This window comes from Lytechinus pictus, chromosome 18 (assembly GCF_037042905.1).
Source record: "Lytechinus pictus isolate F3 Inbred chromosome 18, Lp3.0, whole genome shotgun sequence".
Taxonomy (NCBI): domain Eukaryota; kingdom Metazoa; phylum Echinodermata; class Echinoidea; order Temnopleuroida; family Toxopneustidae; genus Lytechinus; species Lytechinus pictus.
In genome coordinates, this window is record NC_087262.1 from 5,424,543 (window position 1) to 5,568,721 (window position 144,179).

General features: G+C 36.6%; 4 protein-coding genes across 4 annotated transcripts; 3 read left to right on the forward strand and 1 right to left on the reverse strand.

Annotated features, from left to right (window-relative positions):
- The first annotated feature begins 23,204 nt into the window (after window positions 1–23,204).
- On the forward strand, window positions 23,205–54,250 carry LOC129282276 (cGMP-dependent protein kinase 1-like). The gene is made up of 15 exons (XM_054918204.2): window positions 23,205–23,314; window positions 30,611–30,716; window positions 32,499–32,562; window positions 33,343–33,420; window positions 34,047–34,138; window positions 36,216–36,290; window positions 39,928–39,999; window positions 42,951–43,038; window positions 43,905–44,041; window positions 44,569–44,658; window positions 46,921–47,062; window positions 47,600–47,763; window positions 48,676–48,861; window positions 50,388–50,454; window positions 51,472–54,250. The coding sequence occupies exons 1-15, from the start codon at window positions 23,245–23,247 to the stop codon at window positions 51,568–51,570; spliced, it is 1,530 nt and encodes a 509-aa protein (XP_054774179.2). The 5' UTR covers window positions 23,205–23,244; the 3' UTR covers window positions 51,571–54,250.
- A 5,632-nt stretch (window positions 54,251–59,882) lies between these two features.
- On the reverse strand, window positions 59,883–74,525 carry LOC135157561 (uncharacterized). The gene is made up of 5 exons (XM_064113583.1): window positions 74,246–74,525; window positions 71,582–71,752; window positions 65,062–65,157; window positions 64,222–64,389; window positions 59,883–61,818 (listed from the first exon to the last, which is right to left on the reverse strand). Exons 1-5 carry the CDS (start codon window positions 74,307–74,309, stop codon window positions 61,505–61,507), a joined length of 813 nt encoding a protein of 270 aa, XP_063969653.1. The 5' UTR covers window positions 74,310–74,525; the 3' UTR covers window positions 59,883–61,504.
- A 35,044-nt stretch (window positions 74,526–109,569) lies between these two features.
- Window positions 109,570–116,447, forward strand: LOC135157519 (uncharacterized). The gene is made up of 3 exons (XM_064113379.1): window positions 109,570–110,179; window positions 113,358–114,188; window positions 115,115–116,447. The coding sequence occupies exons 2-3, from the start codon at window positions 113,363–113,365 to the stop codon at window positions 115,399–115,401; spliced, it is 1,113 nt and encodes a 370-aa protein (XP_063969449.1). The 5' UTR covers window positions 109,570–110,179; window positions 113,358–113,362; the 3' UTR covers window positions 115,402–116,447.
- Window positions 116,448–119,280: 2,833 nt separating this feature from the next.
- LOC129272758 (uncharacterized) lies at window positions 119,281–121,765 on the forward strand. The gene is made up of 2 exons (XM_064113380.1): window positions 119,281–119,543; window positions 120,297–121,765. Exons 1-2 carry the CDS (start codon window positions 119,355–119,357, stop codon window positions 121,065–121,067), a joined length of 960 nt encoding a protein of 319 aa, XP_063969450.1. The 5' UTR covers window positions 119,281–119,354; the 3' UTR covers window positions 121,068–121,765.
- Window positions 121,766–144,179: the final 22,414 nt, after the last annotated feature.

Sequence of the window (144,179 nt, forward strand, 5' to 3'; positions counted from 1 at the left end):
CTCTCCTCCCCCCCCCCCTCTCTCTCTCTCCATTTATGTCATTTTCACCACGTAACTCTTCCCCTTGCGCTCATCGACCCATCACATTTCCATCCGTTTAATCTTTAAACTTCAAACCTAGTATGATATTGGAAATCCATAATTTCACTTTTTTTCTCTTTCTCTCTCTCTTTTCCATCAAATGTCACATTTTCCTCAATTTGTATCTTAAGTGTTCTTAATGTCGCATTAATTCACGTCGGTTTCATTGAAGCGACTATTTTGACCGGACACGTTTCAATCCAGACTCGTATCTGAAATTTCACCAGTGACTTGTGGTCGTCTATTATGAGGCCCTATTAATCTTGGTAATATAATAATACAATAACAAGCATGAGTAACACTTTTTAAAGAAAGAGATTACCAAGGCATCTAGCAGTGCCAAGCAATTCTTTCATTCAAAATTTCTGAGATACTATACTCTTAGACATTGTATACATAAATGAATTTATTATTGACGGAATGTAATATATAAATGCTAAGAATATCGTAGATAATAGAATTAGCCATCTATATCATTGATAAAATAAATCCTTAATCGAATTTCGGATGTGTCCTAAATGAAGTCTTGTGAGATTAATTTCGAATCCAAACGAACGTGTGTTAGTGCAAACGTCGCATTCAATAGAAGTAAAGTCCCCTTTCTCTTGTATCTCTTTCTGTTCTTCCAGTGCACGAGAATGTATCAAATCGGCAATATTAGACAACGATTTCATGAAGAACCTGGAATCATCCCAAATTCAGGAGATCGTCGACTGCATGTACCCTGTGGAGTACAGCAAAAGCAGCTGCATTATCAAAGAGGGAGATGTAGGCTCGTTAGTGTACGTTATGGAAGGTAAGAAAAACCGACACAGAAATTAGTGCATGGGACTGTACTTCAGGTGATGTCGTGCATGGGGGCGTCGTGATCTAGTGGTTATGGCTCTCTTCTTTCAATCTGAGGGACGTGGGTTCGATTCCCAGTCATGGAATGTTTTTCTTCAGCAAAAAATTTACCCAAATGTGCTGCACTCAACCCAGGTAGGAAGAAATTCCTTTAATGCTTCATCTGGCAACACAGCTAAAGCCGGGGTAATAATAGCAGCACTTTGTGTCCTCGGGCAAAAAGCGCTTTATAAATCCAGCTATTTTTTTATTATTATCATTATTATCATGATTATTATTATTACATTGGCGTGATAACACCTTTATTACACTTATTACACTTAGGCAAATTAGAACAATTTTAGGAAGATTATTTTGTATAAAAGTGTAAAATAGAAATAATGGTTATCACGGAAATGAAACAAGAATGGAACCCAAAGTTAATATGTGTAAAGTCATGTGACCTTAAGTTAATCCTACAATGAAATGATGTTAGATTTTTAGTAAGTACTCTTACGGAAACATTTTTAAGTATTCAGAAAAACAGACATTCAAATCGATCTCAGAGCATGTCGAGCTTCTATGTGTTTTTTGCTCATACATCTTATTACAACTTTTCTGCGATGCTTTTGTGAGTCATTGCAGGTGATGTTGGAAGTGAATAATTTTGTGCGTTTTATCCCTCTTTGCTCTGTGTCTTGTTCAGTGACTAATCCAGGCAGTGACCAGGGTTTGGATGTGAACAGTTTCAAAAAAAGACAATAGAAAAGCGAAAAGAAATAGGGATTCCTCCCCTTCTGAGTGGAGTTACGACTTTTTTTGGAGGGGGGGGGGTTGTCACAAATTGTCCTTGAGGAAAGTCGAAAATTGTGGTGAATTGCATTTGGTCTTTATCCTCTTTGGGAGACTTTCGGAAAATTTCTTAAAAGTGGGCCCCTTTCGCCCATCCCTCCCCTTACTGGTACACCCCAACAAAAAGTGGTTTTGAATAAAAAGAGAAAAATCCAACAAGCACAACACTAAAAATTTCATCAAAATCGGATGTAAAATAAGAAAGTTATGACATTTTTAAGTTTCGCTTAATTTCACAAAATAGTTATATTCACATCCTGGTCGGTATGCAAATGAGGGAACTGATGGCATCACTCACTCACTATTTCTTTTGTATTTTATTATATGAAATATGAATTATTCTTATTTTCTCCTCATTGTCCTGTGAAACAAAGTTTTATTTCGCCCTGATCATGTGCAATTACCATTGTTTAACATTTTATGTTTCAGTCAAGTTGGTCTTTATTGTCAAATCTGCAAAAATTGAACAATTGTATAAACAATAAAAAACAAAAGAAATAGTGAGTGAGGGACATCATCGATTCTCTCATTTGCATTTGACTAAATTGTGCATATAAATATTTTGTGAAAAATAGGCGAAACTTTAAAATGTCATAACTTTCTTATTTTACATCCGATTTTGATGAAATTTTCAGCATTTTGCTTGTCTCATTTTTCTCTATTGATTCAAATCAACATTTTTCTGAGGTGGACTTGACCTTTAATATGTCACTGTTTTCACTGTTTCTATGGATCTCTCTCTCTCTCTCCTTTTCTCTCATTTTCTCCGTATAAAAACGAGTCAATCACATACCAACAACAAAATCACGATGTATATTATATTACCCGTGTTCGTAATCGTGCGTGTACATTTTCAAGCCTCGAATATATTGCTCAATTCTTGATCGGTCGCTGTTTTAACTGTTTTTATGGATCTCTCTCTCTCATTTTATGTGTATCAAAATGTGTCAATCCCATATCAACAATAAAATCAGGATGTATTCGTAATCGTGCGTGTGTATACACATCCTCAAGCCTCGAATTTATTTTTTGTCAGATCTGGGGCACAGCTCTTGTTTTTTTAGATCACTGAACAACGTCATCATAAAAATCACCAAAAACAAGTATTTATGACAGCCGATGTCACAAGGAATCTAACTCGCTAATGCCTCAGTAAAAGAGTTGTAAACTTCATTTCCCTGTGGGGGTAGAGAATATCGTATTTTTTTTTCTCTTTTTTTCGTGTCTTGATGATTTTAGTTTCCTTCATCTATAGGGGTGTGGTTGCTCCTTTTCAATCTTTATTGCGTACATCACCTTTCACATGATAGATATTAACGTTATTTTTTTTTTGCAAAAGGCTTAAGAATAAAAAGAAATCTTTGCGTTTCTTGATTTCAATAATTGTTATTTCAAACTCTTTCTATTTTTCAGTTCAATGAAAATGTTATGGTTTCATTTAAATAGAACTTTCATTGCAACCTCCTGGCAAATTACATTTTTTACATCTATTACAAATATTTAATTACAATATTTAACCAAAAGTTTTAAATATAACGTGTTAATCATGAATTCAAATAATAAGAATGTATGTGTACGAATTGAAACGTTGATGTTCAATATTTTATAATATTGAAACAAATTCGATCCCCACCCCTCCTCCGCTATATATAGTAGGCGTGTTGTCTCAATATTATTACTTATAACGGATAAAGTGAACATACACTCTTAAAAACGTTGGGCAACATACGGTCCACACAACAATTGGTTAAAACTTTATCAAATTCTGAGTAGCTTTAAACCAATAATGTGTGCTTTTGGTGAAAACTACACAGTATTGGTTGAAAACTACCCAGAGTTGGATAATGTTTTAACCAATTGTTGTGTGGACCGTATGTTGCCCAACGTTTTTAAGAGTGTAATATTCTGGATAGCGCATTGCACTCGGTGAAAAGTATTCTCATCCACTCAAAATAACGTTTCATTTACATAAATGAACAGTCCGCTATAATGTGGGGTTTCCATGGATACTTAAGTGTACAATTATCTGACGTCACTAATCCCACCTATCTTCTGTGTTTATCTTCTTTATGAATGTTTGATTTATATTTGTCCAACAAATTTCAAAATGGGATTTACTCTGAACAAGGAATTAACTTCATGACGTTCAATGCGATCCGGCGTTGTATTTGAACTTGAAGAGCAAACTTATTAACCCGCAACTTTAGCCACTTTCACCACAAGTGTCAACTTACCGCTAATTCCATATTAAATCTGAAATAAATGAAAAGTGATGGTTGCGCGATATGTACATGGTCCCTTGGTAGTTCAATATTTGGGTCCAATAGCGTGCGTTCTATCCTATTTTCTCAGGATTGTCATAACCAATATAGGCCTACCTCTAATTTATAATAACTATAACATGATCTCGGGTAGGTTTAGAGCCTGTTGCGCAGAAAGTTACAATCAAACTCAACTCCGAATATCAAACTTAACATGATTTTCACACTCTAAAAAAAAGTTTACCCGATATTGGGTAAAATGTGAACATGCATGTTGATTGGGTAAAAAGAAACCAATTATTTTGTAAATTTTACGCAATGTTGCGTTGAAATCTACCCTTACAACATGTGTTTATCCCAATATGGGGTATAAAAAAATCCCAGCCAATATGCATGTTCCCTTTCTACCCAATATTTGGGTAAAATTTTACTCAGTGTTTTTAGAGTGCAACCAGTCAGAAGCGCGCAGAGACTTGCGTTTGATTTTGTTGGAGTTGCGTTTAAACGCAATTCTTCCTGTAAACGGCCCCTAATCACATTTTGAGCAAGTGTATCATTTTTAATAAAACCCAACCATTATGGTGACTCGGTGGTAGAGCGCCCGCCTCACGAACTGGAGGTCATGAATTCGATCCCCGGCCAAGTCATATACCAGAGACTTGGTAAAAATGGGACTTTCTGCCTTCTTGCTATATAGGCGCCCAGCATTTAGAATGGAAAAGGGTATAATAATAACGTGTTATGTTATGCAGGACCCCCTGGTAAATCAGTTGTCTAAAGTGGCTATCCTGGGTTCATAAAAAGTTATTATTATTATTATTATTATTATAAGTAGTAGTAGTAGTATTATCATTATTATTATTATCATCATCATCATTATTATCAAGTAAAAGAGCTCTGAACAAGCGCGGCTGAATATATCCATATAAAAGCTGCGCTATACAAATTAATGTTTATTATTATTATTATTATTATCTATTTTCCCCAGAATGTTAAAATTTATGTAAAAATGTAGTCTTTTGAATAATGATAATATTTCGACCCTCACTCTTTGGGAATTTACTTACTCTCCCTTTATTTTCAACTTTTTATCACCCTTCTTTTCATATCATTCTAAATATAGACGCGAATATATTGGATAGCCGTACATTATTGCACCAGTTGATTCGTACCATTGACTGTATATTCACCGATCTCAATATGTACTCACCGAGGCAACGAGCTTTTATCAATGTCAGTTTAATAACTTTTGACCATCTTGCTATGATTGATTTTTCAATCTGAATTATCTTCAGAATGGAGAGGTACTCCCGCTACGCATACATTCGTAATTCCGAAGCTTCAGTATTCCGAAGGTTCGGATATTCCGAAGGTTCGTAATTCCGAAGATTCGTTAGTCCGAAAACAAAGTGAGGTTCGTAATTCCGAAGGTTCGTTAATCCGAAAACGAAATGAGGTTCGTAATTCCGAAGGTTCGTTAGTCCGAAAACGAAATGATTAACAAACCTGATTTCGTTTTCGGACTAACGAACCTTCGGAACAACGAACCTTATTTCGTTTTCGGATTAATGAACCTTCGGAACAACAAACCTTATTTCGTTTTCGGATTATCGAACCTTCGGAACATCGAACCTTATTTCGTTTTCGGATTATCGAACCTTCGGAATAACGAAACTACGGAATAACGCCACAAATGTTCGGATTAACGAACCCTTTTATGTTTTCGGATTAACCAACATCGAGGTTTAGGCAATTTACGTGTTTCGGAATTACGAACCTTCGGAATAAAGAACCTTCGGAATTACGAAGTGTAACCCTCCCGCTATATTTATAGCCCATCAAGGGTCTTTGTCATCATGCCACTATGCTGTGGGAAATTTGCTCCTCAAAGAGACTGTCACATCGGCTAAAATAAAGATAAAATACAGTAGTTGCAGCAAACAACTATTTCATGAGAAAGTCTTTTAAATCAAGGTTAATTGTCAATATATTAGCATACATCTAGATGCAGTATATCAATGTAACCTTATATTTGTATTATCATGAAATCTTAGCTCAAAATTCTGATGATCACTAACACAGAAGAGCATATGTGGGATAGTTTATTAATATTGCTTCGAAAAATACCCGACATTTGATGAAATTCCGTGCTTATTTTGCTCATTTCTCAGCAATTACGCATTTTCTTTCAGAGCTATTAGGCACATATTTTTTTTTATTTATACATACAAATACTTTGGTGGTAATTTCATTGGATCCTATTCGAACTCATTTTTGTCTCGCCCACCAGAGGTGCAGGCGAGACTTAGGGATCCAAATGTCGTCCGTCCGTCCGTCACAAACCTTATGACACATAACTCCACAACCGTAAGTCGCTTTTTAACCAAACTTGGATGGTAGTTGGACTTGGGGGACGTGCATGTAATGCTGCAGTCGGAGGTCACATGGTAAGGTCAAAGGTCATTTTCAGGTCAGCGTTAAAGTTTACATGCAAGACTCTCTTATGACACCTAACTCTGCAACTGTAAGTCACTTTTCAACAAAACTTGGATGGTAGGTGGACTTGGGGGACCTGCATGTTAGGCTGCAGTCGGAGGTCACATGGTAAGGTCAAAGGTCATTTTCAGGTCAACGTTTAAGTTTACATGCAAGACTCTCGTATGACACCTATCTCCGCAACCGTAAGTCACTTTTCAACCAAACTTGGATGGTAGATGTACTTAGGCGACCTGCATGTTATGCTGCAGTCGGAGGTCACATGTAAGGTCTAAATGTCATTTCCAGGTCAACATTAAAGTTTACGTGCAAGGCTCTTATGACAAGTGTTATTCCATCCCAGTCATTTCACAATGAAGTTTCGATACAATTCTGTTGCGTGCCCTCGCAAATCACGATATTTCTGGTTATTTTCATAAGTGGGCGAGACACAAAATCGCCTTTGCCTTGTGAGATAATTACCACAACACAAAAAGATTCACCCCAAATATTTACCTGCTTCACGGTTGTATAGCAGGTAAATTGTGTTTGTTTCGTTAATTTTCGCCTAAAATGCAGAGATGCGTGGTCGTCGGGCGAGCGTTACCCGTAATAATTGCATGCGTGGGGGCATCGTGTTCTAGTGGTCACGACTCCCGTCTTTCAATCAGAGGGACGTGGGTTCGAATCCCAGCCATGGCGTGCTTTCCTTCAGCAAGAAATTTATCCACACTGTGCTGCACACGACCCAGGTGACGAGAATGGGTACCCGGCAGGATTTATTCCTTGAATGCTTTGGCGCCCATACGACGGCTCAGCTACAGCCGGGATAATAATACGATACCAAGTATCAAGCGGAGTAGAATGCAAGCAATATTAGTATGGATGAGCATTTGCTTTTGAAAGTTCTGGCCTTTGTATTCCGTTGAAGTAGTATTTACCCCCCCCCCTCCCACACACACATACACCTTCGAACCGCTTCCTGTATTTCATATTTTAGACCTATATAAACGTATTTTTTATATACATGTACCAGGGATATGCCTGCATGTACTGAGTTTGTTAGGATTCACTTGTCCAATCCCAGTCTGCTCTTCTCGTGATTAATTTACTCCCCTCTACATGTATAAAGACACATATTACAAATTTAATCAAATGAGACTTCCGTACGCCTTCAGTTCCTAATCCTACTCATAAATCACTTCCCACTCTCAAGATACAAAACTTTAAACCGTAAACCAAAATATCATTGTCATCGAAACATACGCATACATTAAGGAGACAAACAACTTTTTTCTCTCTCCATAACGAATTACGTTTCGGAGCCTTTGGAGGTAAATTATTCATTCTAAACAGGAAACCAAGAGGGACTAGCATTGCTTTAAATAGCTCATGTGGCTTACATTGTACATGTACTATACTCAATAAAAGGATTATAATAGATTTCTAAGGGGTACTAACCTGAAACTAACAATGGCTGCATTTATGTTTTCATCAGAAAAACGTCTTCATGACTCAAAATGAAAAATCACGGGATTAAAACATATACAATGTCTTTCGAGAGAGGCTTAAATCTCCTCAGTTTAAATCTTTTGGGGGGAACGAAGTTCTTTTAATTTTGTGTAGGTGGAAAAATTAGACGAAGCAATTTCGATTAAGGTGATCAGAACAACCATCCAGTTGTAACAAGAAATTAGGTTTTTTTCGTTGCTGCAACGTTAAAACTGCATGTCGAATTTGCGACTTGACTTGATTTGGAATCTTTCAACGTATTTAAGTTGTTAGAATTGTAAGTTTTTTTCCGCAAATCATTTTGGAAGCTCTATTGATATTGCAGTCTAATATAAGATGTAGTTTGAATTATGGGCATTTTAGAAAAAAATACATTATAAGTAAAAAGTGGGTATTGTAATATTATATATTTATGAATATCTATGTATTGTTCCGGAATGAATTAAGGCTTATGGATGTAGGAAATTACAAAAGATGTTCTGAAATTCACTCCCTCTGTTCCCTCCTACCAGACTTATTTCCACGATATTTATATCTTTACGTATGGTAATCTCGAGTTTGATGATTAAAAAATCAATTATTTATTTATTCATGTATTTATTTATTTTGTTTTATAATAATACAACATTTACACGTATACTTTCTCAATCTTCAAAATCACTGGGAGACAATTCCCAAAGAAAACCAAAAAGGGACGTATTCCGCCCCCCCCCCCCCCGCCATCCCGTGCTTACGCTGCCACTGATCTGCCACTACCACTGATCTGATCACTGATCGTATAGGTCTATAATTTATAATCATATTTTAGTAATCAAGGATGATAGATCTGATCGGTAGATTTCATTCAACGAAAATTATTATGTGGGTGTTTATTGATCTTTAACATTTTTTCTTTTCAAAAGATTGAAAGCTCGTCTGGAATCATATTAAATAAGCCAGCTTCTGCTTTCCTTACATGATTTCATTAAGGATTTGTTTTTCAAAGTACTCAAGATCCCTTGAAGTTCAATTGAAAATGCTAGGTATTTCAATTTGCTGGTATTCATTAATGAAGATGACTGTCTTCCCGATTTTTTTTTCTGTTATATTAATCTGCGTGAACTTTATTATGAATGCCATGTGCATTATGTACTCATGTTACGGCACATGATTGATTTACAGAGAAATATTATGTGAATGGCATCCTACCACGACGCTTGCTTTCACCATTAATTTGATGTATAAATTATACTGGTTTGACTGGAGCCCTTTCCGACAGATCTTGTTGAAAACAAACATGCCTGTTAAAGGTCAAGTCCACCCCAGAAAAATGTTGATTTTAATCAATAGCGAAAAATCAAACAAGCATAACGCTGAAAACTTCATCAAAATCAAATGTAAAATAAGAAAGTTACGACAATTTCATCGACTCGCTCATTTGCATGTCAATGAGTTGTGCGTATAACTGTTTTGTGAAAAATAAGTTTTGCTTATTTTTCATAAAACAGTTATATGCACAACTCATTGACATGCAAATGAGCGAGTCGATGATGTCCGTCACTCACTAATTCTTTTTTTTGTATTGTTTGAATTATATAATATTTCAATTTTTACAGATTTGACAATAAGGACCAACTTGAATGAACCATAAAACGTTAAAACAATGGTAGTACCACACGATCAGGAAGGAATAAAACTTTGTTTCACAGGACAACTGGGAGAAAATTGGAAAATTTCATATTTCATATAATAAAATACAAAAGAAATAGTGAGTGTGTGATGTGATCAGTCTCTTCATTTGCATACCAACCAGGATGTGACTATAAATGTTTTATGAAATCAAGCGAAACTTAAAAATCTCATAACTTTCTTATTTTACAACCGATTTTGATGACATCTTGAGTGTTATGCTTGTTGGATTTTTCTCTTTTTTATTCTAGTCAACTTTTTGTTGAGGTAGACTTGTCCTTTAAAAGCTACCGAAACTTTCATTATTTCGATCGGTTCTGGACCGGTTTCATACAGACTACATTTATTTTTGCAGTGCAGTATAGTAAAATTTTATGAAATAACGCCCGTGGTTAATATAGAATTTACACTCTGAACGGAAACATAGAATTTCTGTGTGAGTCTATAGAAAAAGGCCATCGATTATAGACATAAGTTTGATTCTTGAGCATTTCTGGTGAGTGTATTCTATTGAGAATTTAATCAATAGGATTTTACGGCCAAATGAAGGTAAATGAGTCGCGACACAGTGGAATGATCCGAGTGTTTGTAAAAAAGCGATATAAATGCCTTATAACCCCATATCGAAAAACATGGACCCTAAAGCTGGATGAATAGGGGCAAAGGGGCATGTTCCTACCCACTAGCGTACCTACGGGGGGCAGAGGGGGCAGACTGCCCCCCCCCCCCCCTGACGAGTCACAACCCATGCAAGGGACATACCCCTTCTTTTTTTTTGTTGCTTGTCAAATTCTTTTCTGGTACGAAATCCTTTATTTGTGGTTGAATACCTTTTTTTTTTTGCTTGTCAATTTTTTTTGGCGGACGAATTTGCCCCCCCTGTGGAAAATCCTAGGTACGCCACTGTTCCTACCCACTGTTTTCCCAAATGTATATACATTTGCGAACCTGTGACGAGAAGTGCCACTTGTTGTTCCCCTACACTCTAAAAAATATGGGGTAAAAGTGCTCCATGAGGGTAATTATGTGTCCAACCAACATTGGGCATTTCTTTGGGGGCATTTTTATATATCCAGTGTGATGAAAATTTTGCCCATTCTAAAGTAATTGCTGCTTATTTTTAACCGTACTGGACAATATGCTTCCCGCATCGGGTAAATTACTGCCCCAAATTGCTTGGACACATAATTACCTTCGTGCTGGTTAAAAATTTACAAATTATTTTTTACAGTGTAGCATGGGAAATGACAGTGGAATTACATTCCTATTTGAAGTAAGTGATGTATTATATATTTATTCATTTATTCATTCATCCATTCACTTATTATTTCTATATTTATTTGTTCTTTATTAATTATTTCTTTCTTCTTTATTTTCATTTATTTATATATTTATTTATTTATTCATTTATCTATTAATTTATTCATTCATTTATTTATTCGCTCTTTCATTTGGTTTTCAGAAAAGTCCTCCAAACATAATCAAATGTCTATATCCCTATTAGCATTGTGAAGTCATGACTCTGCCCCTATTGTGTCCACATCTCTTTTTGATAGTTGCTACGAACGACCTCACGCCCATCATGCTCACGTGATCGTATACGTCACATGACCGTTACCTCGAACCAGGAAACATATTTTGGGATAAAAAAAACAGCATTGCATCCATTCCTGAAATTCCTCAGAAATGTGATTTTAGAAAATATTCCGGGGGCAACTTCGTATATTTGCCGACAAAACTTTAGGAGAGTGTTTATTCCACACTGCATCATTTGACAATCCAAGAGGAATATGGATTGATCGGCTTTAGAAGGCGAAAGAACATTGCAGTTTACAGATGAATGCCAGATGTGGCACAAATATAAAAATGGGCCCGAACAAAATGCAATAAAATTACCAGCTAAGTCTTTGCCTGTATGAAATAGTGGAATTTGATGTAAATGATTTGTATGTTGAAGATTTATCAATAAAAACATAAATTAAAAAAAATGAAAAAAAATGTGCCAATACGATTTAGGGAGAAAATGTGTAATTACTGAGAAATGACCATGGCATTCCAACCAATGGCGTATTGAGCCAAAAAATTTGAGGGGGCCAGCAGATAAGGCGTATAGGGCAAAATTTATAAAAAGTTGCGAGCAAACAAAGCGAGATAATTTTTTTTCTTCAAATTCTAAAAATTCGATTTTGTGATAGATTTGTTTCATAATATTCAGAAAATAATATCATATTTTACCCTTATCTCTTTCTTTTTCTTTCTTCTCTGTGCTTTTCGGTTATAATATGGTGAGGTTTTTGTTTATTTCGATGTATGGATTGTTGAGCTTTCGAGTGCTGTCAACCAAAAATCTAAATTCTCTGCGTTTAAGTTGGCATCCCTGACGTTAATTTCTGATTTAGTTTAGAGCTTTTATTCATATTAAGGGTGTATTTTTGTTCTTCTTCCTTCTAAATGAATGTTTACTTATTTTATTGTCACGGCGCCGTACTAAATATTTCCACCGTGTATCTAGTACAAATTTTAACAAACATTAAAATTGATTGCTTACAAATTGCGGTCTTTTATTAAGCCTTCCATCAGTCATGTATCATTTTCAGCATCTTTCGAATTTTCTGGCTCTGCCTTGTCTGCGGGAATCTATAGCATCGGATCAAAATGTATATTCTGAGAGAATTCGATAACTTTAAGTGCGTTGGGGAAGGACTATATAACTTGGTTTAAAAAAATTGAAAGATTTGAAGAAAAAAATGAGCTCACACGAGATTTAGAGGGAGACACGGAGTCTGAAGGATTATATTCATCATATATATTTCTTTCAGCCGGGTTTATATCTATATACCGTCATTAATATTCAACAGATAATCTTAGCATAATGATTGGGAAAAGTATACAGAGACGAAATGCTATCGTAAAAGGTAAATCGGTGACTAAGATTAATAGGTAAATCGCAAATAGATTTGTAGAGGCGTCTCTTGGCTCCTTATAATGCATTATCCGTACCACTTTAAAAGAAAAGGGTGCCACGAGCGGATTTTTATGAAAATATTGAAATATTTTATTTTCATTTCTTCTTGTTAGTGATCCTATCCGCATGTTACTTTCAAGGCTTGTTGCCAGTGTATTTTTATGGGGTAGCCGACCTACTGGAAATTTATTTTGTATCTCAGTCGAATTAAAAAAAAGAAAAACTTTTCTCTTCTATCGTTCTTCCTTCTTCATTTTCTTCCATTTGTCACCTCGTCCCCCTCGTTTACTCGGAATTGAAAAAAAAATTGTACACTGCAAAAACTCCGGTGTTGATTTAACACCAGCCCGGAATCTATATCTGTCCACACCAGAGAAGTATTGAAATAACACCAGTTTTGAATCAAACCGATGCTGTTTTAATACTAATTGGTGTTGTATAAAGTTTTTTTCTATAAACAAATATATGGTGTTAGACCAAAACCAAACTGGTGTTGTTTAACACTTCTCTGGTGTGGACAGATATAGATTCCGGGCTGGTGTTAAATCAACACCGGACTTTTTGCAGTGTATGGGGCAGTTGCCTTCTGGGAGGCTCGCCTTCCTTAGCACCGCCCCTGTTACTATCCTGCCAAGCTGAGCTGGATTTCGAAGCCAATCCGTCTAAAATCGGGTGCTTTGATATTGGATATCTTCCGCAAAATGATGTCTTCCGAAGTAGTCCCGGGGAAGTGTTTCATGGTGGAAACACTCGGTGATCTTTCACTGACTGATTTATGCTCTGAGCCAATCAGATGCAAGGATTTCAGTAGCTTATAACATGAAATGCTCCCCAGGGAAATACCATCCTCACACATCCCATAGCTATTACGAACCAATAGAAAAAGCAAGGGTTACGCTGTACAGTCATACCAAGGAAACCGACTCCAAACCGACCAATGATATCCCATTCGAAGTAACACAATATCTTTGATCGTTCTGGGGCCCATTTCATAAAGAGTTGCTATCATAGCAACTCTGGTAGAATAGCAGCTTTTGCTTGCTATGCTAGCAACTTTGCATTTCATAAAAGCACATTCGCTGGAAAGTCAGCTTGACTTTCCAGCTATTTATTTGAATAGTCATGTACGAGGCTGATTAGGGGGAAATCCCCTTTCTCTCCAGTTTTTTGTTCTCAATGCAAGTCATAAGTTTAGGTAGAAAGCACTGGCGGATCCAGGGGGGGGGGGCACAGCCCGCCCGTGCCCCCCCCCCCCCACCTTTGAGAAGCAAAATTAGAAGAAAAAAATTGAAAGAATATTATTATTTTCTTTTTTGCTTATTATTTTTTTCGGGAGCGAAATTATTATTTAGCAGCTGCAAACAGGGTCTGCAGCATAAGACTAGCAGTTGAAGCAGAGTGAGGCTCTATGGCGATAGTTTGCAATTCTAGAAGAGAGTAAGAACAAAATATCAATTTGTCACAGGATGGCATAGCATTGTTTCTCCATTGTGTAAGTTTTCAGAGAATTAATTTAATTTAGCCCTATGCCAGGGAAAAAAATATTTAAAAAAGGGGGAAAATTTATTATTATTGCCGGTCGAAATTTCACCTTCAACAAAGTTTCTACCGTACAATTTTCATCCCAGTCCCACACTTGACTATTTGTGTCGGTAATGCAAGGTTGTATCAACAACAAGGCAGGCGCAGGCCACTGCTGGTGCAGTGCTATTAAAAATCACCCTGAAGCAAGTAAATTTGTAGGCTCTAATTATGCATGAAACATCGAAAATGACCTTAAAAGATTATTTTTGTTCATAATGGAAATATTTATTAAGTTATCGGTTTCAACGGCGAATAACCATTCAGTACCGTAAACTAAACGGATTCCACAATGCCATGGCCACGACTTTTTTTTTGTTGAGAAAGTCAGAAACAGAAAAAAAAATTGTATCATTTTTTTATTGCCTAGGACTTTTTGAATTTAGGCTTTAAATTAAACACTTCCACATAATAGATCTACCTTCCTCTATTTTTTTCCTACAAGAAAAAAAAATCCTCTCAATTTTTTTTTAATTTTTTAAAGTCTGTCTATAACTTCCCTTTTTTTTTCCTTGGCCTGCCCTGTGATAAACTGAAAAATTGTTGTTTCGTAAGAATTTTTTAACATTTTTTTTTTTGGTAGGTAGGACAAAAAAAAGAAACTGCATTTCTACTAGAAAGCGTTCCCTTCGTTATTCCAATGGTTCGCATATTCCGAAGGTTCATTATTCCGAAGGTTCGTAATTCCGAAAGTTCGTAAGTCCGAAAACGAAATAAGGTTCGTTATTCCGAAGGTTCGTTAGTCCGAAAACAAAGTGAGGTTTGTAATTCCGAAGGTTTGTTAATCCGAAAACAAAATGAGGTTCGTGATTCCGAAAACATAATGATTAACAAACCTTATTTCGTTTTCAGACTAACGAACCATTATAACATCGAACCTTATTTCGTTTTCAGATTATCGAACCTTCGGAATAACGCCACAAATGTTCGGATTAACGAACCCTTCTACGTTTTCGGATTGACGAACATCGAGGTATAGGCAATTTACGTGTTTCGGAATTACGAACCTTCGAAATACAGAACCTTCGGAATTACGAAGTGTAACCATTATCACAGACATTGCTCTAAATATCCGTTCTCTTGTAAGAGCCCTTCGGGCATGCCTGAGCACAACGTACGCCATTCTTAACAATGAAAAACCCTTTACAGTGTCAACTTGACGCTCCCCTATGACCAGCGTCAAATATCTAACCCTATTTGACGCTCCAGTAACAATACTTGACGCTCCAGTAAAAGTTGACGCTCCTAATGGAGCGTCAACTTTTTATGAAATGCCCTGCAGCGTCAAATATTAAATTTGACGCTGCAAGTGAAAATTTGACGCTGTTTTGGGACTTGACGCTGACGCTGTACCTTTATGAAATGGGCCCCTGGAGTCGATTCCTGTGGTGCGACTGTTGCATGCTACGGGTCCAAAGTGATTTGCCGTATATTTTAACGGATAGCCGCGGTTGATACGCTGGCAATATACATCCAGATGCAGGACTGGGTCCCGTCTTACAAAGGTATACGATGGATCCCATCAATCTCAACTCTATGGAAATCCATCAATATCATAATTTTCCTTCAGGAAATTAGCACAATGTCCTTTAGTAAACAATGAGTAGCGTACTGAATTGACAAAAAAGACTGAATGTATGAATATACATCATAATAATCTATAAAAAAAATCGGAACAAACATATACATGTTACATGTTGGCGTTGCTGCCTGGCTTTCCATAGTTGCGATTGATCGGATCAATCGCAGCTCTTTGTAAGACGGGGGACCTGGTGTCCCGAAGGAGTCTTCATAAGGAGGTGGGAAACCCCTTCATTATGGGCTGACCTTTAGTGGCAGATAAGTTTTCACTTTTCTTCCCTTTTTCTCTGATCAGTGATAGACCGTGCAGCTATCAGCACTAATCGCATTCTGATTGGGTTCTGATAACATATAAATTGACGTTATGCCTCGGGGAGAAGGCTCTCTGCGCCCCGCCAAAGGAATTACCATTCTCCATTTGCATGATATTCTTTTGGGTGTGAACTTTCCGGATAACATAGTTTTCTTCTTGGTTTCCTATAATTCTTTGCCTATATCATTCAGAGGTTACGCATTGGCATATGAGAGCACCGGTGTTAGACACCAGGAAGTAGTAACATCGATGTTGTGTATATATAGAGGAGATACGCTTGTTAGGTAAATAAAAGTATTGGTTCACTGTATATGGGATAAAGCCCGATGTTAGGTGAACACCAGCTTGTGCAGATTTGGGATAACACCTGTGTAAAATGAACACAAAATATGGTTTAACCACCGATGATAAGTAACATTATGACAATGGTATGTAAACGTCAGAGTGGGTGAAAACTGCTTTTAGTTGAATACCAGGAGAAGTAAAACGTAACACCATTATGACAATGGTATGTAAACACCAGAGTGGGTGCACACTGCTTTTAGTTGAATATCAGGAGAAGTAAAACGTTACTTGTAACGTTACAGAAGTGATTGATTTTTTTTAAACGACAGCAGTTCGTTTCTTGTTTCTTTGCTCTATTGTCCTTTCTTCCTTTCGTCATTTATCCAATTATATTATACCTTTCCTCTTTTGTCAATCCTAATCTCTTAAGGTTCTTTTCAGCTTGAATAATTATGATATCCGTAGAAAAGCGACATAATTTAGCAAATCAAAAGAAATGAACATTGAAAACTAATATTGAACGATCCTTCCACACGTCAAGCATAATGATACAAATCCAACCGTGTTTGTTATCACATCAACATTATGACATACACATCCTTTATCGTCAAATGTTTATCTATTCAGATTTTTTTCTTCTTATTTCTCTCTGTCTTTACAAACACTTCATTCCACTTTCTCCTTTGTTTACCCTCTTCAGATTCTTTCATCTTTCTCTCTCATCATCATTTTGTGTTTTACTTTCATAAACATTCCCCGCTTTTTCCTCACCGTTTCTTTTGTTTCCCCATCGTTTTCCTCGTCATTTTTCTCTTTTTATTAAGTTTACCAAGATACGCTCGTCGGGTAAATATCTCACTGTTTATTCCCGCGTTATTGATTTGCCGTGCTTCGGGTGAGAAAGGTGTTCGGATGGTGTTTGCATAGATCTTGTGATTGCCCAGGGTATACCGACGTGTATCCGTTCGAAACCGAGTTGGTGTAGGCATGGACGGGTCCGGTGTGGTGGTGCTATGGAGGGGGGGGGGGGGCAGGCGCGACCCCCTTTTGGATGTTTTGCTAGTTGGTTGAAACGGAAGGAAAGGGGTGTTGAGAAGAGATGGGAGAATGGAGATAGAAGGAGAAAGTGGAAGGAGTGGAAGAAGAAGTAGAAGAACAACAGCAACAACTAGAACGAGAAGAACAAGAATATGAAGGCGCGGAAGAAGTAGGAGAAAAGGTACAAAAAGAGGAAGTAGAAGAAGATTTGGAGAAGGAGAAAAATGTTGAAGTAGAAGAAGTTAAGGAAGAAGAAAACAATGAAGAAGAAAGGATAAGAAACTAAAGAAAGAAAGAGGAGAGAAAGTAAGAAAAGGGGAATATGAAATTTAAAGAAAAACAAAGGATGAAGAGTGGGAGGGGGGAAGATGGTGAAGGAAAGAACGATAGATAGTGAAAGACATGCACAGTCAATCATGAAACTAAAGAACGCTCACGGGTGTATCCTTATTTGATACAATTTACCACTTATCAAGAAACAACCCCTTCCCCTCTCCCCCTTCCCTACAATATAGTCCATAATTCAGTTAAGACTGGATTTTTCTTTTTACTACATTTTATATCACTTCGACCTTTAACAAAGTGGCATTGACTAAACAGTAATTTCACACTTACATTATTATGCTTACAGTCAGATATATTGGTTGGTATTAAAAACTCGATTTAACAGATTCAATAAAAAATGGTAAAAAAAATCAATTCAATGTTTTGATTCAAAAGAATAATACATAGAGTAGTAGGATAAAAATGTCAGTGTTTACATAAACTAATCAATGCTTTTAGCTTTTATCTATACGCGGAACGGAAGTTCTGGTTGTGAGCAATATTCGATCCATTTCACGTTTAAGGGCATTGGATGTCATTCCACTTCTGTCCAGAGAAGGGAGGCCGGACTGTGGTACGCCATAATGGAGTATTTAATCGTTTATTGATGATAATAATAATAATAATACCTGGATTTATAAAGCGCTTTTTGCCTGAGGACACAAAGCGCTGCTATTATTACCCCGGCTTTAGCTCGAGCTACCATCACCGGCGCTCAGTGCATGCAAGGAATTACTCCTGCCGGGTACCCATTCACCTCACCTGGGTCGAGTGCAGCACAGTGTGGATACATTTCTTGCTGAAGGAAAACACGCCATGGCTGGGATTCGAACCCGCCACCCTCTGTTTCAAAGGCGAGAGTCAGAACCACTAGACCACGACGCACCCACATGATGATTACATCATTTATAGAATACATCGGCTAATTTATAAAAAAAAAACATTGGGACATTGTTTCGAGATGAGTTAACTGGTTTACAAAGGATTGTATGATAAGTTTACAGTAAATAATAATGTGGCAGAAAAAAAGCTGCTGAAAACTGCTTATCTAATAAAAGAGAGCCAATGCAGTAAATTCGAGAGTCAAACGGGGCCTAAGCTTTCGATCCTAGCAGAATCTTCGTCGGAGGCAAAATGACAAACATATTAAGCGGAACAAACATAATATAGACCATAGACATGCAACGGCAACACTATAGAAACAAGGAGACAAAAAGGACATTAGAGAGTTGTGATGACCAATCAGGCTAGAGAAGGGGATGAAAGCAAAGGAGTAGGCAGACACAAACATAAGGGAAGTAAGTGTAAGTAAGGCCAGTAAAAGACCTTAATAATAATGTCAAAGCATGTGGACAAACATTAATTTTGATTCCCATTTGGCACTCCATATTCGAAAGTCTTGCGTAACCTTATGAAACACCTACTGTTACGAGTGTCACGCACGACGTACGAATGACTGCAATATCGGGATTGAAATCAATTGTGTATTAATTTTCATCATATTAGCTGATGTTTAATAATGTCTATAGCCATCCAATCAAGTTAATGATTATAATAGTTTGGCACAATTGTTTTTATAGGGGGGGGGGTTAGAACGTTTAAACATTTCCACTTTTTTGCACATTTTTACACTCCAAATGCTCGTCAAGTTTTTCAAAAATTTACGAACAGTTCTATGAATACGACCATGGTAGCCCTGTTCAACCCATTCAACACAAGTACACTGTACATCATTATAGTGACTTACTATCTAACGTAGATCGCTGTCGGGGGGACTTTTGTATTTCATGAAAATAAGCCACATGAGAATCTCAAAATAGGATCGTCATTAAAGAAATGAGTCATAGAACATCATAGTAAGAGGTATAATCACCCCGCCCTGCCACCCCCTTCCCTTGCCCATAGCTCCGCGCATGCCCAGTATATATATTCACTTTGACGCCAAGAACGTCTTCTGATGACCGTTATAATAAGAATATAATAATTAGTATAAATTCATTAAAGCAACCCTTCGTGCTCAGTGCGCTTGTCACGGAATAACCCTCTTATTTGACCTTGGCAGCGAAGAAAATTTCCTCCATTTACTCTCGGCATCTGAACTAACAACCAAATGACAAGACTAATATTGGTCCGAAAATAAAATTGAACTATTTTTGCCCACTCGTATATTGTTTGAGTTTATCATTCATATACTTTTTCCCCATTGGTTTAGTTCTTGGTACTTCAGATGTGATATTTGAAGAGTGCTTATTGTGAGAAGTACAACACGAAGCAGTAAAAACGCTGAATTTATTTTACCCTACTTTGCGTGGGAGCCATTTTGGTCTCATCTCATATCTGCTCAGATTCAATCATTTTCTTGTTCAACTTTTGGTACAAATAATGAGGATAGAATCGAAATTCATTTTCATTTTAAAAGAGGAAGTGACGTGGCCGAGTGGTCTAAGGCGCCTGGCTATACATGAAAAGTTTGGGGTTCGATCCCGGTCGCGGTACTTATGCCCGTGAGCAAGGCGTTTAGTCTACAATGCTCTTTTATCCTGCATCCAAATAAATGGAAATGCTATACGCATTATTGATAACTAGGTATGCACTTGTTCAAACAAAAAATTGCCATAATATTGTTTACTGTGGGAGAAACGAAGTTGATATTTCATTATTTAACCATTGTTAAGTGTGACATCGTTTAAACGTGAAAGCTCACTGATATGCCCAGTTTCCTAGCCATATATTATTCGATGTAACCCTAAGGCAGTGCAAATTCTAGGATAATTATTCAATCCATCAGCTGGTTTAAAGATGGGTTTCTAAATATTCATGACTTTTTGTGCAAACTTATTCAACATGTAAAGTTTTTTCATCATCATCAAAAAATTTAATCTTAACAATATAGGCCTGCCGTTTAATACTAAACCCAGTGATGTTGCAGTTTGCTGTAATTCCAATTTGTTCTGCAAAGTTGTACACCCGACATCGCCATGAAAAGGGAATACCGCGTCATTTCGGTCGCCGAGTCCTGAACGAGGATTTGTAGAGCATATTAAGGGCTTTTAGGAGCAGTGAACGTGAACGACGTAGCAGTCCTCTGATCGTTCGAGTCAAAGTCGTCGTCTGCCCTCGTTCACTACAGATGCGAATACTTTAGATTTCACTCGACTTGTACGTGTACGTACGTCTACTTGAAACAGCGCGATAACCAGCGGGTCATGACACGCTGCCCGACCCGGAAGGTCTGGCGCACCATCGCCCGGCGACCCGGTCGGGTGATGCGAAGGTGCAACTTGTGCACATGTGCCCTTTCACTTGCTTTGATTCCTTTTTACGCGAGTTGGGATATATATCGATGTATATTTTTGAGATCGGAAAGCAATTTCAAATATGATAAACATAATGCATCGTACAACTTACATTAATTTTGTGAAAAGTCACTGAAAACTGTCTTTTAAAAGGGAAAGGTTGATCTTCATGCTGGGCTTGAACGGTTAAAATGACGTCACTCACGTGCACGTCGTCTATGATTTAGGAGAACCGCAAAATGGATGTGGCGAGGTTCTCGATTTTGATAGTGGACGTGTGTGAGGACGTGAGGCATATGGCAGGCCCAAAAATGACGTCATTTCGTACCAGTTCACTATGTGGACGTACATTTCTAAAAGTGCTCAATGACTCTAATCACCGTCGCTTTATCGCCTTCGCGGCTCCCCGCCAAAGTGCAATGTGGTGGGTTGTCCGTCAGTCCGCGATCATTTCCTTTATCCCATTTGTCCAGATTTAGAATGACCTGTTTATATAAATCCATAGAGCATCTTAGTCTAAACCCAAGATCTAAGCAAATAATCATTAGTCCTATTTGAGCTAATCGCATCCCATTACATCCTCAAAAGTCGACGGTTTGGTCTGTGACGTCATTATTTGTCATGGATTTTGTGTCGGAGATTACCAGGGAATATTCCCTCTCTGGTGGTTCAGTTTTGATTTCTCTGTTCGGTTTCTTTAAACATGGTTTCGTTGATCGGGCCTGTTCAATTTAACTATAAGATGTAGTTAATTAAATGATATATTATATCATTGAATTAACTACATCTTTTAGAAAATTTTGAGCGCTCTGACTGAGAATGTGGTTTTCTTTGCGCCCCCTTCCAGTTGGCCTAGGAGGGGCCCAATTCAGAAGATCCCAAGTATTAAATGGTATTTGACACGAAGCTAACATTAATCACTATGTTTCAATGAATAAAACCCATGTGAGCATCAGAATATATCTCTTTAACTTACAGTTACACTGATGATTTTTTCTGGGTTTTTTTTACGAAGTAAGAATGCCCTTCTGTAAAATTGTACTTGATTTGTATTACTTTATATTACTTTGTATTATGTTTTGAATGGAAATGAAATAAAAGAATTGAATTGAATTGAATGATACTGATTCAAGGCCGACCAAAGCCTTAACGTTATTTCCAATAAAAAAATCACCGGTCGGTTTGGAGTCGGTTTCGTTGGTGTGACATGGGCATAACGTCATATTGCTTTTTTTATACGAGAGTGTGTGGTCTGAAATTTGAATACTTTGTGAAGGCAGTACTTTAGATAAGTGATGTTTCTATGTTTAGACAAGGGTAAGGCAGTGGAATGACAGATTTATCAAGCATCATTGGCATCATAATCAGCACAATATTGAGTTACGCCATGATAAACTGAAGGTGACAGACGATGATTGATGTTAAACAGAGATGACACGTAATAACACCAGAGAGGCTGGCTGGTTCATAAACTTTCTGTTCGGCGCGCTGCGATTGGCTTGCCAACGACGGGCGTGTATATGGAACGCCAAATGTTATGCCTAAAATATTTGACGTTTTAACAAATTTTGACTGTATTAATAATATTCTTGACTAAGTTATGCTTAAGTTTCGACTTGACCTTTGTAAATATAAACGGGCAAATTGCCGCCTTTTTTCCTTTTAGGTAATGAGTATGATCAGTGTTCAGTCGTTAAGATTTGGAGTCAACATTTTAGATTGAGGGTTTAGGCCCTATAGGCACGTCTAGGAAATAAAAAGAATTCCACCATTTCAGATTCAATTTCAGCTCCATGAAAGTAGGGAAACAGTTTCCATAAGACTTTTTAACAACGATTTTGCATCAATGTAATTCTTGATTTGAATTTTTAGTTGAGTTCGTCTTGTTGAAGAAATCTTGTCAGATAATTTTATTCAAGGAATCTTTTACTTAAAGACTTAAAGTATGATGCAGAATGTTAATCCAAACAAATTCAGTGCCACATTATGTTGTTTCATATTGTTTCTATAACGATTTTGTTTCTTTGTTTCTTCTTCTTACTCCACCCTCTTTCTTTCTCTCTCTTTCTCCCCCACCCTCTTTCTCTCTCCCTCTCACTCACTCCCCTCTTTCTTTCTTTCTTTTTCTCTTTCTCTTTTACAGATGGCAAGGTGGAAGTTACGAAAGAAGGAAAATTCCTCACCACCATGGGCCCGGGAAAGGTGTTTGGAGAACTGGCTATTCTTTACAACTGTACCAGGACAGCTACCGTCAAAGGTGTGTATATACATGTATTTTTTTAGTAGGATGATACTGGTAGCACGCCCCCCCCCCCCCCATCATCCTGCTCTCCCATCATCCCATTCTCCATCCTGCACCCTTATTTGTAGATGACCGCCTCATGCCTCTAAGTGCAAAAGAGCTAATCTGGTCCCATATCATACTCTTCTTCGAGTGAGACGAACCACGGACGAACTCGCTCATTTTCGAGTGAGATTTGCATCTTTCTCGAGTGGATTTTACCTTTTTTTGGAGTGAAAGTATCTAAAAAGATTTACAGTTCACTCCAAAAGGAGCTATAATTAACTCTATCAGGAAGTTCAGTTCACTCCAAAGGGATTGGTCCCTACTATGACTCTGAGAGGAGTGTGATGGAACTAGATTAGCTCCTTTGAGATATGGAGATCGTAGGTTCGATCCCAAGCCATTGCCAAGCAAAACCATTTGTAATTTTAAGAATGGAACATTTTGCTTTCTAACATAACACGACATTTGCTCAGACGACCAATGCACCTCCGCTAATTTCTCTGAAGAAATTGGATGAGGGTTAGAGTTGTGATAGGGTTTGAATTCCTGGGCCATGTCTTAAGGGGCTTTCACAATTGCTCTTGCGATCGTTTGCGATCATTTTTTCACAATATATGTTGCACACGATCGCAACGGTTGTAAGCAGTCGCACCACCAATTGTGAAAGGGGCTTTACAAAGAGTTGCGATTGATCCGATTAACCATGCACAACTATATGGACGACCAGCATCGTCAACATCTAAAATGCATATATGTTGTTCACTATATACTTTCGAGATATGGTGTATATATATTCATACATTCATCGTTCTCTTGAAGATTCAGTGTGATTCTCTTTGTTTACTAAGGAGATCGTGCCACTTCCCTTTAGAAAAAATACGGTATGGATGGATTTCCATACAGTTGAGAACTTGAGATTGATTTGGTCAATCGTAGCTCTTTGTAAGACGGGGCCCAGAACCATGTGAGGATTAGAAATAAGGTACTGAATTTTCTACAAGCTCTGCTTCTTTTTCAGTGTCTCATTTCTCATGTTTCCTACATAATGTGAAATTAAGCTATTAATTCTGTATTTTAGAGAGAGTTCAAGAAATATAACAACAAAAAATATATTCATGGCTGTTTTAACCAAGAACTAAAGTGATTATGAATAAAAGCTTAACAATTGATGAAAAAGATATTGATTTTGTACTGTATGTAAGATTTATTGCCAATTTGCTTCAAGTTTTATGTACTGGTTTTGTTTTATCGTTATATTGTAATTTTCAACTGTTCATTTGACACATGAGATATAAAAACGCTTTAACTGAACTGAAAGGTTAAGATAAGGTTTGCAAGGTTATGTTCGCCTTGATGTGTGCATTTCCAGTAGGAGCGATTGCAGTAGGAGCCAAATTTTCCATAGAACTATAGCAAGACGCGTACACTGCTAGAATTAAGAAGGAAACTTGTAAATGTCTTATTCAAGATTGCTGGTAGAACGGTAATAACCTATCAATTTCAACCTCAGTAAATAGTTATTTAAATTGATATTTCCTTGTTTGTCTCGAATTTTTGTTCTCGATTCTGTTTTGTCAACTTCATTTATCACAAATTAGTTATTATCCCCAATCTCATGAAAGATCACCAAGACAAAATTCAGTTGTAATTAAAAATAATTCACATTTATTTATTCATTTTATTTATTCAGTTTTATTGAAAATCAGGATAGTCCTTTCAGAGCCCAAAGACCTGCTTTACAAAAAAGCCCTGTAGGCATAGAAAGATTTACAAAATAAATGAAATACAATTAATATAAAGTAAAATAGAGTACACAATCAAAATTACATGACATATCATTCATGTGCGGTTACTTTTATATATAAGCTCCGCTGAGATATGCTATGGTTTAAATCCCTGCTTTGCCCTCGAACAAAAAAGGAGGTATTATTTCATAAATACAATGATAAAGAAAATGTTACTCTTGCCTGCTGTTGAAATTCAATCGCGCGGTGTATTGGCTGCAGATTTCCCCGCTACTCTCCCAGCTTCACCCCTAATACCCAGTTCCCACTGCCACGATTGAAACCGTGGTCTTAATCGTGGAGTTATCGTAATGATCGTATCAGATCGTATCGGATCGTATCAGATCATTCGAGGCAATCTTATTGATCATAGAAAAGTTTTGAATGTCTGAAATTGTGTTTTATTGTAACACTTAAGAAAAAACAAATTGTATAGTGTTAAATCTATGAGTTGTCAAGGTATTTATTAATTTGTGAAGAGATGAGACTTCTATTTGTATATGTATTTATTTTGTATATGAATTGAAGTTGTTGTCAAATAAAAACTACTTAATACAACAAAAAAAGAATGGTTAAAAAATTCGCGATCGATTACGAAAGGCCGATCGTTGCGTTTGTAACAGGTGAAGACGAGGTGCCGTGGCCGAGTGGGTTAAGCAAAAACACCCGACTATATATACACCACGAAAGTCCGGGGTTCGATTCCCAGCACGACCCTTGACCAATGCTCTTTTATCTTGCATCAAATTAATGAAAATGCGTTATACATTATTGATACCAACGTGCGCACGTGTTTAAAAAAAAAGATCGCGCAAAAGTGGGAACGAGGTATAAGTCTGATAGCCCCAAAACAAATTTGACACATTTTCGAGGGTTTTCCCGAACGATCTTATGTTACCATCGCGTTGCCTGTAGCTGCTAGCCACAGTTCGGTCTTCTTAAACTTCCATTGATCTTTTCCTCTGTTTTTCATTATTTCTACAAGATGAAATCAAAGTGTAGAGAGAAAGAGACAGGCCATGCAAATATCGAATTAGAACGCCGAGCCTCGGGGTGCGTTTTCACGGGTCAACATAAACAGAAATTCCTCTTCAAATTTCCTACATTGATTTTAAAAGTTCACGCCTGAATTAGTGTTGCAATATTTTGTTTCACAACTGATGTCATTTATCAAACATGAGCCCAGTTTTAGTATAAAATTGACGTTCATATTTACGTCTTGACAGAGGTGAAATGGGTCAGATGTGTTCATGGCGTATTGGGCAAAATTTCTATTTAAAAGGGGTCGTGGGAGAGCGAGGCAAGTGAGCACAAATTCTGACCTTATCCAAAATAATGAACACATAATTTTATGACAGATTTTGAAATAATAATCCGTAAATGTGTTCATAGTGTAACCTTTTCCTTTCCCAGTTTTCTTTATTTTACTTTTTTGTTGCCTTGGTCGTGTAACTTGTTTATATATATATACAAATATATATATTTGTTTGATATTGAACACAAATTTTCCTGATATTTACATTGCATAATGATCTCATTCCTTCCGATTGTCAAATGTTAGTTGCCTCATAATGTATTTTGTAAATATGGATTCTCATTTGATCTTTTAAAAGACGTTATAGGGGCAGTTGAAATTATGTTTAATTAAGATTGTGTCAGAAGTGGAATACTAGGACCTAAACTGAAACTTTTTGAATTTCTCATAAATAAAAAAATAATAATTTGACGGAAAAAAGTTCTAAAAACTTTTATGGGGAAATCATACAATTTATTTCGGCTAATGTATCGGTGGCGCCATGGACCTGGTGGCGCCAAGTACCACCTTTAAAATGAAAAGCTGATCAGGTTTTATGGGAAGATTCTTAGGTCAGAAATGAACAATATTTATACATTGTCAAGATCAAGATATTGTTGATGACAAGTATTCACCAGGTGGTATCTGATATCATCAGAGGCGTATGTAAGAATGACCGTGTGTGAGTTTAACTAAATGGCGCCTTTGTGCAAAACTGCAAAACTTTACGTTGTGATAATATTGCTAAATAATTGTTGTAAATAGCTGTTTTTCGGCTCCCGGGTCTCCCCTTTCTCTCGCTTTCTTTTTTTCTTTCTTTCTTTCTACCCACCCCCTCTCCCCTCCCCCCTCTAGCTTTTCATTTCGATGCATGGTTCTCTGACTTCTCTCTCCGTTTTACTTTTCTCCCTCTCTTCTCGCCCCCTTTCCCTTTCTCATTTATGTCTTTTCTCTTCATTTTGTCTCTCACGTATTCAAGCTCTTCCACCGCCTCTCCCCTTCGTTCTCCCTCTTCCTTATGACCCTATCTCCTTCAAGCTCTCCAATTCTTCTTCTCTCCACCACTCTGTCTCCGTGCATAAACTAATGTTCATGTTGATGTTTTAATCCATGCTGTTTTAAATCATGTTGGGTATTAAACGATTTATCTGGAGGCGAGATGAACCGGGTGACACGCGGGAAACTCAATATGTGCATTTGATGCGACTCAAGTGTTCAGGAATGGCAAGGGAGTTCATTTGGCATATCTCCTGGGATGTGCCCCTCCTAATAAAAGGGGGTAACAACGGGCCACCAGCCTGGTATCTATGTCGGTCCACACCAGAGAAGCGTTGAAACAACACTAGTTAAGAATCAAAACGATATTGGTTCAACACTAATTGTGTTGCTTAAATGCCAAATTGGCGTTAGCCTAACGTCAAAGCGGTGTTGTTTCAACACCTCTCTGGTGTGGACCGATATACATACCAGGCTGGTGTTAAATACACCGGCATTTTTGCAGTGAAGTTATTACAAATCATGAATAAAAGAAAGAGAAGTCATAATACACCAATACTTATTTGATTATTTTAGAAATCTTTTGAGGAGATTCGCCCTTGCATTTCATACGTCACCCTGTCCCACGTACGCTCCCTATTATGTATGAATCTTTCTACCATGGCGTAAATAACATGTTGACCCCCCCCCCCACACACACACACCCAATCTTTCCTACGCAATCACGTAAACGCATACATGCGCATAATCTTATTACACATAAAAAATATGTGAAGATATCTCCTCATAAAGTCGTAAATCTTTGTGCCCCTATATAGGAAATGGGTAACGTCTTTACCCCCATGATCTGCTCCGACTTTACCTCCGAAGATGTGTCACTTAAAACCCTAGTAATAGGGGGGGGGGTCCGTTTTCGGTAACACGACATTTTCTCTGGCGATAATTGATATGGGTTTAATTTGTCCAAGATACAGGGTTAGGGTTTTGTGTCAGGGTTAGGTTTAGGATATGGTATAATGTTAAATCATGCCAGGTTGAAGTTGGTCATTCCGTTTGTGTGTGGAATTTATCGCGGAGCAAAATGTCGCCGGAGCAAATGTCATGGAACCCTCGCTTTCATCCTGCCGCTCCTGCTCCCATAACATCACACAACCTGTCCCCTACCAAGAAAGGGGTCACTCCGGGGGACAAAATAGGGCGTATTGGGTACATTTTCTCGAAAGTTGCAAGCGAGCAAGCAAAAATAACGACTGTTTTGAGATGAAAATATAAGTCTATAATGGATTTTAACTTAACATCTAAAACAATTATACATGTAATGTATATCATGCATTATGTCCTCCCTTTTACTTTCCTTTCTTTCATTCTTTTTATTTTTCTTCCTTTTCCTTGGTCATGAAAATTGGTCACGGACATCTTTATACGCCGGTGCTCAATGGGGGGGGGGGGCTTTTTCACCCCTCCCCCTCCTATTAACAATAACTCCGCCATCTCAGACTATAGGTTCATGCGTTGGCATCTGGAGTTGAATGAACCGTTTTGAATTTCAAATTTCTCGCAGCGGGCCCACCATGCATGCAGAAAATCAAAATAATAATTCGTTTGGCCATCGGATATGCTTGACAAATTTCCAACTCTTGAATTAAAGATTGTCGTGAAACAAATGTCATGGGTTGGTGTGAAATGACTTGAATAACGAGATAAGCTCAGACTCCAAGCTTTCAGCGACTCTATACTGTTCTGTAAATCATCGATCAGGAATGTACAGGAGGGTTGAAAACATTTAGAATTGCTTTCCTTTTGCAGAAAGTGATTTTTACAATGAATTCCACAATATGACATTTTTTTTAATACAATTTCACTTCCTGTAAACCTTAAGCCCCCATCACACTTATTCGGAATTAGCAGGAATCAAGCAGAAGCTGGAACGAAAACAATATTATTTTAAAAATCTAGAAATTTTTGGGAGGAACTTATTTAAACACCAAACTGGAGTTGAAATTCAGTAAATTGACCAGGTGAATCATCATACACTAGTCAAAATGAACCGCAATGGAGTCAGATTTATAATTCGTGCTACATTCTTGGACATTCTGAGTGCATTCGAAATATTTTTTGTAATTTCTTTTGGCCGTCCCGAAGGTTTTGATCACGTTCAAAACATTCGAGGGGTACTTTCGAACGGTGTTCGAAGTAGATTTAAATGACCAACTGGTGGTCGAACAATATAGTCCTTTCATTCCGACCAATTCTGCTTGATTCAGAATAAGTGTGATGGGGGCTACGAGGCAGTGATGATAATGCGATAGTGAATTAATATTTTCTTCACACCTACCATAACCATGGGAGATATTAAGTTGAGGGCAGTCCTCTTTGTGTCCTTTTGGTGTTGGTGTTATTTTGGTGTTTGTGTTGGGCCGAGTTTCAAATCTTCACAGCACCAAGTTCAAAACGAAGCTGATCCTGGCTCAAATTCTGCTAGGTGCTGATCTATCAATGATTTATGATTCGGATCATATTTTGAAAACTCACATTAGGTATTGGTGCTAGAGATTTAGAATGCAGTGTGAATTTCGCTTCCAAAACCAACAATAGCACTGACACTGAATTTGAATCACTCGATGGTGAAAATGTTGCTGCTTATGTAACCATTAATCACAACCAAACATTGAGAATCTTCTGCACAAGTGAAATAGGTTTCTTTATCAAATTAATTGCAATCCTACATCGTTTTAGTAATAACAATGATGATGATAATAACACAGTTCTTGTATATAGCGCATATCACATTATGTCATAACGTCCCTACGCGCTTCCAAAGGAGTTGGATATATTTTATATTATACAGCTGTGCAGTTTGGTCTCCGTACAAAAATGTGATAATGCGTCCCATTTTCTTCTTCGTCCAAACCGAAAAAAAAATTTGCTTGGCTGGAATTTTTTTGAAAACTTTGTGTGCATGCTATGCGTGGCTTACTCTAATCATCTTCATACACTGGAGGATATACCCCCCCCCCCCCGCCCCTTTGGAAAATCCTGAATCCGCCCCTGTCTTCACATTAGTGAAAAGTTACTGAGGGGGAATCCCTTATAATTTAATATGCGTGCTGCAGGAGTCGGTATTGGCAAGGATTTTAAGATTGAAACCATTCCGTTGATGTTAAAATGTTTCCTATGTTGTCTAATTCCTAGCTGTAACCAACACAAAGCTATGGGCTATAGATAGACCGTGCTTCCAGGCCATCATGATGAAGACGAGTTTAGTTAGACAAGCAGACTACGTCGAGTTGATACGAAGGTGGGGATAGTAGTTATAATCATGACGATGATGATGATGATGATGATAATGAGGAGGAGGAGGAGGATATTTATGATAATGATGAGGGGGATGATGGTAGTTGTGGTGGTGATGATGATGTTGTTGATGATGATGATGATGATAATGATGATGATGATTGTGGTGGTGATGATGATGGTGATGATGACGATGAAGGTGGTGGTGGTGATGATGGTGAGGGTGGTGGTGGTGGTGATGATGATGATGATGAGGAGGAGGAGGATATTTATGATACTGATGAGGATGATGATGGTAGTTGTGGTGTTGGTGATGATGAAAATGATGATGATGATGATGGTGGTGGTGATGATGATGATGATGATGATGATGATGGTGATGATGATGATGATGATGATGATGATGATGATGATGAAGATAATGAAGATGATGAAGATGATGATGAGGAGGAGGATATTTATGATACTGATGAGGAGGATGATGGTAGTTGTGGTGTTGGTGATGATGATGGTGGTGATGATGATGATGATGATGATGATGATGATGATGATGATGGTGGTGGTGATGATGAGGAAGAGGAGGAGGATATTTATGATAATGATGAGGGGGATGATGGTAGTTGTGGTGGTGATGATGATGTTGTTGATGATGATGATAATGATGATGATGATTGTGGTGGTGATGATGATGGTGATGATGACGATGAAGGTGGTGGTGGTGATGATGGTGAGGGTGGTGGTGGTGGTGATGATGATGATGATGAGGAGGAGGAGGATATTTATGATACTGATGAGGATGATGATGGTAGTTGTGGTGTTGGTGATGATGAAAATGATGATGATGATGATGGTGGTGGTGATGATGATGATGATGATGATGATGATGATGATGGTGATGATGATGATGATGATGATGATGATGATGATGATGAAGATAATGAAGATGATGAAGATGATGATGAGGAGGAGGATATTTATGATACTGATGAGGAGGATGATGGTAGTTGTGGTGTTGGTGATGATGATGGTGGTGGTGATGATGATGATGATGATGATGATGATGATAATGATGGTTATGATGATTGTGATTGTGATAGTGATGGTGGTGGTGGTGTTGGTGGTGGTGATATGATGATGATGAGGAGGAGGAGGATGATGACGATGATGATGATGATGGTTGGTGGTGGTGGTGATGATGATGACGATGATGGTAGTGGTGGTGTTGATGGTGAGGGTAGTGATGATGATGATGATGATGATGATGATGACGACAATGATGATAATGATGGTTATGATGATTATGATGGTGGTGGTGGTGTTGGTGGTGGTGATGATGATGATGACGATGAGGAGGAGGATGATGATGACAATGATAGTGAAGGTGGTGCTGCTGATGATGATGATGATATGGAGGAGGAAGATGTGATAATAATGATGATATTGAGGAGGATAATGATGCTAAGGATGATGATGATGATAATGATGATGATGATGATTATTATTATTATGTGGTGAAACTGATGCTGCTGACGGCAGTGCTGCTGGGGCTCATTGTCATGTTGGTGATTAAATATGCAATAAAATGATAAAAATGATGAAATTGATGTTGATGATGACTTCAAATAAGAGGATAATAACGAGATTGGAGATTATAATAATGATTGCATTGATTGTGGTCTAGCTGATTAAGTATAGTTATATCATCATACTTTCAGAATTCCGGGTGGTATGTGTATTCTTTTCTTTCATTTATGCAAACAGATATATATTTTCCTTTTTTTTTTAGGGTACCAACCTTCCACCTTCTACCTGATGAAACGCTCAACAAAATAGTAGATGTTGTAGATGAGGTAAGAAATCGGTTCATACAAAATTCTTTCAAACATGTCAAGGAAAGGAATAATTAGGAAACGATCGGATATGAAGAAATAATTAATCTGAATCTATTCTCTGAAAAGTTGATTAATTTTGTTTTATATTATGTTTTTCAAAGTTTGTCACCATTTGCTTAACAAATGTAATCCATATACATTTTTCTTCCCTTTTAATCGTGGATTTGTTGATTTCTTTGAATACATTTTCATGACTGTTAGTCATATATCTGTAAATTTTAGAATACATTTTACTTTTCACTTAATCATAAGTAGAGGGGTTTTTAATCAATATTTTAACAAATGGCATCTTGTAGTGAGCTTGTAATAGAAACATTTCTCCTATCTTGTGAGAGAAAAATAAGTGAGCAGCAAACATATTCCCTCGGATAGGACGTCAAATGAAGGCCCCGTGTAGAGGAGAGTCACCACCTTTGCACGTTAAGAACACACTGCACTAGTCGTGTAAGAGTAGGGGGAAACCCCGGTGTAGTGGTCCACCTGCACTCCCCCAATCAGTTATATCGAAAGGAGAGACCTGCGGGTCATAGTGATTCAGTTCGCTTTTCGCCTCCCAGGCACAGGTGACGCCAAACAAATAATAGATAAATAAATAAACATGGGTAAAAACACTTACATTTAAATTTTGCATATCTTGTATAGGAAAAATGTACAGCAAGTGTATTCACGTGAAAGTTCATTTTCTTTTGTATTCTCCACATTTTCCTTCTGTCTATCTGTTCATTTTGTTCTCCACAGACTTACTTTGATGAAGGTGATTACATCGTTAGGCAAGGTGCAACAGGGGATACTATGTACATCATCAGTAAAGGAAAGGTAAATAGTATTATTCTTAAAATAAGACAATTCGTGGAGCATTGTGGCCCAGTGGATTAGTCTCCAGACTTTTAAACAGAGGGTCGTGGGTTCAAATCCCAGCCATGGCGTAGTTTCCTTCAGTAAGAAATTTATCCACATTGTGCTGCACTCAACCCAGGTGAGGTGAATGGGTACCTGGCAGGAATTTATTCCTTGAAATGCCGAGCGCGTAAAAGCTGCTTGAACTACAGCCGGTGTAATAATATCAAAGTCCTTTGGAAGTGCATAGATACGTTATTCATAATGTGATATGCGCTATAAAAGAACTGTCTATTATTATTATTATTTGTTTTACGTTTCAGAGATCTCATGATAATGAAAATAAAACCTCAATCCAATTCAATTTCACATGTTCCTTGAAATAACGAAGAAAATTTTCACAATAAAAATGGATACAATTATTGATTTTTATTACCTGCGATTTGACTTAATCCTCATGAAATGCTTGTGTCTAACCTCGTTTAGCATGTTTTTATCTTGTTAACTCCAAATTGCCAGATATCATTATTATTTTACATTGATAAGAAATGATTGTGTATCAGTGAGATTTGGTCATTTCGCTTTTCTTGCTTTGCATTTGTCAGTGTCAAGTTATGCAGAAGACAATGTCTGGTCAAATTAAGAACACGAAGCTGCTAGAAAAGGGGGACTTCTTCGGGCAGTCAGCATTAGAAGGGTAAGTATGGACACATTATAGCATGGTATATATGAATGGTGCATCTGGCAAACTTTCTGTCACAAGTACAAGAGAGAGAGAGAGGGGGTGGGGAGAGAGACAAAAAGACACTACTATTTTTGGAGAATTTTCGTTTTTTAAAATATGACAAATAATGTAAGAGAAAAATGGTCATCAATTTTTGTCTCACCTGCATAGCAGAGTGAGACTATAGGCGCCGCTTTTCCGACGGCGGCGGCGGCGGCGACGGCGACGGCGACGGCGGCGTCAACACCAAATCTTAACCTGAGGTTAAGTTTTTGAAATGACAGCATAACTTAGAAAGTATATGGACCTACTTCATGAAACTTGGCCATAAGGTTAATCAAGTATTACTGAACATCCTGCCTGAGTTTCATGTCACATGACCAAGGTCAAAGGTCATTTAGGGTCAATGAACTTAGACCATGTTGGGGGAATCAACATCAAAATCTTAACCTAAGGTTAAGTTTTTGAAATGTCATCATAACTTAGAAAATATATGGACCTAGTTCATGAAACTTATACATAAGGTTAATCAAGTATCACTGAACATCCTGCATGAGTTTCACATCACATGACCAAGGTCAAAGGTCATTTAGGGTCAATGAACTTTGGCCGAATTGGGGGTATCTGTTGAATTACCATCATAACTTTGAAAGTTTATGGATCTGATTCATGAAACTTGGACATAATAGTAATCAAGTATTACTGAACATCCTGTGCAAGTTTCAGGTCACATGATCAAGGTCAAAGGTCATTTAGGGTCAATGAACTTTGGCCGAAGTGGGGTATTTGTTGAATTACAGCCATAAATTTGAAAGTGTGTTGGTCTAGTTCATAAAACTTGGACATAATAGTAATCAAGTATCACTGAACATCCTGTGCGAGTTTCAGGTCACATGATCAAGGTCAAAGGTCATGTAAGGTCAAAGAACTTTGGCCACGTTGGGGGTATTTGTTGAATTGCCATCATATCTCTATAAGTGTATTGGTCTAGTTCATAAAACGTGGAAATAAGAGTAACCAAGTATCACTGAACATCTTGTACGAGTTATAGTAGTTTTCAAAATCAGCACTGCTGCTATATTGAATCGCATGATGCAGGTGAGACGGCCAGAGGCATTCCACTTGTTTTATTGTGAGGGCACTCCCCCCCCCCTTGATAGAAGTGAAATAGAAGGACAAAGAGAGGAGGTAGAGAAGGAGAATGGAGTGGGAGGGAGAGGAGGAGGAGGAATATAACAAAGAAGAAGAAGAAGGAGAAGAAGGAGGAGGAAGAAGAAGAGGAGGAAGAATAGGAAGAGAAGAAAGGAGAAGAACAAGAGGAAGAGGTAGAGGAAGAAGAAGAGGAAGAAGAAGAAGAAGAGGAATAACAAGAGGAAGAGGTAGAGGAAGAAGAAGAAGGCGGAAGAGAAGAAGAAGAAGAAACAGTAGGAGGAGGAATAGAACAAAAAGGAGAAGAGGAGGAAGAAGAAGAAAGTAAAAGAAACAAGTATTAGAAATAGATTTACACATAATGTGTGTATACTTTTAATCACATTTTTACTACTAAATTCAACACAATTCTTTATAGTTATTTTTCATGGTTATAAACATGTATTACATTTCTTGGTCATGATGTCAATTTTCTTAATGATAATATTGCACCAAGCCTCTGCGTCTGATAACATTCATAAATGAATTTCCAATCTTGTTCATTATTGATTTTTCAGTCCTAAACTTGTTACCTTCTTATATGAAAAAAAAACAACCTCGACCTCTAATTGCAATTAAAATTAATTTTGTGCACTCGGAAATGAGTTTTCAATCTAGCTCATTAATGGTTGTTCAGTCTTAAATTGATTAACCTTCTTATATAAAAAAAAATCAACCTATTTGCATTGCAATTAAAATTAATTTTGTGCAAATTTGCTCATTAACATGTGAGCTGAAAGGAGGGGGTATTTATAAATGTATTTTATCCATGTAGCACTGACATACACTTTAACTTATACTTTGTTTTACACCTCTGTTCACCTTAAGTTTTTACTATGTTTTTTCTTGTTGTTTTTTATAGTGATGAAATTATCAGAGAAGCAACAGTAATAGCAGCAGACTCCACTGGTGTCGTTTGCCTTGCATTAGACAGGGAGTAAGTATATAGTATAGGCCTACTGAATTTCATTCTTTTTTTTAATTTCATTTTAAGAGGAACAAATTAACAATGATCAATACAGCGCAATAACAACAATCAAATCATTATGCAAAATACTATAACAAAAGAGTAAAAATGCACACAGTACAAAAGAAAACATCAAATAGACTGCATTGTAACCACTGGCGGATCCAGGAGGCACAGCCAGCCCGTTGCCCCCCCCCCCCCTTTGAAAGTGAAGACCTTTTTTTTTTCTTGCTTGTCAAATTTTGTTAGGAAGAAATATCATTATCATTAATTAACTTTTTTTTTTTTGCTTGTCAAATTTTCCTCAGAAAATGTGCCCCCCTTTGGAAAATCCTGGATCTGCCCCTAATTTTAACTATTATTGTTACCAACACAAAAATCTTCCAAACATGCTTACATACACTCACTTTGCACCCCCCTCCCCTCACATCGACACCTTTCCTTTCCTCGTGCATGGTCCTTACAGATATCACTTATTCTTTTTGAAACAGAGAAGACACGAATGAAAATATGTAAAAATACATTGTAAGGACCGTGCATTTCTTTCCCTCCTCAGCCCCCCCCCTTCCACTCTACACCTGCACTCGTATACATTAAGATGGTATTGTTAACCCACTGCCTATTAGAACCGGGCAATTCCTGTACAAAGCCTATGGGAAATAAAGAAATCAGTCGTCAACGGGTTAAATATAATTTGTTATTGTTTTCCGGGGTTGCCACAAAGTCAAGCTTAACTTATAGTGGCAACCCCTGCAACCTTTTTAAATCTCTATATTATGGAAAATACAAACTTGTTCATATTTAACAAAAATCATAATGCCTGCGGATTACCAAGCGATATCAAAGTTATTGCAGTAGCGTAATGAGCCAAAAATGTTTACGGGCCCAGACATGGGTCAAAATTACTATAAGGCTGTGAGCAAGTGAAGGGATTCAGCAAAAATTGTCACTTTTTTAGTACAATAATCTTATTTTGTGAAAAATGTTTATACAACATGCAGAACATGATATCATATTTCACCCCTTTTCCTTAATTTCTCTTTTTTCTTTTCTCTTTCTTTTCTTTGTTGTGATTATTGTTTTTTTGGGGGGGTGAGGAAGGGGGTTTATATTTACAAAATATTCTATCAATCTATAATAGTGCACATAATATTTCTGTAATTAAATCAGGGATTGAATTAAAAAGGCAGCAAATTAATAAGAACGAATCTAAGCAATGAAATAAATGAAGGAACGAAACGCAGAAATAAGTACGCTTTCCTTAAAAATTGGAAATTCTACATCCGTCATCTTTAAACAATGCAATTAAAATATTGAGAATCCATATCCAAGTCAATCATGAACTCATGCGTAATTTTGCTCCTTAAGCGAAGGACTCTACGCTGATATTGAAATATTTCTGGATTATCAAATTCTAAGTCCCGAATTCCCGCCTATCGTTTTTTAATTTGGTCTCCAAATCTATTCGTTTTATCTGCAATTTCATATTCAAGTTTCCTTTACAAATTAATTAAAAACCTTGTTGAAGACTGAAACCCTTCTTTCAGGCCAGCTCAGCACCATAATTTTACTCCAAATCCTTATCATCAAAGACGGAATTAAGTGGTACAAGTACCGTTCTCGATTTATATGCAGGCTTGTTGATTGAATAATAAAAGTTTATGATGATGATTTTTACGAGACGATAGTGCCTATACAATGCAGTATCACTTACAAAGTGAAGGTAGTTATAGTATGTTGCAAATGATTTACAAGTAAAACAGGATCATGATTTTGCTATCTACTGGTAATAGGGTCCCTTTACTCATTGATTAGGTGTTCAGGGAGTCAGCAGCGTTATGAAAGACGTGCCTGATTGCTGATTGCTTCAGTGTAGCGGCAGAACAGAGTTTATCATAATTATCATTACAAGCATTCTTTCTAGCACTTGTCTATTACCTTGGCCTGGTACATGGGTAATAGATTTGTTATATTTACTGATTGGTGTATAGGGATACAATTGAAAAATATAAAAAGACACACATATAGTTGTGTATAGTCACAGGATGCGATCATTGCTTTCTTTATGAATTTACATGGAAACAAAATCCCCTCATCATTTTTTTAAACGAGATGAAAAGGTCATTATTTTATTAATCATGCTCCTGGGGGGCCGTTTCATGAAAGTTGTCAGCACTGACAAGTTGTATTTCTTCGACAACTACCATAGTAACAGTCAGAGGCCAGTGCCTCTCAGCCAATCAAAACCAAGGATTTCACTAAAATTGTCAGCACTGACAATTTAGTCAGCGCTGACAACTTTCATGAACACCCCCCACCAGGTTGTTTAGTTTGTCTGACATAAATCACCCAGTCATCTTTACACTGGTGTAAATCCTTGCATCACACTTATTGTTCAGGGGGGGTGATCCATCCCCCCCCCCCCCCCCCACTTGAATAGCATGACGTCACGGATTTGCACCCTTGCATTTTTAGTCACCATTTTGAGCTTCTCATTCATTGTGTAGTGTTACGCTATTTTTCTTATAAAGATGAAAAGCTTTCATGCTATCGTATCTTTATAAAAGAAGGACATGTTGAAGAGAAATATTTCCAAAAGTGCAGATTTTAGGAACACACTATGTTTTTTTAACCAACCCCCCAAAAATTAATTGAAATATATGAACTGGCCAACTGTTTAAAAAATCCGAATTAATTTTGCAATTTTGTTTTAAACAAGTTGGTAGGTTCATATGTGTATCAACACGTAGGCTGGTTAAATAATTTATGAGAGTGTTCATTTTTATACACATGTATTTTATTGTTCATAATATTCACGAAAATCGTCTTCTTTCATCTCTCATGCATTCCATAGATGAGTATCTGTATACACACGTCTCATTCTAAGCATTTATTTTGCACTGTGTGCATCCGACCACAGTATGCCTCTTTAAAAAGCCCTTGACCTGATTCCTCAAAATATTTTCCACACGTTCGATGAATCGTGAAGAGCAAACGCCCCGAATCCCTGAATAGAATTGTCCTTACCGGAAACGGCCCCAGAAATCAAGTTCTGTCAGTGTTCTATATTTGTGATCTAGGTCTATATAAATCTGATTGTGGATATTATGATCATCCGATTCACTTGAGATATGCTTTTTGGTAATATATTTTCTCCTGTGTTTCTTATCCGCAAGAGAAATAATTGTATACTTCCATAGTTTGTAATTGACTTTTTCTTTGCAATGATTCTGATATTTTTTTCACAGTGCTGGTTTCTTCCAAGCCAGGAGCTCGATCAAGTCACATAAAGACACAATGTTTATTTCCAACGGTGTATTACAGTGTTGAATAGTTAAAATTCACTTGTGACTTTTGAAGGTTTCCATTGCGAAGAAGAAGACTATAGTGGATTCATGGTGCACCATGTATTCTTTCGTGGACATTTGTTGGTCCTGAAAATGATTTTATTTTAGAGTTTAGGTGGTCCTTTTCATGACCAACAATTGCCTGCAAAAGAATCCATGGTACCTTGAAACCAATACACTCTGAATTCACTTGTTCCAAGAAGTAACTAAATGATATTTTATTGTTTTTTTTTCTGCCCTATAATTTTGTATATTTCCAGAGCCTTCCTTCAAGTAGCAGGTGGTCTAGACTCAGTCATCAAGAACAAATTAGAAGATAACGCCAAGAGTAGGTAAGTCAGTGAATGAAGTATTACTATGGTATTCCACATACTGAGAATCTTGCTGTATGATTGGTCACAAGTGGGTCATGTGATATTGTAGGTTGGCCCGCGCAATAACCCAGTGGTCTTATGTGTTTTGCCAAACTTGCAACACTCTAAAAAAAAGTTTATCCAATAGTGGGTAAAATGGGAACATGCATGTTTGCTGGGTAAAATGATGCCAAATACGTTGTAAATTTAAGCAATGTTGCATTGAAATTTATCCTTGAAACATGCATTTTGCCCAAACATGGGGGAAAAAATTACCCAACAAACATGCATGTTCCCTTTCTACCCAATATTGGGTAAATTTTTACTCAATCTTTCTTAGAGTGAAGCGAGCCTCTGAAGCACTAAAGAAGAGGCACTAAATCTTTTCAATTGTGAATAGGCCTTTGTATGAAATTTAAGATTATTTAACTGTATTATCTATATTTATGGTAAAGGTTTGTTTTACTATATGCGTGGGGCGAGCAAACAAGAGGAGTGGGAATAAAATTGATTTTTGTGAATATTACCTTTTTTTTCAAATAAAACTGATCTTAGTAGGAAATATACAGCAAATATTCTGTCCCAAATTGCTGAATATAAGATTACTAATGGATCAGTTGTAGAAATTTAAGTGGTCATTTTTTTTTAGATCAAGCTTCACAAAAGCCCTAGTTTACATTTCAATCTGAAAGTCAATTATACGAATCAAATGACGTCATTCTGGCTATACCTTGCTTGGCATTCTTTTAACTTTTAATTCGTTTAACTTTATTTCCATTAGGCTAATCCATTTGTAAACAAATAATTCATGGTCTTAACTTTGCCAAATGGAATCATGCACTGCCTTCGAGAGAGAGGCACAATAAGCTGGATAGTAAGCTCGGTAGGCGTTGTTCATTGTTACCCAACTTGCTTTCCTGTGGTGTATATAATTCACTAATGCACTCGGAAAACATAAAATATATTTATATATGTACGTATATGCTCACCTCGAAAAGCAATCAAGTTTTCCAATCGCTGTAGACAACGCGTTGTAACATGTTGTGGCCAAGAGATCATCGATGATCAGATATTCACGATATACTACAGTTGTTGTTTTTTAATTACATTTTCTTGTTTGAATTAGGGGTGTTGCACAGAGTCCTATTGGCAATATATCACAGATGTCAGTTGGAAATTTGCAATTGATGAATTGAGGGGGGGGTCGCAAATGAGTTTATGCAAATTTCCAAGTTCTAAGCTTATAAATCTCACGGATAGTAGCAGGGTATTTTGACAGGGAGCAAGATCACCCAGATTGATTCAACTTTGTTTTCTCAATTGAATCTTAGAGATATTACAGGGCCCCGTCTCACAAAGATTTGCGATTGATCCAATCAGCCACAACTATGACAAGCCAGCAATGTCAGCATCTAAAATGCACATTTGTTTAAAGATTTTTCTGGATATTTTGCGAAATTTTCTGTAGAAAAAATTATGACACTGATGGATTTCCATAGAGTTACGATTGATTGGATCAATAAAGATTTGTATAAATATTTTGCAAAATTTTCTGTAGAAAAAATTATGACACTGATGGATTTCCATATAGTTACGATTGATTGGATCAATGAAGGTTTTTTCTAGATATTTTGTAAAATTTCCTATAGAAGAAATTATGGCACTGATGGATTTCCATAGGGTTACGATTGATTGGATCAATAAAGATTTTTCTAGATATTTTGCAAAATTTTCTGTAGAAAAAATTATGGCACTGATGGATTTCCATAGGCTTACGATTGATTGGATCAATAAAGATTTTTCTAGATATTTTGCAAAATTTTCTGTAGAAAAAATTATGGCACTGATGGATTTCCATAGGGTTACGATTGATTGGATCAATAAAGATTTTTCTAGATATTTTGCAAAATTTTCTGTAGAAAAAATTATGACACTGATGGATTTCCATAGAGTTACGATTGATTGGATCAATAAAGATTTTTCTAGATATTTTGCAAAAGACACTGATGGATTTCCATAGAGTTACGATTGATTGGATCAATAAAGATTTTTCTAGATATTTTGCAAAATTTTCTGTAGAAAAAATTATGGCACTGATGGATTTCCATAGAGTTACGATTGATTGGATCAATAAAGATTTTTCTAGATATTTTGCAAAATTTTCTGTAGAAAAAATTATGGCACTGATGGATTTCCATAGAGTTACGATTGATTGGATCAATAAAGATTTTTCTAGATATTTTGCAAAAGACACTGATGGATTTCCATAGAGTTACGATTGATTGGATCAATAAAGATTTTTCTAGATATTTTGCAAAATTTTCTGTAGAAAAGATTATGGCACTGATGGATTTCCATAAAGTTACGATTGATTGGATCAATAAAGATTTTTCTAGATATTTTGCAAAAGACACTGATGGATTTCCATAGAGTTACGATTGATTGGATCAATAAAGATTTTTCTAGATATTTTGCAAAATTTTCTGTAGAAAAGATTATGGCACTGATGGATTTCCATAAAGTTACGATTGATTGGATCAATAAAGATTTTTCTAGATATTTTGCAAAATTTTCTTTAGAAAAAATTATGGCACTGATGGATTTCCATAGAGTTACGATTGATTGGATCAATCGTAATTCTTTGTAAGATGGGGCCCCTGATTTCTGTTTTTGATACTCATCTCCCTTTCTTTTTGTCACTATTTTATAAAATATTTGGGCCGGCTGCCCACTCACTGCCTCTCACTAGCACTGCCTCTGAGTACCTTAATTCAATCTTTTTTTTTCTGGAATTTATTCTTATATCAGGAATCATCGAGTGGGCCAAGTTGAGTGAGATTCTGTGTTGCTAAGATGTCTGCTAATTTGTGGGGCATCCACTTCATAAACCAATATGATATTAAATCAGTAAATCTCATATTATTTTACAGAATCGAGTCTGAATTTGCTAATCTTCAACTTAGTGATGTTCATATAGTAGCAACTTTAGGAGTTGGTGGCTTTGGCCGTGTAGAACTGGTAGGTACACTCCATTTCCGGGGGGGGGGGCAGTCAAATGTATTGCTGTACACACACGTGGCCAAATTTTTTCCAAACACCCCCTATACGAGTTTTTCTCTGTGTGCAAAATAACCCCCTAAACAAGTTTTTCCCGGGATTTATTTACACATTTTGGACCCTAAACAAGTTGTCGCCAGAATATGACCCCTACGAAAAAAACCATACCCTAAACACGTTTGGCTAGTCTGTATAAAAAAAACATACCCTAAATACATTTAACCCTGCGATTGACCATTGACCAGTCTTTCAAAACTACCCCTTTTTTAAATCGGTGTTTTTGATACCCTTAACGAGTGCACGCGCGCCCCGCATCCAAAACTGAAACAACACCCCTTTAAACGTGTTTTTTTGGTCATGCGTGTGTACAGCAATATATCTGACTGCCCCCCGAACTGCTTTCATTGTTGTGTGTCATTATTTCATCAGTAGAAAGATTTTAGGAAAAAAATGTAAACAATACCTATTCAGCTACATTGCTTAAATGTCAAGAATATTTTTAGATAACACATTTTATTGTTTGTTGTTGTTTTAGTAACAAGAGACAAAACCACATTTGGAATGTCTTTGATTTCTCATGAAAACAAAATATGGACAAATGGCCGATTTGTTGATTTTTCTGATTATTCATTGTTTGCGATAGAAAAAGCATGTTTGAAAATGAATTCCCATTGTCGTGTCACTTAAATGTGAATATGCGAAGAGGAGTGCAATTAGGAGGTGAAATTATAACAAATACAAATTGATCTCAGCAAAATGTATCCTTTTGTAAGCCTATTTGTGTTTGAAGTTTGGTAATTTTTAATAAGATATTTGATTTGTTTTAGGTGAGGATAGATGGCTGTAATCAGACATATGCCTGGAAGCAACTAAAGAAGAGACATATTGTAGAAACAAGACAACAAGAACACATCATGTCAGAAAAGAGAATTATGCTAGAAGCAAGATGTGATTTCATTGTCAGGTGAGTGGTTGGTTGGTTGGTTGTTCAGTTGGTCTGTCGGTCGGTCGATTGGATTCATTCTTCAATCAATACTTGTATTCAAATTAGTATCCATTGATGACGTTTATTTGATAAATTGGTTGGTTGATTGATTGGTTATTTATTTATTTATTGATTGATTGACTAATTGGTTGATTGATTGAATGATTTGTTGATTGATTGGTTTGTTGATTGATTGATTGATTGATTGATTGATTGATTGATTGATTGATTGATTGATCGATTGGTTGATCAGTTGATTGTTGATTGGTTGTCGGTTTGTTGATTCATTCATTCGTTCATTCATTCATTCATTCATTCCTTCTTCAATCAATAGTTATATTCAAATATCTCTTGACTACATTCTTGGAACTTATGTATAGTATTGATGTTAGAAAATAGATACGAGGAGCAAGTTAATAATTTTTTAAAGAAAAAAGAATTGTGGTATAGAGAGTTGCTTCACCAATAAAAGTGATGGCTTATCTTCTTCTTCTTTTTGTTTACAGACTCTATTGTACTTTCAAAGATAATAAATATCTGTATATGCTGCTAGAAGCTTGTCTTGGTGGGGAGCTTTGGACCATACTCAGGGATAAGTAAGTGAATCATGTCGATTTAATTATAATGATAATAATCACATTTATGTAGCTCTTCATACTTCTTATTTCTAAGCACTTTACATTGTAGTTATTTTTAAATGAATTTTACTATTCAATTTAAATTCAGTTCAATTCAGTTTTCTTTATAATTTGTCCACAGTAACATAGAGTTGTTTTTTTTAAGTTTTTATTAGGTTTTCATAATTTTGTATAACAAATCACATATAAGTAATTTAAAATATAACAGAATAAATAAATAAGAAAAGAAAAAAAAGCAGCATACACATTAGTTTACATTAGAAAAAGTACAGCACAGTAACATAGAGTTGTAACATGGTCACACATATTAAAAATACTATACAGTGCGTCCCACAAAAAACGAAACCGAGATTTATCGATGATTTATCATAACTTAATCACAAATACAATAGACAAATGACCTACCATTGTAAAGCTTAGAATCTCCTCTTTCATCTGAAATTAGTTAGATTATTTCTCATTCACGCATGAGTGAGCAAAAACAATTTGAACAGGGGATACCAAAAAGTCATTTGGCGGGCTATATCTGGGTTTCAAAAAGAAAACCATTTTTAAAAAGTTCAATATCTGCTCTGATACCTCAATTACAGAAAATGGTATAGAAATAACAAAGTTGTGGTTATTTGAAATAAGGCTTGAATTTCAATAATTTCATAAAATTAAGAGGTTCTACAGGCTAGCGTTCAAACTCGCTTGACACTCCGTTTTGTTGACGATCAGCCATGCAATAAGTCTTTTGTTAACCATGCGATAGCTTCTGTGGAAAACCGGTGAAAACACATTTATTTTATGAAATTATGGAAATACAAGCTTTGTTTCGAGGGAGCATAACTTTTTTACTTCATGACCATTTTTTGTGATTAAGGTATCAAATAAAAGAGCAGATATTGAACTTTTTAGGCATGTGATTTTCTTTTTGAAATTCAGATACCCCCCGCCAAATGAGTTTTTGGTATCCTTTCTTCAAATTGTTTTTGCTCACTCATGCGTGTATGAAGAATAATCTAAAGTAATATCAGATGAAACAGGAGATTCTAAGCTTTACAATGGTAGGTCATTTGTCTATTGTATTTGTGATAAAGTTATGATAAATCATCGTTTAATCACGGTTTCGTTTTTTCTGGGACGCACTGTATATACAGTATATACATTTATTTAATATCATTAATCATGCTTAATTGCTAATTTACACTCTTCACATGAGCAATTCTCAGTTATACATTTCAAATTAATTATGTTGATATAAAACTGTGTGAATGAAGAAATTTTGTGTTTAACAGAAGACAAGTAATAAATTCAAATTATTAACTAATACAATACAGTGGCAATTATTGCATTGATAGAGAAACAATCTGATCAATTTGAGAGAAAGTGTATAAAGATGACATTAATATAATATTAATATATTGCACTATTTAAGAGAAATTGTAAGAAAAGAAAATTTGGGTGAGAAGAACATGTATTGTGATGGTGATTAATAAATTCAAATTATTAAGTTAAATAATCTGAGTACTTATTAGTAATGCATTAACTAACAGAAACGAACCAGTGTAAAAGAAAGTTGAGTATTATAATATCTCTAGAGAATTTCTATAATGCATTATTGAACAAATGCTCCAGAACTTGATGATTTAGGGGGGATTGTGGGTTATCTGAAAGAAAATGGATACTAAGACTACACCTTTTTTTGGAAATCCATTCTCTGTTCTGTATTTTTTCAAAATAAATTTGGTGAAGAGATATATGGAAGTTACATGTTTATTTGGCAAAAAATTATGGAAAACGGTAATATATTGATTTTGATGAAGCATGTTATAAGAAGAAAATAACCGTGAATTCTTTAATAAGAAAGACAAATAGGTGAAAATGAATTGACTGCACTTTAATGAAATTTGCAATATGTAGCCCTTGCATAGGATTAGGAGTATATTCTGTCATCTATAAATGAAAGTGACTTCAGAGCAATGTGACTTACCACAGTCATAACTTGGAGGATTCTAAAGAAGGGTAAAGCATTTTCAGTCTGCTATGTAATGTGCCAGGTTTGTCGCTATTTTAGTACATATATCATCTTTCATTTGGCATACTTGAAGCCCCTAGAAATTACCAAAGAAAACAGCCCCCAACCAAATGGGTCTGTTGAATGACCGAAGGTTCAAAGATGAATGATTATCACTTTTATCATGTCTTTTTTTCTTTATTTCATTTCCCATTTATTAGAGGGTCCTTTGATGATGGTACGACACGCTTCTACACAGCGTGTGTGACAGAGGCTCTTTCGTATCTCCACGCCAAGGGCATCGTCTACAGAGATCTCAAACCGGAGAATATTCTACTAGACACCAAAGGATATGGAAAACTAGTAAGTAAATCAATCACCTTACACTACAGTCATACCAATGAAGGTGACTCCAAACCGACCGATGGTATGTCATTGGTAATAACGTGATAGATTTGGTTGGTCTGGAGTCGGTTTTGCCGGTGTTGCTGTGGCATTAGGGTATTCCTTTTGGCTGGTCTCATGACTGACCAGAATATCAAGTGCCAAAGTGTGAACTTGAAATTTTCCTACATACATGTACAAATCATGACTTTATTCCAAATAATTTTCACTGTATTCCAAATCATTCTTACACTATTTTATTGGAAGGCATAATTGTAATCAGAAAATTTGTTTAGCAGTGCAAATATGGTCACCTATCTATCTATCTATCTAACTCTATATCTATCTATCTTCTGTCCTACATACCTATCTACCTACCTATCTTATCTATCCATCTATCTATCTATCTATCTATCTGTCTATCTATCTAATATCGATCTATCTATCTATCTATCTAATATCGATCTATCTATCTATCTATTTATCTGTCTATCTATCCATCCATTTTTCCATCAGGTCGACTTTGGGTTTGCTAAGAGGATAGGACACGGAAGGAAAACCTGGACATTCTGTGGCACACCAGAGTATGTCGCTCCAGAAATCATCCTTAACAGGGGTCATGACTTTTCAGCTGACTACTGGTCGCTGGGAATCCTCATGTTTGAGCTTCTCACCGGCAGGTTTGTTAAATGTGATTTGATTTGATTTGATTTGACTTGACTTGATCTGACTTGACTTGATTTGACTTAACTTGATTTGATTTGACTTTATTTGACTTGATCTATCTGGACTTGATCTGACTTGACTTTATTTGATTTGATTTGACTTGATTTGATCTGACGTGACTTGACTTGATTTGATTTGATTTATGTGATTTGACTTGACTTGATTTTAATTGACTTGACTTGATTTGACTTCACTTGACTTGATTTGACTTGATTTGACTTGATTTGTTTTGATTTATGTGATTTCCATCACCAAGTATACATACCAGACAAACAGATCAGTGGCCCAGTCCCAAATGCTCGCATTCCATTGGTTGACAATCAAATTGAATTTGATGAACGGAGTTGTGTTTGTTCGCAACTCTTTCAGCAACAGGCTTTTTCATCATTCTCATATGGTATGATTAAATGTGTCTGGCTCCACCGTAGGTTGACAAATGTTATTTTCGAAAATCATTCCAATGATTGAGTTCAATTGCAATTCAGAAAACTCAATCAGATGTCCCAATTTTCGATTGGTAGAAACTCAATTTACATTTGACTCTTTGAAGTTGCATTTGATTGAAACTCTTTCTGCAACAGGCTCTTGAACAGACAACTTCCTCTGTCTTACATCATCAAACACAGAATAATGTAAGATGTGAGTAAAATCTGACTGATTATGTTACCATAGTAACAAACAGAAACATCCGTTGCTCAGCCAATCAAATTCAAGGAAAGTTGTCAGACAGATACTGTTGATGAAATGTACTCTCATTCTATGGATGAACACAAAATCATCTTCATGGGATCATTGACTGAAAAGGTGATCTTTACTCAACTGTAATCCACAATATTTGATTTTTTTTTTTCTGTTTGAACCTTTAGCCCTCCCTTCACCGGATCGGACCCCATGAAGACATACAACATCATCCTAAAGGGAATAGACATGATTGAGTTCCCAAGGAAGATAACACGTAATGCTGCAAACATGATTAAGAGACTATGCAAAGACAATCCTACAGAGAGACTAGGGTACCAGAAGAGTGGCCTCAAGGACATCCAGAAACACAAGTGAGTATCCAGGATAGGGCCGTCTGCACCAGCCCGAGTTTTCAAATTAGCGCGCTATTTCTGATCCGGCAAATTATCCCGATCTGAACAATCTCGAGATTATTTGTAATGGAGACGCAATTATCACGCTAGTTCGTAGGATTGATCTCGAGATTGCAATCCCAAGTCAACTTGGGATTGTTTGTAAAATAGCGCGCTATTTTACGAATTATCCCGCTAATTCGCAGGTGCAGACGCACTCGGGATTGTTTCTTCACTGCGTCAGACCATAATGCATCGATGCCTCGCGCGAGCAGGAATCGCTCTTCTTGCGATGGTGGAGACGGGGTTTCTTGAAGCTCGAGATTAATCGCGAAGAGGGCCGATCGAGCTAAAATCTCGAGATTGAGCAAACTCGGGCTGGTGCAGCACCGCCTGATGAGACCTCTGTATGATATCAAGAAACTTAGGTTATTATCTTGTGAGATCTTGTGGCTTCTACGTTACCGTAGCCTCCATCAGATGGCAATGGTGTTGATTAGAACCTTTCTTTGTCCTGTTTTTGGAATTGTTAAATGTTCTTCAAAGAAGCAGGAAAGGGTTCTATACTATCATACCATGTTTTTATTCTACAAGGAACCCTATAAGGTTCTTTATACAACCTATAGGGTTTGTGATGCTGTAAAGAACCCCATAGAACCATATATAAAATTGGTCGTGTTCTTCAGACCACAAAGAACCTTTTAGGGTTCCATGTAGAACCAAAAACAGTTCAAAAGGATTGTTTAGAAATTTCCTGTTTTTGTAAAGAAACTTAAAAAAGTTCCAATACAGGACAAAAACAGTTCTAAGATTTCTAAGAATGTGTGCAAGTCTTCTTAATCTGTGTTTGTATATTGCTCTTTACATATTTCAATTTTGTGGAAAAGGATAAATGACACCAGTCCCTTAAATCGCACACATCCCACCGCTGCCACCATAAGTCACTGAAGAGATCAAATGTACACTGGGGGCCCCCATAATAACAAGCTTAGTAATTGATCATAAGGATGATTGATTGCATTAGTCAATATGTGCAACTGCTGTTCAAATGAACTGTTTGATCAATTGATAAGTTTTGTTGTAAGGGTCCAGATAATGTCACAAAACGAACTGTATTTTTTAAAGATTAGTATAGAACATTGTGATAGCAAAAAAACAAGTTTGCACTCATCATAACCATAAGCACTGTGGAGGTGCCATGGCCGAGTGGTCTAAGGCACATGACTTACACCAGTCCAGGATTTGATCCCCGGCCATGACACCTATGCCCTCAAGCAAGGATTTAATCAAGAGTGATTTCTTATCCTAAACTCGATATAAATGGTATAATCATTATAAGTGTCAGTTAATGTGCTCATGTTTAAAACAGCAATTGTTCATGACCACATTAATGGTGTTTTTCCTCCATTATGAACAATTTTGGGTAGTAATTTATATCATTTTATTCATTGCCAACCAAATTAGAGGAAAATATACTGATTCAAGTGTATTTCTGTCATATGTAGATGGTTTGATGGCTTCAACTGGGAAGGTCTAAGGAAAAGAAGTCTAACGCCCCCTATTGTTCCTAAGGTAAGCATCATTAGAGAGATTCTTTCTCACCTCTGTTTTTTTTTTATTCCGGGTAATCCTCTTCACTTTATCCATAATTGATCACATCATTTTTTACAATTTCTTCAGTATATACTTGTAGTTTGTGTATGTAAAGCTGATGTAAGATGTGATTGTGAACTGAGCAAAGAGAATTTACACAGTGTGGACGATAAAACGAAATGGGGTCGAATTGAAGATCGATTCCTATGTTGCATGTATTTTTTAAAATACTCACTACCTATTGACGGGAATGGTATCATCTCAGATCATCTATCCATAAGCCAACCATTTGAGGTGCAGTGGTAACGGCTCAGGTTACCAGTAAAACTTTGATATTCAAAGTGTGGTCCAGTGGTTAGAGCATTGGACTCATAATCGCAAGGTTGTGAGTTCGAATCCCGACTCTGCCATTGTCTCCACTTTGATAAAAAAAAGGCCGGAGAGTGATTTCTGTCGTCTGTAAGGTCAGCCACTATGACTGATTAACCTAGATGTAAAATGTTTGCTAGGTAATTGGTTGTATACCAGCTTGGCGTTTACCAGCAGAGCGCTGTCCTGCCGAGTTCCAACGGCAGTTACCATATACAGAAACAGAATTCTATCACATTCACATGTACCAGCTAATGCAGAAAATTTATCAATTCCAAAGGCTCGTACAAAAAAAATGATGATCATACATTTATTTAACTGCATTTGAATAATGGAATAACATCCCCTCTTTCATTTAATCATCAAACTTGTGAGATCACTTCAGAAATTCCTGAAAACATACCCCTTTCCCGATTAGTCATATTCTTTTCCTTGATCTTTTTTTATTCATGTATTGAAATTGAAATTAGTATGTACGTTGTTGATTATTGTTTGTAAATGCGTTGATATAATTAATTGAGGTGAGGATACTGAGAGCTGGTTAATATCATTATTATTATTATTGTACGTATATTTTTTGTACATCATTGCTCAGTATCATCTGTTTGTGTTCCTGTCTGGTTTCAGGTGCGGTCAATATCAGACACTTCAAACTTTGACGATTATCCTCCGGACAACGAACCACCACCCGAGGACGATACGTCGGGTTGGGACAAAGACTTCTGAGGACGAGGTTCCATCCTGGACCGTTTCCAAGTGAGCAACCTGCTACAGATGAAGATCTGAGAGGATTGGAATGGATTTCAGCTGAGAGAGCAAGAGAGAGCGGGAAGGAGCAAGAGAGACATAGAGAAAGAGGAAGAGAGAGAGAGGGCTGGGTCCGTGAAGAATGAACAATTGCTGGTTTGCCGCAGCACCAACTTTTTTCATGGGGGAAAAGAAATTGAGGAACGGAGAAAGGGCAGAATGGGTAGTAGCGCTATATCTAAGCTTTTGAGTGAAGCAGTCTATCTTATTCAAGAAGTGAAATCCTCGGAGGAGAGACACATTTGAATCAATTCAAAGAAAAAGAGGCTCATGTTTTGAGCTAGAAATGTAAAAAAAAAAGTATAGGAGAAGTTGCTAACAGAGAGTTGATGTGCTGTGAACAAGGTGTGGTTTGATTGGGTACGTATAGAAGACTAATTCATGCATCCCAGGATGTCTGTGCGCTGTGGAACACAAGATGTACGATCTTGGTGTAATCGTTCTTAATACCCAAAGATCCAATATTACTTTACACCTTGTCTCCTAATGGTTTGTATGAGAGAACAAAATATAACTGCAGTTTGGGTTTTTTTTCATCATTCTTGCTGGAAATGTGATCGAAATTGTTAGTGTCAAAGATTTCTGGGAGAAATCTCATTTACAAGACGGCATATGTGATGTTTTTACTTGTCACAAGACAAAATCATCTAGACAATTATGAAGTTCACTTGCTGTTTAGTAGCTTGTTGGTTAATGCTGTATTCCTTTGTTTCTATATTATCTTTAATTGGACTGGCTGCAAATGTAGCAGTTCTTCTTTTTTGCCACAAGCCCCCATTAAAAAAAACAATTTAAGGCAGTTTAGTACTAATACAGCCTACAATGTAATAGATATTTGATCATGCTCATCACGATCTAAACATAACATTTGTAATAAAATATGATTATTAGTGCAGACATTGTCAGATACTAAAGAAGGAATTAATAAGTAACACTTACAAAATGAATTTTAAGCTGATTTCTGTTATTTTTTAAAAATTCTCTGTCTGAAAGCCCTTCATGTATCCCTAAAGATGATGATATTATTTCAGCAAGATCATTCAAGATGTTTGACGAATTTCACAGATAAATCTTTTGTGTGTGTTACTGGGATGCAGCTCATTGTGGGTTGATATTTATAGATGTTGGTAGAAATATTTATCTAGATGAGTCAGCAATTTTTGAAGGCTGAAAGTGCAAATACATACTATACTATTACTTCAAGCCATAGGTATCCATACATATACACCTATTTACCTCAGTAGTGGCGAAATTTCTCCAGTTTTATCGCAGAAGGAGACATAATGCCAATATTTTTTTTTTTTTTTCATATGCTTTCATTTTGTTACTTAAGTTTGGTTCAGATGTGATGCAGCAAATTGGCAGCTGCAATCATGATTTTGGGAAAACTTTGCATTATTTTGTGTACTTCATTATCAGTGAATTGCCATTTGGTCTACACTCACTTTGTCTACTTTCCATTTGGTCTAATCCTAGATGTCTACAACCAGCTTGTTTACTGAACCATTCTGTCTAATAGCCATTTAGCCCATTTACCATTTTATCTTATTTCCAGTTGGGCTCTACCCATTTGGTTTAATAGCCATTTAGCCCATTTACCATTTTATCTTATTTTAGTAAGGTTCTACCCATTTTGTCTAATAGCCACTTGGTCTAATGCCACTAAGTCTATTCATGATTAGAAGAAGTCTTTATGAACCAATTCTTCAATAACATAAACAAAGTGCAAAATAACGAGTAGATGGTGTGGAAATTAGACTACCTAGGCATTAGACCAAATGACAGTTAGACTAAGTGGGTATTAGCCCAAGTGCAGTGTAGACCAAATGGCAATGGGACCACATTGAAAGCAGACCAAATGGGTTTAGTCCTTGTGGTATAAGAGGAGTAGACCAACTGCTCGCACACCAAGTGAGTATAAACCTCATTCCTACTTGGAAGTGACACGTAAGTGCCGCCCAGAAACATTAAACGTTGGAGTTATTCCTTTTATGCTCAATTAAAATGCACGTTTTTCCTTTTTTGTTTTTTATGGGTATCAGTCATAGCAAACATCAAGGAAAATGTATCAAATTCATAATCACGGAGATTGGCCTATAGAGAAAGTACACCCTATAAAAAGTCTTATGAGCCACACCAGTCCACTGGTGTCAATCCGTGATGTCATACTATTCAAGTGGGGGGGGGGGGGGTGTGAAACAATAGATCATCCCCCCTTGAACAATAGATTCACAACACAAATCGACACCCATGCACCAGTCGGTGTTCTGAGGGGACCACACCCCCTTGGGTGTTGAAAATATCAAATGGAGTTTGAACATAACACTGAAGGTGTTACAATAACACACAGAATGGATCACGTCAATGCCAGCGGGTAACACCAAGAATTTAACACTGGTGTATAATGCTCGGTGTAGACCTCTGTATACACTGGTGGGTTTATTTATAACACCAATGTTTGTTGCAGGCATAGGAATGATGTTATATGGATTGCAATCAGGGATGGATCAGGATTTCCCAATTCAGGGGGCTCGGAAAGTGAACAAATATTTTGTAAATTTTCTGAAGGGCTAAAAGAAAAAGGAGGATATCAATACCCAAAAAATGAATTTTATTTGTATTTATTCCTTTTAATACTACATGTCCAAGTTCAAACCTGAGGAGCATTTCATCGACACTTTCGTACGACAAGATGTCAGATCTGACAACATTCCTTGATTTTGATTGGCAGAGAAGCACTGCTACCATGGTCAGTCAGATAAAATGGGAATTGTCGGATAAAACATCCGACAAATCCTTTCATAAAACGCTCCCCAGAACATGTTTACAATAATTACAACATGATTTTAGATGAAAGCAAATTTATTCAATAGTAACAACCAAACAAATAAGTAAATATCTTTGAAAATGGAAATATAGGCCTAGATTAAACAAAAGACCACCGTAAATGACAAAAATCAGTATTAAAGTCAAGCAATCAAAAAGATAGAAGCACAAAGCGAATTTTGGGATATGGTGGAGACGTCATTAACTCCTGTGGCTTACACCCCCCCCCCTTCCCCTTCCCCTGGATCCATGCCGTGAGTTCAGTGAGTGTGAAATGGTCAAGGGTTAAATCATAAAAGGTCAAGGGTTATCAGGAGGTCAAGATGTAATGAGTATCTGCATGTGTAACTGCTATGGAGAGTATAGTTATAGCCGTGTGTGTATGCGAGTGTGTGTGTGCAATGATGTATGAATGCCTTGATTATATGTTTCAATATATTGTCACATACATATGATACTTCCTGATACTCACTAATAACCTAAATCATCAAGAAATTGCTTCATGACCCCCCCCCCCCACCCCGTGACACTGGGCCCATTCAAGTAGATGGAAGTTGATTTCATGTTCTGTGTAAAATGCAAGAAAGGTTGATGATTGTGTTTGAAGAGGCTCGCTGAAACCTCACATACTTGTGTGCTTTCAAAACTCGAAATTTGAGTATTTGAAAAAGGTCAAAAGTAAGGGTATTTTTAATTCACTTGTTCTTTTTTGTATAAAGAAAATGTATGAATTAGAACCTTGATACCTCAGTCACATTTCCCCTACGGCGGCCGTATGGCGAGTCGAAAACTCCAGTTTTATTCAATTTTATTCAAACCACCTATGTGTAGCTGGTACAAAAAAATAAATGGCTGTTTTCGACTCACCGTACGGCTGCTGTAAGGGAAATGTGACTGAGGCTAAGTCTTGTGATTTATCATTGGTCTAGTTTTTCCCAAGATTCACCATAAATGTTTCTCATAGAACCAAGTAAAGAGGCATGCAAGTAATCTCTTTCTTATCAATGAAAATCCTATTCACCACAATTTATTGTTGCTATGTCTGGCAGGCTGTCAGTTCCAGATGTCAAGCAAGCCCTTTGTTTATAAATTATGTCTACAATTCAAGTTTCTCAATCAAGGTTCATATGGAATATGAGCTTCAATCTGTAAAGGGAGATTTAAATCCAGGAAAATAGAATAGTTTCAGATGATGCTACAGTGGACGACATAGCAATGAAAAACCAAAGCATTAGTCCATAAATCACAATGACTTATCACGGTTCGATGCACATATTTTTATTGTTTGTCCTCCAGCCTGGCTGTTTGTGGGAATGCTATATGGCAATGGCGGAAGGTAGTAATTGTGCAGCTTAAGCATCTTAAGTGGTTTTCACAGAACTCCTCGGCAAAGAAAACTTACCATTGCAAGATGTTTGCATGTTCTTGCCTGCATACTTCCAAATAAATCCGTCAACCAAGGTTTTAAACTTTGTGCATACCATTCGAACAATTTTGTTCTTGACAATTGGAGAGCTTTCCAGAAGCCTGACAATGCAGCAGCACGAAAGGTTTGCAGGATAAAAAAATAGAGTAGTTGTTTCTGTCCGGGATTTGGAGCTAATTTTTTTGGGAGTGAAGTTGCAGTAAGCACTCATCCGACAGACGAGGTTAGATCTATATCAATATAGCAGTGAGTATTAAAACACATTTCAAATTAATTACTTTAAAGGGATGGTCCAGGCTAGAGATATTTATATCTCAATGAATAAAGTAAAAGTCACAAAGCAAAATGCTAAAAATTTGATCAAAATCAAAAACAAAGTTATTGAATTTTAAAGATTTGCATTATTCCAGTGAAACAGTTCTAGGCATGTCTTTATGAATATTCATTAGGTGGGGTGATGATTTCATATATTACCATATGAAATTAGGTTTATTCAAAAAATATCTACCAAGAACTAAAACAATTGGATTGACAACTGATTAAGTGCATTACTTATTTATTGCCGCAAATTATTTCATCATAATGGAGACGCATCATTTACACATGCATGAAAAAATGAAACATTTATTATTTCATGTAATAACATAAGAAAAAGTAAGTGGGGATGTGACATCATCAGCCCACCTAATTAATATTCATGACGATGTGCATATAGTTTTCACCAAATATTGATAGACTTTGAAATTAAATAACTTTGGTATTTGTTATTCGATTTTGATGAAATTTTCAGCATTTTGCTATTTATGTAAATTTAAATATTTTCAGCCCGGACCATCCCTTTAAGTTACGTTAAGGTGAAGGCGTTGTGGTAGGCAAATTAGTTACTTTAAATGATTAACGTTAAATAAGGGTGTTTGTTAGCGCAGGATCTAAATAATAGAGGAGATGATGATGATGATTAAGGCGACAAGGATGATGAAGGGGCAGGGCGAGGATGATGATGGATATGATGAGGAGGATGATGATGACGATGATGATGATACTGTTGATGGTGATGATGGTGATTATGCTGGATATGATTTTCATTGATCGTCGTGTAGACGGTGATATCAGAAATGATTGCGGTGGTGATAGTTTCGATGATGGTGATGACGATGATGATGATTATATTACATTAAATTGTAAGTGAGCTGATAGCACCACAAACTAAGTGGAATAAAGGTTTTAAATTAAAGATTAAAACTGCATGAGAAAGTGATCGTACAAGGGGAAATAAAATCATTTTCCGGACAACTCGAGAATGTCCAGGAGCGATTTTTTTCAGTCAGTACTCGAGTACACGGACACGGCTGTTTTGGAGGGTGTGAATCAGACTACAATTTTTTTTTTCAGAATCTTGCCTCAATTCCTAATTTTTAAAAGATCGTTTTAGGCGAGACTCTAGCCTTCGTCCATGAATTCGACTGCAGGATATGCTAACTTATTGAACCACTCAAGTCGAGCTAATTGATAGATCCGAAATTACGCTATCCTAACGTTTCGTGTCGCCTTGAATATTCACGAGGAGAAGTCTGAATAAATAAACACTATTATATCTTCATTCCCATAGACTATTCATGAAAAAGTTACGGTATGCTGCCCTCTCGCGTCGGTTACACAAGTACTGACAGGAAAAAGTCGCTTCCTAGACAAAAATCGCGTCCGGTCATGATTGAAAGTTCTGCATTTGCCTTCAAAGAGTAGTAAAAATTTCATGAAATTATACCATTCATGGTAAACCTAATCATAAATGTGAAGTTTAATCAAAGAAACAAATTATTCTTTGAATTCATGCTAAATGTAATCTATTTCCACTCGGGTTTGTGATGATTTATTTTAAGGTGCTCAACTCTATGCTTTTGAATTTCTTTCTCCAAGTAACTTCCGAAAGTGCTGATTCTTAATACTTCATGATTTTGAGTGTGCATAATCTAGATAATGTGTGTAAATTATTGTTCCTTTTTTTCTTTTTTTTTAATACTTGTCAAGACCCCCCCCCCCCCCCCTCCTCATTTCTTATCGGACCTCCACTCGACATCTGGAGAGTGAGTTCATAATACTTTTTCGATAATCCTCCAAGCATTTTCCTGTTTTTGACGACCCCCCAAAATAAAATACAAAATGCAGCATAATATACACTGGCTTCAGCAGGGCAGCCGTTGCAAGCTTCTGCTTTTTAAGGTAAAAATCTTGCCAGGTCCACCCCCACCTCACCTGGATTGAGCGCAGCACAATATGGATATATATCTTGCCGAATGAAATAGCGCCATGTCTGGGATTCGAACCCACAACCCTCTGATTGAAAGGCGAGAGCCCAGAACCACTAGATCAAGTTTATATTCCAAATACATTATTGAGCATTTCACGGATTAAAATGACCTACGAATCGTATTACGGTCTTATCTTGAAATAAGTCACCTCTCTTCTCGTGTGTGTCAGTGTGTGTGCGCTCGTTGTGTACAAAGTCAATGGGAGAGGAAAGAAGTCACCGCCGCTGACGAAATGAACGGCAGTGAATGGAGTGGTGACTTAAACCAGGTATTACTTTGCGGGTTACCAACTCATTGATGGTCACGAGATGAGAGGACCTTTGTTTAAAGGTCACCAATGAAGTGCCCCTTTTGACATATCTTTTTATTCTAGTTGAATTTTGGGGGGTTTGCTCGTTTTCCTCCGTAGTCCGTCTGTAAACCAATTTTTTTCTACTTCCCCCTTGGTGTACTACCGCTTGTTCTTTCTTAGTAAGTAGACCAACTGGTAATAGACCAAATGGATGTTGGAGGGATTGGGGAAACCTAAGTAGAGAAGTGGCAATTTGATAATTCGATCAATACTATTCGCTGAGGTGTACGTGAGACATGATTTGACATAACGATGTTTTAACCTTTTGACAGTAAATTTTAGCGGTGTGTGGCAATAAACCCTGATTATCAACCCAGAAAGATGCTCGTGAAAACGACTAAATTATGTGATAAACTCGAGAAAGTAAGCTTACCCTACAAATTCACAATACTAACGGTGCTGCCTGTACGTTATTTGTTCAAACCCCCCTCATCCTGATCTCAAACTTGACTTTTCATATAATGATGAACAATATATTGTACAGTATCTCTTGAATGGTTCTATTTTGCCATTGATAAACTTTATTTTTTTGAAAAGGAATCTGTACTCTATACTGTGGTAGGAAGTGTAATATAATCGAACTGTTTCATCTTGATTAATTATACACCGCAAAAACTACGGTGTCAATCCAACACCAGACGATAATCTATATCTATCCACATCAGGAAGTGTTAAAACGATTCCAGTCGGGTTTGGGGCTAGAACCGCATGGTGTTAAAACGACACCGGGTTGATCCTGAACAAGGGGTTTTCAACACCTTTCGGATGTGGACAGATGTAGATTCTCAAATGGTGTTGAGTCAACACCTACGGTGTTGCAGTGTATGTATGTGTCGACGCCCTTGTACTACATGTATTTCTTCCTGGATTATATTATCATAATGTTTATGATATATACTCATAATACAGTGTCGTGTTTATATATTTATTGGAGGAAGGGTATATAGTTCGTGATGAATCTCATTTTCTTCTGTCATTTTGAGACGTCGGAATTTATTATATGTAATCAATAAAAGCGATAAAATTATGTATTTACAGAAACTTTCAACAGTGTGGTGTAACCATTTCCAATACCCATGAAGAAAGAAAGAAAGAAAGAAGGAAAGAAAGAAAGAAAGAAAGAAAAAAGAAAGAGAAAGAAAGAAAGAGCAAGAAAGGGAGAAAGAAAAAAGTAGAAAAAATCAAGAAGGAAAGAAAGAAGAAAGAAAATAAGAAAAAAAGAAATAAAGAAAGGAAGGGGAAGAACGGGAGAAAGAAAGGAAGGAAGAGGATGAAATGAAGACGAAAAGAAACAAAGAAAGAAAACTTTTTTACTTTTCAAACGAAAACTTTATTACAAACAAAATCACAAAAGGTCAAGTATGCGATAAAAGAATAGTTTGACATGGTTATGAATATTCATGGAAATAATTCATAATTTCATGAGAATTGATTACAAACACAGAAGTGAAGCCAAAAATTGAATCCGCCAGATTCAGTTTCAGTGTGGTTTATATTATTGTATCTCACAAAATATAATACAATATAACATCCGACAAGAAATAATAAATCATTAATGATAAAATGATACAATACATGACATTAATTCAATAAAAAGTTATGAATAAGACAATGAATAAGACAATGGTAATAACATTTGAACATTCCAGATTGGAGCCAGATATATTACAAAAATGAGAATAACTATAAAGGGTTAACTATTAAAAAACAGAGCTTGTAATTCACAGTTTCCATATTAATAACTTTTAGCATTGTCAATTTGTTTTTAATATCAATTACACAAAAGGAGAAAAAATACGTGAAAAATGAAAGAGAGAAACAGTGAAAAAGGAGGGTAGACAATAGTTAGGTTGAATATTAGGAAGCCGAGTGATTATCAATCAGATATGTGTTTAAGATATCATTTTTCAAGTTATACGTTTAAAAGAATATATGGACCTGGAATTTTTCAAGTCGGTTTGTAGATCATTCCAAACTAATGGACCTGTGACAACATTTGTATTATGTGAAAAAGCAGTACGAGTACTGGAAAGACGATAACGATGGCTTTGACGAGTATAGGATAACTATGTTTCTCGTTATTCTTTCTAGATAAGAAAGATACAGTGGTGGGCAGATCTTTCCTTGAGAGTAGAAACATAAATATTATAATATGCCCTCGTTAATGACAAACAGCAATAGATTCATACACCGATTCCATAGGAAAGCATCAATATTGGAATATACTTTGTAATGCGAACATTCTACAGAAACATGTTTTTGAACGATCCAACCAAACAATGAGGGGAGCAACAAAAGTAGAGGTTCGATACAAACATGGGCGGAAATCCCAGGGGGGGGGGCAGGGAGGACGCGTCCCCCCTACCCAAAATAGGGGGACACAATATAAAATGTCCCCCCCCCTACAATTTGTGGTCTTTTATAATGGAAAGAAATACATCATTCAAAATCTAAATAAAACATGTATTTTGGACGAGTTGACCTTACTTTTTTGGTATTAACCCTTTTTTACTATTCCCGTTCCTTTCTCCAAATCACTATAGGTTTATGTTTGCGAAACAGTGGCGGAGCTTCAGGGGTTGAACACCCCTATGATCTTTCTGGTCGTGAAAAAATGAAATATTAAAAAAAAACGAGAAGAACATAGGGAGAAAAGCGGGAAGAAAATGAAGAGTGAAGAAAGAATATTAAAAAAGTCATGGGCTGTGTGTGAAACAATACATTTTCCATTGATTTTGTTAATAAATAAGATACGCCACCGTTAGGTTACAAACCACTAATAAGTTCCGGATAGGCCTTTTTAAGTGCCCTTATCATACTATCCTCGCATCGCCCCTGTCATTATTGACTGGCCGACAAAATGCCGTTTTTTTCACAAGATCTATTTGTATGCATTCTTATATTCTAACGATTTCTTTCATACGAGTTTAGTTTCGTTTCTCAGTCTCTGCAGGGGAAATCAAATCTAAATCGTGCTGCCTGCCAGCCGATGTCTACAACCTTTACACCAACGTATCTGATGTTCAATTGGCGGTCGCCTTTCCATTGAAGGAGTGGTTCCGGGTTGCCGACGTGACCCACCTGAAGGGTGTGGTTCGTGAAGTCAATCCATACATTGTTCATTCCCTTTCCATTGCAGGCCAATGTTGGATCATCCACAGACATGAGGACGGGGTTACTATAGGTACAATCGCATGAGCTTTCGGGTGATCTTTTAACGACGAACCTCTTTTTCATCTTCCAGAGGCACATCCCTAGAGGGTGACAGATGATGGATACACTCTTTAAAACATGTATGGGAGAGGAGTAAATACATAATAATAGTTACCTTTATACAGCGCTTACTGCACTTTGTTTCTTTACATTGCAATTATTATTACCCCGGTTATCGGATCCTGGCATGCCCGCACATGAATGCACTTTGAGTCCACTCCATGAGGAGCATTCCAACAAGAGTTCCAAGACTCAATTGCCAGGCATTCTACATAGGCTTTCGCATCCTACCGGGTACCCATTTAACACCTGGGTGGAGAGTGGCAAAGTGTGGATTGACGCCTGGCCAAAGGACGCTAGGCCGTGGTGGGATTCGAACACAATGACACTTTGATTGCAAGGCGAGAGTCAGAACCGCTACACCACGACGCTTCCAATTAACCATTGAGAAAGAGCAAGTGAGTGATAGCGACGTTATTACTCCTTGGATTAGACATTTTCACCCTTTCCCACATTTTCTTTTTTGCCGATTTGTTTTTTGTTTTCTTAAAATGACACTATAACATAAGTGGTGTTAAAGTTCACCTGTCGGTATCGCGAAAAGACATCAAGCATTTTACACCAGATTTAATCAAGGTCGTAGGTCAATGTCCATTGACGTCATTATAAAAAGGAGTTTTTGCACCGTGACGAAAACGTTTTAAAGATAATAGAAAATACATGTATATCGTCAAATGCCCTCCATGACAAAAAGAAGTCTTTGTCGGAAATTGGTGAATCCAAACAGCAGTTCTTCCTGGACGCTGGACAACAACATAACATAATTGCTTTTCTCGTCAGCTTAGGACGAACTGCTGTTCTTGTTTACCAATTTTCGACAAAGTCCTACCAGCTGTTCTTTGTCATTTGACGGGCATTTCCAATACATTTACTGCGTTCCTGAATTCGCTCTGCTTCGCCATGCAAAAACTCGGTAATACGGTATTTTCGCAACCACGACGGGGACGTTAAATCTGCGGTTCGTGTGGAAAATTCTCGAGGATACTTAGCAACAGCGATATGGTCGATCCGCGATGATTTTTCACAACCGTCATGAGCCACATGCATGACCGTCAGTCGTAGAGCTCGAGAGCGCCTCTGTACTCTGGAAGCGGAAGCAACAGCCAATCCGCGCGCATGTAGATAGATTCTTCGATTCTTATACTCTGTACAGGGAACTTATGCCCAGAAATGAAATATGGATGTTCCCATTAAACCAACACTTTTCCTTGAAATATAAGTCTATAATAGATTGAAGTTTTGAAAATGAATAGAATCTAGTACTCAACACCACCTCGGTACACATTAAAAATCGAACCCCCATTTGGACGGAAAGAAATACGCTAAGCGCAAGGGGCATAATGTTCCTCACACTGTGTAGGAGATGGCCAGCAGTTTGTGTGGGAGGGGGACCCAATGAGTAAAAAAAATCAAATTGATTTCAGACGGATTCAGCTGTGTAGATAAACGCATGCGACACGGTTTAGCTGGACAGGTGACTGTGACCCACGAATTTAATTGCCAGCGATCTACCAATAATCGTTAGATTAACTTTAGATACTGTATCGATTCGATGGACTGTAGCGCTATATGGATCTAAGCCTTGACTCGATTTGTTTGAAGAACCACTCTGGTACCCATGCCCTGATACACCATGTAGCGCACCGCCGGACATATTCCGGACTGCGAGCGTGAGCAAGCTAGGATTCTCCCATGTCACATCTTGCGTTGTATAGGATTTGCGAAATGACCTGGCCAAAAGTCTCTTCCATAAGCAGCTGGCGTCCTCGAGAGCGACTGCTAGTGGCTGCGAAAACACGATGAAGGCGTATTGTAGCATCCACTTCGCAGACGCTTTTTGGGACGTTGAGAATCTATTGCCCGTCAAATCACAATAGACAGATTAAAGGTCATTGTCGAAAGTTGGTGGGCGACCGGGACAGCACATCGGCCTAAGATTCGGACCGGATGAAAAATTGCAAATATGTCGTTTGTCCAGGACGATATATAGTACTCTTTTGATTCATCGATTTTCGACAAAGGCTGCTTTGGTATGAAGGGCTTTGACTAAAGATTATCAGCGTTGTAGAAAGCGTCTGCAAAGTGATAGCTAAAATCCCCTACTATCAAGAAGGAGAATAACCGTTACACCTCGAGGGAGAACAGAGCCATTATATCAAAGGCTCTGAATAAAGCGATCCATACGTATATTTTTAAGTTTTTAGATATTTGTACAATGTATTTTGTTGTGATTTATTATAAGGTAAATAAAACCAAACCAAACGTATGAAGTTTAACTAATCATGCTAATGATAAGAATGATTATGCACTATGATCATAAATGATTGTATAGCTTAATAGTTAAAACAATGAAATGACAGAAAGGAATAAATTGAAGTACCCACCTATAGCAACCATTGTATTTTTGGTGACTCTATTCAGGTCTTTTGACGATAAGACAATATACATGCCTTTGCCTATGTAACTCAGCGCTATCCGTCTTCTTAATGGATCCAATTGCGTCAAACTTTGGACCACATGGTTCTTCTTTGTGTAGAACTTCTCACACTTAACTGAAAGAGTAAATCATTTAATGATTTTTGCTATAACTTTATTTTTGTCATTCGGATAACTTGTTAAATTAGTAACGGAACACAACAAATTAATCAGTGGCTAACAAATATAATAGAGTGGAAAAAGGATCAGTGATAAAACAATTTTGTATCATGCGGCTAAATTTATCACTGTTAGAAGGTAAAATTATTGTAGTCCCTGCTTGTCATAATTGCTTATTATTATAACAAGGGGCAATAAAGAATACATTGAAATATACACTGCAAAAACGCTGGTGTTGATTTAACACCAGCCCGGAATATATATATGTCCACACCAGAGAAGTGTTAAACAACACCAGTTTTATTTTGGTCGAACACCAGATAGGTGTTTATACAACACCAATTAGTATTACAACAGCATCGGTTTGATTCCAAACTGGTGTTGTTTCAATACTTCTCTGGTGTGGACATATATAGATCCCGGGCTGGTGTTAAATCAACACCGGAGTTTTTGCAGTGTAATTACGGCAAATCCGGTTTTAAAATTCGCCATTGCTCAGTCTTGAAGCTTTAAGTTTTCCCTTCTTTGTTGGAGTGCTAAATTGTAAAATAGGTGCAATGCAATTGATTTTAGAGTGATCACTCCAAATGCCAAATTGTATTTTGATCACGAGGAACTTTTAAACTTACATTCGCAGTGCGGTGTACTAAATCCGAATGGACAGTCACATCCTGAGTTATCCCCCCGATGAGTTATGTTACTATGTCCTCCATTACGACACGGTTCTGCAGCCATCAAATGTTAAAGAAAAGTAAAGGCTCATACTGAACAAAATGGTGTAAGATTTCACAACACAGGTGACGAATCTAGCTTAAGGGGGAAGTTCACCCTGAAGAAAAGTTTGCTGTAAAACTACTATAAAAAAAAAAAGAATATATGAAGAGCTAATTTGCAAAAGGGATTTAATCCATTTTTCATCAAATTTGATTTTTTTTTCTCAATGTATAGACTTTTAGTCGCTCTATAAGAATGATCCCCCAAAAAGTTGAATTTCCCATAAAAAAGTGAACAAAACTGACAAAGAAAAATCTTTCTTTTTTTCGAAAGGGGTTACATCCATTTCAGTTTGTTTGCAAAAGGGGATAGATCCACAAGGGAAATTTTTGGAAAAGAATATCTTAAAAAATATGAAAACAGATGGATTTCTTTCATTCCCAATTTTATGTTTCATGTGGTAGGGTATCATGAAAGTTTAGTTTCGCCTAAGAATATTGCAATATGGGGGAATAAAAAACATAATTTTCTCGGAATGGTCCAAAGTGAATATAAGCCCTTTTGCAACCAAACTCTTCATATATTGGTGAAGGTTTGAAGACGATCGATCAAAGACTAAAAAGCTGAAAAGGCAGTGCTTCATTTGTCATGTAATATAAAATGCATAAACTTCAGTCGTTTGATGGTTCATATTATGAATAATCAATATTTTCTTTGAGGGGGAGTGAAATGATTTGCCTGATGTACTGAAGATAGGCCTACGATAAACACCATTTTCATTTCTTTTTTTAATGGCATTTCATTGATTTTCAAACGACACTATATAATAAGAAACTGCTCGCACATGACACTACAAATAAAAAAAAATCAACTTCCAATCACTATTTTAATCATTAATGCATTTTCCTGTAACATTCACCAATATTTTGAGTAGTTTTCTGCTATTTTCAATTGACTTTTTGACGGGGGGAACCACCACTTTAATGCAGGTATCGATAGCCACACCAACAGGTACAAGTGACCAGTGTTGTGTTTGCGTCCAGGGCAAGACAGGACTCCTTTTCCTTGACCTTGGACGTCTAGTTGGCCTTTGTGCACTTCCTCGGATGAGGCCAGGTCGGTGTTTCATAATAGTCCAGTCAATATAGAGTTTGACCCACCACTAATTGCAACACGAGATATTCCACTGCAATTCTTTCAAGGAAGGTCCCCTAAACATCATACTAAAAGTCCCAAGAAATCCAAGCAGTGGAAATTTATGAAATTTGCATATTATGCAAATTAGCCATAAAAAGTTAGAAAAATAAGGAAAATAGCCCAAAGATTACAAATTGAGTGTCCAAAACAATTTAATTTGAACGAAAATTCATGATAACTAACTGTATTCCATGTTTTTTGTCAAAAGTGCAAAAAAATCTACCTCATTTGCATAATATGCAAATTAGCATTCTTATATGGAAAAATGTCAAGGTATTGTGATTTTTCTCTCATTAACTGCTTGAAAATTTCATTAATATTGAAATTTACATGCTGCTATCACTTACATTTGTATTCAGCTTTCTGTAGTGTAATTTGCATATTATGCAAATAAAAGTATCTAACATGTTATAAATATTCAAGAAAACACACTGGTGATACATCCCTCAAAAATTGCAAGTAGATTATCTATTGAAATTGGAATATGGCAATTCCTTACAGGAAGGTTTCCTAAACACCATATTAAAAGTCCTTAAATATACAAGCATATATAGGAAAATCACAAAATTTGCATTTTATGCAAATTAGCCATAATAAATTACAAATAAGGAAAATAATCCAAATATTGGAAATCAAGTGCAGAAAACAATACGAATTGAACTGAAGCCCATGATAAGTTTTACAAATTTAGATATTTTTAAAACAAGAAATCGTAAATAAATCTACCTCATTTGCATATATATATGAGCATTTTTATATGGAAAAAAAAATCAAGAAATTTTGATTTTTCTCACAAAAACAGTTATGAAAACATTTCAGTCTAAATCAATATGATGTGATGACTAAGAATGGCAAAAACATTAATAATCAGCTTAATATCTAAAGTGTAATTTTACATAAAATTATTATGCAAATAAACATCCGACATGGATCCCACTGCTTGAATGCTTCATTATTTCAATCCAAGTCTTGCTCTCTTCTTGTCTTTGTAGAGACTTTGCGTTTCTTGCGAGTATAGTCCACGCTAGCAAGCTCCTGGATTGCCAAGTGATCAGCACAAGATGTCACACCCGTGCAAATAAAAGCTTCGAATATTTGGTCCTTGTAGCACACCACTTAGCTTATAAACTTGGGGTCCTTGTATTTAAAGCGCTTAACGATAAATCTCCACCCTACATATCAGAGCTCTTACCTCAGCATAGACCAACACGCAGTCTCAGATCAGCAGATCAACCATTGCTGAGGGAATCTCTCAGCCACACAACCTGGGGTGACAGAGCCTTCTATATCTCTGGACCAAAGCTGTGGAATAGCCTTCCCAGGAGAGCAGAGACCCAATCAACTTTTGAGTCTTACCTGAAGACCTTTCTGTTCCCCACTCCAACATTATCCCAAGAATAACTCAATTGTAGCATTACTAGAACAGTACTTGAACTGAATGATGATCCTAAGCACTGTTTGAAGACATTGAAATTTGTGAGATATTTCCAATTTTTTAGCAAGCGCCATGAGCGCCCAGCTGAGACGGATACCGGCGCTTTACAAGAACCCATCACCATCATCATCATCACTTATCTTGGTGGTGAATATGAGTACTTGCTTGGATCACAAGATCTCTGGGCATGCTTTATAAGAGTAACAATGGGCATTTGCCTATACGAGCGACATGAAAGCCATTCATAAATTCATGATGAAGGCTTAAAGTGCATTATAGGCATCTTTCTCAGATACAGGAATCGTGATTAGACGTTCTTGTTGAATCCAGTTGCTGCTTCATGATGAAGCATCCATTTTCTGTTCTCTCCTCTTTGATAAATCTCCTATGGCAACCATCTCCAAATATTAAAGCTATAGTTTCTAAGTAAGTCGTATGCAAATTATAATATCAATGTCCTGATTATTATGGTAAACAGAAATTCCTCAGTGAGACAATGAACAAACCAGATGGAGGACTAAGCCAGATTATTGCCTTTCCAACAAGAGGACACAACATAATGGAACACCCTTAACATCACCATCAAATACCATCCAACATTGATTAGACAGTGTGTACCACTTCCAGGATTTATTTGCCACAATGTGTTACTCATGGGTATACTGTGAGGTTATCCAATGGAATAAACCTTTTCGTAATTATGGTACGACTAAGGATATTCTTCTGGAAGAATGCTGACTTTAATAGTGTCATGCAGATGTACTTTGGACAATCATACAACTCTCTGTACTTAAATCCGACAAGTCGAGCATAGGAGACTGAATGCCAATCAAGAGGACTTTAACAAGAACACACCGTTAACCATGTCTTCTTCCGACACAAGTTGCCTCAATGGACAATGGACATAAGATGTGTCGTAAGATGTCAAGAGTTTTAGAGAAAGGCTAGGAAGGCTTGCACATTTTAGAGCTCCAAACGCATCAGTAAGGTACAGCTCAGAATTGCTACAATGCATTAAAGAGGACCATAAGAGGGTTTGTAGACAAGCCTAATTTGCTGACCGGATTGACAATGATCCAGGCTGTAACAATTAGCATGTTGGGAGCCCTTAATATCAATAGCTATGACTACATTGGAATAGCATTATTAAAGGAAGGCAAATATTTTTAGTCTTAGTATTCATCACTGATCATGATGATGATGATGATGACGCTGCTCTACAAGTCCTGGGACCCAGTCCTGACCCAGATATGGCCAGATAACATATTGTTTAGTCAAACAGGTGTAGCCAGACTACTGAAGAAATTGTTAAAGAAAACACCCTGCATGAAGCTACTAGGCCAGACGGAATCTCTGCTACACTTCTTAATGAGACTACCTATCAGATCTTACCTGCCATAAGTTTGCTTTTCCTGGCCTCCCTTTATCATGTTTATACGGTGAATTTTCAACAAAGTACATGTATAAGTTGTTCCCATCCATATAAGAAAGGGGTGTCAACTCTAACAAACTACACACCAATTCAAATACTGTGCTTTGTTCTTGCCGATCCCATCATCTTGTCAGACTAACAACGCGGCTTAGGAAGCGACGAACATATTTCCAGTATTTTTCCTTGAATATAAATCATATTAGGATAGATTTCAATGCTTAGTGATAGCAGCATATTAATTTGAAAAACTGATATGTTTTCACTGCAGTCAATGTGATAAAAATCAAAATTTCTTGACATTTTCCATATAAGGATACTTATTTGCATAATATGCGAATGAGGCAGATTTGCTAGTTTTTTTTAAATAAAGACATTGAACTTATTATTCATCATAAACTTTTGTTCAAAATTACTTGCTGTGGACATTTAATTTGTAATCTTTGGATTAATTTCCTCGTTTTTTATTTTTTTAAATGGCTAATTTGCATAATATGCAAATTAATTTTCAGGCATTGGGATGAATTTTCATGCTTTATAGTAGCATATTAATGTCAACATTAATGACATGTTTTCAAGCAGTCTATATGAGAAATATCACAATATCTTGACATTTTTTCCATATAAGGATGCTTATTTGCATAATATGCAAATGAGGTAGAAATTTTTGCACTTTTGATTAAAACATTGAATTTAGTTAGTTATAATGAATTTCCATTCAAATTAAATTGTTTTTGACATTTAATTTGTAATCTTTGGATTATTTCCCTTCTTTTTCTAATTTTTCATGGCTAATTTGCATAATATGCAAATTTCATAAATTTCCACTGCTTGGATTTCTTGGGATTTTTAGTATGTTGTTTAGGGGACCTTCCTGGAAAGCATTTCAGTGAAATATCTCGTGTTGCAATTAGTGGTGGGTTACCCCCCTATTCTGGCTAGATTGACTGGACTATAAAGCTGTTCGTAAGTTAACAGCGACTTTAAGAACGACTGGTGATCCCTTCTTGCGGTAAGTGGTATATTGAATCGGCGATGGTTTAGTGCATTAGAAAGGATCACCAGTCACTCTTAAAGTCGCTCTTAACTTACGAACAGCTTTATGAAACGGCCCCCAGGATTTTTATTTTCCGAAATAAGAACTAGCGATAATTCAACGGCCCGTACTCTGTAGTTGAATCTAAAATAACTTATGGTCTAAAGTTGTGGTTTAACAATGGATAGCCAATACTGCCTCACAAATCCTAATAATACAGGTTTATCAGCTCATCTGCCACTTATAAGTTCATTGGCACTATCTGGGAAAGTAACTGAATTGGTTTTCGTTATCATTTGTCATTAAAAGGAATTTGGAGGCATGCTTTTGCTGTTGTCTAGGGCATTCCTCCTTATTTCATTGTTGCTTTTCAGGCTCTAGTACCTTACACAAATTTAAACCATTTTCGTGCTATGTTATATAAGCATTACACATATTCTTTAGTCAGTCCGGTATGGGTATTCAAAGTCTCCCCAATACCGCTCTTTGTTTCTTTTATCTTGCCTGGCGTTACATACTTGTTAATAATGTTTGTTGAATGTGTTTTATTTGAATTTTAATAATGTGTAATTTTATATACCGGAATGTGCAATACTCTCTCAATAGTTTTTCTATGAGGGCTCGCATGCCTCTGGGCAATAGTATTGAATTTTACTTTTGCGAGCCCTGGCCCATGGAAAAAACATTTTCTTACTCTTTTCTTTTCTTTCATTTCTAATTTTCATATTTGATTATTCAATTTCAAATTGTATATTTGTATTCACATTAACGATTTTTGTATGTTTTTATGGCCAAATAAATAATAATAATAATAACAATGATTTTAGCATGATGAAAGAGCAAAATGAACATGATTATTATACAATGTTTACAAAAAATGTATATTTTCGGCATCCCGTAATTCAGCACAGAGTAAGACCGGATATCAGAATAGGGGCCAATAAATCTATTTTTTTCCAGAAAATCCTTTGTACTGACGTGAGCGTCAAAGCTGGTCTTGGCGTCAGTTATGCTGCCTCGACCATGTTCTCGGCCTCGGACATTTAGTCCTTTGAACACGTCGTCATACAAATTTAGTGATAGAATTAGCAGAAACCTTCAAAGATTACTTTGAATTTTCGAGGTACAGAATTCACTTTCCAGGGCGGAATTAATTCCAAATGGCTGGATGACTACTATTTATCCCAATCGAAAATTGAATTTCAATAAAATAAAAATAGAAGTTTTAAAAAATCGGACAAGGCAAGTAGCAAAGAAGTTATGAAGGTTATAATATTTAAAGATATAAAACTTTTAAATGAAAAGTGATATCATAATGATAAAAAGTTATCAACTTACCTGGTGACAGACAGGCTATTGCATTATTATTATTATCAATATTCATCCAGTTTGTGCAGACATTGACATTATGAGCTAGCAGAAATCGGTTAATATTTCCTTGAAAAGTCGCCAATGAATGTGTCCTCCTTCCGTGAGCACAGGCATTGTCCAAAAAACTGCCTCCTGCCCCTAAATGGAAGAGAATTACATAATACGAAGAAAATTATTAGGCTTGTCGTACAAAATAAAGGTTTTCTTTTATAAAATATCTTTGACAATATCATGTCCTCATCAAAGCTGAAAGTTCTCGAAGAGCGTAGCTCCAAAAAATCCTCAAAATCTTTATGGTTTTTAACTGCTCCGTGAAGGAAAAGTTTGCAATCAAAACCTTTCGAGATTTTAAGAACAAAATCTCTGTGCTTTTTAACGCCGTAACGCGATTTTAAATTTTTTTTACACCTGAACTTTTCCTTGCGAGTAAACAATCTCTCGAGGTGACATTTTAAAGCCTATCTTTAGTCTTCAAGTTGGTGAATTTCCTAAAAGTGCAAGCCGCTATTCCGATTATATTGAGCGTAATATAATTTAAAAAATTGTTTTATTGAATAAATATACCGATTTTACTTCAAAACCCTTTTTTTATGTTAAGATAAAATATCTGCGTATTTTTGTCTTGTTTATATTAAACCCATTCTCAAACACGGAATGGGCTAAAAGAAGTCAGGAAGCAATCTATGTAGCTTCCTAATATCTAATTAATAATTTTCCACAAAAAAGTGCTCAAATTACCATTTTCCATTAAAAAATGAAGGCATTACCGAAAGAGGCCCCTAGACTTAAATTCGAACGGTTGAATATAATTATGCCAGATTTGAATCCTAACGGCTAGAAACGACCATCCAATGACCACTTTACTTTTGTGATGATGGAATGTTGGATGATACACGAGTATAATTGACATCACCGGTCCTTTACCAACCCCAACAAAAAGTTGATTCGAATAAAAAGAGAAAAATCCATCAAGCATAACACTGAAAATTTCATCAAAATCGAATTTAAAATAAGAAAGTTATGACATTTCAAAGTTTCGCTTAATTTCACAAAACAGTTATATGCACATCCTGGTCGGTAAGCAAATGAGGAAACTGATGACGTCATCCACTCACTATTTGTTTTGTATTTCATTATATGAAATATTGTCATTTTCTCCTCATTGTCAAGTGAAACATCAATCAATTCATACCTGAACGTGTGAAATTAGCTTTGTTTAATACTACATGGTTCGGTCAAGTTGGTCCTTATTGTCAAATCTGTAAAAATGAAATATTCTATAATTCAAACAATAAAAGAACAAAATAAATAGTGAGGGACATCATCGATTGTCTCATTTGCATGTCACTGAGTTGTGCATATCACTGTTTGTTGAAAAATGAGAGAAACTTTGAAAAGGCATAACTTTCTTATTTTACATCCGATTTTGATGAAATTTTCAGCGTTATGCTAGTTTGATTATTCTCTATTTATTCTAATCCACATTTGTCTGGGGTGGACTTGACCTTTAAAAACTGAAATGTATCAATGGCATTTGTGATTTCTTCTTCATAAATGATTACTGACCCTGACATCACTAGTATTTTTTCAATATCAGTAATGATATACAACACTTATAGCACTCGATAATACAATGTTTTTATTTATTAAGTGCTGCACATTTTCATCATTACCCCCAGCTTTGCCAGGGCTGATCAAGTGCTCAAGCAAGAAATCCCTTCCTATCAGTATACACATTTACGACACCTGGGTGGAGAGTGACAAAATGTAGATAAGGGATTTGCCAATGCGGGGGGGGGGGGGGGTCGTACCACGGTCCTTGTAGTTCGAAGTCCGGAATTTATCCTTTGAGCCACATCACTTCTTTGTTATTGCTCTATTGACATGAAATGCAAAGGTCACGAGTTCGAATCTCGCTACGTTATTATTATTATTATTATTATTATTTATTCGGCAATTCACACAAAATATAACAATGTAAATATGAGTACACAAACAATTATAAATGCAAAATCTTACTGGCGGTCCTCTGAATGCATCAGTTGGCTGCCGGGGAAGAGGAAAGCAAACTTAATCACTGTAACCGTAATGGTCCCTCTTCCCGACCAACTGGTGCACATAGAAGACCTGTAAGATATATGGCTCATTGTGCAAAGCATTACACCTTTGGTCAGATGCATAAAAAGTAACAATTGCTAAAAGCACAAGCAATTGCTCGTCAAGCAAAAGAGCATGCCTTATCAATTGCTTTATTTCGTATACATTGCCCATTGCTTGTGATTAAACCACCCTTTTCTTTACAAACATGGTTATAAAACGCGAACGACCTGATCAAGCAAACGCTCAAGCTGCTCTATCTGACGGAGCTTTAAAGCAAATGCCTTAAACCACAAGCAAAATGTCCGCTTTATGCATACGCTTTTTAGCAATAGCTTAATCCTCAAGCAAGTACTACCAGGCTGTTAGCAATTGCTTAAGCTTACGAGCAAAAACATTTGCTCGCTCATTTTTTTTCATACAGAATCAAGCAAAAACCTAGCAAAAGCCATTGCTACTTGTTATGCATCTGACCCATCGCCAATTAATCTGATATCAAGATAAATAAATGATGATAGACAAAGCAGTACTTACCGATGACAAGACATGGCATCAAAATCCAAATGACCACATTCTGTACGCCCACCTTTCTCTCCATTTTCGTTGTAGAACATTAATGACAAAAGCACAATAGTGATTGAGTGTAAAAGGTTAAAAAATGAATACTAAAAAATATCAGATGAAAATGGGGTCTTTCAACGCGGGGAAAGGAAAATGCCCCCCCCCCACCACGAAGATGAAGAGCAATGTTATCTTCTACCTTTGCAACTTTCATAATTTGTCTCGTGCCTTTTACCTTAGTTCGGAATCGTCTAGAGTCGTTAAGCAAGCTCACAGAGACCAACCCATTTCAAGATCTGTGTCACTAATGCCAGACATAGTTGCAATAATTGATAGTTGATTGGCCAATAAAAAGGAACAAGTGGAGCGCCTCTGGCAGTCTCACCTGCATCACGCGATTCAATATAGCAGCAGTGCTGACTTTGAAAACTACTATAACATAATTATTCACAGAAAACACAATTCGTATGATGATACAATACTATGTTAATTGACCTTAAATGACCTTTGACTTTGGTCATGTGACCTAAAACTCGCATGAGATGTACAGTGATACTTGATTACTCTTATGGCAAAGTTTTATGAACTAGATCCATACACTCTAGGAGTTATGATGGTTATTCAACAAATACCCCCAACATGGCCAAAGTTCATTGACCTTAAATGACCTTTAACCTTGGTTATGTGACCTAAAACTTGCACAGGATTTTCAGTGATACTTGAATACTCTTAATGTCCAAGTTTTATGAATTAGACCACTGCACTTACAGAGTTCTGATGGTAATTCTTAAAATACCCCCAACTTGGCCAAAGTTCATTGACCTTAAATGACCTTTGTCATGTGACCTGAAACACACACACAGGATGTTCAGTGATACTTGATTACTCTTATGTCCAGGTTATATGAATCAGATCCATAAACTTTCAAAGTTATGATGGTAATTCAACAAATACCCCAAACGTGGTCAAAGTTCCTTGGCCCTAAATGTCCTTTGACCTTAATCATGTGACTTGAAACTCAGTAATACTTGATCAACCTTATGTCCATGTTTCATGAACTAGGTCTATATACTTTGGAAGTTATTACGAAATTTCAAAAACTTAACCTTAGGTTAAGATTTTGATGTTGATTCCCCCAACATGTTCTAAGTTCATTGACCCTAAATGACCTTTGACCTTAGTCATGTGACCTGAAACTCAGGCAGGATGTTCAGTAATACTTTTTTATGTGTTTTATTGAATCAATATAATAAAAATATAAAAAATATATCAGTGATTTTAACAATAATAATAATAATCAACAACAACAAAAATAAAACATGACAACGCAACGAAAAGCAGCTTATATCCATGTACAGATATACGAATACATATTACAACCTAATATGACAGTCATCTTGATTAACCTTATGTCTAATATACTTTCTAAGTTATGCTGTCATTTCAAACACTTAACCTACTGTTAAGATTTGATGTTGACGCCGCCGCCGCCACCGTCGGAAAAGCGGCGCCTATAGTCTCACTCTGCTACGCAGGTGAGACAAAAAACTATCTGGGACAAAAGATACGGGGCAGGGGAGTGATTCCGGAGGCAGGGAGGACACACTGCCCCCAGACTTTTTGAAGCACTAAACACTGCCCCTTTTCACCCAAGGAAAAATGTCCCCTTTACGAACGTGTTTGGTGTCCCTTTTATCATAGAATGACTCGTTTTATGTGTTAACGAGTGCTCTTTCCTTTCTTCGCATCAGATGAATTGCCTCTTTTAAACCAATCTATTCGTGCCCGAACAGAGGCCGTTTTCGTTATTTAGCGTTCTGTCACCTTCTACATGCGCGTTTTATTATTAAATAGAATAATCTCTTTATAAATGTGTTAATGACTTAATTGCCCCCATTTACCTCCTTTTTCATAGTGAATTTCTCTTCTCTCACCTCTGATTAAGTGCCCTGTCCCCAGTCCCTCTTTTTACTTCTGATAAATCCCCTTTTCTTTTCTCGTTAGTTCTCAATTTTCAGCCAGTTAATGTAAGGTAATTATAATTAGCACCCAAAAAAAGGGGGGGGGGTTTCGTTCGTGAGAGAAATTTCCGAAAACTTCTCTTCAAGAAAGAAAAAATAATTTCAAAGGGGATAATGATCTATACCTTATCTATGCAACAGAAATCCAGAGTGGTAATTAGTGTCAGAATGGACCACGAAATTCTATGACTTCAGATTTTCAAATGCGATTGGCACTTTGTCTGTTTGTTTTGTTAGTTGTTTTTCTTCATGTTTCGACGATTGAGTGAGCAGATTGTGGCAAGTGGTAGGGAAGGCTTTCCACTTTGTCGTACTGTATTTATCAAGGATTTGTAATGTTCTCCCTCGGAACCTTCACCTCGGAGTGGTTTTCACAATTATCATAACACATTGTTTTATGGTGTCACAATCGGCAATACTTATTTAAATCACATCTTTAGACAAGAGAATACGGGCTAATGTGTTTAATTTAATCCCTTTTTATTAATAATAAACTCACCGTGAGAAAACAAATTACCACAAAGCGTGCGAGGTGTGGATGAGGAGATGGACGGGGGTAATTTTCTCCTTTTCATGAATTATGACTCGCCACTGGCCTTTATATGATTTATTTATTATTTATTTATTTATTTATTCATGCATGTTCACAATGTACAATGTAAAAGAATACACAGATAATATATAAATATGTATAAAACATGATGACGGAATTTAGATAACGATCTAGATATGATTATATCGATTTTTCGCGCGAAGCGCAGAATGATGATGAGGGCTGACATAACATAAATCATGGTAGTGGACATACTCCAATCCAATCTACACATCGACGTCCCATCTCCCTGGAATCAACTACCCCCCCCCCCGCCCTTATAGGCCTACTCACCATACAGCAGCATAACAAGCCATACCAAATCAATAACACATTTTTATGTTGTTTGACCAAGTGTGCAATAGGGAAAATTGGTATAGCTTAACCCGGAAGTCAACCCTAACAACGACACGGGTGATAATTTTGTTTTAATTAAAAGCAGATATAATAACAGTGAGTTCTTGATGAAAATTCGTCGAAGAATAATGGAGTTATGATTGATTTTATTTTAATAATTTATGTCAGCAGCTCACCGTACGCAAGGTATCTCACCACGTTGACATCCAATATTTCATAAGTAGACATGGCAAGACATCATCTCTCGCCATGTTGACGTGAAACTTGTAATAAGTCGACTTTGCGAGATCTCGCCATATCGACAAGTTGATATTACTTCAAAGCTTTTATTTGGTTCCAGTAGCGGCACCAGGGGGCATGGGGGACTTTTGCCCAACCCCCCCCCAAAAAAAAAAAAATTTGAAAATTTTCTCATCCAGTCACTGTTATCTCCCAACAATATTAGTCAATGACACAAAATCGTTCAGATCACTATTTAAATTAAAAAATGTTGCTCCCGCTTCACGCTCGCAGTGGCTGTTGATTGAGATAAAACAATGTTCAATAGGCTTAAAAACCCAGTGTTCAAGTCAATAAGCACAAACTATTCTTCTAATGATTTTAGTTTCCATTATTTGCTTTAGCAGTGCACGCATCCTGCATGTTCATAATTTTAAAAAGTGCTGAATATTAAACATTTTCTACTCACGTTACGCGCTCACATCAATACTTCAGGTACCCGTCCTGTTCATTGTGTGCTTAATAACGTATAATTAGCATCTCAGGATATTAAAAATCTTAAGCTCGCACTTCGCGCTCGCATTATTCATTCGGTGAGATATCATATTCACGAGTCACTGCAAACAGTCCTTAAAAGGTTTCTTTTCAAGTCAGGAGGGCCTTTATTAAAAATTTTAGCTCGCGTTTCGCGCTCGATTTTGTGAAACAGGAAAAAAATTGTGCCCGCCTTTGCCCCCCCCCCCCCCAAATGTTCTTTTGCCCCCTAATTTAAAAATCCTGCTGCCGCCGTTCATATCCTTCGGAGCAGGGTAAATCAAATTCCACGCTTCCGACGAATTCACTTAATACACCAACGTAACGGATCGTAAACTGCTGGTCATCTGTCCATTGAACGATTGGTTCCGGGTCACCGATGTGCCCCACTTGGTAGGCGTTGTTGTCGAAATCAATCCAGTAGGGGTTACTTGAATTTCCATCGCAGATCATTTCCGGGTCACGTACAGCGATGATAGTTGAAGATCTTGCGTGTGGCAACCTCCTCATTTGGAGAGTGTTATTTTCTGAACATGGATCTGGAAAAGATAACAAGCAGACATATTACAGTGGCTATTTCAATCCAAAATGCTTCCATCTGCCCTTACAAAAAGTAAAGTATTGTGGTAATCATAGGCGGCGCCAATAACGACTTTACAAAGCGGTAACCGCCGTTAAAAGCGCTTTCCAGTCACGACAGGAGATTTTTACACCGAGGCATAGAGCGTTTTCAAGAACATAAAAAAAATTATTGTCAAATGCCCTCCATGACAAAGAGCAACCAAGAAGTCTTTGTCGAAAATCGGTGAATGAGTGAATCAGCAGTTTCGTTCCTGACTCTTGACAAACGAAATATTTGCAATTATTCGTCAGCTCCGAAACTTGGGACTGAACTTCTGTTCCGGTTCACCGATTCTCGACAGAGGCCTCCCAGCTGTTCATTGTCATTTGACGGGCATTTTCAATACATTTACTGTGTTTTTAAATTCGTTCTGCGTGGCGGTGCAAAAATCACTAATGTCGGGGGAACAATCGCTTCATTTATTGGACTTTTCGCTCGTTATTCAGCTGATTTATGAGCAGGTTACACCAACCAAACCGACCCCAGATCAACCAAGGATATTACGTTAGTTCGAATGACATATAATTGGTCATTTTGGTGTCGGGTCCGTCCATGTGACTGTTCCATTATGTAATAGAACTACACTCTAAATTCCAAGGTTTTAAAATAAATCCAAATCGGTTGTGGATTGTGACTAGCAGAATTTTGGATTCATTTTAAATCTTTAGGATTAACTTTTCAAATCTCAAAATTTTATATCAAAATCTTTTAGATATACAGTATATTTAAATCTACAAGGTTTAAAACTAAATCTAATATTCGACCGGTCACTATTCACAGCCGATCTGGATTTATTTTAAATCCTTGGAATTTAGAGTGTATCTAGACATTGACCAATGGCTACCATTCCGGAGAAGATAAACGAAAGAAGTTTGCTGCCATGATGGAGTTGGTTTTTTCTAATGTCTTTTGTAATATAATTTTGACAGTAATGATTATCAACCTATGGGCAACTTATGGATGAGTGAGCACCCATCAAAAGGGGGGGGTGGCATTTTCAAAGTCACGGACTCATTTCCAAGCGGTGTGAAATTGATATTGGGGGGGCAATTCTGTTTCAACTGTGACTTAATCGCTGTTGCTTTTTATCATCCATTATTCCATCACCACACACACTATCTCCCAACTTTTTACATTTTCATGATTGAGCGGGCACACTTGACAACTAAGGAATGAACATACTTTATATTGCATAAATGCATTATTTTCTAACAAGTTCTCAGGATCACTTGAATTCATGGACAAATCAGTGGTGGATCTATTCGAAAATGGGAAGGGGGTCTAGAAATTGGGGAGGGGAGCCACGAACATTTTCCAATTTTAACTTTTTTATAGAGGGCACCAACCCATACGATGATACGTCCCCCAAAAAATGTGCTCACTAAATCATGAACAACTCCGCCCAACTTTGTACTTACACAATCCGAAAAGTGACTTTTCTGACTTTCAAAAAAAGTCCTTTTATTTTAATCTTTGATGCACGACTCAACCGATCAATCTCATTTTTTTACAGGTGTAGCTCAATGAATAACCACCTGCAAAATTATTGCGTTCCAAAGTTTTGGGGGGACTTCCTTTTTTGTTGAGGATGCATATACATTATATATATATATATATATATATATATATATATATATATATATATATTCTAACAAAATAATGCCGATGATAATGATTTGATCGTCAATAAAGTTTTTATTATTGGCAATCAAAGCATTATTATCAGCATTATTTTGTTACCTTACTGAAGCCAATACGTGAAATTTTAAGATATAAATATTATATATGTATATATAATTGATATATAAATATATAAATATATATATATATATATATATAGCAAAATACAAGGTGAATAAAACAACCGTAGATAGAAAAGTTAGATCAAATTTTCGCCCATAGGGCTTCATCAGGAAATGATGAATTTATTAGTCAACAGCACCAAGAAACGCAGTGCGCAAAACGCAAAGCGTAAATAACAACGCGCTAAAAGGTAAAACGCGAAGCGCAACAGTACAAAAGAAAAGAGAGAGAGAAAGAAAGAGTGGGGGAGGGGGAGAGAAAATAAAAAAGATATTATTATATTTATATATACTTATATATATATATATATAAATATATATATATATATATATATATATATATATATATATATATATATATATATATATATATATATATTGATAAATAGATACTTACGTATTGAAATTACTCCTAGGTTGTATGCATGCCTAGAAGCAGATAATACTAAACCTATTGTCGTAGCTTTGAAATTCATCGCTATTCGTTTTCTTGACCAGCCTAAAGACCTCAGTTTATATCCGGGCAGATAATTCGTCTTAATCTCGCACTGATCTGCGGGGAGAAAAGAAGGACTGGCGTAATCTCAACAATTTCGACATTTTCATCAATAGGTAATGTCATGTTTTTCGATCAATAATAATAATAATAATCCGCATTTATATAGCGCTTAACACATCGGAACGACGTCCCTAAGCGCTTTACAGATATATCATTACCCCAGTCATCGGATCCTTGCATGCCCGCATACAATGTATGCACCTTCTCCACTCCCTGGGGAGCATTCCAACAAGAGTTCCAAGACTCAATTGCTAGGAATACTACATAGGCTTTCGCATCCTACCGGGTACCCATTTAACACCTGGGTGGAGAGTGGCAAATTGTGGATTGACGCCTTGCCAAAGGACGCTAGACCATGGTGGGATTTGAACACACGACCCTCTGATTACAAGACGAGAGTCAGAACCGCTACACCACGGCGCTTCCACAAGATAGTTGTTAGTACAAATCCCTCGATTGAAGAGGTGTTGTAGCTCAGTGTCCGGACTTTGAACCACAAGGTCCGGGCTTCGAATCCCACCGCAGCGCTTGCGTCCTTTTGCAAGGCGTTTATATACATTTTCCACTCTCCACCCAAGTGTAGTAAATTATTATTATTATACTTAATTTTTAGCTGAAATTCTCTCTTTATACACTTTTGAAATAAGAACCATACAAATATTGTTATTTATTATTATGTTTATTATTATCATTATTACTATTATTATCATTATCATTATTGTCATTCTCGTTGTCATTGGAAAGAGATATTACCCATAACCTTAGTCTGCTCATGGGGGGTATTCTTTCATATGGGAGCGATTTGGCCCAGTGGATTAGTCTCCAGACTTTTAAACAGAGGGTCATGGGTTCATATCCCAGCCATGGCGTAATTTCTTTCAGCAAGAAATTGATGCACATTGTGCTGCACTCGATCCTGGTGAGGTAAATGGGTACCTTGCTAGACTTAGTTCCTTGAAATGCTTGTGCGATGTAAGCTCGCCATGCAGGCAAAAGCGATGGTAATCATATTCGATTCCATTGGAAGCGCACAGAAACAAGAAATGTTTATTATTATAATTATTATTATTATTATTACTACTACTACTGCTGCTGCTGCTGCTGCTGCTACTACTAAGATTTTTATTAATTTGTTATCATTTTAATTATTAATATACTTAATTCTTTGGCTGAAATTCCTTCCCTCTTTTCTACAGTTTTGAAATAAGCTCTATAAAAAAAATTCCTTATTATTATTACTACTATTATTATTATTATCATTGTCATCATCAATTATTATTGTTATTGTTATCATTATTATTATTTTCATTATTATCATCATTATTAATATTATTATCATTATCATAATTATTAAACTTACATTCACATAACGGTGAGCTGAGTCCGAAACGGCAGTGACATCTTAAGAAGCGTCCCATTTGATCAGCGATGCTGTTTCCTCCATTCTGACAAGGTTCTGCGATATAAGTAGTGTGTTTTCATTCAAATTGGCATATATTATATCTATAACCACACTACTCAGAATGGTGTATAAAGGGTTAGGAATATGGTCAGATATGAGTAGTTGATGACTTGAGGTGGTGCTATATACATTGTTAAAGCTGGTTTGTATTCACTAGCATACCTAAGGGGGGGCAGGGGGCAGACTGCCCCTGACGAGTCACAACTCATGCAGGGGACGTACCCCTCCTGACGAGTCACAACTGATCCAGGGGACGTGGACGAAAACAGACATGTGCCCCCTCTTTTGAACTTGAAGACCTTTTTTTTTTTTCTTTTTTTTTCTATGCTTGTCAATTTTTTTTTCTGGTACGAAATCCTTTATTTGTGGTTGAAGACCTCTTTTTTTGCTTGTCAGTTTTTTTTTTGGTACGAAATGTTCTTAATTTATGGTTGAAGACCTTTTTTTTTGCTTGTCAAATTTTTTCGCGGACGAAATATCCTCCAAAAAATTTGCCCCCCTTTTGGAAAATCCTGGGTACGCCGCTGTTTGTATTGGTTGTATATCGTAGATATCAGAACATACTTACCAGCTGAAAGGCACGTTATGGCTTTATCAAATTCCACCCCGTCAGGACAGGTTCTTACATTCCTTGCCAGCAAAAATCGGTTTGATTTCGAGTCTCTGGTCAATACTGTGGAGTGTGGAATGCGTCCTTTTTCGCAAACGCCACCTAATGAAGTTCCTCCGTTACGTCTTGCCCCTAATTGAAGAGAATCATTTTAACGTAGGAGAGTAAAAGATCGTGAAAGCGATATCCTATATATGCAAATGGAATTTTGTTTCGACTTCTTTAACGCGCGAATATTCATGTCCCATTAACATCATAGGTTGTCGGAGAGTGTTCGTAATCTAATCGTTCCATCTCCTAAGGGTGGCGCCCGAAGACCGTGTGGTTCACGATCATCGTAGGGCTTGTGCGTTATTTTAGGGCGGAGTTATACAATTTTCTTTTTCAATCGTAAGATCCTAGCCCTCCAGCACATCGTATGGGCAGCGCAGGGGCATTCTACGATAAACGTAAGGACATCGTCTGATGTCTGTAGATCTCCGTACGACCTCTGCGAGATAGTCTCTGGCCTTCTACTATGTCAATAAGGTAAATTCGTACGATTATAGTAAATAAGGTAAGCATATAAGAATCATAGCTCGTAGCCTCATACGATGTTTCCTGAAAATCGTATGCCAATCCATCGTATGATGGTCGTAGCAAACGTAAGCTAGAGGTAAGTGCCCCAAAGTTTATTATGACTATGGCTTGGGGTGGAGGAATCCTACGCGTGACTGTGCTGAATTAATTTGACGGCTGATATGTCTGTGTATAAATTTCTGTTTTGAAAATATTTTGCAGCATAATACATATATTAAAGATGATTTTCTGAGGAATGTTTTTATTTCAGTGGTAAAAGAAATAAGGAGGCCCTATTATAAGGGCTTACATCAATAAAAGGAGACCCAACTTTCATGATTGGTTGTGAGAAAATTATCTAGTTAATAAACATAATAATACCTACATTAATTGAATGTACGACTCGCCATTAGCATTTAGAAGATATCTTAGGGCCTTTTCACACGTGAATCTTGAATCATCATTGTAACGATGATTGCAATTCGTCTTTATAATCATCGTACCTTTCACACGGAAAATTCATACCGTAATTTGAGTGAATTCACCTCCGGAGTAAAATTTGAATTCGTGATTGTGATTAGCGTTCGTGATTGTAGTTTTCTTTCACACGTGCTAAAAAATTTGTCATTAGCCTTACTTTTCACTGGAATCATCATTCAAATTACGATTATTTTACCGTGTGAAAGGGCGGTTAATCAAATTTCTGTGATCAAGCTTTACTGAACACCAATGTTCTCAAAAAAATAGTACAAAAACACAGTTCGTGGTTCACTTTCATTGCATCTTGAAAAAGCAAATTGTGCAGTGTGTGTATATGTAAAAAGGAATTTACTCAGACAACATTGCTTCTACTCAGAGCCTTTTCATGCGTGAATCTTTAATCATCATTGTAATGATGATTGCTATTGTAATCGTTACTGTGATTAACGTTCGTGATTCTATATAATCATGTTCTAGTTTGGTTTCACACGTGCTAAATATTCGTCATTAGCCTTATTTTTCACTGGAATCATCGTTCAAATTACGATTTTTTAACCGTTTGAAAGGGCGGTAAGTGTATTTTGTCTTTGTGAGTTTGAATTGAATTTACCTAATATGTTGGAAGCAGAGTGTTAAGTAAAACGAAAGAGAGAAAAATGTGACAAGATTTTTATTTTATTTTCATTGTTTATTGTCCATTTTGATGTCAACTACTCTGAGCATCCAGGTGAAGGACTGGAAGAGCAGGGGTGTAGTGGTTCTGACTCTCACCTTGTGATCATCGAATCCCGGTGTTGCCTACCTAGCACCCTTTGGCAAGGCGTCAGTCCACACTTCCCCACTCTCTACCCAGGTGCCTGAAAGGTAACCGGTAGGTGGCTTGTCCAGTACTGTGAGCGCCCCAATGGCGACTCGCTGGAATACTCCCCAGGGAGTGGAGGAAGTGCATATATTGTGTACAGGAATGACTTATCGAATCCCATGACCGGCGTAATAATAAAGCTGTAAGCGCTTAGATAAGTACAATGTGTCTTTATAAGCGCATTATAAATAACCAGATTATTAAACCAAGTGCATATTTTTTTGCACATTTTCACCCCCTCCCCCAAAAAGGTGTTCAGTGCATGGTTTGCCGTTCAAGAAAAACCAAGCTAAATAAGATGTATAAAAAGGAGAAATGATTTTTAATATTACTGATTTAATATTTTTCTCAAAAAAGACGTTAAAGTTGACTTTCCTTTTTATGCACCCTGAATAAAAAAAAGTTTAAAGGTTAATATCTACCTTACAAATAAAAGACGGTTAATTCCCCGTTTTAACCAATCACGTAAAAATAATATTGTTTATTTTCATGTTAGTTTTTATTGAAATAAATAATAAAAACTGGATTTTTCAAAGGATTTATATGATCAAAAACATTAAATCGAGAAGCATAAAAGGAAACAGGGGCAGATTATATCAAGATAACGTTGTCAAGAAGCTCCCAGACGTTCAACAGGAGCAAAATAGACATCGGACTGAGTGAGGTCAAAGAGCTGAGGACCCCCCCCCCCCCTTTCTATCTTTAAATTAGCAGAATTCACGGGAAAGAGTGAGGTTTTTCCTCTTTCGTGTTTTCACTCTTTTCTGAGTTCTTTCGATCACACAATCGCACTGCCGGATCCAGGGGGGGGGGCACAGCCGGCCCTTTGTTATTTTTTTTGGTCAAATTTTTCCTCGGGAAAATGTGCCCCCCCCCCCTTTCCAAAAATCCCGGATCCGCCCCTGCACAATCGTACAAGAAGTATTTAGGCCATCATTGGTATGTATATTTTTTTTCTTTTTTTAAGATTTTTTTTTTATTTCTCGACTTATTCCATACATAAGTATCACATGCACAGATACATTGTAATTGAAAAAAATAGCGTACATTTCAAACAAATTCAAATAAATGGTTCATTTTGTATACAAAACGTTCCATTTTCTTCGGTGCACGTTCATCAAATACGTTTAAAAACAATAATTCTCTCGGTTGTTTCGATTTTTTTCAAACCAAGCATAAAATGAGCAAAAGTGGGTTTGATATTCTCGTATTTACATGAATAAATGAAATATTTTGCAAAAAACACAATATTGGTAAGATGAAAGTTATTGAGGGTGATAACTCCAAAACAAACTTCACTGAATTGTGTACTATTAATAAGCTTGGCCTTTAACCACTCGTGAACTTCGTTCCAAAATGAAATTACATATCAATAAATAGATGAGTAATTGTTTGCTAGATATGGATAATGAACTGGTTCTGAAAACTGATTGGGTGAATAAGTTATCAAAATTACAAAATATTCTTCACAGTTGGAAAAGAAGAAATTTGACTATTTTTGGTAAGGATTGAGCCAAATTAATCATTTGATTATTGCAGATTCTATAACAGACAAATTTTTGAATAAATTGAATAAGAATTTTTTAAATTTCATTTGGGAAATCAATACTTAAAAAATAAAGAGAGTGGTGTTAAAAGATAGTTATGTATATGGATGAATTAATATGACTGACATAAAAAATCAAATGTTAAGTTTTAGATTAAAGTGGATATGGAATTTGTTTGATCCTGCCAATGACATTATCTCCCCTTGGAGAGAAATGGAACATTTTTGATTCAGTCAATTTGGTGGTTTAAAGTTTTTATTGAATTGTAATTATAAAGATATAAAGATATTACAAATTTCGTTGGAAACAAAATGATACCAAAATATTATGGAAAAGTTTTATATGCATGGGCGTTAATAAGGTCGCGTGTCAAACGACATGATAGAAATAATGATAATAAAGCAGGAGAAATTCTATGGCTTAATAAAAATATAATTTTTGATAGAAGTATGCTATTTTACAATGATTGGTTCAAAGTCAGTATTTTGTTCCTAAGTGATATTTTTGAAAATGGATCTTTCAAGAGTGCAGAAATTATTTCAAATATGTTAACCACTAGAAAAAGTAAAGTGTTTTATTTTAGTAAATCACAAATAGCAATACCAAATGCATGGTTATAAAGTGTTGTAAATATTTGTAGCAATAATACGTAACATTTATATTTGTCAACAACAAAAAGTGTATATGACTTAAGCAGTAAACAATATAATAGAATGCTTAAATTGTTTTGTAAAAGATTATCATATTTTAATATACAATGTCAATTTTGGTTTAAAACTTAGGCATGTTAGGTGTTGATATCATTTGATCACATGTTTTCAGACGCTTTTTTAATAAATTGACGATATTAGACTTCGAGAATTTAGTTTCAAATTACTATTTAATTTACTTCCCCCGGAAAACCTTTACAAGTGGAAAATAATCAATAGTAATTTATTTTTAAATTGTAATATTGAAAAGGTCATAAATCATGTATTTTTTTTACTGGGAGTTAAACAAATCACTTCTTACTTTCGTTGAATATTTTATTTAAACAGTCTTCCATACTGAAATTTTAATCAACTACTGAAATTGTAATCAATATGAGTTATTTATTAACAGAAAATACTGATTTCGATTTTATAATATTCATTGCATTATGGAGCATTTATAAATTGATTTTGGAAATAAATTCACTTGGTTTTTGGTAAAGAAATTACAGTCTTATTTTCTTATTTAAAAGAGAAATTGAAAATAGGGATAAAATTAAATAACATAAGACAAAGAGAAGATAAAACTTTACCAAACTGTTTATTTTATATTTTATTGTATAGTATTCATGATGATTGTAATTATTTTTATCATTTGTCTCTGTAAAGATATGATTTTGTAAATAAAATCCTCGATATGGAGGGGGAAAACAACAATATTCTTATTAACTAACTCGTTTTGTTTGACTTGCTAATGTTTAATAACATGTTCTAACTTCATATCATGACAATACCACATAACCTTGTTGTTTGAGGTAACTGCTGAGTCAGTGCTGACATGATTATGTAAGATTATTTAAAGGACAAGTCCACCCCAACAAAAAGTTGATTTGAAAAAAAGGAGAAAAATCCAACAAGCAAAACACTGAAAAGTTCATCAAAATCGGATGTAAAATAAGAAAGTTATGACATTTTAAAGTTTCGCTTAATTTCACAAAACAGTTATATGCACATTCTGGTCGTTATGCAAATTGGCAGACTGATGACATCACCCACTCACTATTTCTTTTGTATTTTATTATATGAAATATGAAATATTCTAATTTTCTCCTCTTTGTGAAGTGAAACAAAGTTTTTTTCTCCCTGAACATGTGGAATTACCATTATTTTAACAGTTTATGGTTAAGTTAAGTTGGTCCTTATTGTCAAATCTTTAAAAATTGAAATATTGTATTATTCAAACAATAAAAAACAAAAGAAATAGTGAGTGATGGACATCATCGACTCTCTCATTTGCATATCGCTGAGTTGTGCATTTAACTGTTTTGTGAAAAATAAGCGAAACTTGAAAATGTCATAACTTTCTTATTTTACATCCGATTTCGATGAAAATTGCAGCGTTATGTTTGTTTGATTTTTCTCTATCGATTCAAATCAACAATTTTCTGGGGTGGACTTGACCTTTAACTATGTGTATTAAATTGGTATGTTCCAAACGTTTTTATTGTATTTTTCATAATGTTTTTGAGAGGTAAAATCTGTATCTGTTTTGCTGTTATTGTAGAAAAGAAATGAAATAAAAGCAATACTCACCATAGCCAAAAATGAGAAGACAAATAAGAATGACAAACTCCAATATTGATAAATTTCTGGCCATCTTCTGATAATTTTTGGTAACGCTTGTAAGTGAAAAGAGTGAAAAATTCAAAAATTCATGTTTCAAATCGTCCAATTTATCATGGCAAATAGTAAAGGTTGAATGGATTGATTATTGGATTGCAAATTTACGAGAAAGATTACGGTATATTTATAGTGCGTCGATCTCTTTCCCTCCGACAATAAAGTCATCACCATATGGGGAAAAGGCACTATCAATCCTTTTTGCTCAGCTATAAATATCAATGGAGCAAGAAATTGAGAAAAACTGGCGTTAAAGAGTCAATAAATGTTCTAGATTGAATCGGATTGAGATACACCTTCATTTGACCGGGGCAGATGCAGTATTTACTAATGAACCGGAGGGGGGGGGGCAGTCAATGAGCGTGGGGGTGTCATACACACATTTTCTGCCAAGCAAAAAGAAGGGGGTTAAAATTACATACACAATTACCCCTCCCCTTAAAAGAAATGATAATTTTGATTGTTATATTATATAATATATATATATATGTGCATACATCCAACGTAAGGGTGAAGTCTATGAATGTGTTTATTCCGTCATAATACACATATAGACATAAAGACAAATTACGAACATTGAAAGAAGACAAAAAATCGCCTTAGATGTAGATGTAGAGAAATACATACATATATACTATACAGTGCGTCCCACAAAAAACGAAACCGAGATTTATCGATGATTTATCATAACTTAATCACAAATACAATAGACAAATGACCTACCATTGTAAAGCTTAGAATCTCCTCTTTCTACTCAAATTACTTAGATTATTTCTCATTCACGCATGAGTGAGCAAAAACAATTTGAAGAGGGGATACCAAAAAGTCATTTGGCGGGCTGTATCTGGGTTTCTAAAAGAAAACCACATTTTTAAAATGTTCAATATCTGCTCTTTAATTTGATACCTCAATTACAGAAAATGGTCAAGAAATAACAAAGTTCTGGTTATTTGAAATAAGGCTTGAATTTCAATAATTTCATAACATTAAGAGGTTCTACAGGCTAGCGTTCAAACTCACTTGACACTCCGTTTTGTTGACGATCAGCCATGCATTAAGTATTTTGTTAACCATGCGATAGCTTCTGTGGGAAACCGGTGAAAACACGTTTATTTAATGAAATTATGGAAATACAAGCATTGTTTCGAGGGTACATAACTTTTTCACTTCTTAACCATTTTTTGTGATTAAGGTATCAAATAAAAGAGCAGATATTGAACTTTTTAAGCATGTGATTTTCTTTTTGAAATTCAGATACCCCCCGCCAAACGAGTTTTTGTTATCCTTTCTTCAAATTGTTTTTGCTCACTCATGCGTGAATGGGGAATAATCTAAGTAATATCAGATGAAAGAGGAGATTCTAAGCTTTACATTGGTAGGTCATTTGTCTATTGTATTTGTGATTAAGTTATGATAATCATCGCTTAATCTCGGTTTCGTTTTTTCTGCGACGCACTGTATATAGGCAGCTTTCGGCCGTTCATCGGACCTTAATCAGGCCTATATTTATAGTGTTGTGTTCGGGATCGGTAATGAAGTATAATGAAGAAACACCGGAGAAAGCAATGCAGATCTGTAGGACCATGAAATATTTATTAAAGGTTCCAATGTTTTGACCAGACATGAATGAAGTATCAAAATAGAACATAGGCAATGGAAACAAATATTCAGAAATATGTCCGGCTCGGAGTCTAGTCATCTATGTCTCTGTATGTATGTGTCTATGTATATCTCTAATAATCAAGAAATCTTATATATATCATTAGTTTTGGGGTGTAACAATTAAGGCATGAGTGATCTAAACATGCTCTGATTGGTCTACAGGTAACTGTCTATCTAACTCTCTCTGGTACAGGGGGTTGGTCTGTGCACTGTAAAAAATAAAGTGCTAATTTAGCACTTACAGTGCTTGTATAGTGACTGCACTACGAGTGCTAATTGTCTAGTTCAAATTTGAACTAGAAAATTAGCGCTCGTAGTGCAGTCACTACACAAGCACTGTAAGTGCTAAATTAGCACTTCATTTCTTACAGTGTGGTAATGCTCAATGCAGTGACAGGTGCTGATAGTGTAGAATATTTATTTGTTTTTTATTTATATGTCTATGTACATCTTCCACGAACTTTAATAAATGTCATCTGAACATTATATACTTTAGAGTTGGAGTCACTTATTGGAGTTATAACACTCATCATACATGCTTACTTTTAAGTGTTTTACATTTGGTTTACTATTAAAGTTTTCAGATAGGCTTATATCAACATATTTTTTCGTTTTACGACGTTTATTCACTTAGTTCTGTTAGTTATTTTGTTCCCCCATATTGTGTTCAATTTAACAATGTGGCCTCTTTTTAAAAATTGCAATGTAGCAGTTCGGCCACTTGGTTTGAATGGAATATATGTGTACATATATATATTATACAGATATTGCCTACCTAGAGTTTGAATATAACATTTCCTCTCCCCGACGGAGTTATATTTTTCCCGAGGGATTATATTTTGCCCGAAGCGCGCAGCGCTGAGGGAAAATATTCCCCCGAGGGAAAAATATAGCTTCGGAGGGGAGTTGAAATGTTATTTATTAAAACGATAGACCAGGCAATATCTGTTATATTATATAGTCTATATGGATTCGCCATAAGATATTGCCTTCATCATCTGGCCCCAACCCGAAATTCTTGCTACAGCTCTGATCCGTCTACGTCATAATAGAAAAAAATTGGAAAATACATCAAGCGCGTTCTTCATGCAATCGACGCATTAACACTAGCGCGTACATCAAATAAACTACATGATTACGCAACTTGTAAGCAGCGAGTGACGTCACCTTAGTGAATATAACGCCGCAATTGAAAATACAACGCAGTTATATTCACTGAGGTGACGTCAAAACCTCGAACATACCAAATGCGATCCTCGCAGCTATGATCACGTGATGGCGTATTGACCTATCACTGATTCGAACCTACATAAGCTATGTAATATATATATATATTTGTATAATGATAATTTAATTTTGTTAACGTAGTCTAGGGAGAGGGCAACTACCATTCAACCCCCCCAGGTAAAAATATTTAAAGGAAATAATTAATAGGCCAAGAATAGGGCTAAAAAGAAATATCAAGTAATTAAGTAACATTTATTTTCTTCCGGTTGACATTAAACAGGTTATATCCAATTTCATATAAAATAAACAAATCAATAGTATAGCAATATAACAAAGAATATAAATACAATATGTAATTAATGTACATGGAAGAAGGCGTAACCCCCCCCCTCCCCCCCCCCCCCCCAGAAAACAGCAGGTGCTTGTGGTCGGGATACGCCTGTAACTAAATCAAATACCAAAAGAAAGGGAAAGAAATAGAAGAGAGAAGAAAAGGGCTATAGAGAGGCGAGAAAGTAGTAGAAGAAGAACGGGCATGAATTACTTCGCATGATACAAGATGTATGTATATACATGATTAGATACTAACAACAGGTATTTATGATACTAAGTAGAAAGTAGCAACAAAGAATGCATAGTGATTACATTATGGAACAGGTAACGTAACAGGCACGTATGTATATACACACCCACACCCTTCCCCACCGCACACACACTTGTTTTTGTTTTGAATACTGTTTTTATTCTGATTTAATGAACAAATAGTTACATAACATTTCAATTTAACATTTCAAATCACATATAATACTTTACATTTCATATTTTCACCTTTTTTTTCCACTAACTTAATATAATCATGAATCATATATATCTTAAAAGAAAACAATGAAATCAGTTATTATAAAAATGCTTAAACACCAATCTTCCCCCTCCCCCCCCCCCGCTCCAACACACAAACACACACACACAACACACCACTGTCCAGAAGATCTGCTCACACTCATCATAAATAAATCATATTTATAAGTACAAAACAATTCGATGAAAAATTTTGAATATAACAAGCTCACGGGAGAAGCATTACATATATTGAAAGTAAATAAAGACTTGCAAACTTAACCTTGTCATAATTTTACTGTTTCCCATTTTTGCAAGTGCCTCCCTAATTTCCCCATTTTAATAGCTATTTTCTTTTCTTGATCCTTATATTCTAAAATACGTTTATGTATATCGTCAATGGTTGGTAATACCCCCTCCTTTCTAAATATAAATAATATATATTTTACCATAAAGATAATAGTATTACAACTTTTTATTCTATTTGTATTGCCTGACAGACCAACAAATATATCCCGCCAATTCAAGTCCTTTATTTCATCTAATTCAAATCGCTGTATCAAAGTTTCCCATATCAGTTTAACCTTTAAGCAAGACAAAAATATATGTGAATATGTTTCCGTTTCCCGTTTACAGTACGAACAGAGATTATCTTCAACAAATCCAAATCTAAACAAATTAACTTTAGTGTAAATTGCCCCATGCAGAATAGCTTAAATTGAAATTCTCTCTGTCTCCCAATCAATAATGTTATTCTTGGCCTAAAAAAACATTCACCAATTTCTTTCTCTGTATATAATTATAATTATTTTGTCCATCTCTTATCTGTAAATCATATGACTTTTGCAATTCTTTAATAAAATAATCATATATTTTTCTTTATGGTACCTCCTTAAAGCTAATTTCCCTCCCCAACAGAAGCAAGTTTATATTATAGTTAATTAAGTCTATCTCACAAAATTGTATCGAACCTAAATCATTTCTCCAATCACTTGGAATTGCATGATATATTTCACCTATTGTAAACAAATGATCACTTCCCATACCAAGGTTAAAAAAGTATGCGACTGGTTTAAGATGTCCATTGTCAATGATATGTTCCACCTTCATTAACCCTAGTTCTAATAAATCTTTATCAAATATCGTCTTATTTTCTATACATATATTCTTATTATTGAAAATGATTGGATTTTTAGAACCGTTAAAATGTCTTAAATTATCGATCTCTTGCCAAGCATCTAGCATTTCCAAATAATACGATGGAATCTTCACTCACACACACACACACACAAATATATATATATATATATATATATATATATATATATATATATATATATATATAAAGGAAGAGGGCCCTTTGCACAACGTGTATTGCAGCGCGTCATGTTCTACGTATAGGCGTAAATAAATCAAGCATTAACGCTAGACGTAGCTTCCAAGTATCTCTTTTATTGCGAGCTTTCGGCCAGTGGGGCCTTCATCAGGCCTATAATGCATTGAAACAAACAAAATAGAACATAACCATACAAATAATAACAAAGTAAATAATGTGTAACAAAGGGTACAGAACAGAAGGATTACACTAAGATAACAAAAAATAACAACAGAGGGGGTAATGGCTTAAACGAGATGGTGGAATACAATAGAAACGATTGGGAAACTTAAGTGTGTGGAAAGACAAGGTATTTACCGGCATTGAAATTAACTTTGGTTTCTGTTCATCTGGAGGAGTAGTAAGTCTTGTGTAGGTAATACTGTGAAAAAGGAGGATAATGTTTCAAGTAAAATGACAACTCGTTTCAATATTATTCTATATCTTGTATTTGAGTACATAACTATATTGATCTGTTTACATAATATTCAAGTAACTGGTGATACAAATTATAGTTTGAGATAAAAAGGTACATTGTCAAGCGCAGGGAAATATATACGTATAATTTATATTGATGTTTGAGCGGTAAGCAACATAATGAGCAGAATAAACATACTGCCATAAGGAACAAAATAAACATACAGCCATAAGGAGCAAAGAAATCGTAATAATCAATCAAATAATCAGATATAATCAAGTGAACAGGATACTAAGCATACCAAACTGTATGGGGGTAAAGAGACGTAACTATAAAACTATATGAAGTGGCCTGTTGGGGCGGGTGAGACTGTAAATTAAACAATGAGATATATATATATACTATATATATATATATATAGTCCTCAAATTTTCGACGAGTACATACCGTGTTTATCAAGTGAATATATATATATATATATGTGTGTGTGAAGTTATAAATGTACAACAGCTTTGGCAACTCTTTTATTTAAATATTGTGTGAAAGAAATGGATGAAGAGAACAATGATATACAATATATATATATATATGTATATATATATATACTCACTTGATAAAGACGGTATGTACTCGTCGAAAATTTGTGGACTTCAATAAATTTTGTTGGATTAAAGCATGAAAGTTTCAACCTTGATTCTCTTAATATTACTCCAACACGTGGAATATCTACCGAATATATATATATATATATATAATATGTCTTCATATACAGAGATTCAAATATAGGCCAATATCAGGAGTTTTTTAGCTTGTGTTTAAAACTCAATGTCGACAGGGACTTTGTAATATTTTTCAGGAAGACCATTCCATATTTTAGAACCAGCTAATTGTTTCTTGTGCTGAAAGATAATTTTTCTATGTTTTGGAATAAAATATTTTGGATCAAAATTTTGGGCAGTTGAAATATGTCCAAAAGTATCACCAAATGGAAGTTGGGAGTTAACATACCTATATAAAAAATACATTGTTGAAGCTTGTTGATATCTCGGAGTTTCAACAGCTTAAGTGAATTAAATAATGAACCAGTGTGTGTAAACGACACATTGTTAGCTGCTGAGATAATATTTTATTTTGGAGGGAGCATAATTTTTTAAGATGACTTGGGTACGTATTTGCCCAAACTACATTAAAAATAGGGAAGATAAAGCAAGATTAAAGAGCAATATAATGTACGTAATACATTTTTTGGAAGATTTTCTTTTTTTTAAAGATGTTTTATTGTTCTACTCTCAAATCAAATTTCATATACAATGCAGTTTACAAAGTAATAATTGTAAATAATAATTCGAACAAAACAATCTCTTAAACTCGTATACATTATGCACATCATGAAATAATATTCTAAGACACTGCATCGTACCACTACCAGATGAGTTTAACAAACAAATATCAGAGAAAAAAAAACTTATAAAAGTATATGCGTTGTACCTGCCCCCTCCTTACCCACCCCCCCCTTCCCTCTGCAAACCCCCACACTTTACACCCTCAAACACTCACACACTTCATACGCCCTTGCATACGGTGACCGCGTCCCGTTTGAAACAAGAAAAACATCATAATCATGGGCGTCAATCCAAACTCGAGCATGAGGGGGACACAATAGCAACATGCAAGCATGTCACTTTTATAGGTATACTTTCCAGATCCATTACACTTTCGTCATACTCCATCGCTACATGTACCGTATGTCACAGGGGCGGATCCAGCCTTCGCCAATAGGGGGGGGGGCCGGAATTTTTTTTCACCCACATTTTCCCCGATCGACCGCTCGAAGTTAATTTTTGTTTGTTTCTTTGAAGGGGTAATATATTTATATATAATATCATAAGCCTTATTTAAAAAGTGCGAGCTTTTTGTTTATTTTATGTATTTTGTTTTAAAATTCAAACATTTTGGGCAATGTTTATGATCCTAAACGAGATGTGTATCTAACTAAATAATTGCTGCGAGCGCGAAGCGCGAGCAGAAATTTTTAATATACGTTTTCATCTGATAAAAAAGGATCTGTTACCGGCAGCTTGTTAGCTATGAAGACGTTACATATTTCGACTATCAAATAATGCAAAGCGCGAGCTGAAAATTTTGACATTTTTACCGGAAGAATGAAAAAGGTTAAGTATATAGCTAAATAATTAATGCGAGCGCGAAGCGCGAGCTGAAAAATTCGAGATTCAAACCTAAAAATTGGACACTCTTTTCATATTTTGTAAATCATGAAAATGATGAGTAATTGGAAATCGGCTTCCGACATAAATAATGCGAGCGCAGAGCGCGAGCACAAATTGTTTTATTTATTTTTGATATACGCTTTGATCTGATCTGTTAACGGCTGCGTGTTAGCCATGATGACGTTACATATTTTAACTACCAAATAATGCGAGCGCGAAGCGCGAGCTGGACATTTTGACATTTCTACCTCAAGAATGGAAATTCTAAGCACTTTTTGTAATCGTGAAAAGGATAAGTATATAACTTAACAATTGATGCGAGCGCAAAGCGCGAGCGGAAAAATTCTGGACACTCTATTCATGATTTGTAAATCATGAAAATGAGTAATTGTAAATTTTCCTTCATTAATAATGCGAGCGCAAAGCGCGAGCAGACAACTTTTTATATTGTGATCTGAAACTGGATAATGATTTAAATAGAGAACAAGCTGCGTATCTAAATAAACGCGTGTTTCAGATTTCGACCTAAAACATGTAGAATTAGGGTAATTTAAATACATTTCTTATCATGAAAATCAAGAAAGCGAGCGCAAAGCGCGAGCTAAAAATATATGATATTCCGCTCTGAAAAGGGTCAATTTAAGCTCTGTTTTTCAATCACTTTGTAGGAAAAATTGTGAGGTGGATATGGATCACAGTTAAAAAGAGCTGATAAGTTTCATTATTATTACTAAAATTATTACTAAAATAAGATATACATGTACCTATTAATTGATATTATATATTTGCTCCTCTGTGAACAGGCTTTTCTTTCTTCTCCATTCTTTCTATTCTTCTTTCTAAAGCGCATAGAGACATGATTTTATCGTCGTTATATGCGCTATATAAGCAATGTTTTATTATTTTATTATTATTATTATACTTTGAGTTTTGACATAGCGGACCGGGACATTATGTCATGATTGTCATCATATGAAAATGATGACTATCTGCCTATTTCTCTTCCTAAGCATGAGAGCGTGAAATCTCTTAATATTATGGCCTAAAAACTGGACATTTAAAGCACTTTTGTAATTATGAATAAGATGCATGAGTTGATATATTTCAACAATCAATGCGAGCGGAAATCGCGAACCGAAATTTCTGATAAACTGCATGTGATCAAATGGGGATTTTAAGTAATTTGTTTTAGAATTAATATTGAGATAAACATAACTCACCAATCAAAATGCGAGCATGCAGCGCTAGCTGATACGTTTTCACAATCTGACCTGAATAGGGATATTTTGATAACTTTATGGAATGCAGGAAAATAATAGGTACCTGACAAATCAAATTTTGCGAGCGCGCAGCGCAAGCAGAAAATGTTAATATTCAGACCATAAAACAAAAATGTTTACAGAACACTTTTTAAAAATCAAATTTGCAAATCAAACAAAATAATGAAAGTTAAATTTTCGAGCTGAAATATGTTTTGTGTATTGACTTCAAGATTCATATTGAGCAAGATATGTAAATCACCTAAAAGGCGATGCGAGCGCGAAGCGCGAGCAAAAATTTTATATCCCGGCATGAAAGATTTTTTATTATTACTTTCCAAGTCTTCCCCTTATCTTATTCACTCGTCTTCCTCCTTTTATGTTTCCCTTTTTTTTCTCCTCTCTTTTCCCTTCTTCTTCTCTTTTTTTTCTTTCTTTCCCTTTGTTTTTCTTTTTTTTGCTCCTCCAATAGGGGGGGGGGGGGCGGCCCCCCTGGATCCGCCTATGCTGTCATGCCGTGCATACCCACATGAAAAAAAAACCCACCACGCACGTGCGGGTCTCCATGTGGGTGCTCTCGTGTACCCCGGCGTCGTACGTACAGGAACGGCTCTTAGACGGCTAGCTGCGCTGCTTTTGAATGCGAATTTACCCACCGTTAATTGCATCGAAAAGTTACATGACAGTTGTTTTTTTTTCTTTATATTTTTTAAGGGGAATCAACTCTCATTTCCTTGAGAAGGTATGCACATATTCCCCCCCCCCCCCAGATGGTCACACTTCTTTTATGACAAAAACAAGGGGGGACATTTGATATTGTGTCCCCCCCTGAAAAAATCATGGGGGGACACGTCCCCCACCGATTGACGCCCATGGTCAGAATGAACGAACATAATATCGTGAGCTCTGTCGCCTCTATACTCTTGTAGGTGTTGTAAGGAAATGTTCCCATTTCCTTATATGGTTTGATAATTTACCCCGCGTTACTGCTAAAATGTTCTCTTCACGTTCATTTTCTAATATCTTCTCTCTAATTTCGTTGGGACTTGGTGGTCTTTTTTTAGTCCTGCTGTAAACAAAGATCATATATTTTATCAAAAGAATAATGTGATTAATTATCTGTTCCTTCCCTATATTAGCATGCTTAACACCAATGTGTATATCCACCCACCTGGCATTTTTTATTTCATACATATTGAATAAGTAACCACAATCTATCCATACGTCTCTCGTCTTTTCACATGAAAAAACAGATGCTCGTAAGTTTCTTCAGTATTCCCACAAAATGAACATTCACTATCTGAGAAAATTTTTAATAAATGTAAATATTTCTTCGTGTATATTAATTCATAAAGCATTTTAAATTGAAACTCTCTAAGCCTACTGCTTAGAGTACATTTTCTGGGTCTTGAAAATATAGCACAGATATCTTTTTCGGAGAAATTATATGTCTTCTCTATATTATTAAACGCATACGATTTTTCAAATTTAATACTTAAAAGTGCCTTGTATATTTTCTTGGATGTCACGTTTGGTAAACTGTATAAATGGACGCGGGCGCGAAAGGACGCGCTTCGTAGTTCCTCCAGGAATTTAGACTGTTGTGCTCAATATTTTGGCAAAATGTAACCTTTTGCACTTTGGACCATACTTTATGGAATAATCCACATCAGTCTACTAATACTGCTGACTACGCTGGACCCTTTGGAGCAAGGTATGACTATTTCATTATACTGATTTTATTGTTTCAAATTAACGTCTCCTGATCGAGAAACTCACAATGAAAAGCAAATCAACTGCGAAGGGGTACAACGAGGTTGCTGCTACAAAAGGCCCGAGCGGCCCGGGGCGAAACCATGATGCCAAGCCTGTCGGAGCTATGCAAGCCTCGCCAATGCGCAAGCATCATGAGCAAAGATCTAGTGCGCGTTCCCGATCCCCGACGAGGTCAACAAACTCTCGATTCAGTGATGACGGAGGCGAAGAAGGGTCTGCTGCGTGTGAGGTACCAGGCGTCGAAGAAGGGTTGGAGGTGGCTATCAAAAAAGCTCTGCAAGTTATTCTTCTAGAAGAATCGTTCGTAAAAAACCTAGTCAGCTCCATAAAATCTGTTCTTGTGAAGGAAATTGAATCAGCAGTTTCCGATCATGTTGAGTCCATCTTATTCGAGAATGCAAATCTTCTGGAGGAAGTCGGTCGTCTAAAAAACAGAGTCGAGTCGCTAGAAGCTGCAGCTGATGAGGCGGAGCAGTATTCACGCCGCAATTGCCTGATTTTCAGTGGTATTGCTGAATCTGCAAACGAAGATACTGATGCCAAGATCATAGAGGTGTGCCAGAGGAATCTGGGTGTTACAGTGAAACAAGAGGACATCGATCGTTCTCACCGCCTTTCCAGCCATGCTGCGCTTGAGAACAAGCAGAAGGATCCTCGTAGTCGTAAGCCCCGGAATGTCATCATCAAATTTTCCAACTACAGGGCAAGAGAGGCTGTTTACGCATCTAGGGCTAAGCTGAAAGGCCTTTCAATTTACATCAATGAAAATCTAACACGGAAGCGATCTCAGCTGTTCTGGCAAGTAAAGAAGGGAAACCTCCCGCAAGTCCACAAAGTCTGGACTCAAGACGGAAGAGTAACAGCGATGAATAAGAGTGGGAAAAGAGTTGCTCTTTCAAGTGTAAAGGACCTCGGAAAACTTGACCAATTGAAGGAATGAGACAACAATATCAATCAAATTCACTGAACTGTATTTTGGTCTGCTTGAGCACACAGGCGAATTCCTGTTTACTATTTGCTTTAAATTGCACTATTAAATATACGATTTGTTTTTAATAACGTTAATCACTAGAACTTGGTTCTTATTTTATTGAATATTTGTATAAAATTACATTCATTACTTACACGTAATACTTTTCACTTGTTTTGAAGTGTGACAATTTACATTTTATTGTTATTGTTGCTGTTGCTATTTTGCACATATTCGGGTTTTTCATGTATATATATTTGATAATTAAAATGAATAATGTATATAAATTGCTTAGAGTGGAGGAAGTAAAATCTCAACCTAATTTCAACATAAGATTTAATGATTAAATACCCATGTTCAATTTGTAATAAATCTGTTAAAATAAATCAAAAGGCTTTGTTATGCACTGTATGTTCACAGTGGGTGCATATAGTTTGTGGCGGGGTCTCAAGAGAGACCTATGATTCAGATGAACTGTTTGAAAATTGGCAGTGCCCGAAATGTATTCTCCAAAGTGTATTACCTTTTTGGAATGATCCTGATCTATCTACTGAAGTCGTGTATAACTGTAATAATATTTCTGTCGACGCACATGATGATAGGTCAACCGAAACTAATGATTTTGCTCTAAAAGATATTAAAGGTATAAAATTAGCTCATCTTAATGTCAGAAGCATTGTTAATAAAGTTGCTGATTTACAATGTTGGCTGAATAATAACCCTTATGATCTACTAGGAGTGTCAGAAACATGGTTAACAAAAGAACATTCTGATAGCTTGATTTCTGTTAAAGGTTATAAGTTTGAGAGGAAGGATAGATGTACTCATGGAGGTGGAGTGGGATGTTTTATATCAGAAAATTTATCGTATATAAGGAGATTGGATCTTGAATCTGTTGCCTTAGAAATAATTTGGTTGGAGTTGCAACGTAGCAATAGTAGCTCATTATTTATTGGTATATTGTATAGAAAACCGGATAATCATTTAGATTTTTTTGACAGTCTTGAAAGTAATCTTGAGAAATTGTATACAGTTACAAACAACGTCATCCTTCTTGGTGATTTTAACTGTAATATGCAAACCATAAATAATCTTTCTAGAAAAGTTTCCAGTCTCCTTACTACAATGCAAATGACACAGGTTATATCTGAACCCACTAGAATTTCACCACATAGCCAGTCAGTAATCGATTTGGTATGTATTTCTGATGCACTTGTTGACAATATTATTAAGTCAGGAGTGCAGTCAGCTGGACTTAGTGATCACTCTGTGATTTTTACTGCAATTAAAGGGAAACATCAATCCCTTTCTCCGAAAATAACTAAATGTCGTTCATTCAAGTACTTTGACAGTCAGAAATTTAAAGATGATGTAAGGAAAGTTGATTGGCATGAGTTTTATTCCTGTGGGACTGACGTTGAAAAATTGTGGCACTACTTTAAAAACACACTCCTGGACATTTGTGACAGGCATGCCCCCGTGATATCAGTGCGGCAAAAACAAAGAGGGGTACCTTGGATAAATGATGATTTTTTGGTGTTAGCACGCGAAAGGGATTATTATCGAAAGCAATTTAGAAAAACAAGATTAATTTATTGGTGGAATAAATTTCAGTTTTCCCGTAACAGAGCTAATAACTTGATTAAAAATTTGAAAAAGAAGTATTATCAGGACAAATTTAAGGACTGCGAAAATGACATAAAAAAGAACTGGAACATTTTATCGAAGCTTATACCTAAGAAAAATAAAACCACGAGTCATGATGTTAAATTAACAATTGATAATGATCAAATACCTAACAATGAAATAGCTCACGTTCTAAACAAAGCCTTTAATGAAGTCGGCTCAAGGTTGCAAGCCGCTTCGGGTAATTTCTCGAAAGATTTATTAAACAATTTACAAACTCTGTTTATTCCAGATTGTGAATTTAAATTTTATGCAATCAAAAAGGAGTATGTTTTGAAAGAACTATTACATATTGATTGTTCGAAAGCGGTCGGAGTAGATGGCATTCACCCTAAGTTTCTTAAGCTGGCAGCAGAGAGTATAGCTGGCCCTTTAACCCATTTATTTAATGCAACTTTACAAACTAGTGTTATTCCAGAAGATTTTAAAACAGCAAGAATTACTCCTGTACATAAGGGAGGATCATTTGATATTGACAATTATAGACCAATTTCTGTGCTTCCAGTCCTGTCCAAAATACTAGAGAGAGCAATACATGATCAATTGTATAAGTACTTAAATGTAAATGATCTACTTGCAAATTGTCAGTCTGGCTTCAGACCGTCTTATTCTACTGCCACTTGTCTAACTGAGATTACAGACTTTTTGTATGATAAAATGGACCGAAAACATGTTACTGGTGGTATTTTCTTGGACTTACGCAAAGCTTTTGATGTTATTCCTCACAATTTTATACTTGCAAAACTTAAGTACTATGGTATTACTGGCAATGAATACAACTGGATGGAATCGTATTTAACAGACAGAAGGCAATTTGTAATGATTAACAATTGTCGCAGTGAATTTTTGAAGATAAAATCAGGTGTCCCACAAGGATCTATACTGGGTCCATTGATATTTTGTATTTTTATTAATGACATGTGTAATTTGAAATTGCATGTACATTCTAAAATGTCTCTTTATGCTGATGATACCGCCATTTTTAATCACGGTGAATCAATTAAGGAGGTACAAAAGTATTTGCAAGATGATTTTGATTCAATAAGTAAGTGGCTAGACTTAAATAATATGCATTTACACCCGCAAAAAACAAAAGCCATGGTATTTGGTCAAAAGAAAAAGTTGAGGGGTGCTCATTTGTCAGTGAAATTCAGGAACATACAATTAGAAAATGTAAAAAAGATTAAATACTTAGGTGTCATGCTCGATCCGGGCTTGACTTGGTGCGAACATATTACTAATATCGTTTGTAAAATATCTCGGGTAATAGGTTGTGTAAGGCGGATTAAGCACTTACTGTCCTTTGATATTATGAAGAAGCTGTACTTTTCTATGGTTTTACCTTACATTGATTACTGTATTACATCTTGGGGAAGCAGTGCAAAAATACATTTAGATAAGATACAAAAACTTCAAAATAAATATGCCAGAATGCTTTTGAAAAAGATTATAATACATCACAAATTTCTTTGTTGCAGTCACTGAAGTGGCAATCAGTAGATCAGCGTATAAAATATCAGTATTGTGTTCTTGTATATAAAATAATGAATGATTTAGTTCCAAATTATTTAAAACCTTTAGTATGTAAACGGCCCGTGAAATACAGGACACGGTATTCTTTACGATGCCCCCTTCAGCTTCCCAAAGCTAGAATTGAACATAAAAGAAAATCTTTCGCATATGTCGGACCCAAATTATTTAATGCACTTCCTTCAAATTTACAAGTTTGTACCTCCTTGTTAGTTTTTAAAAAATTATGCAAAGCCTTTCATACGAATTGATAAAGAGCGAAATGATATTCCTTTGATTTACAATGCTATGTATGTTTAAATTGTCACTTCCCACTCTATATTTTGGTGTTAATTGTTTCTGATGTTAGATATTTTGTATTTTGTATTTTTGATGTTGTTTGTTGTTGTTGTTCATAGTTATCTTGACATGTATTTTAAACTGCAGGGCGCCTTTGTAAAGCAGTTTTAAGAACTGAACAGGCCTACCCTGCAGTATAAAATAAATAAAACAAAATAAATAAATAATAAATAAATAAATCTTACCATTAAATATAAACTCGAGATTTAGACCATGCAGTGTCTTCACAGTTGTCTTCTTTCTTCAAAAGGTGTTTCCATGTTGCTGGAATATTTTCAAAAACTTTATAAACTTTATCTATTTCATTTCCATCTAACCCCATTCTCAGAAAGTCTCTAGGAGATTTGATGTTACCTTCCTTGTCAACAATATGATGCAATTTATATATATTTTTAAGAAATAAGTTTTCATCAAATAGCATTTGCCCGTTTAGTCGAATAAGTTTATTGTTAAAAAATATCTCATTTCTTTTAGATGTTTCTTTTTTAAGAAGTACTTCTTTGGTAGCGGCCCAAATTTGCAACATATCCATATAAAAGTTTGGTAATGATATTTTACAAATATTCAGTGAAGTATTAGTGAATAATAACAAAAGTCCTCCTACATCACGGGTTCCATATATAAAAAAAACGTTTCCATCCTATTCTGAAACCTCCTGTCAAAAGCCTTTTCAGCCACATGACTCTTTGTGAATATACAAATAAATGAAAATCAATCATTTTAAGTCCTCCCCTTTCGTACTCCATAGACATCACGTTTCTTTTGACCTTATCTTTACCATTCCATAAGAAATCAAACATTAACTTTTCGATCTCCTCAAACACCCATATTGGTACTGGTAAAAGTGAAGACACATAATTTTATTTTAGAAAGTGCAAATGTTTTCAAAAGTTGTATCTTGCCCATCAGGGTGAGATCTCTTTGCTTCCACCATATTAATAATTTTTTTATTTTACTTAAAATCTCTTTGTAATTAACATTTTCCTGAATTTCTACATCTAATGAAAAAGTTATTCCCAATATTCTAATAGCTTCAACTAATTTACCAAATGGAACTTCAATATTTTTTTTAGAAAGAGGACCCAACGCTAATATTAATGTTTTGTCTTTATTCATTTTTAAGCCTGAAATCTTAGCAAAATCTCAAAATATTTTTCCGATTCTATCAATAGATTGGGAGTCCCTCACAAAAAGTGTCATATCATCTGCGTAGAGCGCTTGTTTGACTTCTACATTACCAAAGCTGATTCCGTGGATGGATTTATCTTTACGAATGGTAATAGCAAGGACCTCGATACAAAGTATAAATAAATAAGGAGAGAGGGGATCCCCCTGTCTCACACCTCTTTCAACACTAAAGTATCCTGTCGATATACCCCCATTAAATACGCAACTCAAGGCAGTTTTGTATAATGTTTTGATCCAGCTGCAAAATGAGGACCCGAAGCCAAAAGAACGTAAAACGTTTTGCAAAAAGATGTGCGAGACCGAATCAAACGCTTTTTCAAAATCTATTGCCATTAAGAAACCAGGTGCATTATTTTGCCGTGTATAGTAAATCATATCGTCAATCAATCTAATTGCATCTCCTATGTTTCTATACTTTATATAACCAACTTGGTCGATAAAAATTATTTCATGTAATACCGGTTTAATTCTATTTGATAATACTTTAGTTAAGATTTTGTAATCGACAATTAATAATGAAATTGGTCTATATTTTTTTATTAACAGGGGATCTTTCCCTTCTTTGGCAAACATAATAATAACAGCTTGCTTCTGAGATGATGAAAGTTCTCCTTTAGACTTAGCCTCATTCAAAGCATCAGCCAAAACATCTCCAACTAATTGCCAAAATACTAAATATAATTCAACATTGAGCCCATCATTTCCAGGTGTTTTATTGAGTTGCATTTGTTTCAATGCTTCTAGACATTCACGTTGAGTAATTGTCCCTTCACAAATTTCTTTTGAAGATGGCTCTTTAAAAAAAGTATTATCAAAGCAATCAGTAATAATTTCTACTGATTTAGAATATAATCCACTATATAATCTATGTATCTCTTTAGTAATTTCTTTTTGATCAAAAGTGACTTTTCCTTCTATCTGTAATTTGCGTATTACTGTTTTCCGTTTATTAGATTGCATCAGCTGTGTGAAATATCTAGTATCCCTCTCCCTACATTCATAAAATGAGGCCCTGGATCTAATTTTAACACCCTCATTAACATAATCATAAATTGCTTTTAACTGGTTCCTTTTGCTCTCTAACAATTCTAACTTACCCTCATCGACCTTTTCTAATAACTCCTTTTCCAAAGATAAAATTTCTTTTTCCAAAATATCAATTTTTTGTTTCCGTAGCTTTGCCTTATCTCTAGAATACTTCCTAGTAAAGTAGCTGATTTTCATTTTCAAAAAATCCCATCGAACCCTTTTAGCTTCAACTTCCCGCTCTAACTCTTCTTTTAATCTTAAAATCTCTTCTGCCATTCTTTTTTTATATTCTTCATCATTGCAAAGGCTGCTATTAAATTTCCAGTAAGAACCTTTGAATTTTACATTTGATGGCATGTTATAACAATGCATTTGGATTGCCGAATGGTCTGGTGCCACAGAAGGTATTATTTGACATTTACACACAACTTCGTCTATATTTTCAGACACAAACCAATAATCCAACCTGCTTAGCATGAACGGGCTATTTTGCCTGTAATTAAATTGTTTTTTACTTGCATTCCTTTCCCTCCATATATCTATCAATTTATGTTGGTCTAAGAATTGATCAAATATTAGATTACAGCGGGTGTTTATATTTTGTTTACTACTTCCCATATAGTCCAAGTTCTTCCTAATAATATTAAAATCACCTCCTATTATAACTGGATTGTTGTTTGCGTTTATCTCATCCAACTTTTCGTTGAAGTGTTTCAAAAAATCTATTTGTTCCAATTCCTTTCCTCTAACCGGAAAATACACATTCGCTATGATTAAATTAAACCCTTGCATAATGCAATTTAAAATAATAAATCTGCCACCTTCATCCTTAACTGTTTTTGTAACATTGACATCTAATTTTGAATCTAATAATATCATAACCCCTTTACTATGACTTGTGCCGTGATTAAAAACTATGTTTCCATTCCAATATTGTTTCCATTTTTCATCAATATCTCCTGTACTAAATGTCTCTTGTAAGAATATAATATCCGCATGTTTATCTTTACACCATTCAAAAATTTTCCGCCTTTTTGCTCGTTCCCTTATTCCTTTTACATTTAATGAAATAAAATTGCAATCTATTGGTACGTCACTATTCATACAGAATTATAAGGGAGTAGTAATAAGTCTCTTCTTTTTCGCCTTTTCCAATGACATATGACATAGCTAACGACAGAGCTAACGAGAGCAATTCAGTTTTGTTGCTGATTCTTATCTCAAACGGGTCGCGATACATCCACCCATACACACAGCCACACATCATGCACACTACCCCTAACCAAGCCCTCCCCCAAACCTTCCACCCCCCAAACCTTCCACCCCCAAACACCCCCAAACACCCCTACAGACATACATCACGTGTTTGGCACGCTCTCTGCACACATACACTTGGTAGTGCGAGAGCTTGAGCCCCTCCCCTTCTTCGTATATAACTTAACATTCAATCTATGTAATTTCAAAATGACCTCTGATTAAAAAAATAACCTGTTCTAGTTGGATAATCCAGCACATGTAATTAACTCCAAGCAAAATTTAAAAAGTGGCTTTTGTAGCCTAAATTACTTTAATATTGGTTCTTTGGAGAAACAAAAAAGTTTTCAAATTGTATAAAGTGAAATCTACCATTCTCCTTTTTCAGAGCTTATATCTGACCTTATAACCGGCATAGTAAATATATCAACTCCACAAAGCCATAAAAGCCAGCCTATACAAAAAAAGAAATACATAGCACAGGCAATGGATGTAAAACATAACAGTCTGAGCTGAAGGTATTTAGAAATAGATAACTCATTAATGCACAATCTATTCATGCAGATAGACGCACAGTGTTCTATTTTCATAAGATGACTTTAAAGTGCGACATTTTACCCTCATTATCAAAGAGCAAATGCATTACAGGAAATCCTGGCTTGATCAGGATAACATTCCCAATATACTGGGTTAATGACTCTGCTGTATTAATTGGAACCTCCTGATTTATACATGGAGATATTCAATAGGTTATTCACCTTGGATACTGAGAGATTGCATTTAAAGTGATGGATAAGATAGTGAATAGAAACAAGTCACCTCTCAATAACTCATAGGTTATTATGTAACACTATAGTCTTGTTTGACACACCTACGAAAGAATAAAAAACAACTTTTCAATTAACACATTCCGCGAACGAGCACCACTCAATATCTTTCTAACCAAGCACACTAGTGACAATAGTTCTTATTATTAAAAATCACCTGTATCGTTAACGAGTGTGCCGGAAAAAATAACAACAACCGTAATCATGACCCGAAAATAGCATTGAAAAAAATTCCTGTGCAAATGAGGTTATAAAGAATGCAATGTACCAAATTAGCTTCGTCATTTATGGTATGATCTACTGTAAACTACCTTTCATGTGTTCTTCTCGACAATAATCTCAGAATTAATATTATGGAGATATTCAGACTACATGTATGATTCAACAATAAAAAATATCTTGACCATGTGGCCTGCACTACATCACCTTTTCAAATAAGCCTTTTCAGATTTTCTATTACAATGGATACATACACACGAGCGTGGCACTTGATGAAGTAATTCTAGTAGGTCTATGGATTAAAGGGAGGGAAAAATTACTGAACAAACAATTAACAATATTCTTAACTTGGGAATTGGAGCCATGTTTTAGATTATCAGTGTTAAGATCACCCACAAAAAAAAGTTTCATTTTCTCTGGATAGTGTGATCCGGAGGTTGTAAAGCTCTCCAATAAAGGAATTTATGTCCCATGAAGGGGCTCGGTATGTAGTAGGTCCACGATAAGAACAAAGGAAACTCGATTGTGCCCCCCCCCCCCCACCTTTGAGAAGAGATATTCGCCCATGCTTCAGCACCCCAAGTAAAAAAAAATAGTTTCAAGGGCCCTGCAGCGGCCCTTGCTTAACGTGATAATAGGCTATTATATAATACCATGATTATACTACCCCGGCTTATCCACTAAAACAAATGACAATGACGTCATTCGGTTGTCAAAAGAGATTGGGGAAAATACCAATACTTTTTTTTTTAATCAGTTCACCACAAATGAAGTTGACCCGGAGCTTTATCGGATTTCCAAGGAAAGTGCCTTTTGATGACCACGATTGAAAAGACCAGTTCGTAGTTACTCATGGACAATTTTAGTCAAATGACCTTTCATTTCTTTCATTATGATAGGCAGATTTAAAAGCAAGATATTACGTAAGCTTGCCTTACATAGCAGGATGAAGAAATTGAATAGACCAGGTGACTAGAATAGCACACCAATGAACACTTAATGAAGGTATTTGTTGCATTCCTACTTTGAATGCATATCATAGCATGTTGCACAATGTACTTGGCTAACTGTGAAATACCAGTCGTTCGTGGACGCATTTTTTTTTTTTGTGTGGATGTAAATGAAAACCACTATTCAAAAGAATATATGAATAATCAAGACATCAAAGTTGGTGCTTATCTCATTAGATTTTAAACCACCATGTCACGTTAGTACAAATGACCTTTCTCTGATCATGCGTAGAATCTTTTGATCATGCGCAGAAAGGAACTACGAACTGGCTCCGCAATGATCCGCGCAGAAAAGGGACTTTTTCTGTGGAGCACATGCACAGGTGAGGATTTCTTTTTATTATTGTCCGTCTAGCGTATAATTTGACAAGATCAGAACCTTTATAAAAGCCAAGAGACTTCAGCAAATGTTTAAGATTTTGATGAGAGGACTCCGGTCGACTGCTTTCCTGTGTACTTGTCTGACAACATTTTACTTGGTAAGTTTTCGTTTAAGTTTTATTTTCTATCTTTTAAGAGAAAAATACGAGATTTGTCGAATGAATGTTCCGGATCTGGATGTGTACAGTGCAGGACCGTTTTGGTAGCCTATAGCGCACCGGGTTAATGTTAAAGGGGAATGAAACCCTTGGAACAAGTAGGCTTGTGTCGAAACAGGAAAAATCAAAGAATAAGAACAAAGAAAGTTTGGCCTTATCGTGAAATTTGTCACCTCTCTTCTTGTGTGTGTGTGCGTTCGTTGTGTACAAAGTCAATGGGAGTGGAAAGAAGTAACCGCCGTTGACGAAATAAACGGCAGTGAATGGACTGGTGACATAAACCACGATAATGCCGAAAGGGCCGGAAAAATCGGACAAATAATAAGAAAGTTATGAGCATTCGAAGATTGCAATCACTAATGCTATGGAGATCCTCCCATTGGCAATGCGACAAGGATGTGTGATGTCACATGTGAACAACTTTCCCTTTGATGGACTATAAAACACCCCCAAAATGTCTCTTTTGGCTATTTCTTATGGTGATACAAACTCTTTATCCATGATGTATTCTTTAAAAATCTGTATTACATGGCCTCGTATAGAAAGAATATATGCTCTACTGATAGATGTGATAAAAGAGGCAGTTTAATTGAAATATATACTAAAGTAATGGGGAGAGTTGTTAACAAGTGACATCACACATCTTTGTCGCATTGCCAATTTGAGGATCTCCATAGCATTAGTGATCGCACTCAAATGCTCATATCTTCTCATTTGTCCGATTTTTCTCAAACTTTCGGTGATCTGTTTCTTTGATTTTTCTGTTTTCACACAAGCTATCTTGTTCAAAAGTTTCATTCTCCTTTAATGCTTATACGTCTTTCTTTGAATTAAGAACTTCTTTTGGTATGTCCCAATTAACTTTATATTTCACAGTTTATCGATTCCAGAGGTCTAGGATATTTAGTGTTTCATATACTGAGAGTTATGTGTTTGATTCCATCATTTCTACCGAGGCAAGAAATTGGAGACTTTTAATCTGTTTTTTTTTTCTTTTTTAAACTATACATTCAATTAGATTTATGCTCACATTTTCACCATGCTGCACTTGTATTTTTGTTCATACCCGGGGTTTATACTGTCATTACGAATATTTCAATATAGGAGGCTGCACTCTATATATAGGGGAAGGCGGGGTAAGTTGGGCATAGGGGCAAGTTGAGCCACCACCCCAGGCTAATAATGAATGAGTCAGACATTGTGGTGGTGTCATTTATTGATGACCCATTGCATAACCCTCAACCCCACCACATTGTTTTCAACTTTGAAACAAAAAGTAGTTTTTTAGAGGGAAAAATACGAATTTCAGCCAAAAAAGTAAAAAAAAGTGTGAAATAGATAAATGCAAAATGTAAAAAGTGTCACAACTTACCCCGCCTTCCCCTACAAGCTTCGCTTTGTATATTAGCTGCCTCCTCCGTTCCCAAACTGTTTGTATGGTTATCATTTTTAGAATCATTCAGTGAATTCAATCAGTTCAACTACACTTTAAAAACTGTGGTGTTAAAACTGACACCAGTTGGTGTTAATAGAGGACCACACCCTGAGGTGTTAAAATTACACCCTAGAGATTGAACATAACACCAAAGAGTCTAAATATAACAACCAAAGGTGTTGTAATAACACCTATAGGTGTCAATTAACACCGGAGTAAAATGACTGGTGTGGTCCTCTATGTACACCGGTTAACACAACAGTTTGTGCTGTGTAGTGATATTCATTTTATTAATATCAATATTATTACTCATTCCGCCATAAAACTCACAAATCGTTCAATGTAAATACAAAAATACATTTTGAATAATTAAATATAAAAGTGAGAAAGAAAAGAGAATAAAAATTTATTTCCATGGATCAGGGCTCGCAAAAGTAAGTGTCACTGCAGCATTGTGCAGTGAGATATATGTATTTTTTAGGCTGTTTACATTTCTTGATATAAATGTTGTCTTAATTGAATTTCCACTTTCCTAGGTGTTTCATTTTCGCACTCATCTTTTTCGTAAGCCTTTTCTACATAAAGTCCCATAGGGCATGTCATGTGTTAATGTATAGGCATAGAGAAAGCCAAGTCGAAGAGCACAAACTGTAGGTCCACCCCCTATACAGTGCGTATAAAAAAAACGGGACAGATTTGAAAAGTCTATAATTTTTTTGTTTTGTTTTAAATTATGATCTCTGTATTTTGGTGTCAATATACATGTAGATGCTCTGGAGTCTTATCCTTAAAATGCCATTAAAATAATTTAGTTTCGTTCATGTTTTTGTCTGGCTTGCGCCAAAATAGCATAAAATGATGGTCGGATTTCTTGCTAATCAGCAGACTTCCTCCCTTTTCATTATCTTTGCCATAATTTTCGAATTATGCGGTCAAAATTCATTTCAAAATCTACTTATTTGCTCGAATAGTTCTGTTGTTCCTTTTTGATATGTTGTCTTTTAGCTTTGAATATTCCTTTCAAAACCAAAGTATGGGAGAGCTTGTTTTTTTTTCAAATCCTTTCATTGTGTGCTACAAAGGTTATGGTGCCTTTGAACAGTGGCATACTAGTGGGTGAGGGCTCGGGGTACTCCTCCCCCCCCCCCCCCAATAAAAAATCATGACCAAGAAAAAAAGTGGAAAGGAAAATAACAGAAAACATAGAAAGTGAAACATGATATCATTTTCTGAATATTATGTCCAAATCACAAAATTTGATATTTTAATAAAAAAGTGGGAATTATTGCTTGCTGGCTTCACAACTTTTTAATACATTTACCAGGTCTGCCATATCTTGCTCCATTGACTCAATACATCATTGCCATTGAAAAAACATTAGTTTTTATTAGTTATTTGCATTAGTTATTGAATATATTTTAGAGTCTTTTGACTATTATGCGCTATATAAATTTCAAATATTCTTATTATTGTTAAAACGTGAATCCTTTCCTGTTTGTCCTGTCAAGCACATAATTAAACTTTGTCAAAATTCGGCCCCCTCTCCCTACCGTTCAAGGATCGCTCCAACATAGTTCGGGTCGTGTGATAAGCAACTTTTCCATTGTCTGAACGGTAGTCGTGGGAGCAAATATCAGCGGAGTTTTTTTAGGTTTTCTAAACTATTATTATTTTATTTTTCAGATTTGATGATGGTATCGATCCTTTGCTTCGCTCTGATCGGATTATGCTCCATCAGTTTTGTCATTGCTGGTTGCCCTTTACCTGAAGATCTTCCCAGGAAATGGCACGGCAACGATGTCTTCTTATGTGCCCGAGTGTACGAGCATGGTGACCACCAGGCCCACAGATCATGCTATGGCGAACACCGAGATATCCCCAGTGAGGGAGACTTTGCCGGTGCTAGAAGTGACTGGTGGAACGACCGAATATCTTCAGTCGTTGTTCGACCTGGATGTCGCCTCTCCGTGCACTGGGACACAAGATTTCGTGGAAGCGCGTTCAATCTAAACAGTGGGGTTCATAAGCATCTTCGTGGTTGGAATGATGAGATCTCTTCGTGGTCTTGTGTGTGCGAGTACACAAACGCCCCATTGATGTGTACCCCTACGGATTCGTTTAGGACACTCAAGAGTTGTCAAAACCCAGGGAGCTTAGAAATGAAATGCGAGTATTGGGCACAGAAGGGGTTAGTCTTAGGAAATTCTGTTACGAACGGAAGAAGTGTGTCCACGACCGTTGAAGCGACAGTTGGTGTGACTATTAAAAAGGTCTTCAGTGCTGGCCTGGGCGTTTCACATACAACGTCGTACGATTGGTCCCAAACAAGGAGCACTGACTACAGTTCGGTAGTCACGCACAAAGTCTCGTGTTCTGTACCAGCGGGTCGTCGCTTAGAGATTCGACAAGTCGTGGGCGAATGTGGCGATACGAATGTGTTCACTGGACATTATGAGTGCCGAGACAGCGAGATTCCAGACGGAACAAGCCAGAGGGAAAATCCCGAAAATCCAGGTATGTCGGCCTATATTCTATTAACCTCCTCATTAATCATACACCCCCGGGGGGGGGGGGTACTCGACCAAAAAAGTAGTAGGCATGTGCCGCGGGCGAGACAAAAAACGGGGGCCTTGGAGCGGGCTTATTGTAAATTAGGGTCCTCGGAACGAGTTTCTACGGAACTACAAATGTTTGTTAAAACGGGGGTCCTTGGAACGGGACGCCTGCGTGTAAGTGCGTATGCATCCCTATGGAACGTGCATGCCGCTAGCCCGGCGGCACGGGCTCCGGGTGCGCTAGCGCAGAGGCGATGGTCGGACAGCGGTCTGCGGTCGCTTTTCACCAAAATTGCGGCTCATTGCAGCAGATATGCGGCCGGAACCGCGTAACGGAAAATATGCGAAGCTTTGGAGCTGATTTCTTTCTTCTTTTTTCTCGATAAGAAGAAAATGCTATGCTTTGGAGCGGCTTTCTTTGTTCTTTTTCTCAATAAGACAAAAATGCTATGCCTTGGAACGGAAATTTGAGTGTAAAAATGGGGGTCCCCTCCGCGGCACATACCCACTATGCATTATATGCTGAGTGCCCCCCCCCCGGGCATACACCCCGATGTGTTTTGGAACTCGAGTCACAATGAAAAATATTATTTTTTAGAAAGGCTAGCTTCAATAATTTTTACTAAGCACATATATGTCAATGATGATTGGTTCAATCACAGAGAGGCTATATCCCTTCACATCATTTGGTTTCTGAGTCACAAAATGCTAAAATGATATGGGATTATACGAACTTCCCATTCTAAAACACATGTCTTACACAGGTATGTATAAGTGATTGACTCGACCACAAAGAAGCTACAAAGAAGTGAGCGTCAAAATTTCAACCCAATTAATATTACTGGTCTTACTTTAATAATATATTCTCTTTTCTTCACTTTATAGGGCAGTCCGGAGGCCAGTCTACTTCATATACAGCAGTGGGTTGCTACAGGGACCAGGCAGTGCGTGCAATAAGTGGTGGATTTGTTACCTATCGTCACCAACCGCTCGCCAGATGTTTGGAGAGAAGCAGGCTCGCCGGGAACGAATACTTTGCTATCCAGGCCGGTAACCAATGTTTTACTAGCAGTGATGCTGGTCAAACCTACAATCAGTTTGGTCCTTCTGACGCCTGCCAAGACGGTAGAGGAGGTCACTGGGCAATGACTGTCTATCGCATTAATAATTAACTCATTTGGCTTTTTTTTTTGGATTTTATATGGGGGGGGTGCAAATAAAATCCATCACTTTTATTTGCCATAAATACTTTGACAAGCAAAAACGGGGGCGTGGTAAAGAATTCTAACTAAAAATCGAACGGTCATAATTGCTACCCAAAAAAATCTGAAAATGAAAGGGGGGTGTTTTTTTCGAAAATGGGTTAGTTTTCGACTCCCTATCGCAGGGTACTAATTGTATACATCTTTGGGTTAGAGGGAGACGTGACCCGTATACCCCCATCCTTTGGTGGACTCGAGCTAGCTTATTGATGGTTACTTGATAATAATGATATAGTTATTCGTCAAAATATGGGCAAAATATTTACTATTTTATTGTGACTTTTGGTGTGCTCAATTCAGGACCATAGAGACTCGAAACTACGGTCATTTCCATGGAAACTTGATCGTAATTGCAAGTTGAGCCCTCTTTTACAATGGTCGTTACCATAATCGTCAGTATAGTATGGAACGGGTCCAGTAGATGTTGCATATTGTGGGTGAGGGGTTTTTATGTACATGTATGATATACGTATTATGTGTAATAATGTCTAATTGTCATATGCTATTTTTAAATAGATTTTAATTGCTTAATTACTGTTTGATTGCTTAATTATTGGCAAATTTTGTTTTAGATTTCCCATAAATATTTTTAGTGAGAATAACCATATATCTTCCTTTTAATATATTTCTTATCTTTTTAGTCCATTGATAATGTGACACAATTACTATCTTCTCTGGTGCATAAAAGTTCCGTCCGAAAACACTTACTTTGAATGAATTGAAAATTATAATCATTACAATAACTTGAAAAAAAAGAGAAACATATTGACTTCTTTTCTTCGGTATAGCTCCCCGTATGTGTAACATCGCCATAATATTGCACTATGATCCATATCCACTGTATATTTATCATATTCACTATATCTTTTATATAAAACTTTTAAAACATTTTCCTTTGTCATCTGTTCGGATATCCTTCTATTAGTAAATAAATCATTCTTACTTGCGTTAACTAACTAACAGTTCTTCGTGTACTTTATTTGGTGTGGCGAGAGCGAATTTGTTTTTCCTACAACTTTTCGGCCATTTTTATCTTCCTGTATACAGATAAGCCGTTTTGGAGTCTTTGAATAAGGTTGCAAGACTTTGACATGTACTTTGCTCAAAGTCTCGCCTCACTTTTTATCAAAAAAAAAAGAAATTTTCATATCAAATTCTAGCCTATATTGAGAATGGAAACCTGTAAGCGCAAGGACTCACTGCGCCACGCTGACGCGTTGCTCAAGCCAGTCCGTATAGTTCCATTCTGCGCATGATCAGAAGATTCTGCACATGATCAGAAGAAGGTCATTGGTGCTAAACTGACATGGTGGTTTAATATTTAAAGGTCAAGTCCACCCCAGCAAAATGTTGATTTGAATAAATAGAGAAAAATCAAACTAGCATGACACTGAAAATTTCATCAAAATCGGATGTAAAATAAGAAAGTTATAATAATAATAATAATATAGGGTATTTATATTGCGCACATATCCACCTTGTTAGGTGCTCAAGGCGCTCCTATATTACCCGGCTAAGCTAGGCGTTCATAGCGCACACAGCTTTTTAAGGAATTACTTCCTACCGGTACCCATTTACCTCACCTGGGTTGAGTGTAGCACACTGCGGATCAGTTTCTTGCTGAAGGAAATTACGCCATGGCTGGGATTCGAACCCACGACCCTCTGTTTCAAAGTCCGAAGACTAATCCACTGGGCCACAACGCTCCACGTTATGGCATTTTAAAGTTTCGCTTATTTTTCACAAAACAGTGATATGCACAACTCAGTGACATGCAAATGAGTCAGTCGATGATGTCCATCACTCACTATTTCTTTTGTTTTTTATTGTTTGAATTATACAATATTTCATTTTTTACAGATTTGACCATAGGGACTGACTTTACTGAATCATAAGTAGTTATGGGAGAGACCTCATCCAAATTGACCTTTGAGTGACCTTTGACCGACCTTTGACCCCAACTTCCGGTCACTGTTGACCCCACCTTCCGGTCAATCATGACCTTTGACCTTTGGGTACGCGGTAAACAGGAAATTGGATAATGAAGCGCGGGAAGCGATTTTAATTGGATAATGACTCCGCGTGGGGACGCCATCTTAATTGGATAATGACGCCGCGTGGGGACGCCATCTTAATTGGATAATGACTCCGCGTGGGGACGCCATCTTAATTGGATAATGACTCCGCGTGGGGACGCCATCTTAATTGGATAATGACTCCGCGTGGGGACGCCATCTTAATTGGATAATGACTCCGCGTGGGGACGCCATCTTAATTGGATAATGAAGCGCGGGACGCGATTTTAATTGGATAATGACTCCGCGTGGGGACGCCATCCAGAGCGCGGGACGCGATTTTAATTGGATAATGCCATCCCAGGGAATTACCCTTTACCCGGTATTGCACCGCCGTGGCGCAATCGTCACGTATAGGATACGATGCACAAAACAGACGTATGATTTCTACACAGTTTCCTATTGAAAAAGTTATCTTTCTCCGCCTACCAGCAGATATGTCAAGTGCCTCACGGTACACGAATCGATCACCCCATGCACGGCCAACGCGCGTCATTGAACTTGGGATATCCTATTGGAAAGCTAGGTGAAAACCGACTCTCTCTCTGCCTCTTATTACAACAATTATTGGTAATCCAACATGTGATTATAATCATGATAATAGTGACATCTCAGGCTCTACTCATTCCAGACTTTTCCCCATCAAAACTCTCTGACTTTTTCGTACTGTTTTGTTCATATTTCCATACTTTTCATTTTAACTGCCCGGCTCTCTGACTCGCAAAAAGTATACTATATTGAAACCAGTAGATGACTCCTTTAAATCAACTTCATTCATCCGCAGTACAGATGGTGATAACATGAAACACTATACAGTCAAGGATGATTCTTTATTATTACTATCATTTATTCTATTCCATTTCAATGTAGATAGGTTCAGATACTGTATAAACAGCAGATTTTGATACAAAGGTAAAATAATGTAAGTTACATTCTGCCGGCCATCCGCTGGCTTCTTGTTTCACCTTCAGGAATGTGTTGATGTATCCAGAGAACATCAAACATAACCCTGGTGAGTGTTGCATTATCTAAACGTAAACAAGAATTAAAAATATAAATTGAAAAATAAAATAAATAAATAAATATATCAATAGGGTAAAAAATAAACGCATGGAATGCGTAATAATGAAATTGAAAATAAGAAACTTGCACTTCTTTACCTCATTATAAGAAAGATGTTCACATCACACTTATAATTTAAAATACTATTATATCTAAAATCATGATAAAGAAAATTTAACTAATTAAAAATCTCTTTGTTTTTAATTAGTCATAATTGGACCAATTAAAATGTCCTTCTTACGTTAATTAACGGCCTTTGTTCGATTAAAAGTCCTTTTGTTTTCTTTTGTTTTTGACCAATTAAAAGTCCTTTTGTTTTCTTTTGTTTTTGCCCAATTAAAAGTCCCTTTGTTTTTAATTAGCGACCTTCGTTCAATTAACATTTTCTTTGTTTTCTTTTGTGTTTGACCAATTAAAAGTCACTTCCATCATCAAGGAGTGATTTTATAAATTGTTAGTCAGAAAATGAAGTTTCGAGATCAGCGATTGGTTGAATGTTAATTAACCGTCTTGCTTGTGATTGGCTCGTGAAAAGGGTGATTGTTGGTGATTGGTCGATTAAAAAAACAAATGTACTCTGATTGGTCGAGAGGGATGGTCCATAGGAACGTGTAGTTAAGAAAACATAAATAGTGAAGTAAATTCTGCGCTAGGATCATTGAGTCCCTGAGCTACAAATCAGTACTTGAAGAGCACGGATCTACATTACGTATTACTGCCTGTACCATGATGGCCACCAACACACCGGAGAATACTTATGCCTCCATGAGCAACAGTCAACTGAATACACCTAAGCTTGTGATACCAGAGAACCACGCCCACGATGTTCTATGCCCAGCCAACTTTTCACTTTCACCGGTGAAAGTACAGGAGAAACTCAAACCAAAGACTCCTCCAGGAATCCTTGCATTAAGGGTAAGTTTCAATATTCAAGTATGATATTATTTTGATATTAGGGGTGTGTTATTGTGTATACTTATATTTATGTTTTTTTTTTTTTTTTTTATAATCATTTCAAACAACTACAACCAACTTTATCAAAACTAATGACGGTGTTAAGTATTTTACTGCATGACGTGTACTTTTGAATTATGGTTTTCAGTAACAGCTACGATAGATTCGCATACTTAATATATTTTATCATCTTGTTTTATGTATTAGGCATCTGGGAGAAGCAAAGAAAATGGGTATACAATGCGGGAAGAGGCTGGGTGTCATTTCAGTCAGGGAAATGTGACCTTACACACACATTTTTTTAATGACGTTTTTAAAAAACAAAATTTGCAAGACCAATGAATGTGAATTTGAAGAGGGCTCAAAACCGTTTCATTTAGGAGGAAAACGCTTTGCCGTTGTCAAGCAATTCAGAGGCGTTCCATACGTGAATGTCCGAGAATACTATAAAATGAATGGGTCTAACAGGATGCTCCCGGGAAAAAAAGGCATCAATTTAACTGCCGAAAATTGGTGGAAATTGGTTGGCGCAAAATTTGAAATAAGCAATGCTGTAAGAGCATTCAGTAATGTAAAGAAATAGATTCTACTTGGCATCAATTTAACATTCATTGGTCTTGCAAATTTTGTTTTTTAAAAACGTCATTAAAAAAATGTGTGTGTAAGGTCACATTTCCCTGACTGATCGACACTCTATCCTCTTTCTGTACCCAGGCTACCCTCGCCGAACTCGATCAACAACTTATGGAAACCTCACCCACGGTATCTGACCGCCAGTCATCCCAGGCATCATCCCAAGAGATGCTAACACCGGACATCATACTGCTCAAATCTTCTCCCCCGAAAGCGCCAGCAACCCGCCGTCATCGACTGCGAAGGCAACACGCTATCATAGAAGGAGTGGCGACACCTACAACAAGACGAAGCTCTCCTCCAACTCCACCAACCCAATCGGTTCAGATGGAGGTAGATATATCCGAAAAAGTTCTCCAAGAGCTACAAAGCCTTCGCAAGAAACTTTCTTTCGATGATGTGATGGAGCAAGAAACGGAAAACCAGAGCATGGATGTTGATAAGGAGGATGAGGATAAGGAGGATGCAGGCAGTCATCTACCAGCGTCACCCGTCCTCATGGCAGTTAAGGCCATATCTGGTCTCATCAATGAGAGTGTTCATGAGTCCTGCGAAGGATGCAAAAATAAATATCCAAGTCAGAAGGACCACGAGGATTGCATCTGGCTGCCATGGGAAGAATTAGTTGACAAGTATTTTGATAAAGCATTGAATATGCTCAACGAAGAACGTTTCTTTTGGTTTGCCGATCAAGTGTACAACGTGCATGGTATGTTTGAAGATGAATACGACTACTGCGTTGCCGAAGCCGCTGAATTCTTCAATTCCGGACTTAAAAAGAAAGGCACACAATCACATGTCAAAAGAAAAGTCAAAGAATTACCTGAACTGAAAATGGGACCGCTTTTGTGAATCCGTAAAAATCCGTAAGAATCCGTAAGAATGAGTAAGAATCCGTAAGAATGAGTAAGAATCCGTAAGAATCCGTAAACATCCGTAAGAATCCGTAAACATCCGTAAGAATGAGTAAGAATGAGTAAGAATCCGTAAAAATCCGTAAGAATCCGTAAGAATGAGTAAGAATCCGTAAGAATGAGTAAGAATCCGTAAGAATCCGTAAACATCCGTAAGAATCCGTAAACATCCGTAAGAATGAGTAAGAATGAGTAAGAATCCGTAAACATCCGTAAGAATCCGTAAGAATGAGTAAGAATCCGTAAGAATGAGTAAGAATCCGTAAGAATCCGTAAACATCCGTAAGAATCCGTAAAAAATCCGTAAGAATGAGTAAGAATGAGTAAGAATCCGTAAAAAATCCGTAAGAATCCGTAAAAAATCCGTAAGAATGAGTAAGAATGAGTAAGAATCCGTAAAAAATCCGTAAGAATCCGTAAGAATGAGTAAGAATCCGTAAGAATGAGTAAGAATCCGTAAGAATCCGTAAACATCCGTAAGAATCCGTAAAAAATCCGTAAGAATGAGTAAGAATGAGTAAGAATGAGTAAACATCCGTAAGAATCCGTAAGAATGAGTAAGAATCCGTAAGAATGCGTAAAAATCCGTAAGAATCAAAGTACCTTCGCGCGCGTTTCATGATTACGTATAATTACAAGTTTGAACGTTAATTTTCTTCATTTCCCAACAAATAATCATCGAGTCAGCATGAATACATTGGATATGTCCAACCGTTACGCTTGTTCACGATGCGATAAAACTTTTAGTAGGAAATATAACATGCAGAGGCATGAACAAATTGAGCATGATACTGGAGAAGAAACGAGTGAAGATGAAGAATCCGACCCATCCTCTCAAATGCAAAGAGTTGAAGAATCCAACGGTGATTCCGAAACGAGCGTATCAGAAAGCGATGGACACGAATCGTCAATGACAGCAAACATGGAAGAAACTGAAGACAACCTCGCTTATCGAGGATGGTTAGAGCAAGCCATGACGGCCACCAAGGACTTGAGAGACGAAAAATATCAGAAATACATCTCAGAAGGAATGGAAGAAGAAGACGCTAAAGCAAAGGCTCACGTGAAACTAATGTGGGCAGTCAAACGCATCTTTTTCGATCTGTACTCTCAGTTCTTGCAGCAGAACGTGTACCTCGAAGACGCTGACATCAATCATGAAATCGTGTCCGATCTCACGGAAAGATTAGAGAATGGCATGGAATTCCGGAAAGCCGTACAGAGAGTGTTAGCCAGGCATGGTTCACGATTCGATGGTTTATTCCAGTATCAAGGTGACGATGACGATAATGATGATGGTGGAGAAGAAACGGAGGGTGAAGATGGAACCTACAACTAAAGGCACAAACATCAGCTTGTCGAATAATCCAAGAAAACGCCGTCAACATAAATGCGGGCATAAATGACAGTTTGAACTTCATTGTGTTCATATTTTCTGAATGCCATCCATAGACATGTGTTACAATCCATTAAGTTAAGCGAAGGAAAAGAAAAAAAACGAGAACTTCACTTTAATATTAACAATGAACAGTTAATTATTTTGTTGTGACAACGTAATTTGAGAACATATCTTACATTATTTTTACCTTTGTATCAAAATCTGCTGTTTATACACTAATTGAACCTATCTACATTGAAATGGAATAGAATAAATGATAGTAATAATAAAGAATCATCCTTGACTGTATAGTGTTTCATGTTATCACCATCTGTACTGCGGATGAATGAAGTTGATTTAAAGGAGTCATCTACTGGTTTCAATATAGTATACTTTTTGCGAGTCAGAGAGCCGGGCAGTTAAAATGAAAAGTATGGAAATATGAACAAAACAGTACGAAAAAGTCAGAGAGTTTTGATGGGGAAAAGTCTGGAATGAGTAGAGCCTGAGATGTCACTATTATCATGATTATAATCACATGTTGGATTACCAATAATTGTTGTAATAAGAGGCAGAGAGAGAGTCGGTTTTCACCTAGCTTTCCAATAGGATATCCCAAGTTCAATGACGCGCGTTGGCCGTGCATGGGGTGATCGATTCGTGTACCGTGAGGCACTTGACATATCTGCTGGTAGGCGGAGAAAGATAACTTTTTCAATAGGAAACTGTGTAGAAATCATACGTCTGTTTTGTGCATCGTATCCTATACGTGACGATTGCGCCACGGCGGTGCAATACCGGGTAAAGGGTAATTCCCTGGGATGGCATTATCCAATTAAAATCGCGTCCCGCGCTCTGGATGGCGTCCCCACGCGGAGTCATTATCCAATTAAAATCGCGTCCCGCGCTTCATTATCCAATTAAGATGGCGTCCCCACGCGGAGTCATTATCCAATTAAGATGGCGTCCCCACGCGGAGTCATTATCCAATTAAGATGGCGTCCCCACGCGGAGTCATTATCCAATTAAGATGGCGTCCCCACGCGGCGTCATTATCCAATTAAGATGGCGTCCCCACGCGGAGTCATTATCCAATTAAAATCGCTTCCCGCGCTTCATTATCCAATTTCCTGTTTACCGCGTACCCAAAGGTCAAAGGTCATGATTGACCGGAAGGTGGGGTCAACAGTGACCGGAAGTTGGGGTCAAAGGTCGGTCAAAGGTCACTCAAAGGTCAATTTGGATGAGGTCTCTCCCATAACTACTATCATATAGTATTAAACAATGCCAATTCCACATATTCAGGGAGGAATTAATCACTGTTTCACTTGACAAATGGGAGATAATTAGAATATTTCCTATTTCATATAATAAAATACAAAAGAAATAGTGAGTGGATGACGTCATCACTCTCCTCATTTGCATACCAACCAGGCTGTGCATATAACCGTTTTGTGAAATTAAGCGAAACTTTAAAAAGTCATAACTTTCTTATTTTACATCCGATTTTGATGAAATTTTCAGTACTGTGCTTGTTGGATTTTTCTCTTTTTATTCAAATCAATTTTTCGTTGGGGTGGACTTGTCCTTTAATGAGATTAGCACCAACTTTGATATCTTTATTATTCATATATTTTTTTGAACTGAGTTTTTCCATTACATCCACAATAAATAATGCGACCACTAACGACTGGTATTTCAAAGTTGGCCGAGTACATTGTTATAACAACATGCTCATGCTTCAAAATTGAAATGCAAAAAAAATCTAGTCACCTGGGCAGGTCTATTCAATGTTTTTCATCCTGCTTTGTAAGGCATGCTTACTTGCTTTGAAATCTGCCTAACATAATGAAAGAAATGAAAGGTCATTTGACCAAAACTGCCCATGAAGTAATTACGAACTGGTCTATTACTTAATAGCTTTACAATTCGTGTTTATGAATATTCATGAAGTGTAAGCAGGGGCGGCGATCCTGGCCCTTTTTTACGCAAGAAAATGCCCCCCTCACGAACGTGTCCTGTGCACAGCAAAATCTGCGGTGTTAACCGGTGTACATAGAGGACCACACCAGTGATTTTACACCGGTGTTGAATTGACAGTGTTAGTTAAGCACCTATAGGTGTTATTGCAACACCTTTGGTTGTTACATGTACACTCTTTGGTGTTATATTCAATCTCTAGGGTGTAATTTTAACACCAGAGGGTGTGGTCCTCTATTAACACCCACTGGTGTCAGTTTTAACACCACAGTTTTTACAGTGTGCCCCTTTCATCGGAAGAGAACCCGTTATAGGTGTTACCAAGTGCCCTTTCTCATTAAAACGCCATTTTATGCGTCCTCACGGACGTGTTCTGTGCCCTTTTCACCTGAGAAGTAGCCGATTTATGTCTGAGCAAGCTATGCTTTCTTGCCTTCTTGTAAGTGCACTTTCAGTGCCCCTTTTTACCCAAGAAAAGTGTCCCTCACGAACATGTCCTGTGCCCCTTTCACCTGAGAATGATCCGTTTTATGTGTTAGCAAGTGCCGTATCTTGTATCAGTGCCAAATTTTACCCCAAAATCCCCCTCACGAACGTGTTTCGTGCCCCTTTCACCTGAAAAGGACCGGTTTTGTGTCTGAGCTAGAGCTCCCTTGCCTTCTTGTAAGTGCCCTTTCTCGAATCAGTGCTCCTTTTTATCCAAGAAAAGTGCCCCTCACGAACATGTCCTGCGTCCCTTTCACCTTAGAAGGATCGTTTTATGCCGTTAGCAAGCGCCCCTTTGCCTTCTTATAGATACCCTTTCTCGTATCAGTGCCCCTTTTTACTTAAAGTGCCCCCCACGAACGTGTTATGTGCCCCTTTCACCTGAGAACGACCTGTTTTGTGTGTTAACGAGTGCCTCTTTGCCTTCTCTTCATATCAGATAATTTGTCCTGAAAAACAACTCTTTCCGTGCCCGATGAGCACCCGCTTTCTTCATTTAGCGCCATTCTGCTTCCTTCTGCAAACTGCATAATGAATAAACAAAAACTTTTAAACTAATCTTATGTGCCTTACGTTTCATGAGTCATTCGAATGGGGTAGATAAGTCTTCCTTTTTTCTTTGTTTTAAGATCATGGCCGTACGCATGGGGGGCAGGGGGCAGTGCCCCCACCCCGAACTTTTGAAACTCAATTTGTTTGCATACGGCCATGTTTAAGATATTGCCCTTTTCGAGAGAAAGTGTGCCTTTTTTCCCTGTGCCCCCAACATCCCCCCCCACTCTCAACTTCGCTCCGCCGCCCCGGAGTGTAGGCCTAGACTTTGTCGGAATAATCCCCTTTTCTGACACCGGAAAGAAAATGTCATAGGAAAAATAATTAAGCTGGCGCGGTGGGGGTATGTACACACGTTATGTCAAAAACCTTTATACTGAAAAAGAAATAGTTACAAAATTAACCAACGTTGATACTCCATGCATTGAAAATACGCAACGGTTGCTTACAAATTGTGACCAACTGTTGGTCAAAATTGTGACCAATTATTGATCAAAATTAGGCTTTCCACTAGATGGTCAAAAGATTCGACCAATATAAACTTGACCGATAAATTGGTAAATCACAAGAGTGTGTAATCTTTATTTTTTACAGTCTAGGAATTTTTAATAGACGAACAAAGTTACAATTACATCGAACTTTTTATTCCACACATTATGCATTGTAATTTTTTTAATAAAAAGGAAATGTTTTTTCATTATTTATTTTGTATTATTCATTGTAACATATTTATTCAGGATAAAGATAAAACATGATCAGCCGAGGCTGTTTACATCATGGTCCTGACACACACAAAAATATAAACAATACACAATATTGTCGAAAAGAGGTAACGACTATAATGGCTCACAATATAAAAGTTCATAAATGGTCTGACCTAGAAGGAAAAACAAGAGAAAGGCAAAAGAAAGAAGAAAGACGAGAGAGAGAGAGAGAAAGGAAGGAGAAAGAGAGAGATGGAGGGGGAGAGAGAGAAGGAAGAAAGAATCAAAAGAGGTCGGTCAATTATAGAACAATACATGTAATGTCATTAAAGGGATGGTCCGGGCTGAAAATATTTATATCTTAATACATATAGGATAGAATTCACTGAGCAAAATACCGAAAATTTCATCAAAATTCGATAACAAATAATAAAGTTATTGAAGTTTTAAAGTTTAGCAATATTTTGTGAAAACAGTCGTCATGAATATTCATTATGTGGGCTGATGATGTCACATCCCCACTTTCCGTTTTCTTATGTTATTACATAAAATCATAATTTTTTCATTATTTCATACCGTACTTGTGTGAATAACATGTCTCCCTTATAATGAAATGAGTTGCAGCAATAAATATCTAATGCACTAAATCAGTTGTCAATCCAATTTTTCTAGTTCTTAGAGGAAAAAATTTGAATAAACCTAATTTCATATAATAAAATACAAAAGAACAAGTGGGGATGTGACATGATTGTGCAGCCCAAAAATCTGAAACCATGCCCTTCGGGAAATGAATGAGTGGCTTAAAAAACTAGATGGCCTTCTGCAAATAAGGGTGCTGGGGAACTTAGGGGGGCGCTGGAAGTTTGGGTTGATGCAATTTTTGTTTTCCTTTCTTCTTTGAGTTAAAGTGTTTTTTTCTTATTTCATTGAGACAAGTTTATTTTTCCCCTTTCAGATGATTTGTCAGTGGACCAATTTTTTTTTTACTCTGATGGAGAGTCAAGTTTTGGGGTTTTTTTTTTGCTCATATATCAAGTCAATTTTTTTAACTTCCAGCCCCCCCCCCCCCCTGGATATCTAATGGTGCGTCTCTTAACATGAAATGAGGATCTGCGAGGAATTGCGCCTGAATTATTGAGGGGCACATGGACGGGGTGTGTTTTAAACGGTATTAATTTAAGTCCATTAAAAAGGGTGAAGAGTTTATTTTGGCAAGGCGTGAAAAGGGGACTTAACGCAAATACCCGTATCGTTCCATACTATGAAAGTGCCCCCCCCCCCCTCCCGAGACCACCGTCCATAGGAGTGAAAATTGTCCCGAGAGAGAGAGAGGGGGGAGGAGGAAGGGGTGAAAGGGAGGGGGACAGAGATTGGGAGAGCTGGATGGAGAAGACAAAGGTTCATACTTGACTTGGGGTCCGTTTCAGATGGAGTTACAATCAAACGCAACTCTAAAAATCATACGTAACGTAACATCTTAAACCAATTAAAAGCGGGGGGGGGGTGCTTTATGAGGACGTGGAGGTAAAAAAAAAAAGAAGACAAAATTTTATATTATCAAGTTATCTTGAAATTTAAAAATGTCATAACTTTCTTATTTTTCATCCGATTTTGATGAAATTTTCAGTGTTATGCTTGTTGGATTTTTCTCTTTTTATTCAAATCAACCTCTGGTTGGAGTGGACTTGTCCTTTAAAATGTTTGCCTTTAGTGTGTGCTCATATGGGCATGGCTTTACGAATAAATTTCATATGAAGAAGAAGTAGGTCAATAAGAGTAGAAATGCTTGGCCCAAGTTGAGACGCGGTTCCATGACATTTGCCCCGGCGACAATTTCTCCGATAGAAAATCTGCGCATTGGGCCAACATTAAACGTCAAGTCCACCCCAGCAAAATGTTGATTTGAATAAATAGAGAAAAATCAAACTAGCATAACACTGAAAATTTCATCAAAATCGGATGTAAAATAAGAAAGTTATGGCATTTTAAAGTTTCGATTATTTTTCACAAAACAGTGACATTCAAATGAGTCAGTCGATGATGTCCATCACTATTTCTTTTGTTTTTTTATTGTTTGAATTATACAATATTTTACAGATTTGACCAAAAGGACCGACTTATAACTGAATCACATAGTATTAAACAAAACATAAAACAATGCTAATTCCACAAGTTCAGGGAGGAATTAATTAATGTTTCACTTGATAATGAGGAGATAATTAGAATATTTTATATAATAAAATACAAAAGAAATAGTGAGTGGGTGACGTCATCACTCTCCTCATTTGCATACCAACCAGGATGTGCATTTAACTGTTTTGTGAAATTAAGCAAAACTTTAAAATGTCATAACTTTCTGATTTTACATCCGATTTTGATGAAATTTTCGGTGTTATGCTTGTTGGATTTTTCTCTTTTTCTTCAAATCAACCTCTGGTTGGGGTGGACTTGTCCTTTAAAAATGTTTGCCTTAAATGTGTGCTCATATGCGCATGACTTTACAAGTAAATTTCATATGAAGAAGAAGTAAGTCAATAAGAGTAGAAATGCTTGGCCCAAGTTGAGACCGTTCCATGACATTTGCTCCGGTGGCATTTCTCCGATAGAAAATCTGCGCATTAAGCCAAACATTAAAGCCTAATCTCCCAAACTAAACATGCTAAATAAACCATTCTTATCTTTACATTATTCTCAACCAAAAAAACTCTTATTACAATCCTAACTCTAACCCTATGCCTTATGAGATATTAAGACAGAGTAATTGTCGCAGGGGCAAATGTCGTGTCACCGTTGAGATTGAGACATTGTGAGAAAGGGTTCTTTTTCAGAAAAGTTTTAACTGTTTTTGTATACCTTCACTTGCGAGGCTGCAAGCTTCATTAGAACTTTGCCGTAGATGGCGTAGTTGCTTCTACTACTATTTTGCTAAATTGCGTTGAAAGCTCAAGCTAGGGTAACCCATTTCGATTCTTTACAAATTGATTTGCATTAAAAAATGTACCATTTCAAATAATATAATCGCATCTGTTGAATAGAAATATCAATTTGATATGAATTATGGATATTCCAAATAATATTAATTAAATCTATTCATTTATTTTTTTTCCACCAAAAGGGTCCTTTTTAAGCAAATAAGCTTATTTGTTACATTTTTATTTTAGAAAATCAAACACATAATACAAAATTTTCTAGGTGTCACAATCGAAGATAATATGTGTTCAAAATGTAAATAATATTTCTATGAAGATCTCTCAAACTATTTGGCTTATGAAATAGAAATAATGGAGACCTGTCATTGATATCCGGGTACAATATTGTACATGCTAATAACACATCATGATCGAAGCTATAAATGCATTATCGTATGGGGGAGCTGTGCAAATTATTTCATGTTACAATTTTTTCGTTCACAAAAAAAGTGCTTTATATAAATTATCCATGTTTAGTTCATTCCCACCAGTTATTCTCTGAATTAAAGATTATGAAAATTTAAGATATACATATCCGTCAAACTGCATGTTTTATGTAGACTACAATCATGAATAAGTTGCCTAACACAGTAATTAAAGGGTTTATTTAGGGTTACACTTCGTAATTCCGAAGGTTCTTTATTCCGAAGGTTCGTAATTCCGAAACACGTAAATTGCCTTTACCTCGATGTTTGTTAATCTGAAAACGTAAAAGGGTTCGTTAATCCGAACATTTGTGGCTTTATTCCGAAGGTTTGATAATCCGAAAACGAAATAAGGTTCGATGTTCCAAAGGTTCGTTAATCCGAAAACGAAATAAGGTTCGTTGTTCCGAAAGTTCGTTAATCCAAAAACGAATGAGGTTCGTTAGTCCGAAAACGAAATAAGGTTCGTTAATCATTTTGTTTTCGGACTAACGAACATTCGGAATTACGAACCTCATTTCGTTTTCGGATTAACGAACCTTCGGAATTACGAACCCCACTTCGTTTTCAGACTAACGAACCTTCGGAATTACGAACCTCATTTCGTTTTCGGACTAACGAACCATCGGAATTACGAACCTTTGGAAATAAGAACCTTCAGAATAACGAACCTTCGGAATAATGAAGCTTCGGAATAACGAATGTATGCGTTATTTAGAACAAATCGCAGCATTAAAAATATAATACGGGAAACCATGATAAATTATTCCTTTTTACCGTTTTACTTTTTCGAGAATAAACCATTCGTGTGAAACAATTTGTCACCTCAAATAAAAATCGTAACTTTTATCACAGTGGCGTACAGATGGGGGACTTGGGGGGGCTCTTACCCCCCCCCCAAAAAAAAAAAAAGAAATTATCACGACCAAGAAAAAAAAGTGGAAAGGAAAGAAAAGAAAAGAGAGAAGGATGAAATATTATATTATTTTCTGAATATTATATCAAAATCTATCACAAAATTGAATTTTCATATGAAAATGTCGAATTTCTGCTCGCACACTTCTCCCTCTCTCGCAAATTTAAAAAAATAAATTTTACACAATACGCCATATATAGCCCCCTCTAAATTTTTGACTCATTACGCCACTGTATAATCATACTTCTCTGTTAATAAGCTTGCCAGTTATTTTACATGAAATATATTTTTTGTTTTTATTCTTAGTTTTGTTGTTGTTTATTCAAATTCTTTACTAGTTTGCTGATGTGGTTGATTTTGTATTTTTTGTTTCTTGCAATCAAGACAAAAGTTGATTGGAAGATTCATAGTAATGAATGTTAATCAGGGAGTAGTCAAGAGAGGTAAATGGCTTTTTGCTAGTCACATCCCATTTATTACCTTATGTAAAATTTTATTTTGTCAAAATTTTACAATTGTCACTGTTTTATTTGATTATGGAATCACTTGATTGAATTGATCTCGATATTTTGTGTCTTGTTTATTCGTTTATTTTTGAGATGTGAAATAATGCATTTGAAATGCTGTTTTACGATTTTGTTATAAAAAAATGTTTAATCTTGAAAAGTAAGAGTTCGTGACATGGGGGGGGGGGGGGTAGCGAAGAGGGGAAGGGCGTCAAGAGAGAGGGGTGGGCTAGTATTTAAACCAGCAGTCAGAAAGAGAAAGTGTGAGGATGGGGGGGGGGGCGGGGGGGGGGGGGTAGAGTAAACATACAGACCAGTTTTATAGCCTTTCGGGAATTATTGTAAAATATGATATTACCTGAAAAAAAATACTGGCTATAACTTATTATACTCTGTTAAAATAAGTGTTGGGCGCTATATTAATTATAAGCAAGGGGAAAAAAATCATTATCACTATAAAATCATTTCCTTCAAAATGGTCATTTCTGGAGTGTTGGAGGCGTCGTGGTCTAGTGGTTATGACAGTCTGAGGGACGTGGGTTCGATTCCCAGCCATGGCGTGTTTTCCTTCAGCAAGAAATTTACCCACATAAAATTGCTGCACTCAACGCAGGTGAGGTGAATGGGTACCTGGTAGGAAGATTTTCCTCGAATGCCTGAGCGCCTGTAGGCAGCACTTTTGCAGGGGTAATAATAATATTATCATCGTAAGGCGCAGTTGAGTCAGTTGAGTATTTTGATGGGTGGGGGGGATGACTGAAATATTTTGGCTTTTTTTTTTTGCAATCATGTTTTTAGATATGCAAGGAATTGTCATTGATATGTCCACAGTGGTGTACCGTGGGTCACGGCATTGGGGAGGGGGGCACCAAAATGTTTGAATCCCTGACGGTGAGCGCGCTCAGTTGCCAGTTATACTGATCTAATAGAGACATTTTCTGGACAATGTCATTAAACGGATATGCGTCTCACTGATCAAATAATGCGAGCGCGAAGCGCGAGCTGAATTTTTTTATATTCACACCGAAAAAGAGACATTATAATCAAATTTGTGTAATCATGATAGGTACCTGTCTCGCTAAACAATACGAGCGCGAAGCGCGAGCTGAAGTTTTCGTATATTTTGACCCCAAACAGCGAGATTTTGAGGAATATATTTTAGGAATCCATTAAGAGTATGCAGATCTCACCATAGTCATCTAATGCGAGTGCCAAGCGCTTGCTGGTTTATAAGAATTACATCTGAACACATGAAACACTTTTTGTAGTCACTGCAATCATCATGATTATCATACGCATCTCACTAATCAAATATTGCGAGCGCGAAGCCCGAGCTGAAAATTTAGATAATTCAGACCTGAAGTGGGTCATTCTAAGGTTTCTTTGTAGGAATTAACTAGGACCATACGTATTTCAATATCCAAATGATGCGAGCGCGAAGCGCGAGCTGAAAATTTTTGATATTCAGATCAGAAGAAGGGACATTTTAAGGACTGATTTTAGGAATTCATGAAGAGCAGACATATCTCACCAATCCACTAATGCGAACGAAATCACGGACAGGAAATGTTTCATATATACGAAGACCTTAACATGGGGCAATCACTTTTTGAGTCATGACAAAGAAGCATATGTCACTACATAAAACAATGATAACTCAAGTGATATATTTGGTTTATATTGACTTGAAAACGGGATGTTTAAGTACAACAGGATTATATATCTCGTTAAAAGACAATGCAAGCACCAGGAACAATGAAGACGTTGCCCTGGGCAAATTATGTTTCTTGAAGTTATGATGAAAATGTTTCTTATGTAATTTAACATAACATTTATTATAATATAACATTATAATGAATAATATTTTCTTCTTCCCCACTATACGCTTCTCTTCCTTTCTCCCTCTTTTCTCCTTTTCCCCGTTTTTTTTTGGTCAGCCGATTGGGGGGCACGTGCCCCCCATGGCCCCCCCCCCGTAGTTACGCCACTGTATGTCCATATGGCAAATACCTCTTCATTATTATTATCTTTTTTACCCCATGATGGTTTAATGGTTTTATTAGAGATTACATTAAAAAAGAATTGACTTTCCATCTTAATCCCTTCCCAAAAACCCCAACATTGATGAATTGGAAGAAACGGGAGTTTCTCTTCAATGTTATAATAAGGACATAAGTATTTCGTTTGGAAATGGTGAAATGGCTCTTTATTTGCATTTTATGATTCAATAATATCGTTTTATGTGTTAAGCGGTATTTCAGAAAGAATTTTCACCAATAAAACAATAATCTCTTGTGATTTTTTTTTCATTTCTTTCGTAAAAAGTGTGGGGGGGGGGATGTTTGTACAGGCCATCCCCCCCTCCTCGAAAAGTGGGGGGGATATATCCCCCCCCCCATCCCCCCAGGATTTACGCCAGTGTAATTTTAATATTCAGAGTTCCCCAAAATTCCTTGATTTTTTTTCATTGCCCGAAACTCTCCTGGAAAAAGCAAAAATTTCCCGGAATTTCCCGAATTCCGGGAGAAATGGAAACAGAGTACCGGTACTCAATAAAGAACAGGTGGCGATATTTAGCATCAATTTTTTTAGCACGTCTTCTTTCAGATTATCGACTAGCACTTCATTTTGGTTGATTGCTCGTCTGCAGCTGCAGTAGGCTACGGGAAGCCATTTCTTGTCAAGGAAATTCAACTATTTTACTCTCTTTTGCAGAAGATGTAGACGCAATTTGGATTTTAATGATCGGAATTATATGCAAGGATGAAATTTTCATAGCGGAGTCATAAAAGAGTCCACATTTTCTCCTTATTTTGTCCAGCGTTCGGGTAAGTTTCAGCAGAACAGAACAGAAGAACAGCAACTGTCGAGCTGAGTTGTCTACGGCCACTGCACTGTCTTTATGGGCGGTTGGGTGCGGGCGAGGGCAGGCTAGCGCTATAACAAGTATAGCGGTAGGCCTAGCCCTAACGCAGGGAGCTCCGACCCATTTCGCGGGCCGGAGCCCAGGGGCCTGTTGCATGAAAGGCAAAGGGTCTTTCGTAGAACCGTTCTACGGAAGAACGAGATATTGCTGAACTGTTTCACAAAGCCGATTTAGGCGATGCGAAGAATGGTCCTTGGAAAGACACTTCCAGACTAGCTCGAGCGAAGTTCATGCAGGCTCCACTCCACTTCTCACTACCGAGTACCGCTACAGCCTACACAGTACACTACGCTCCACCTACCCGAACTTCGGGATGGTGAACCAGTTAGGATATACCGAGTGACAAAGGTGGGATGGAATGATGGTTTATTGTAAAAATTACAGAAAAAAATATAACGAAAAAGATAAATAGCTTAATATCTTAGTATTCTTACTCTACACCCGTATTTCACTCCTTGTCCATCCTCCGGTTATCCTCAAAATTGGTGATTTTTGGCCAGTATCGAATTCCTCACATGTTATTCACGGCCGATGTCAAAACATTGTATGCGCGTGTGTGTGTGTGTATTTGATTTTTTTGTCAGACGTGTATCAATCAGATATGATTATTTAACCTTTAACGTCACCATCCGAAAGACGTGACCAGGGCTCAAACCTCTGCATCAATTTGTAATTTCCCCACATAGCTTGGATTACAGGCGCACGCCACAACGCCCAGTTGTGGCGTATCGAGTGGACCTTCCTAATAGCAACACTGATGTGTGTTGCTGCCCTCTACGTTCGTTGCATACAATGTTTTGAAATCGGCCGTGAATAATACGTGTGAGGAACTGGCCCAAAATCACAAATTTTGAGGATAACCGGAGGATGGACACGGAGTGAATTACGGGTGTAGAGTAAGATATTAAGCTATTTATCTTTTTCGTTATATTTTTTTTCTGTAATTTTTACAATAAACCATCATTCCATCCCACCTTTGTCACTCTGTATATCCGAACTGGTTCATCGTCCCGAAGTTCGGGTAGGTGGAGCGTAGTGTACTGTAGCGGTAGTGAAGTGGAGTGGAGCCTGCACGAACTTCGCCCGAGGTACTTCCAGACATGTCCTACGTAGGCATGATCTTCTTTGCAGTTTGCACACCGCCCGCCACCGTCGGCATTGAAAGAAAATGCGTTTACTGCAAGCCACACTGACATTATTATTATTATCACCTTTAAACATTTTTTGGGGTCATTCGATTGCACTCTGATGCATTTTATCTGGGATGGTGCCAATTCATTTTATATGGGGGCTGTTATCAATTTTACGGCAAAACTGATGTCATTTTAACTTCTCTGGGGTAATCTAGCTAGGCCATAAGGGGCCCCATATAATTTTTTTAAATGTTTTCTTTTATTTTCTCACATTTTCTCCCTCTATTCCCCACCCCTTTTCCATTTTTTTTTCAACCAAACTTGAAATATCGAAATGGGCGGCAATCTCTCTGACCCCTCATGATTTATCATTAGATAAACAACATCATCATCATCATCATCTAGTACTGGAAGAAGGCGGTGGCCTGTAATTCCCGGTCACTCCATCTATGGTTTTAGTCTGGTGAATTTATTAATGTACGCATGCTGAGGAGTGGGAGTCATGGTAGATCAAAGCGATGATCCCACCAATGTTTATCTATATGCCTTTTAAATGATTCTGTTGTTGGCAAGATGACTATACTTTCCGGGAGGCTATTCCAATCATCTATCACTCTTCTGCTAAAAGACTTGCTGCAAATGTCCAGTCTACAGTGCTCTTTCTGAAGCTTCAGGCAGTGTCCCCTTGTTGATCTGCCTACTGATTTTGTGAAGAAGTGATCTAGAGGGAGATTGATAAGTCCATGCATTAGCTGGTGCACGAAGATCATGTCTCCTCTTCTCCTCCTGTACAGCAGGGAGTACAAGTTCAATTCTTTGAGTCTGTCTTGATATGGGACATTCTTCAGCTCTCTGACCAGCTTGGTTGCCCTTCTTTGGACCCTTTCGATCCTCCTTGCATCTTCTTTGAATCTGCTATGCCAGAGGATACTCCCATATTCAAGGTGGGGTCTTATTAGGGTTTTGAAGGGCAGAGGCAGAGTTGTCCTTGTGAGTTGAGTGAATGTCCTTTTCATTATGGCGAGGAGTTGGTATCCTTTGCTAACTGCTGATGACACATGCTGGTGAAATTTCAGCTGACAGTCCACTATTACACCGAGATCCTTTTCGGCTTCCACTACTTGCAAGTCTTTCCCATGCATATGGTAGCTTTTTCCAAGGTTTCTCCTGCCGATGTGCAACACTTTATATTGTCATCATTGAAGGGTAATTGCCATCTCTCAGACCACTCAATAAGGTTATTCAGGTCGTCTTGAAGACCACTCGTCTGTGAAGGTGTATTTCCAGTACTATAGAGTTTCGTGTCATCAGCAAATAATGCTACTCTGCTATTTATTACGTCAGATGGGAGGTCATTTATGTAGATCAAGAAGAGGACTGGTCCGAGGACACTTCCTTGCGGAATTCCGCTTGTAACAGGTGACCAGTCGGATGATTCTCCATTAACAAAGATTCGTTGTACTCTTCCGATCAAAAATGCTCTAATCCAGTTCAGGAGTTTACCTTCTATACCATGTGCCTTTAGCTTGAGTAAGAGTCTTTGATGAGGAACGCTATCGAATGCCTTCCAAAAATCAAGGTATAGGACATCGATCGTTTCACCTTCATCTAATAACCTTGACCATTCCTCAAGAACATAAAGAAGTTGAGTGGCACATGTCCTTCCTGGGGTAAATCCATGCTGACTCTGTGTGAGTAGGTCATTTCTTAGCAAGTGTGTAACTATAACATCTCGAAGAATTTTCTCCATCAACTTTCCTGCAACGGACGTAAGGCTAACAGGCCTATAATTTGAGGCTTGGGTTCTACTCCCTTTCTTATGGATTGGTACTACAGTTCCCTGCTTCCAGTCCGATGGGAGTTTACCTTCCTGCATAGACTTGTTACAGATTAATGTCAATGGTTTAGCAATAGACTCAGCTAGCTCATTTAATACTTTAGGATGCAACCCATCTGGTCCTGGTGACTTATTTGTATTCAAGTTTTTTAACTTTTTGCTGACATCTATCTCTTGTACTTTTACTTCACTTAGCATGGGTAGGTCACTTCGCAAAGGAACTTGTATATCCGGTATACTGTCCATGTCCTCTCTAGTGAATACTTCGGAGAAATAATCGTTAAGAACACTTGCTATTTCACTATCTGATTCAGTAAGTTGTCCATTGCCCTTCATGAGGCTTGTAAACAAATTTTTCAAAAAGAAATTATGTATGGTAAAGAAAACATGTTTATATAAAGTTCAGCCAAAAAAAAAACGCGAAACAAAACTAAAATGTTACTAAACATGCTAAATCATTTATCTATTTTCATTTCATTTTCATAATCATTATTTTTTTTGCTGCATGAGATTGATTACAATCAATGGAAATTGTTGGATTTGTTGTGCTAACTTATTAATTGAGATATGATGAATGAAAAAAAAAAAATCTGCGGTAACAAAATAGCTAATTAAAATATAGATTAGGTTTATAGCTTACGAATCCATCACAATCATTACAAATGAAGATAAGTTGTACCTATAAAAGAAAAGGTTGGACTCAAGTCCATACGAAAAGACGCATTTTTAATCGTTGGGTACAGTGTAGGCCCTATGTCATGTCAATGCAATGTACGTCTCGACTTCTTTGAAATGTTGAACATATATTTTTTGTTATATTCTTGAAGCTTGTGTTATATATATAAACTTCCATAAAGTTATCAACGTTTATGATCATTGTCATTTTTAGCATTGTTTCTGTAGTGTAAATAGTATTTTTTTTTCCATTGCGGATTGATTTCACACATTGTTCTATAGATGTTTTATTATTGCAAAGCACTACTTTACCCACTTGACATGTTTGCAGCAATTTTCATATTTTGCTTGTCTTCTGATAATTTTCATGCAAAGGTATGTTTATACTCTAAACACTCAACTTTGTATTTCTTGCGTTATATCTGACAAATAAAATAAATAAATTCAATTTTTCACACGCAGCCTCTCATATTTTTCCTTTTAGTCTCATACAATCAGACACGTCGATTTTGTTTACTCCATTCAAACCATATTTTTACCTTAACAAATAACATTTAAAGCATAATTTGCAAAATTATCACTATGAATAGGGGCTATTCCACGGTTACTCACGTTACATTTGGAGACACCTTGACTCATACTTGGAGCTGTAACTCCATTATTATTGATAGGAACTAAACATCTCCTTATCACAACAAAGTACACAGTCTGACTATCCTTTGTACAAAAACAAAACTTGGGAAATTTTATTATGCTCCTGGCAAATCTTTGGAATGTGTCGGTTACTCACGTTACATGATTTGGACATGCATAAAATGAAAAGTCGACATAAGTGAAAAGTCTCCTCATACAAGGCTTTTATGAAAGTTGATTATATCCATTTCAAAGAAGTATATTAGGGAGACAAACTTTGTATATAATTAAAAAAATAAAGAACACATGGTTTTTACTTGGGGTGCAGATTATATGGTTACTCACGTTACGGTTACTCACGTTACATTTTGTCCATGTATAGTTAACAACACAAATGTCATTAAAAATTCAATGTGTGTAAAATTCATTACTAGGAACATCAAAAAGAGATTTTATACAAAAAAATTGGAACAATTGGAGCTTTATTAGGAAGTAAGAGGGAAAAATATGATTTTGCTTACTAATTATGCATAAATTAGCATAATTGCTTAATACCAATTTGCATGAAATAAATTACTGTATAGTATTGTAGATTATGTCCAAGACAACCTGCGTGCAAATTTTTGGCGTGATCGTGCAGCCAATGGCCAAGATCTCAAGGGGGGCCTGGGAGGCCCCACCCACCCCCCCCCCCCGGGCCATATTAACTCCCAAAATACCCCAGCCTAGATAGGGTTACAGGTAAGGACATTCAATGTGTTGTTCGAACACTCTTTAAAGTTTGGTTAACTCTTTGTGCGCTGGACCATGAACCCATCTGTACTAAATTATTTTCAGGGAGGGGAACAATGCATTGTTTGTTGAGTGTGAAATGCGAAGTTCGCACGGCACCGAGTGTGCATTGGTGCGAAGTACGCGTGGAAAGGGTTAATCGAAACCAAGTCTTACTAATGCACTCTCGCATTGTGAATACTTCTACTAATATTCAATTTTTTGTGTGATTGTATGACCACTGATATTTTGATGAACAAAGAGTCACATCAAAGAGGTGTACCCTCATTTTGCTTTTAATTAATCAAAAATAACTTCACAACTCACCATGAGACTTAAAACTTGACATCCCACAGAAAATGTTACCTAACTGCATAATTTTTACTGGTTACTCACATTACATGATGGTTACTCACGTTACAAAGTTACTCACGTTACAGTTTTTCTTCATCATTTTTATAAAAAATTGTACTTTTTAATGATTTTGATAGTCATCACTGTGTCAAAGATTGTTTGAAGGAAGAGAATTTAGAATCCCACCAATTAACTGTGAAGAATTTTTCTCTCAGAAAACAAAGTCAGTTTTTTCGGTTACTCACGTTACATCACCTGACCAGGTTGCAATATTCATTTTTGAATGAGTACTACAAATTTACTTGAAAAGCTGTTGTGTATTTTAGGTAATTTGACTCTTCTAAACTTCAGAAATATATAAAGTGGTATGTTGTTGCAATAACAAAATGGTAATAAGGCATATTTCATTTTTCACTATTTTTCTTGTATTTTGGTACAGAATGGAAGACACAACTTTTGACCATTTTTTTCCAAAGTATAGATATGAAAATAAACTTTTTATTTTTTGTTCCTGAAACTATCATGTATGAAGGACTTAAAGTATTAAAAAATTCAAGAAAATATTGAATTTGAATTTTTAAGCTCATGTCCACCAACCTGTGGAATTGCCCATAAGTATTCTATAAAAAAAATCAGTATATTGAACTAATTGTAGAAATTACTTAGTTACATCAATTTTTATGTCGGACAAGGGTCTCTTTCATTGAAGTATCAATGAAAGGTGTCTATAAAAGGGCACCATGTTCTAGATAAGGGAAATAATGAAAATTTCGATCTTATCCAGTTATGTTTGTGAATCTTTGAATTTTTTTCTTGTTTTACCTCATAAAGTAAGCTCCATACATCAATTCTACAATGAATAACAAATTTGATCTCCATTTATTGAAATATATGATTTCATGAAAAGTAGTCATTCCGAAATAAAAGGTTCAGGTGGCGATGAAGACTAAATATATTTTCCGATACTATAGATATCAAACGATGTCGCGGACTTGGAAGACTAAATTGCCTTCGTGAAACGGAAAGCGCTGATTTGTCGCCAATCTTTCTTTCTCGGAAGAATGGTCCTAGGACGTTCCTACGTATCGCTCATCTCATCGTGCAACAGGCCACCGGACTCGTCCGTGTAATACTAGGCAGACATATACTCTCCAAAATGGGGTAGAATGGGGTCGCAATAGCACTCCAAATAAAAGGGGAAAAAATAAATTATGCACTTCGATTATAATGGATGAGGGTCTATCGGGACACAGAATCCTGACATTGAGGCACAAACTGGACCCTCAAAAAGGAAAAGTTAGACCTCTATGTTGCGTTCGTTCTCTGTATCGACTTGCCATTTTGTTTTCAAATTTGACAGAAGGAAAACGAACGAGACAGAACTTTTCCTTTTTTGAGGGTCCAGTTTGTGCCTCGATGTCCACCCCAACAAAAAGTTGATTTAAATAAAAAGAGAAAAATCCAACAAGCATAATACTGAAATTTCATCAAAATCGGATGTAAAATAAGAAAGTTATAACATTTTAAAGTTTCGCTAAATTTCACAAAACAGTTATACATGTATGCAGTATGCACATCCTGGTCGGTATGCAAATGAGGAGATCGATGACGTCATCCACTCACTACTTCTTTGTATTTTTTTATATGAAATATTATAATTTCCTCCTCATTGTCAAGTGAAACAACGATTAAGTCCTCCCTGAACATGTGGAATTAGCACTGCTTTATGGTTCAGTCAAGTTGGTCTTTATTGTCAAATTTGTAAAAAATGAAATATTGTATAATTCAAACAATAAAAAAAACTAAAATAGTGAGTGATTGACATCATCGACTGACTCATTTGCAAGTCACTGAGTTGTACATACATGTATCACTTTGAAATACCATAACTTTCTTATTTTACATCCGATTTTGATGAAATTTTCAGCGTTATGCTAGTTTGATGTTTCTCTATTTATTCAAATCAACATTTTTCTGGGGAAGACTTGACCTTTAAAGAATATGACCTCCTCTCCTCCCTCCAGTGATATCAGTCCCTCCAATGTGAAATTGAATGTGAGAGTGATGATCGTGATGGATAAAGAGGGTGCATTTGTGTGTGTGTTGTGTGTGTTAGTGATAAGTTAATGGAAAGAGCCCTGGGCAGATAGACAGGGAATGAAGTGGATGGAGCAAGAGCATTGTTTGATGGCCACATCGAGGAGTAATTGAAAATTGGAGGAATGTTATGGAATATATGGACATGGGGAGATGATGAAGTGCTTTTAATTCAGACTGATGAATGAATCCAGAGGTTGTACGGTTGGAAGCTTAGGAATGTCAAATACATGTAATAATTGTGAGTTTCATCACCTCTTTGATATAAACGAGCTGTCAATGAATTGGCTACATTAACTAAAAATAAATTCTGTATCTACATGTACATTGCACAATGTACATGTTTGTAGAAAGTAAGGTGGCCCTTGCCCCCTTCCCTTGCCTACATTTATGAACTAGAAGTGATTGAACGATCTGCTTGAAAAAAAATGTGATAAAATCTTGTTTTTTCAGGAATTTACTGCTCGTATTGTAGCATACAGACATGTACATGTACATGTAGGGATGGTGATTTTCCATTTATCGGTAAAATAAAAATGGAAAATCTGTTTGGTTCTACATGTAAGATCTACATTGTATTTTCATGAGAAAATTCATTGAATTTACAAAAATTGATTTTCCAGTGATCAAGATTGAAATGGACTAGCGGTTTTCAGAAATGGAAAAGACATTTTATTTAACGAAAATTCAGAAAATCGCTATCCCTCCATGTATGATAGGGAGACCTAAAGCTACGCACTTTGTTTACAAAATGATAAAAAGTTATAAACTATGCAAATTTTACTATTTTAACAAATTATCTTTCACTATTAAATTTGTGGTAAATATTCTAAAGATCCTTAACCAAGGAGAAAACTAAAACTCACTATGCGAAAATCCTGCCGTGTTTTCCAAACACTTCTTGATTTTGCCGCCCGATGTAGAATGGGTCCTAAAGCTACATGTACGCAATTGATTTATCATGCAAAGAAATAATATATTTCCTTGCCTCAATTTCTAAAATATGTTCATATTATTATAGGAAAATATGAAATTAAAGTGAGTATAACTCCGAAATTCCAATCAGTTGCTGGTTTTCTCTGTATTTAGTGATTTATTGCAGCCTCTGTAGAAAAACTGAATAGGAATCGTTCGTCACTCTGCAGTCACAGTTCCACACACAGAGTGCGCATTTTGTCATTGAAATTGCCTAATTGGTGAGTGGCTTTAGGGCCCGCGTAGCTTTAGGACCCCTTACCATGCATAACTGTACACATACTGTATTATGTGAACATTGAAGTATTTCTTGCAGTCGGCATAAACTTTTTTTTACCAACATTACTGTATACATTTATTTGAAATTCTCCAAATTGGTCTTTAATACTAATCATATTAAAAACATAAAGTAAAATGAGTCATAAAGTACAGTGTAGTATTAAAATGAAAGTTGTACTATACGTACATGAAGCTTTGCATTACATGTAGACACCATGCTAAATCTTGAATCTTGAATCATTATCATTCAGGAAATACTTTGCAACAATGCTAAATTTCAGGAAATTAGCTCGTCATATTTTATTGAGAAGGCTGGTGTACATATTGAATTTGTGATTGCTCTTGGCATTGTGTCAAGAAAAGTGAAACTTGGATCTGTTATGATGGTAAAGGACATGTAGTTTGGCATCATTCAGACGTGGGATCCTAGTCGGAGTAAAACTTATGCAGCGCACGACACTGGCACTGGTCCCACGGTCCCAAACCGGTAAAATTGCTGTTGGGCCAGTAACTTTTCAGAAATAGCCAGATTTACAGTACTGGTCCGAAATGACCAGGAAAAATTATATCGTACTGATACAAATATTTTCTTCTCTTTTGTAAATCATGGCTCTGGTGTCTCACTAAAAATGCACTACAAAAGTAAGAAATGCAAATGGCTCTCATGAATTATGTTGTGTGTGTGTGTACTGTTTGATTGTTGTGTGTTTTTTTGGGGGGGATAACAATAAGCAATAAAAGACGACAAGGTAAACTCAAGCCTTTTTATGTTTTTTTTTATTTTTGGAGACAAGTAAATTTTAGGTTCGGACCAGTAAAAAGTGGTAGAATTGACTATCTACTGGTTTGACATGATCAGGTTGGGCCAGTAGAAAAAAAGGGATGGTGTGGAGCCCTGACTTTATATGCATGGATTAAATTTCCAAAGATATTTACATGTATCTTATCATTTCTTATGATCCAGACGTAGGCTGTTTTGGTCGGAGGAAGGGTTGGAGGAAAGGTCGGAGAAGCGCCCATCTGGACAGAGTTACTCCTACCTTCTTCCAACCAAGATACTCTTATATGCTTTTCACACTGCACTTTTTTCCCTTAACCCCAGGAAATTGGTGGGGCTAAGGGGGGGGGGGGGGGCCTTAGCCCCACCAATTTCCTGGGGTTAAGCTTAGCCCACTTCGTTTCACACTACGTTTTAGCAAAGTGGGCTAGCGCGGTAAATAGTATGGTACTATCTGGCCCTGCAAAAAAGCACGGTTAGCTGGCTTATTGTGGTTGCGGTGCTAAGAGATGCAGTGTGAAACCAAACAGGGCTAAGGAAAAGTGGGGCTAAGCATTAGCCTATCAGTCGAAATAAGTCGAAATTGCACGTTAATTGCGCTCTGTATGGTAAAAATCATCAATATTCATGAGCTGAGTGATAGTCCGGGGTTAAGGCGTTAAACCCCGGCTAAGCA

What these genes read in the sequence shown, in the direction of transcription:
- LOC129282276 (XM_054918204.2), top strand. Translation starts at nt 23,245, where the DNA reads ATGGGCCCGGGAAAGGTGTTTGGAGAACTGGCTATTCTTTACAACTGT. An exon ending in AGATGTGATTTCATTGTCAG is followed by an intron (nt 44,042 to 44,568) that starts GTGAGTGGTTGG and finishes TTTTGTTTACAG; the next exon opens with ACTCTATTGTACTTTCAAAG. An exon ending in CCAAAGGATATGGAAAACTA is followed by an intron (nt 47,063 to 47,599) that starts GTAAGTAAATCA and finishes TTTTTCCATCAG; the next exon opens with GTCGACTTTGGGTTTGCTAA.
- LOC135157519 (XM_064113379.1), top strand. Translation starts at nt 113,363, where the DNA reads ATGATGGTATCGATCCTTTGCTTCGCTCTGATCGGATTATGCTCCATC. An exon ending in GGAAAATCCCGAAAATCCAG is followed by an intron (nt 114,189 to 115,114) that starts GTATGTCGGCCT and finishes TTCACTTTATAG; the next exon opens with GGCAGTCCGGAGGCCAGTCT.
- LOC129272758 (XM_064113380.1), top strand. Translation starts at nt 119,355, where the DNA reads ATGATGGCCACCAACACACCGGAGAATACTTATGCCTCCATGAGCAAC. An exon ending in CAGGAATCCTTGCATTAAGG is followed by an intron (nt 119,544 to 120,296) that starts GTAAGTTTCAAT and finishes TTCTGTACCCAG; the next exon opens with GCTACCCTCGCCGAACTCGA.
- LOC135157561 (XM_064113583.1), bottom strand. Translation starts at nt 74,309, where the DNA reads ATGGAGAGAAAGGTGGGCGTACAGAATGTGGTCATTTGGATTTTGATG. An exon ending in GATGCCATGTCTTGTCATCG is followed by an intron (nt 71,753 to 74,245) that starts GTAAGTACTGCT and finishes TCTTCCATTTAG; the next exon opens with GGGCAGGAGGCAGTTTTTTG. An exon ending in AAATACAATGGTTGCTATAG is followed by an intron (nt 61,819 to 64,221) that starts GTGGGTACTTCA and finishes GTCACCCTCTAG; the next exon opens with GGATGTGCCTCTGGAAGATG.